At 39.5% G+C, this 137,034-nt stretch overlaps 1 protein-coding gene and 1 long non-coding RNA gene across 3 annotated transcripts; one reads left to right on the plus strand and one right to left on the minus strand.

Moving 5' to 3' along the window:
• The first annotated feature begins 23,952 nt into the window (after positions 1-23,952).
• Positions 23,953-40,199, plus strand: DSEL (dermatan sulfate epimerase like). Of its 2 annotated transcripts, XM_006198048.4 has the most exons (3): positions 23,953-24,328; positions 25,130-29,686; positions 37,298-40,199. In XM_006198048.4, exon 2 carries the CDS (start codon positions 26,039-26,041, stop codon positions 29,675-29,677), a length of 3,639 nt encoding a protein of 1,212 aa, XP_006198110.1. In that variant the 5' UTR covers positions 23,953-24,328; positions 25,130-26,038; the 3' UTR covers positions 29,678-29,686; positions 37,298-40,199. The 2 variants fall into 2 exon arrangements, with proteins under 2 accessions (XP_006198110.1, XP_031530223.1); XM_031674363.2 differs by lacking the exon at positions 37,298-40,199 and having other exon boundaries at positions 25,130-33,499.
• Positions 32,227-121,425, minus strand: LOC116278863 (uncharacterized). Its single transcript, XR_004188204.2, has 5 exons — positions 121,348-121,425; positions 118,822-118,952; positions 78,358-78,406; positions 60,240-60,292; positions 32,227-32,438 (listed from the first exon to the last, which is right to left on the minus strand). It is a non-coding gene; the product is annotated as an uncharacterized lncRNA (long non-coding RNA).
• Between the last annotated feature and the right edge of the window lie 15,609 nt (positions 121,426-137,034).

The following is a 137,034-nucleotide window of genomic DNA, read 5'->3' on the forward strand; positions in this document are numbered from 1 at the left end:
TTAATTCTCTAATTTCCTTTAATAAAAACTTGCATTTCAGTTTTGCTAGAGAAGGTTCTGTAGTTTCTTACTAAGAATATCAAATGGAACGGGCAGAATATTTGTGATTAACTACCAAAAATTCTCCGCGTCTTTGGCTGTAGTTGGCAGATGAGCTTTACAGCTGGCATAGCTGTATTTTTAAGTTCCCGGTGCTTTCTTCCCCCAAAGCACAGTAGTAGTGGGATCCTCACGCTGTCAGCAACTGCTGCCAGTTACTCACGACCAAGGAATCGCTGCTTCGGACTCGTCGTGTGCTTCCAATTTCTGCTCTGCACCCTCCTCAGAAGTCCGTCACGTCCCAGTACCTCCATTTGTACCTGCACATTGTTTATTGTCCTCGCTTCAGTCACCTCAGAATTGTCCTTGAGTGGTACTTTGTTGCTGGGATGATTTTATGGTTCCTGTTTTTTTTTTTTTTCTTTTGTCAGGAACCATTTCCAAAACGGGCCTGACCTTGACTGCTCGGAGCCGAAGTCCATGTACTCCTACATATTCAAATGGCTCATTCCCTCCCCATCCTTGCCTGAAGCTACCGGGAATTTATTATTTAATCATCTTGTATCCATTTGGCGGTAGTGTGCAATTCCAAGACTGCCTCTTCTTCATTGAAAAACTAGAAAGTTATGACGTTTGGTAGGACTCACTGTGAATTAAATTTTAGAAATGTTGCATTTTGTGTTAGAAAATAATTGGTTAGTCTCCTCTTTGGCCCTGATATTGAGAACATAAGGGAGAAAATAAGCCAACATCAAGAAATGAAGCAGAAATAGGAGGGCAGGTAGGACAAGATCAAGAAAAGGGGGCCTCATCTCACCCAAGACAGACAGAAGAGCTTAAATGACTTGATTTACTACAAGAGAGCCATGTCACTAAGACATCAGAAGATAAACTCATATTTCAAAGGCTTAACACATGGGCGGGGGAGAACAGAGGCAGTGAATGTGGGACACTCATCTTAGGAATTTTTTTATGAAGCAATAATTAGAAATAAAATAATGATTCTAATAACACATTTGAATAAAATGTAAGACCTGAAAAACTAACTATACAGCTCACATTGAAGCAGCCATAATGTTATCAAAGATGCGAAGTTTTCTCTTTAAAATAAATAAAAGTTATCCTTTATATCAGAATTGTTAATAGGATTATGGTTTACTAATCTTCCTCTGGTGAAGGCTAGCCACTTTTTTGTCTTCACTGCCATATGTCATGGAGAAGAGTCACAATAGTAAACAAATTCTGTTATCAAGGAAATGGTCTGTTTATTAAATAGCATAACATAAATAAAATAAAATAAATAAATAAAATAAAATGTTGCTAATTCCAAGGGCAGATTGCATTAAAATGTTTGGAAACGAAGTGTCCCTCAGGAAAGGGTATTATCAGACAGTCTATGTTTGCCTTCCGGCTCAATAAAGAATTTGGATGGAATGGTTGTCAGCATTTCATTGAATCTATCATGTTTTTTTCCCCCAAATAACCTAGTAATAGAAGGTCATCAAGCCTGTAATGAATTTAACAAATGGTAACACTGCAGATGCCTATGACCGTATCTTCATTTTCTTAAGACTCTTCATTCTTTCATTAGACTGTATATTTCTTTAGGACAAAACTGCGCTTCTATTTTAAAGTGGGTACAAGGCTCTTGGCTTAGAAGAGGTGAGAGATGACAAAAGCATTCATTAGGGCAGCGACACAGAGAGGAGGGGATCCCTTTCAGAAATAGGGATAAAATCAGTAGGACTTTGTGATCCATTGGGTCAAGTCAGCAATTGTAAACTCTTGATAACCTTAGATGTGAATGAAAGGAGCAACTGAAGGCAGTATCCTGGTTAAAAAAAACAAACAGCAAAAGCCAAGAGATATAATTTATATGGTGGAAGAGGCTCTGTGCTTATATGGTCAGGTGGCATGAGAGGGAGAGGTCAAAGATCATACGATAACCAGTATTTATTGTGCCTCCTTCTAAGTACTCACACGTATCTCATCGAATGCTCGCCAAACATCGTATCAGGAAAGTTATGTTTTTGTCATATTTTACAGCTGAGGAAACAGACGCACAGAATTCTCAGTAGTACGCTCAAGTCCCAACAGCTCATAGCGGTAGAGGCTGACCCTGAATCTGGGTTCTTAACAAACTCACAACTGTGTCCCACTAGAGAGAGAGAGGGGGCAGATAATGCAAAGTCCCAGTGGAGATGTGATTGAGCTGGAGGGCAGATACAGGTTCATCCTGAAAGGAAGACTCTGTGAGACCAGAGGAAAGGACATAAAGGGAGGGGAGAGGCTGATAGCATTTTATAAGAGATCAGATAAGAAGTTAAGGTACTTAACATCTGCTAGCATTTTTTATTTAATGAAGAAGACAGAAAGGTTGTCCCCCAGATTCTAAAGGGTGAATACTGAGGAGTTACTCTTAAAACCCTTGCCAAAGGAATAGTTACTTGAATGTGTGAGGAAAGAACAGTAACTTTGATCATAATTCAAATGATTTCACTGTGCAAGAAACCTGAAAAAAAATCACTACAAAATGACCATATGGTGATATTACTCTACATAAAAAGCAGGAAAAATGAGGAACCTTTTAAAAATTGAGGCCAGCTCAGAATAACACAGCATTGATGGATTACCTATTTCTAAGCTACATTATGTAAATTTGATTTTTAAAATCTCATAAAAACAAAAATCAGGTTTTAAAGCATAGAAAGCAAACAGAAGAATTAAATTATACCCTCCTATTCTAAGAAAGAAATCCAAGTAACTATGGAGAAATTTATCTTTATTATTAATCAATAAAATTTCATAACGCTGAAAGAGACTCGGACATTAGATGACCCAAACGCTTCACTTCTCAGAAGAGGAAATGAAGGGCCTGTGAAATGTACGACTTGCCAAAAATGGTACAGCTCAGTGATAGGGAGACCAGGACTTGACCAGACTGTAGCCTTTTCCCTTTCTCGTGAGGTCAGAAGAAATGGCATGCTCTTTTTCACTCATGTACTTTTCCTGTTGTCCTATCATTTATGTCAATTAATCTTCTGTAACGGATGTATAAACTATTAATTGACCCTAAGGGTGAGATAGAGGAACTAACATTTACAGGATGTGAGCTCTTTGCCAAGATCATTGCTAAGCAGCTCGATCTGGGCTTCACCATACATAATTATTTAAGTATTTATTGATGGTTCCATTTGTCTCCACGGTTGAGAGAACTGCGGGTGAGGGAAGTTAAATAACTCACACGAGGTTATATGTGGTCATTCCCTTCCCCTTGCGCTGTAAAATATCATGACGTTTGCATCTTTTAAGTATCTGAGTTCTCTTTTTACATTTTATTTTTTAACTTTTAAATATGATCAGCACAGTTCTGGGAAGTTTAATCTTTGCTTTGGACAGCAGTGACCACACACAGCAGTTGGAAGGCAACTGTTAAAAAGAAATGCAGCTTAGCTGCTCTCACCCTTGAGGCCTCTGGTCTGGAAGAGACAATGAGAGCAGCATCTGCAGGAAGGAAGCCCGTGATGGAGGTGCCATCACGCTGGGAGCTTGCTGCCCCTGAAACCACCGGTTCCAGTGCAGGCTGTCCCCTCCACCGCTAATGACAGGACGCCGGCTCCCAAGGGCGACCTGGGCCTCCTCAAATCCCCCAGTCAGTACATTCTTTTTCTTTTCAACACTGACCACCCTGAAGCCAGAGAGAAATATCTAAAACATTAATCCACTTAAAGCCATCCAAAGCCCTGCTCCCCGATCTCCTGCAGTAGTTCTCAGGGGCTGTTTCTGAGACCAGCAGTATTAGCATCACCTGAGAACCCGTCAGACATGCCATTTATTGGGCCTCGCCCCAGGGTTCCCGAAGCAGCCCCTGGGGGCCCAGCCATCCGTGTTTTTAAAAGCCCACAGGCCATCCTGAAGCAAGGGAAGTTTGACAACCACTGGTCTATGGGACAAGATCTCTGTCTGTCAGCGGGACACACAGTAGTGTTGTCCGCGGAGAGGGGGCAGGAGTCAACAGGGACATGTCAGAAATGCCAGTTCTTGGTCCATTCTGGGCCAGCTTGTTGACAACTGGCACGCTGTGCTTACATGGAATTACTGAGGCCTCGGGAAGCGGGGCCGGTGTCCTACCAAGCTCTTCGGTGGGGACGATGCACACTGAAGCTTGAGAAGCTGCAGGGCCCTCCGTGGCTTGGTCGATTTCTCCTTTCCAGCCTCCTGAGCTGCTCCTCTTGGCACAGTTGGGAATCCGGCCTCAGCAACCGACCTGTGCCTCCTGAAAACCACAGCTGACTTCTCGGCTCAGGAACACTGCACATACTTGTTCCTCTGTCTGCACAGCCCCCTCCGGTGTTTCCTCTGGCTGGTTCCCATGCACTCCTCCCGGCTCAGGACTATCTCACCTCCTCCAGGAAGCCATCTCTGACTGCCTCACACTACCCTATTTCTCATCTCCGGGGGTTTGACTGCAATTGTTATGTTGAATGTGTGTCTCTTCACCTAAATTTAAGCACGAAGAGCAAATCTGAAAGATTTCTGGAAAGACAGTATGCTTTTTTCAGGTAGTGAGCAAAGATGGCACTCAGGGTTTACAACAGTCTGGCCCCTACGAGAAAGGTAGTGTTAAGCTGCGTAAACCTCGCAGCACTAGTCTCAAGACCCAGGTCCTGTTCTGACGCTGTTGTGCACTACAGATGTGACTTTGGGCAATCGCTCAGGTCCCAGGTCCCAAGCTCTTCACCCATGAAATGGGAAGAAAAAGTCCTGCTCTTTTTACCCATGGTATTGTTATGTGAACCAAAGACATACTTGATGTCAAAATGCTTAATAGAAATTAATTTTACACAGATCTACAGAGGACACTTCTACATAGCTAAGGTTTTGCCTAAACAAAAATAGCCTTTCTATCTTGAAATAGCAAATTTCAGGTGAACCATGTATCAATTGATATTGAATAAAATATCAGAATCTTAGCATTGTTATCTTCAAAAATTAAGATATACTCCATGAGTACACAGCTGTAGCATGCAAACATAGAATGCCTATTGAATACTAAAGCTGCATTTAAGTTACTCCTAAATTGCATGTTTTGTGATCAAGTATTTTTCTATACATCTCCTCTTTATATAAACTGCACGGATAGAATACACCGAATCCTTCTGCTTTGCCTGGACTCCTGATTGTGTACAGAATTACAAACTCTGATCTGGGATCCAAAGACCTTCTCAGTCGTATGTCAAGCTACCTGTGCAGAGCACTTCCCACTCACACCTACCCCAAACCCATGCTTCTAACCATACTTGGGATTTACTCAAGTATCAACCTTTGTTCATCCTATTCTGAGGTTTGGAGAGTGTATTCCACTTCTTTCTCCCTGGGACAGACCACATTATTCTGCTATTAGACATAATCTCACAATACAAACTTTAGATGCAGTTGCTCTGAGATCATGACAAAAATGAGTTGGAAAATGGCCATTCCATCATCTTGTCTAAGCACTCAAAGACAAGATGCTGACACTCGCAAAATACCAAATATCCCCTCTTGGCCAAAATCACTGACTGCTGCTTCTTTAACAAACGAAGCCTTTGCCTCACTTTAGTCTCTCCTCCAGACAGGTCGGATCACTGAGACACCCACGCACAGGACCGCCCCATGTAAATCAGATGACAGTTCGTCTCCTTTCTCATTCCTTCTTTAATCTCCCTCACCAAATGGATTTGCCTTGCCCAGAAATGGATCTGCTATAAAAAAATATTACCAACTTCACAATGATTCTAGAAGCCCATAAATTGTAACAATTAGCATGACCCCTCTTTGTAATTCTATTAGCTCCAAAGGAACAATTTTCTACAGTAGATTCACCTCTATTATCCCTAACAGCATTAGCAGGGCGAGGCTGTAGATGGCATTTTGAGAGAGTCCAGTGCTGTGCCCTGAAGTACACGTGCCCTGAGCTGAATCGCAGGGTACCAGGGGGCTGGGCCCTTCCTCGTGCTGCTCTTCTCACCCCAGTGTCTAACTGCGACGTGCGGTCTGCATCACAGGCACTGATCCTCCTTAATCTCTAACAATTGCTTAGTTAGAAGCCTCCTGCTGCCATCATTCCTGAAGTTCTCCATGCTGTATAATTTCTCTTTCATTCTTTACATTGCAAGGGCAGCCTTTGAAATAGTGATAGTTTAGAACTTTTGAATTCTGCAAAGATGGTAAGATCAGCAAGTGCAACAGTGATCAGGGCCCCTACAGTACAAAATAAGGGGTTAAAATATTATCACCACAGCCTCGTCCTGTTCTAAAATTTGGGGGCTCAACAATCAGCAAAAGTGCTAGGGCTGGTGTATGACACAGCCATGCAGGAAGCTTGCACGTGCAGACCCCTCATCCTCCAAGGGGCCTGCAAACAAGTCATCACGGCTTTGACCACAGAACGCTGTCCACCTCGGCACAGCCCACCGGCCAACGTCGGCAAAATAGGACTTTGATGAGATCCCCAGACAGAATAATTCTTTGAAATCCAGCGACTGGGGAGTTCACTCAGGCGAGCCGTCAAAGAGGTCTAAGTCAGCTGCTGCGTCAAGAGCCACAGACGCAGACACAGAAAAACAACGGCAGAGAATCAGTAAACAGAGATCAGCACTGTCAATGTATCTAAGTTCCAGATCTTCACAGGATCAGGCACAAAATTCTAGTTTCCTAGAAGGCTCACAAAATACTTTCTATACTTCTGTATTTTTATACGTACCCTACAAGTAAGGTCTTAGCACTTGCAGAAACTTGAATAAGCCAACGTTTTTTGTAAAGTAGAAGATTCTCAAGGATAGTGATATAAAACTATTTTTAAAATACCCTTATATTATTTAACAATAGATTGAATGCAAAATATTTATAGAAGTTTAATTTTATTTTTGATGAAGCAAAATATAACATTTGCATGGTGCATTATAAATTTAATTTTAAACTATTTTAATTCTAGACTACTAAGTTCACTATTTGTGTAAAATTTTGAAAGAAACAGTCATATTATGCCAACCAAACAGTGGAACTGTACAGAGGTACTATAGACAAATTAAATCTATTTATACAAAACTCATTCCTTTAGCTTCCAAATAATCTATATGGTTGTTGAATAAGCTCATAGTCTTACAAGCATAGAGTTTTGTTTAATTAAACATGTGAGTGTATGTGCGCATCATTTTCTTCAAGGTCTCTGAAAATTATTTGATTTGTTTCTAATTCACTTGAATTTTTTTCAGTGTATTTAATTCCACTATATCCCAAACTCTTAGATCCTCACAAAGGTATTTAAATCAGCCATATAAAGGTCATGTGATTCAGTTCGATTACAGATTAAGAAGTCTTTTATATAGAAAAAGAAAAACACATGAGTAGAAAATGAGGAAATTATGTTTTTTCTTTTGCTGCAGTCTTTTGATTATCTAAAAGGCTTCAAAATTTTAAACAGCAATTACAAAAAACTGAAATGAAATATCTGAAGCTATTGAACTATACTGGGTTTCATGCTTTAAAAAATAATATGTACGCAAGAAGCAAAAATTAGTCCAAATTAAACGCACATTGAACAATGCTATTCATAGCACAGCGATGAAGTGCAAAGATAACGGCATCTGGAAAGAATAGTGGAAATTAATTAACTAAGTGAATGGGGAAAAAGTCACCATTTAGATCCATCTTTAAATTCCCTAAGATTGTCTTTCTCAATTATGTATATAAGAAGTTTTTAATTTCTGATTTAAATGACTTTATAGCACAGAAGAACCATTCAAAGGTAGCAGGATAAGAATACATCCTCATTCCAAGAAGCGCATTGCTTTCCATGAGCTGCAGGAACACTGCAACTAACAGCAAAGTTCAAAAGAACTAATTCCCTGTTAGGGTCAAGTTCCTTTCAAGAAAACTGTTCTTTACTCTTTCACAAAAAACGAGAGAGGTTTCTAAAGTTGCCAAAAGGAGAATATAAATAAGAGATAGGTGAAAAATAATTTCAAAATTTAGGATTCACACATGACCTTTTGTTCCACCCGGCTGACCTCAGTGTGGAGAGGTCCTCATTAGCACGTGCTCTGAATCGTAACGCAGGCTGCCTCCCGTAACACGGGGCGCTAGGTTCCGGTCACAGCTCTAATGACAATTTACCACAGGGCAAGGGACCTTCCTTGCCACGAGTTAAGAAATTTTGGTGGTAATCATATTTTCTGTCAAATTTGTTATTTCTCTCCCTTTAGACACAGTATTAATTAATGACAGAAGTGTAATATTAAATCTAGTGCAAATAGTAAAAATGCTTACTTGAACGACATTTAGGATAGCATTAAAATTGATTTTAAGGGAAACAATAAGTACTAATCTACATGAGGTTGAATTTCATTTTTCTAAAAGTAGCATTAATTATAGAACAAAAGTAGTCATTAAACCTAGATATTTATCTTTTTTAGAGTAAACAGAGTTGAATTAATTTTTTGATATTCTGAGTCTAATATTTTTCTAGTATTTTGCAAAGTCCTTTGTCAAAGATTTTTTTACATAAAGATTCTTTTTCCCCTTTTAAAGGAAAAGAAAAACCTAAAATATAAACTAACTGTACTATTTGATGTAAAAATTCAGTAAATGTACTTGACAAAATAGTAACATAATTGGAATTATTTTTTACCTGTGGCTCAGCTCTTAGAGTCTAAATAAATGGTCCTAACTTCCTCTCTCTTCCTCCTTCTAGCAGGGACCACTGTCTTCTAAAGAGATGGATCTCGTCACATTTCCACAGTATCTGTCATTGAAATGTCTCCTCTTTTTTGTTTAGTTCCAAAATATCGTACTGAGCACGCACCTGGTCTCCTGGTCCAGCGTCACGTACAAGCTATGACTCTAGGATCGTGTCCCTTGTTCCTGAAAAGCACTATTCCTTTTAAAATCACGCTACTCACCTCCATCACGCTCTGTCCCTCCCTACTGTCACCAAGGCCCTCCATGATTCCTCCTCATCTGTGGAATATTCTAGCCCATTTCCTGCACATATCCAAATGGATGAAACTCCCATGGTCTCTCAGCTCCTTGAGCATCAAGTTCTAATGAACTTATCCTCTCATCTTCACCTATGGTCATGCCTGGGACCTTCTCACCATCCAAAATTACTAATATCTACATCCTTCCTCTGGTTTTCCTGGTGTCATTCTTGTTTCATAAAAGCCTATTCTCCCAACGGTTGTCAGAGACATTCCTTTGAGACATAGTTCCAGTCCTCCCAGTCCCCGCTCAAAATACTCTCACAGGCTCCCACCACACTGAGAACACAATCCGGGGGCCTTCCCGGGGGCCACAGACTCTGTCTGGTGCTCAGTTACGTCTTCAGATCTCCTCGGCCCACATCGTCCCAATGCGCTCCGGCCGCACCGGCTTCCTGGCTGCTCCTCAGTCTCACTGTCACCCCCCCTACGCCCACCCCAGGCCTGGAATTCTCTTTTCTTGTTCTGTCACTTCTGTTGGTCTCTGCTCAAATGTCACTCCTCGGGGGGGAGGGGGTGACAGCTTTGAATTAGCATTCCGATGTTTGTTACTCCTTATAATCTTTTTCCTTCTTAGCATTTATGACTGCATTACATTTTATGTTTATTTGCAAGTACGTTTATTGTCCCACTCGAAGGTACAATAAGCATGGGGGCAGCAGCTTTCTGTATCTGAATCACTGGCCAACCTCCAGCAAGGAACCTAGCTAGAACGAATGAAAAATGTGAATGCAAAACACAAAAACAAAAAACCCCATGACAACCCCTAAGAAACAGAAAGGACAGGAAAGATTCCTCCTTTCTGAAAACCCCTCTTCTTCCAGCTCACCTGTAAGGCTACTTTCCTAAGGCCACTTGTCAGCCACGTCTCAGCTTCAGTATACAAGCTTGCCACATCCGTCCTGGTGCTGCTAGATTTACGATGCGGGCACGATTCCAGCAGCACCGCCGCAAACACCAGTCTCCCTGCACCGTGTTCAAGGCAAAACCTAACCTTGTATTACGGACTCTATAATCTGTTTTATCCATAGGTGTACCCCCACAGCTCACTGCTCCTGCCGAGGATGAGAAAATGGAGCAAGCATCCTTAGTTGAGGTATTCGGCAGATAAAATAGACGGTACTTGGTAAAGAGACATTATGGGAGATGGAGGGGTAAAAGCCGACTGGTGTGCTAACTTACATGACTAGATGTGTGTGACACTCTAAACCACCAGTGATGAAGATGATCAGGTTTGGGGTAGGAGGAAATCACAAATCAGAGCTTGGCTATGTGAATATTTATTTCACTTTTAAGACATTCAGTTGGTACTATTAAGACGACATTTGATTTCCTTGATCTGAATATACAAATGTAGGAAACTGACAATCTATGAATAGCTATTAAATATATGAACATGTATAAGGTCGAGGGATGGAGAGAGAGTGAGAAGATGGTCCTGGAGCCTTGAGGTCCTCCAACACGTGATGACTGCAAAGAGGTAGAGGGACACATTAGGAAAGCTGCCAGCGTGAGGAATGGCTTCAAGAAGAGAGGGAACAACAACATGGGACGCTGCTGAGAGACAAGGGAGAGGAGACCTGGAGAGACCTGCAGACGCCACCGCTGTCCTGAGACGGCGCTCCCCGGGAACGGCCAGGGGAGAAGGCAGAACAGAGAGGGTTAAAAAGTGACTGAGCTGTGCGAAAAGCAAGACATCAGGTGCTGTGCAGCGGACAGAGAATCACTTCCAGGATTTAAACCAGAGGTGGATTTACTGCCTTCCACAGTATAATCCAAGAGTAAAGGGGTTTCTGTGCAGCTGTCAGCAGATTCGCAGAGCTTAGGGAGATTCTGTCTGTTGGTTTCAGTTTTCAAGGAAAAGGGAACAAGTTCTTTAGCCAAAAGGAAGGTGAAAGATGTTTGGAAGTGGGGTGGAGTCCTAGTTTGTAAGAGGATGAAAATGGCGTGTACTTGTCATGGAAAGAGACCAAGTCAGTCGACCAGAGGTGCACAGGAGGACTCTAACGCAGAGTGATAGCCCATTTCTTGAATCAGGACCCTCTGTCCATCTCTGTCGCCACCAATCTGGTCCAAGCTCACGTCTGGCTGGAACTACAGCGAGAGACTGCCTCCCCTCATGCTCCACGGTCCACTGCTAACTCGTCTACAGTCAGACACACGCCAGAAAAACACAGATCCGATATTCGTCTTATTCTATGGTCAAAACCCTTAATGGCTTCCTCTCATTATAAAGATAAAGACCAAAATCTTTAACACAAATAGTGTGACCATAAAATGTATCATCCAAACCAGGAGCCTTTCAAGGTTGATAGGGTGCACTATTTATAACGATGCAAGGGAAGCTCACGTAACATAGGACTGCCCTGGGCAAAGCAGGGTTGAGTGTTACTTCATACATTAGATCGCGCCTGGTTTAGCTACTTCATACATCTCCAGTCTCCTTTCACATCACATTACGCTACGTCTTCTCCTTTCCAGATACACAATTCCTTTTGTTTTTCTTCTACGCCTGCCTTACCCCCGCTACAGGCGTTCCCACTTGCTCCTCCAGGCACAAGAAGTGTGTCCCTCTCCCCACTCACTGCTGTGGGAACACAGTGTACTTTCAGCGTCACTTAAAAACAAAAAGGCGCTATCATGTCCAGCAGCTGTAGTGCAGGGGAGGCACAGGTTAGTGTTCACCAGGCAGGGACCAGACCGCCACACCCAAGTCTACTAACCCAGAGAAATGACAGGTGTTCCTGACTATGAAACTATAACCAAGATCCCCGGCATGTTCCTTGTGGCCATCGCAACAGGATGCGCTCCGTGATGCTCAGGAAGCAAGGTGAGAAATTCTGACAGCATACACTGAAAAAGGCCATGGTGTTTGCTCAGTAAAATCTTTAGATTTATAAACATATTACACATGGTACAGAAGACTAACTACTGAAGATCTTTAGAGGGGTAGTGTCATCTGTCTAAGACAGTAAACCCTCAGGGTCTCTCTGTCAGTTGAGATGATGACACTTTTAGAACATGCAATGCAAAGGTCAGTTGACTTCCTCACCCCTTCACAGCTCGTGGCTCAGACGCCAGCCCAAGGACTAACTACCACTTTCCCCAGGAGGCCTTCCCTAACCGTTGTTCTCCTTTCTCTGTCCACTTTCACAGCATCGTGCGCATTTTTCACTGTTTTTAATGATACACACATTAGTCTGAATAGCCCAAAAGAACTTTTCCTCCTGCAGCAGAACACAACCTCAGTGAGAACTGGAGCCACAAGTGCCTGGTCCTGTCACCTTCCAGTCCTGTCACCGTCCAGCCGATGCTCGCCAGAGATGGCTCAAAACAGGAACTCTGTTAACGCTTGCTGAATAAGTGAGTGAACAAAAATGATTTATTCATGGTTTTCTTGAGCAAATCGTTTTACATTTGGCTTTTTAAAATGGCTGTTTTGATATGACAACCCATACTGTTATCCTAGAGTCTACCTTAGGATCACAAACTAAAATCATGGAAAGAAATGACCTTTGTTTTCTGCAGCCATGACTTTTTACACCAAAAAGAAAAAAAAAGAAAAGGAAAAAACCCCATAACAAAATAAAACAACAACAAAAACTCCCAGAATCATAATACTATCCAAAATACATGAAAAACAAATTGACCATTTTTTCTTCCCCCAAAATGCTAGTTTTTTGTTTTTTGGGGTTTTTTTTTCCCCTAAAGAATTCTGCCAACTGAGCTATGGCGGTTTAAAATGTGTGTGCCAGACTAACTGCCTTGCTCCTAGTTAGTTCCTTTTATGACCTAGTCTCAGAAGTCCCACCCCATCGTGTCCACCTGACGGGGTATCGCCCCTTCCTCCTCGCACCTCTCGCTCGGGGCTGCCCAGCCCTGGGGGACGTCAGCTGCCGTGTTGGGAAGGCGTCCACGGAATGAGGAGCTGAGGCCGCCTGCACCAGCCGCTGAGGCACTGAAACTTCACGTCCACAGCCACGCGGCTGAGCTTTCTTGAAAGCAGACCCTTCAGCCCCATTCAAGCCGCCAGGAGACTGAAGCTCTGGCCAGCTGTAACCGCGTCTTCTAACGTACTGTCCTGACTCATTCTGAGCTCTTGGCCAGAGGCAGTCGGTCTCCATTACGCAGTAGCTCAAGTCCACATTCCAACCACTTGCCTTGTTGGGGTGTCACACTCAGGGCCACTGTACACCTCCCTGAATCCCCCCAGGGCCGGGTACCAGAGACAGCCCCGGTGCCCAGAGCCCACCAAAATTCCTTCAACTAGACAGTCCTAAACGTCCTTATGACCTCTGCCTCACCCGTTCCTTCCCCAAGAAGCTACAAAAGAAAGCTTGTGCCCACAGTCCTTCTCCCGCTGCCCTGGGACGCCCCCCACCCCCCGGGCTCTCCCCACGTGGCCCTGTGTGGCACACTGTGTTCTCCCCAGGGAGACGGGAGGGACAGAAATGTACTCTTCCCAGTTTTTCTCTCTTGATGCGAGTCTGGCCTCACTACACCTCACCCAAGGTAACGTGGTTAAAACAAGACCTGTTGACTCCAGCCCCGCCAGAGACCCTGGGCAGCTACCAGCTGTCAATCCTCAGAAGGAAAAGGCTAAACAAATGTTTATTTTTGGCTGCCAAATTTTGGGATAATTTGTTATGCAGCAATACATAACTAATATTCAAGCTAACATTCCTCAAAATTGGCATGATATTTGAGCTTTTTTCCCCTTTCTATTAAACCAGATTCCATTTTTCTAAAGGCTAATTTTCTCCAATCTCTCTCTGTCCCTCTCCCTCTCTTTCATTATGAAAGAAAGAATATATACATAAACACACACACACACACACACACAGTCTCCAGAAAGACAAATATATCTGGCAAGAGAATTATGCTCCTAATTCAGATCAAATTTTATAAATATCTTTGGAAATGATTCATCCATACACATGCTTCACAGATTTTTATATAATCAAAACATTTTACCATAATTTGATTCTATCACAGTTGAATTCAATAAGAGTTAACCGCGTGCAAAGTGTCTGCCTAAAATTCTGGCTGGAACTGATGGGAATACAAAAGATGGAAAATATGCAATTTCTGGTCTCAAGGATGTAATAGTTTAATTAGCTAGTTCTCAAACTTTAATTAGTAAACTTGATAAAAATGCAAATTCTCATTCCCCATCAAGATTCTGATTCAGAAATGATCTCTGGTGGACACAGAAACCTATGATTTTAATACGTTTCTGAAAGAATTTTGGTACAATGTACATGAGGTAATCTCTTGTAAAACTGCTCTGTTTTAAGATGCAGATAGAACAGTTATTTAGGAGTCAAATTTTTTTAATATTGAAGAAGCCAACCTGAAATACGTACCACTGGATATGCTTAAAGGTAATTCACATCCTCAGGAACGCAATGGCTAGGTTGCAGATGGACATTAAAAAACCCGAGTTCTGCCCTCCTACACTTTGGTGGGGATGTAAATTGGTGCAGCCACTATGGAGAGCAGTATGGAGGTTCCTTAGAAAACTGAAGATAGAGTTGCCGTATGATCCAGCAATCCCACTCTTGTGCATACATCCAGAGAAAACTCTAATTTGTAAACATACGCGCAACCCAGTATTTATAAGCACTATAAGCACTATTCACAATAGCCAAGACATGGAAGCAACCTAAATGTCCATACACAAAGGAATATTCCTCAGTCATAAAAGAGAACAAAATAATGCCATAATGTGGATGGACCTAGGGATTATCATATTAAGTGATGTAAGTCAAACAGAGGAAGACAAATATCATATTATTCACATGTGGAATCTAAAAAAAATGATACAAATGAACTTATTTACAAACCATAAACAGACTCACAGACATAGAAAATAAACTATGGTTACCAAAGGGGAAAGGGGTGGGAGGGGGAGGGATAAATTAGAAGTTTGGGATTTATACATACACACTATTATATATAAAAGAGATAAACATCAAGGACCTACTGCAGAGCACAGGGAACTATATTCAATATCTTGTAATAACCTACAATGGAAAAGAACCTGAAAAATAATATATATGTGTATATGTATAACTGAATCACTTCACTGTGCATGTGAAACTAGCACAACATTGCAAATCGACTATACTCCAATTAAAAAAAGAAAGAAAAAGCCAACCTGAGTTCTGGTCCCTGGTATCCGTCTGTGTCTCTCACATTGTACAAATTAGTTTACTTCACTGTCCTGATTCTTCACCTATAAAGCGAGGCAAAAGAATTAAATGGTTCCTTAAAATATTCTCAGTCTTTAAAATTAGACGAATTCAGAAAGCAAGTTGCTAGACACCAGTGAACTATTTTTGTCACACTATCCCAAGATGTGTTGGGTTTTTATCCTGAATTTCTCTTTCTCAGTTTTTAGTTTACAAAATTGAGTTAATCAGACATCAGTCACGTGATTGTGAAGAGAATTAAATGAGACAAAGTATGTAAAATTGTCATAAAATTGTTTTTTAACTGTAACGGATGCTTGGTGAACAAGCCCCAAAACTCTGTACTCAGGACTTTACCTGCCTCTTCTCATTTGAATTTCCCATGTCTCCATGATGTGGTTAGTGACATGTGACCCCACTTTTGCAGACGAGGTCATCTATACTCAGAAAAGTCATGTAAGTGGCCCAGTGTCTCATGGCAACTTACAGTAAAGCTTCATGGCCTGGATTCAACCTCAGGACCACCTCACCCCAAAGTCTAGGCACGTACCCCTAAGCAGGTGAAAGCTGCACACAATAGCTGACTGGGAATGATACCATTACAACGAGAGACTCCGTCATCCTTCCCCTCCAGTGTCTCCTGAACTTCTCTGTTAATAACCACCACCATAATGTATCTGCTAAGAACGCCAAACTCCTGATTCCATCCCTGCCCCGAATTTGCATTTTGAGCACAGGGAATTATTAAGTGCCTGTGGTGATTCTTATCATCAAGGACTTTTGGAAAACACGGTTCTGTCCATCTCTTTTCTATTTATGGAGATTACCAACAAGAGAGATAATTTTCATCTTGCGTTTTAGGTTTGACTGAATCCTCTGATAAAAAGCTCCAGCCCAGGATGAGGCGTATGCCAACAGTGTGGCCCTGTCCTTTCATACTGAGCCCTCTCGATGGCCTGCTTCGCAGCCAGCTGCAGGGAAAACGGCGCAGTCTCATCCCCCAGCGGTCCCCAGATAAATAGCCGAAGTACCACGTTCATTGTTTTTGAATTCCCTCATTGTCTATAGGAAGTCTCCGGCTAGCTGTGCTGGGAAGTCTGGAAACAGGTCAGCAAGAGAGGTTCCAGGATTCCTTTCTGCAATAGTCAGCCGGCTCGCTCTGTGCCTGGCTGGACTCCAGGCATTATAACAGAAGGGGTGCAGCTCTGAAAAAATGCAAACAGCCCAGAGATGTCTAACAAAATTAAGGTTTTTAACCATTTTCCCAGTTCCTGAGTCATTACTAATCTTCCATCCTTGCCAATTTAAATGTGCTTTTCAAAATAATGGAGAGCGAGCTATAAAGGATCCTTCAAAAGACATTTAAATCTCATGAAGTGTTGATTAAAATACAGAAAATGAAGTAACAATTCATATCTATTATGACTTTTTATTATGTCTTTTCTGTCCATAAGATTAGATAAACTCCACTTGACTAGGATTTTTTTTTTCCCTAGAGGTTGCCCAAACAATGCCTGGTGGAATGCCTTATTGGGCACTTAGTGAATATTTATTGAATAAATGAAAATAATAAAAGTTTAACACATTTCTGCACATATCAATAAGATTATTTGAATACATCATTAGTCTTGGACTCTTCCAGATTGAGAGGGGTTGTAGTAGTAGGTAACTTAAGAGAAAGAATGGTAGTTTTCTCTCCAGAATTCAAATGGAAGTTGAATTCCTGGGGCAGAGTTGGGTTAACATAGGTAAAATCAGGAAATTAATTTTCAGAGCATCCAGCTTCTAAATAGTCAACCCTTGCATTTTAGGAACTGAATTCATCTCACAGACATATTTTATTTGGATTTCATGGCATTAAAAAAAATTAAGCCATTTAAAAAAATCAGTTTCACTTAAAAATCTAGGTTTCTGGTTTTCCTTGCAAAATGAGATTATCTGGCTACGTAGGGTCCTAAATACCACATGACAACAATCAACTATTACCCACATATGTTACCTAGTGAGACAATGTGGTATCATGGACAGTGTTTAGGCTGTTGGGAGGATGGTAACAGAAAGTCCTCTGCGTGGAACACGTGCTCAGTAGGTGTCATTATTATCATCAGCATTAGCACATCAACATTATCATCATCATCAACATTATGACACTTGCCTTGCAGCGCTGCACAGGCCTGTGACTGGGGACCCCCGAAATAAATATTGTTCCATCCTTCTCCGTCCTTGGTGCCTCCTCTGTATCTTTATCCAGTAGAACTTTCTGCAGCAGAGGACGGGTTCTGTATCTGTGCTGTTCAACACTATAGCTACTAACCACAAGTGGCTACTGAACACTGGAAGTGTGGACAGTACAATTAAGGAACTGAATTTTTAATTTTATTTAACTTTAATTCATTTTAATGTAACTAACCACACGTGGCTAGCAGCTACTGTACTGGACAGCACAGTTCTAAGCTTCACTCAAACATATCTTGTTTTTCTTCCCCTCTCTGCCTATCAAACTCTGCTCTCTCAGTCTGAAACTCATTTATGTCCTATTGTAAGTACCTGGCAATATTTGCAAAAGGTCGTCTCTTTAAGGGTAACCTGCCAGTTTTGCATGATCAAAATGGCATTTAAAAATATCAGTTCCTGGGGTCCCCTTCCCCATTCTACCCTCGTGATTCCAGAGAAGGGCTGCAGATCTCATACTGTATATTTTTAGCAAGCACTTTTAGGTGATTATAATAGGCAGGTAAATTTAATAAATTCTATCAAAAGCATCATTTTCAAAGAGGGATAAGGAAAAAGAGTCAGCTTGTATTATGCAATCCGTGGGCATTTTTGAACAACAAATGCCAACCCCCTACCCTCCCGTCCACTATCCCAACCCCACCTCTACCTCCACGAGTTCAACTACCCACATGAAATCCACTCCTTTCTACATGCCCCGAAGCAGGAGCATGGCCCCCGGTAGGTCATTTTCTAGTGGAGACTTTTTAGATATGAGCCAGCTCTGCTCTCTTACGATGATTGATACCCTGAACCCACAAGTGTCAGCCCTGTAGCAATGTTGGAACCACTTGACCCTGAACTGCTTTCCATCAGTGTGGGAGTCGTGATGGGACCCTGATCGTGCTGTGCAATCATCTTTTCTCTCTTGAGACCTTTGAATTTGGAGTTCAAAAAGGAGAAATTATTTCTGCCTGATGGTAGAATCAAGATGATATAAACTTGGGCTGAGGGGTAGCCATGTTTTGCCATATCTCCATAAAGGGTCTAGGAAAGCAGATCCTCAGAAAAAGAGAAAAATGAAGCAAATGCTCAGAAGCGGAGAGATACCTCCCAGCCTTGGATGGATAGAGAGAGGACCCTTACTTCCTCATGGCTTCTGGGTGAGGATGTGTGCAGGCTGGATCTCACTAAGGTGACGGCACTGGGAGGAGGCCACTGGCTGACATCAGACAGGGACAGCTGGTCACACCTGCTCACAGCTAAACTCTCACTGCTCTCTGGGGAATCCACACAGAATTGCAAGTTGGCCACTCAAGGACCCGAGACAAGCTTTTCTGCTACCTTTCACTTAATCAATTTGCCCCCAAAATGTGCAATTCAAGTTCCACTGTTCCCATATTATCTTAATTCTTCCCTCCTCTCTTAGAAATCCTGTTTATCTCACTTTCCCATGTGTAAATAATCAAGTAGCATGTAAAATAATTAAACCAGCTGCAAAATAGTTACCCACGTGCCTCTGCGTTCTAGCCCTAGTCGGCCCCCATGCTCCCGTCAGCCTGGGAATGTTTCAGTTACTTATCCAGATAAACCCCCAGAGACACATCCACAGCTGTGTGGGGAAAAGACTGAGAATCCTAGTCTCAGAACAGTAACTTGAAATTTGGTGCGCAGCCCAGGAGTATTCTAAAGGTGCAGATTACCGAATTATACACTCAAGGATTCTTAACCCATAGGACTGGGATAGACTTGAGAGATTGGCATTTTTAATCACATCTTGGTCTTCCTGACTCTGGGAGTTCAAGAATTTTAATCTGAAAAACACTATCCTAGAGAAAAAAAAAATTCAGATACTTACAAAGATGTTTGGGGTGTGCATGTGTGCACACCATACGTGTGTGAAGGGGTATGAATTTTTAACCTCAAGAGATTTCTGATAACCCTGAAGTCATGTCTTTCCCTCATTATTTTGGAATCATTGATTTACTGCCAGTTGTGCCTGGCAGCCTAGCCTGGGCCTTCATGTGAATTGAAACAGCTGGGTTTGGTGGTGTCTTTGGTCAAGAGAAAACAAATGGGCCTGGTACCTGCTGAAAAGAAAGCCATGTGTGAACAAACTCCATTAACAGCTGGCTCTGGAACGAACAAAAAAAGAGCTGATTGAAACCCAGAGGATAATTCAAAACTTGATTTGATCAACTACCAACAATTTGCACATCATCAATTTTTAGAGTCAGTGGGCTAAGGCAGAGCTTCTCAAACTCAGTAGGATTAACACTCTGGGCGGGATAATTCTTTGTCTGGGGTCAGGGGAAGGGCTGTCCTGTGCACTGTAGGATACTGAACAGCATTCCTAGTCTCTCCTCTCTGGATGCCAGCTGTTCTCATCCCTGGTTGAGATAATCAAAAATTTCTCCAGACACTGCCAAAGGTCCCCTGAGGGGCAAAACTGCCCCCTGTAGAGGACCGCTAGTACAAGACGGTGGGGGGAACCCCATCTTGTGCCCCCCTTGTAAGTTTCACCTTATCTAAAATTTTCTTTCATGGTAAAGGCACAACTATACACAAGCAGTTGTGGCAGCAATAAAGCTTCTCATTTATAAACACAAGGTTTTAGTGGACTTACAGGGAAACCTCTTTCCTCAGAAGCTGGCTTTGGTATTTTTAAATTTTTATAAATCCAGTTACTGTCACACAGACTCTCGTGCAGCTGGATAAACACACTCAAGGAACACTCTCAGTCACATCTTCATTAGCAACTCTGCAGGCAAAATCCCTGTCATTCTGAGATGTTTTGTATTCAAAGCAATTGCACAAAGAGCATTTCCAGATCCTATGGCCTGCTTTAAATCTGTGGTTTTGACTTTATTATTGGTATGGCCTATTACTGCTGGCCAATTGTGCAATAAAATCTGCAGCTTAAGTTTGGTGTCTGTTTCTGTACAATCACAGCTGCCGTCTCCCCAAACTCTGGGGCAAAACTAGTCCTAACAGTGCTCATGGATCAATGTAATACACAGCTGGCCTCGGTAAGCGGCTCTGGAAATCTGCATCCGGGCTCTCACGGACGAAACCCCATCAAGGAAGGACTACACTAAGAGTAACACAGTGTCCCCTAGATGCAGATGCCTGGGCTCCACACAAGTGTACAGGAGCCGAGCCCTGTCAACTGCTGGAGGCACACAATTAGCTCTTAGATTCCTTTGCCCCCATTATTAAGAGTCCATCAGAATAACAGCTTATGGACAAACAGGGCTTCAGTCAAGGGACTTCATGTAGTGTCTTGGCTTGTTTTATTACTTGCACTTTATCCTTCTATAAGGTGATGTAGTATTTACCTTATGATCTAAGGCTCAAAACTTGAATTTATTTATCTTAAGACATAAAACACTTGCAGAAATTCTCCTTAAAATGCTGGCCAACTTCCCAGTCTAAGGTTTCATGTGAATTAAGTCACCCCAAGACATAGCTCCTGCTCCCCCAGATTGTGCAGTAGCAAGTTCCTCGGCACGGCTGGGAGAGTAAAAGCCTCTGATTCTGCTCGGAACTCAGCAATCCACTTCAGAGCTTTATGACTTCTTCCCCTTCAGCCATAAAACAAGGGTGATAATTCACAGTCAACATTCAACACACACTCAACACAAAGTGCAGGGCTCCGAGCTAGGTGTTGAAGAATTTTAAAAAGGAAAAGAAAAAGAGAAAAGTAAAGAGAAAAAAAAGCAAAGAAAGAAAGAGGAAAGGAGGAAGAAAGGAAGCCTCCTGCCTTGGGGAACCTCAACCAGAAAGCATTAGCTCTGTTGTAAGCAGGGTGGCTGGGGGTGGGGTTAAAAGATATTAAAAAAAAAAATCTTTATAAGTGCTTTGAAATCATGAGTAAAATCTTATGTAGATTTAAGATCTTTTTATACAGCAGGAAATCCCCAGAGTGATAGACTGTACCGTTCCTCACTTATATTAAAATAAGATACTGCTCCAGGATTCTGAATTTAGCAGCTGTTGGTATATGTGTCTCTTGCCACACTCATAAAGATTTTTAATGCATAATAACAGAACATACAGCTCATCCTTTCTATGGTTGGATGCATTACTTATAATTAACTAACTTTGTACCATCTTCATGTGTGGAAGGAGCAATAATTGGAGCTATCCATTTTTAGTTCACAGGAAACGAGACGTTTTTCATTTTTCCACTGTGTCATTTACCTAAAACGCTTTCTGCCAATGGTCTGAATTGTTCAGCTGTAGCTCCTGTTTTATTTCAATGCACTCACAACTGGGAGACCACGCCTGTTCAAAGTGAATTAGGCTGAAAGCTCATCTGGAAGTGATGAGAGGTCAGCTGTGCCCACAGCTTCAGTGCAGACACATGGGGCAAAACTGAAAAGCCACACTGTCTCTACCTGAATTCATCCGTCTGCAAAATAAAAATGATCATGTTGATGTTAAAAATGAAAAAAAAAAAGGAAAGGAAAAGACTGGATGGAAGTTAAAATATTCACCCGGCAGACATCAGTGCTCATAATAATTCCCCATGATTCACTTTGCTCTAGCACCATGAGCACTTTGGATCCGCAGAATGAAAGAACCCCATCCACACATTCTGTTCTCAGAAACGGTCTGCCTGTTTACTCTCTGTGCTTACCAGTACGAATCCCTAGGCTGTTTCCAAAGCACCTCTTTGCAGAAAATTCTAAGACCCTCTGCATTTGGGCTCCTCTTTTCCCCAACTCCACTCTCTCCTGTAAGTGAGGCTGGAAGCCAAGGGTCACTTTTCTCCATTGTGCGTAACATAGGGGGCCAATCCAGATGTTGGCAGGAGGTTCAGTCTCTGGAGTTTGGAGGAGGGTCCTTGTTCAGAATGAACCTTGGTGAAGGAGACAATGTTCTGTGGGGGCCCAACAGGTAAAGGTTCAACTCATTTCAAACACAGATACAGCCCTTACGAGAGGAACTGAGTGACTGATCATGACTTGAAGGAGCTTTGAATAGAGCTCAGGAGTCAGCCAAGGAAAATACTAAGCATAAAACAAATGATCTAAGGGCTGAATATAGATACAAATCGTTCAGTGCTGGAGTAATTCATTCTGGTTAGGGAAAATCTAAGGTGTATTTACAGAGGAATGTAAGCGAGCTGAGGCAAGTATGATAAGAGAACTTCAACAGTCAGTAAAAATTCCAACTAATAAATAGGGGCATTGGGCAGAGGACGCTGTGCAGGAAGGAATGGGATGAGCACAGTTAAGGAAGTGCCAAAGCAAAAGCAAGTATGGCTATTTGGACTGGGGTGGGGTTCCCAGGGGGATAAAATAGAAGACTGTAGAGGAAGTAGAGGTCACATTTCACCCCCAAGGTAAATCACTTTGAAATTTATTCTGCTGGCAACGGTCTACTGTTTGATTTTACCAGGAAGTGATCTAAGCAAGATACTCACTTTTTAATAGACATACCTGCCCATTTTACTGAAATGGGATGAAGTAGGAAGAAACTGAAGGCATCATCAGTCTCCAATCCGGGGATGGGCATGTTCATTTGCAACAACTGATATTTCACAATATTCCTGTTATTACTAAGTTATTTGTGATAGTAGAGGTCAGACCTTAGGCTGACTCACACTGAAGTGTGATCTGAGATATCTATGAGAAGTTCCACATGTCACTACCACAGGAATGCTCTAGGATTTCCAAAGTCTGGAACTGCACACACATGTCATAGTAAAGGAGCCAGTCTTTGCTGCCTGTGGGTCTTTACCAAATTCCAGGTTTCATTTCTTTAATAAGAAAGAGGTTCCTTCCACCTGTTTTGTCCCATACCTTCCCATATTCATACTGCTGGAGAAAGTATTTTCATCAATAAAGCCGATTAGTCTTTTTTTGTTTTCTCCTGATCTCTAGCATCTGTGCTCCTGAAGTCAGTCTCATATTCATTTGGCATATTGATTTTGCATTTCTAAATGACAGCAACCTGAGCCAGACTGCCTCACAGTCCTTCCCTTCTCAGCCCTTGCTCTTCCGAAAGGGTGATCCCTGACATCCCACCGCGTCATCCTCCCGCCCCCGCTTCCCCCATCATTTGTAACCATGCCCAGAACCTCCTGTCGTCCTCCCACTCCTAGCCCTGTTAGATTGGTCCTCTCCCCACAAAAAAGGGGAACTATCCGCAGGACTCGGCCGGCCGGGCGAGGTGCTCAGACACGCGCCCCCCCAAATTTCTCCCTCCTTGGGCTCCGCTTGTCGGAGAGCGCGCGGGCGCCACCGCAGCGGGAAGCCGTAGCCCCTTCGGGTTCAGATCCCGGGGGTCCTGGGCCCCGCCCCCGGCCTGCCCCCGCCTCCTTCCAGCCCCGCCCCTCGGCCGCAGCTCGCGTCGCCCACTCTCTCTCCCCGCCAGCCCCGAAGCCCCGCCCCAGCCCTCCGCCCCCGCCTGTTCCCGCCCCGCCCACAGCCCGCTCCAAGGCCCCGCCCCGCCCCCGGCCCGCGTCGCCGTCTCTCGCCCTCCCCGGGCCGCACGGCCGGAGCTGGCACCGAGGAGCCGCGGCCGCAGCGGCTTCGCGGCCTGGGGACGCCCGCGCTCCGCTGGACACGGCGTCCCCGAGAGCGCCCGCCACGCGCGGACCTGCTTCCCGGGGTCCGGGGCTGCCCCGGGGCGGCCGGCGTTCCCCGAGGGCGGGCGTGTCGGCGCGGCGCCCGGCGGGGGACGAGCGCGGGGCCGCAGCCTGTTGGAGCGCGCGGGGGGCCGGGCCGGGGGCTCGGGGTGCCCCGCGGGGGACCGCGCCGCCGGGCTCCCGGTGCGGAGCAGTTTTCGCGAACTCTCCGCCTCCGTCTCCCTGGGGCCCACCGCCGCCGGGAGACCCCGCCCGGACCTGCCAAGGTAAGCGGACTTGGCCACTTCGGGGTCTCTTGTCCCCAGACCACAGCCGGAGGTCGGGGCTGGGGAGCAGAGGATGGACTTGGCATGTTCGTAGGAGGCGAATTAAAAAATGCAACAGGCGGGGCGGATCAGGAAACTCCTAGCGTTAATGTTTCCTACGGAGAGGAGACTTGTCCAACACTGAAACTTGGTTAGGTTCTTCCAAACCCAAGACGGGCAGCGGCGAAGCAGCGCCTTACGTCTGGGTCTGAGCTCCCTCTGCTGGCTTCTTGTAAAGATGGAAAACGAGGCTGCAGGAGAGAGACTGGAGCAGATCTGCTTCCACACATTGTCATGATTTCTCCTTCCAGAAAAGCGGTCTGATAGTTCCCCTTGCAGAGACACCTTCTGATCCCTTAAAAGCTAAATAAACCCTCATCCGGAATCAGCGTGGTCCTTTCAGCTTTTGCTTTTTGTCTCTTGAGTCGTTTGTGATCAAAACAAGAATAAGAGCAGGACTCATCTCTGTTAACTGCATTTGAATAAACACATTTTAAATGACTAAAGCAAGCCGCAGTTGAAATAAATACTCTTGGGAAAGTTTTATCTTGTACCTGCTTGTCTTCTGACACCATTCATTTTTATCCTAATATGTGTTTTGAAAAGTGTAAGAAAAAAGACCCATTTGAGCTCACTTAGTTAACAGATCTTACTGTGATTTTAAAATTTCTGTCGAGAGATGGTAGAACATTTAAAGCTTCTATGTCCTCTCCCAGCATATCTGCAGCCTCAGAGAATTTCTTTGTTTTGTTTTTCCCCCAGAAAGGAGTGTCATGAAAAAGGAACAGAAAAGAGACGTCCCTGTTGCTGAAAGGGGAATTTTCTTTCCCAGTTGGTGGTTACTTCATGATTGGAAGAGAAGTACCTAGGTGGCTGAAGAGATTAGATTCTTGTAGTTGTTACAGATGAAGCTGATAAAAGAAGACGGGAAAATGCTTTCTCTGGGTCGTAATAGGCTGATGAGTAAGTAAGCCTGAAAGGGACAGATCTGAAATGAGGACAGGAGTTTTGAAAGTTTTAAAACCAAGTGGGACTTTGAGCACTTGTTGAGGATGTTTTTCTCCCAAAAATGGAGGACGAAAAAATTCTCAAAGCAAGAAGTGTCAGAAGCTGAGAGGAGGAATACAACCCAGTCCGCTCCAAGAATTTCAGTACTTCCTCAGCTTCCTTTTGCACACAGAGGCAACGCATCAGACCTGTGTGATGACCTTATCACCAGTGATGTTGCTGATGCCAGAAATGACTTCTTAATTTAGATTTTGGATAGTTCTTTCTCTTTCTTTGCTTTTTTTTTTTTTAACCGTGTGTGTTTTTTGACTCTTCATGTTAGGTAGATTTATGTCAACAAAGTGAATCATGAATTCATAGTATGTTTGACTATCTCCCCCCATTTGCTGTATGATACGGGGAAATTAGAGGTTTTAACACTTCTTGAAGTTTTACTGGAAGTAAGATTGTGTCAGGGACACAGACCACAGTGTAAGTTTTCTCTTTTTGGCAACTGGACTTGTTTTGAATGAGACAAATGTCAGCCGGATTTCACAGCATACACGATTCACAGTCTTTGTTTTATCAAGGCCTTAAATGTATGTTTTATTCTCAGCAGATGGGAAACACATTGAACACTGTGTCTGACACGTATGCCTGAGGAAAGGAACTCCCCAATGGATCATGGCGTTAGTGTTTACAGGACATTTCTTACTTTTAGCATTAGTGATGTTTGCTTTCTCTACTTTTGAGGAGTCTGTGAGCAATTACTCCGACTGGGCAGTTTTCACAGATGACATCGATCAGTTTAAGACACAGAAAGTCCAAGATACGAGGCCCAACCAAAAGCTGAAGAAAAGTATGCTTCATCCACGTTTGTATTTCGATGCTGGAGAAATCCAGGCAATGAGACAGAAGTCTCGCACAAGCCATCTGCATCTTTTCAGAGCTATTAGAAGTGCGGTGACAGTTATGCTGTCCAACCCGACATACTACCTACCTCCCCCCAAGCACGCTGACTTTGCTGCCAAGTGGAATGAAATTTACGGTAACAATCTGCCTCCTTTAGCACTGTACTGTTTGTTATGCCCGGAAGACAAAGTTGCCTATGAGTTTGTCTTGCAGTATATGGACAGGATGGTTGGCTACAGAGACTGGCTGGTTGAGAACGCACCAGGCGATGAGGTTCCGGTGGGCCATTCCTTGACAGGTTTTGCCACTGCCTTTGACTTTTTATATAACTTACTAGATGACCACCGGAGACAGAAATACCTAGAAAAAATATGGGTCATTACGGAGGAAATGTATGAGTATTCCAAGGTCCGCGCCTGGGGCAAACAGCTTCTTCATAACCACCAAGCTACTAACATGGTAGCATTACTTACCGGGGCCTTGGTGACTGGGGTAGATAAAGGATCTAAAGTAAATATATGGAAACAGGTTGTAGTAGATGTGATGGAAAAGACGATGTTTCTGTTGAATCATATTGTTGATGGTTCTCTGGATGAAGGTGTGGCCTATGGCAGCTACACAGCTAAATCGGTCACACAGTATGTTTATCTGGCCCAGCGCCATTTTAACATCAATAACTTGGATAACAACTGGTTAAAGATGCACTTTTGGTTCTATTATGCCACCCTTTTACCAGGCTTCCAAAGAACTGTGGGTATAGCAGACTCCAATTATAACTGGTTTTATGGTCCAGAGAGCCAGTTAGTTTTTTTGGATAAATTCATCTTAAAGAATGGGGCTGGAAATTGGTTAGCTCAACAAATCAGAAGGCACCGACCTAAAGATGGACCAATGGTCCCCTCTACTGCCCAGAGGTGGAGTACTCTGCACACTGAATACATCTGGTACGACCCCCAGCTCACCCCACAGCCTCCTGCGGAATACGGCACCGCAAAGATGCACACGTTCCCTAACTGGGGTGTTGTTACTTACGGGGCTGGGCTGCCAAACACACAGACCAATACCTTTGTGTCTTTTAAGTCTGGGAAGCTCGGAGGGCGAGCTGTGTATGACATAGTTCACTTCCAGCCATACTCCTGGATTGACGGGTGGAGAAGCTTTAACCCAGGACATGAACATCCAGATCAGAACTCATTTACCTTTGCCCCCAACGGGCAGGTATTTGTCTCCGAAGCTCTCTACGGACCCAAGCTGAGCCACCTTAACAACGTCCTGGTGTTCGCTCCATCACCCACGAGCCAGTGTAATCAGCCCTGGGAAGGCCAGCTGGGGGAGTGTGCACAGTGGCTCAGGTGGACCGGGGAGGAGGCTGGTGATGCGGCAGGGGAGATCATCACTGCCTCCCAGCATGGGGAGATGGTGTTTGTGAGTGGGGAAGCCGCGTCTGCTTACTCCTCGGCAATGAAGCTGAAGAGCGTATATCGTGCTTTGCTTCTCTTAAATTCTCAAACTCTGCTAGTCGTTGATCACGTCTCGAGGCAAGACGATTCCCCGATAAAATCTGTCAGTGCCTTCTTTCATAATCTGGATATTGACTTTAAGTACATCCCATATAGGTTCATGAACAGGTATAATGGCGCCATGATGGACGTGTGGGACGCACACTACAAGATGTTTTGGTTTGATCACCGTGGCGGCAGCCCCGTTGCTAGTATACAGGAAGCAGAGCAAGCTGCTGAATTTAAGAAACGGTGGACTCAATTTGTTAATGTTACGTTTCAGATGGAATCCACAATCACAAGAATTGCCTATGTCTTTTATGGGCCGTATGTCAATGTTTCCAGTTGCAGATTTATTGATAATTCTAATTCGGGACTTCAGATTTCTCTCAATGTCAATAATACCGAGCATGTTGTTTCCATTGTAACTGACTACCACAACTTGAAGGCCAGGTTCGATTACCTGGGATTTGGCGGCTTTGCCAGTGTGGCAGATCAGATCCAAGTAACCCGATTTGGTTTGGGCACTCAAGCAATAGTAAAGCCCGTAAGACGAGACAGAGTTATTTTCCCCTTTGGATTTAAATTTAATGTAGCAGTTGGGTTGATTCTGTGCATCAGCTTGGTGATCTTAACGTTTCAGTGGCGATTTTACCTTTCTTTTAGAAAGCTAATGCGGTGGATCCTGATACTTGTTGTTGCCTTGTGGTTTGTTGAGCTGCTGGATGTGTGGAGCGCCTGCACACAGCCCATCTGTGCGACATGGGCAAGGACGGGGGCCGAGGCCAGCGCCAAGCCTCCGTCTCCCGAGGGCTACCACGTCCACCTTCCCGACATCGTCATTACCTCACTTCCTGGTTCGGGAGCCGAAATTCTCAAACAACTTTTCTTCAACAGTAGTGATTTCCTCTACATCCGGGTTCCCACGGCCTACATTGACATCCCCGAAACGGAGTTTGAAATCGACTCCTTTGTAGACGCCTGTGAATGGAAGGTGTCAGATGTCCACAGTGTGCATTTCCGTTTACTCCGAGGCTGGTTGCAGTCCTTGGTCCAAGACACAAAACTCCATTTGCAAAACATCCATCTGCATGAACCCAGTAGGGGTAAACTGGCCCAATATTTTGCCACGAATAAGGACAAGAAAAGGAAATTGAAAAGGAGAGAGTCTTTGCCAGAACAAAGAAGTAGAATGAAAGGCGCCTTTGACAGAGACGCTGAATACATCCGGGCCCTGAGGAGACACCTGGTCTCTCACCCCAGCGCACGGCCCGTGCTCAGCTTAAGCAGCGGAAGCTGGACCTTAAAGCTGCATTTCTTTCAAGAGGTTTTAGGAGCTTCGATGAGGGCCTTGTATGTAGTGAGGGACCCACGCGCATGGATTTATTTGATGCTGTACAGCAGTAAACCAAGTCTTTACTCTTTAAAGAATGTACCAGAGCATTTAGCTAAACTGTTTAGAATAGAGGGAGGTAAAGGCCAGTGCAGCTTAAATTCAGGCTATGCTTTCGAGTATGAATCGTTGAGGAAAGAATTATCAAAACCCAAGCCCCACGCAGTGTCCCTGCTGGCTCACCTGTGGCGTGCGAACACTGCGGCGGCCCTGAGGATAAACACAGACCTGCTGCCCACCAGCTACCGGCTGATCAAGTTTGAGGATATTGTGCATTTTCCTCAGAAAACCACGGAAAGGATTTTTGCTTTTCTTGGAATCCCTTTGTCTCCCGCTAGTTTAAACCAAATATTGTTTGCCACCTCCACGAACCTTTTCTATCTTCCCTATGAAGGGGAGATATCACCAACTAATACTAATGTCTGGAGACAGAACTTGCCTCGAGATGAAATTAAACTGATTGAAAACATCTGCTGGACCCTGATGGCTCGTCTAGGATATCCAAAGTTTACGGACTGAATGCTGCAGGTCAGCAGAAGTTTGCACTAATCCTTTCCAACCCACTTTGTGGATATGAATTAGAAGAGTCTGTTTATTCTTGTACTGTGTGCCTGTGCGTGTGCGCGCGCGCGTGTGTGATCAGTTTGTTACTTGCACAGAGAGATTATTTTAAAAATAGGCACCATATTTGGCCTAGCAGGATTTATTTTTATGTCACCACTTCCCTTGCCTTTGTTTCTGAATTTTTTTCTGCTAAAACGTTTCTGCCGCAGAGGGTGTCGGTGAAGTTCTGTTATGGTGGTCAGGGGAGATGGGAAGATTTCAAAGGTTTTTGTCTAACTCCCTCCTTCATCTATAACTGTGCTGTTCTGTCCTGGAACCTCACACACTGCTAAAGGCCTGGCAGCCACTGCTTTACCCAAGCATCTCTTGGACTACAGAAGTTCCTTATCTTTTTTAAAAAATGTCCTAACACATTTATCTTGCACACACACAGACATACACACACACACACACACAAAATCCTTTTCCTGTAGTGTGTTCAGTGATATCACTGGGGAAATGGTGGAAGCTCCTATCAGAATGATAGGATCCCTTCTGGAAAATATAGAGGGAAGTACAGGATGGGTTTTTTTGGTTTTTTTTTTGAGGTCAGAAACAGTGACCTGAAAATCCTCCTTAAAGTTTTTACTTAGAAGTAATAAGGAATCAGTCTCGGAAGACTGGGTGCTGAGTCCTGGTACAGTGTTTCAGACCTGCTGGTCTATTTTGTTTGTCTCCTGAAAGCTGCACTGTGCACCCCCATACTCGCATCATGCTCACACACTCCACCCTGTCCTGTCTGTCGCTGTCATGCACAACAGTCACTAGTTACTAACAGCTAACCCCCCCGATATTCACGGGGATTTTTTTTTTTTTCTGTCCTGATGATTGATTTCGCATGAGAGCCTGACACAGCCTTAGAGTTAGATGTCTTGTGGAATTACGACTGTGTGACTCGAAGAAAGCCGTGCCCCTGCTGCCAGTGTTTTTTTAGCCTGGAAACAGAATTGGAAAACTGCCTGACTTATCTCGCATCCCTCTGAATGAGTCTACAGACTGCCAGTGTCTGCAAAAGTTGAAGGCGGATGGGCGATGATGTCAGAGGCATCTGTTTCCTTTGCCATCTGCATCTTATTATACATGGAGTCGTCATGAAATGTGGTTCATTTTATTTTGGTCGGCTCTGAAATCAAAATGCTGTGCCATTAGATGCTGGAGTAATTACAACGTACTGGATGCAAACCATTAGGCAGTGCGGAGACTTGATGAAAATCTCTGTGCAGATTGCAGTCTTATTCCTGATGTTTTAAACTGTCCCCTGCTCCCCCCGCCTCCCAGGCTCTAACACTTGGGAGTCTGCCATTCTGACCTGGATAGAAGTGGTTCTTTCTCAGTAGTTTGTTATTATGTCAAGATGTGACTCCAGAGCGATAAAGCTGTGGATATGTTACATTCCAGGTAGAGCCAACTGGGCTGTCATGTTTCTTCCATTCCAGCGTGAAAGCAGACCGCCCTCCCCACCCCCAGCCCCCGTATCCGAGTCCTTGCGCGACTCTCCCTGCCTTGTCTCCACAGTGTCAGGACGGATGAAGAGCACACGGCACTAACGCAGGCCGAGAGGGCGAGGGAAGACCTGAACCCACGCTCTCGTTCTCGGGGAAGATTATTCCTCCCACCTCCGGGGGACGAGCACGTGCCATCGCTGCATGGACGAGGGTTAGGGCGCTATTTCCATGACTGGTCGAAGTCTTGGTGTTTGCTTTCAGTTCCCAGGATGTGAGATCATGAACCAGATCAAATCAAATGGCTTCAGGTTGGCAGTAATGTTAGGTCCGGTGAAGGTTAAGAATTGCAAAAGTGTGCAGGTAACAGCAGAGAAAGCAGAAGCGGTACCACTGCCTTCCCTTCAGCTTTGTACAGAAACACACCCCCAGGCAGAGGAGAGCCAGGCTGAGTATGTGGGGGAATCGGGGTGGAGTTGGGGAGATGGGGAAAAGAGAAACGAAAGAGCAGTGCTGGGAGGGAATGTGGGGACGATGTGGGAATATGTTCTTCATAGTGCAAGAAAGGGACAGGCTTAACACGGTGATGGGCTCCATGTCCTGCCCTTCACCACACAGCAATGAACTTCCTTGTCTGCCCACCCACTCCCACCCCACGGGGAAGTGTGCCGGAGGAAGAGACTTCTGTCTCCAGATTCTGTTTCTGAGGGATGCCATGCGTGGGTGAGGGGTGGCCCAGCCACTGGATATGTGTGCACTTGCTCACGCTTGGGAACCCCCGCCTCATAGTCTCAATACCTAAGGTGACAGACCGACTCTCAGAACACCCGGGTCCTACACGCCTAGGCGGTGATCTAGGAAAAATGTGAATAGACTCTACACTTACTTTTATTCTTATCATCTTGAAAGTAAATAAGACAATGATTATCACTATGCAGCACTTTCAATGGAAACACTTATAAAATGTCTTTTCCATAAAAATCAATCCCTTTCTTCATTAATTTCCCCAAACTTAGACCCGACTGCGATAAAAGCTTTAATTAAAATAATACCATTTAAATTTTAAATTTTGAAAGAACGTGTTTGTTTTGCTGACAAAGATAACCAATGTGATGGTCATGTTGATCTGGTTTCAAAAGTTTGAAATAATGCAAATTACTCACTGAGGAAGGAACAGGCCATCTCCAGAGCTGAATTTACTGTAGTGAAAGTTCCAGAAAGGAAGGAAACGGAATCTGTCGAGGAGAAAGAAGATAAATCTATGATGATGCTTCAGTTGAATCTGTAGAAACCGAGAGAGGCACAAGTTTTAGGCAAATGACACAGTATCACACACGTATTAGGCCTAGACCCCAAACACTGAGCATCTGATTGGCTGGCTTTTTAGACAAGCAGAGAAGAATTAGTAAATGCCTGGCAAAGAACAGGATGATTATGTCAAATGCCCAGGACCAGCAGAGGATCTACCACAAAAATGCTCCAAGAAGAACCTCTCTCCTCACACACTAGTATTTAAAACCATTCTTTTCCCTTCTGTGTAAATGCCACCCCTGCTGTCTGCCTCTGACTTTTGATTGGCGTCACTAGTCAGGGTTTTTGGTGCATCTTCGTGGATCCCAGACCTTCTTGAGATAGTGTATCACATTCAATTATGCATAAGTAAACATTAACAATAGTTTTAAAAATTGCTGTTTGGTTGTCTTAACTCTGATCATAATTAGTTTAGGGGAAAATGTGGATGGAAGGCAGGCAGTGTGTTATAACAGCGCTTCCAGGGGTCAGGGAGCCTAATATTCTAAGATTTGTCAATGGGTTTAATATGTGGGCTACTTTACTGCTTATTTAAATGTAGACCAGAGTCTGTCTAACATACCTAAAAATAGCTGCCAAGGCAATTTTTTTTTCCAGTACTTGACTAGTATCATTTCCCTTCAAGTTGGCAAAAAATTCCAAATAATATTTTAAGAACTAGACTGATTTTTTTCCCGTTGCACAAAGGATGACAGGAACTTCAGAGATGCTGACATTCTGAGGTTAACATCTACATGCTTGAGCTGTAATGTTTGTGAGCTTGTGCTGTACTTAGTCCAAGTGACATGTTTAATTGATTCTGTTTCCAAAGATAGGTTCGGCTGAGCCTTCTAAACCATGGGATCTTTTTGTTTTTGTTTTTCATTTTTATTTCACACCTACCCAGTTATGCAGCAAAGAAAACCTACGCTGAAGATCACAGACTAGTTATCAGAACTGTATGTATACCACGACTCCTCTACTAATAAACAAAAAGCTAAAAGCAGATCGGCCACCGTTGGGGTGATTTGTAAGAGCCCTCTTCTTCAGGTCTCGGGGTAACTGTTAGGGTTTTTGTCTGGAGCTGAGGAGGCAGAAGTTGGGAAACGCAGTCTCACAGTTTCAGCCACTAACACCGCACCCTTCAGTGCGGGGCAAGCCTGCCTCTGCTCCCTTAACTTCATTCCAAGTCCTGTCTTGGACTTGCCCTCAATCCATTTCACTCTTCTACATACATCATCCCAACTCACAAAGTGGCAGGAACACCCTGGTGCTGTGCACCTGTCTCCACGTCTGCCCCTCCTGCCCCTGGTAGGGTCTTCATTCAAGCATGAGACCTTCAAAAGCAAGGTCCCTGCGGGTCACTTGAGACATTCTACGTGGGTGGTGCACATGGTGGGCGCAGTGAAGGGTTTTTTTTAATAGAGGTAAGGATCTGCCATGAATTTGGCTCTCTGTGTGCTACGCACTGAACCATACAGTTTTCATGTACCGTTTCAACCCTCCCGGCAACTGCCTGGGACCTACTTTACAGGTAAATCTGAAACCCATGTGATCTCTGAAGGGGATCTGTTTTTGTGAAAGAATTTTGAGCAGATTTACAATTCATTCAGTTCACTTATTCGCTGTACTTTTTGGGTATTTACTGTCAAGTTATTGATCAGCATGAGGGAAGAAGGCAAAAGCTGGCTGGCTGTGACCCTTCCCTATGGAGGTGCCAGCCTGTGGGGACCTGAGAACTGGTAGGAACTTTTCTAGAGGAGAAGGAGGTAGCAATCACCCCCCGGGGAAAAGCACAGAAAAGTTCTCTGTTCTGTAGTAGACATGGTTTACTTCCGAAATGGGGGTTATGAGGAAAGGGAGGAGTTAATCAGGTTATTGGTAAATCTACGCTCTGCCCGATCAGGCGTGAGTCTGCAGCTGGCACAGCACATCCCGTCAGCGCACAGCCTTTCCAGAGCCGAAGTGCAGACAAAACTAAACCACTGCCACTTGCTCTCTCTCCTTCACCTAACTATCCCAACTATCACCAACTATCCCGTTTAACACACAGAAACGCGATCCACAACTGAGTATCAAGAGATGCCCTGAAGAAAAGAGGACATGTGAGTGTGGTCCAACTCGGGTACATGTGGATCACTGCTGGTGGTAGCAGTAGGAAGGATGACTGTGTCTCATCCAGACTCCAGCTGGCAAAAAGCATCTTCTTGTCTGCCCCCCCCAAACCAAGGACCTCCACACACACATTATCAGGCACAGCTATCAATTTCAGGAACATAGTAGTGAACCAGAACTTATGGAACTGACAGTCAATCAAATATATTAAAAAAGAATTCATTTTAGGAAGGAAAAACAGCCCGTTCTTTTCTCTACCATGTAAACAATACCAGGAGGAGGAAAGGAAGGTGGGGAAGGGAGGGGGAAGGAAAGGAGGAATGAAGGAAGGAAGGATAGAAGGAAAGAACTACAGCTGAGCCTAAATCTGAACACAGCAAGTAAGCTGCACAAGGAGTAAGCTGTAACGGCTGTGTTTTGTAATTACTGAATGACCTCTTTCAGAATCTCTCTGAAATCTTACTGTAGTTAAAACTTCAGAAAAAAAGGATAAATTGTAATCTGAGTAGATCATTTCTACAGTACATTGCAATTGCTCGGTTTTATTCCTCTAAACTATTTCTGTATTGCTCTGACTCTCTTGAGATGAAATGAAATTTTCCTTTCAAGTGCATTAACACTGATGTTCAATTTCACCTGTGTCTCGGGTTTTCAGACGTCCTAGGTATGGGGTGTTCTCCCACATCCCGTCTTCCTCTCTGTTTCTGACTGTGGGGTATTACATTGTTCTTGATGATTTAGGGAAGCAAATGTTCAAGCCCGTGTGACATTCCACTTTTTGGAAGTCAGTTCAGCTCCCATCACTGTCACTTTTCTCATTTAGTGGATGAACAATGTAAAATCTCTAATCCCTGCATTAAAACCTGACACCCTTCTACAAACAATGCATAAGGCACTTCTTGCCTCATCCACTGTACAGTGCAAATAATGCTCTCAACCTTGTTACTCTACAAGGAAAAAATTACTGCCCTGTTTTATTTGCATGTATTCATTGTTTTAATTATGTATTCATTTATTCCTTCCAAAAGATTAATTTTGTTGTAGATTTGTTTACAGTTCTTGGACTTCTAAAATAAGGTTTTTAAAAACTATATTGAGCCACTTTAATTTGACGCCTTAATGCAATATTTCACAAAACTTTGAAGGGGGATTTATAAGAACATAGTACAACCGAGAAGTGATGAAACTGTATCCATAAGCTACCCAGGAGGACAAATGTGTATAGAGTGCAGTGAATACATGTCAACCCTGCACGAACAAAAGAGGTGGTTTTACTCTTCATTTTCAGACATCAGCCTGGGTGCTCTGGCTAATCCAGTGCTAACCAGAAGTGCACCACACAGCGGTGGGCTTACGTGCACCAACGGACTTGTGTTATTTCTCTAGATTTACCAAAGCAAAGTGAAAAACACACACATGCAGTTATACTTTATCTTTTACCCAACATTAATTCTAAAACTCTCAGAAAAGCCTGTTACTGAACACATGAGTAGAAAGGTCCTTGCTTGTATACATACATGAAACCTTGGCAGGTTTCCATTACCACAGGAGGTGTGAGGTTTTCTGTATAACCAACAGGTCGCACTGGGGGTTTTCACAAGCCTTGTACCATTCCCCCACTTCCTTGCTTACTTAGAAGGGGGGAATTCCTATTAAAAATGTTATACTCACAACACTTTTATATATTATATGAACTCTGAAATTAGAGAGAACTGAATACAAATCCCTAGGTCAGCAAATAATGACCAGCTGTGAGGTCTTGGGCAACTTTCTTGATTTTAAATCTCCATTTCCCCATCTGTAAAACTCCCCCAGAGTTGATGTTAAGGATTAAATAAAATCACGTGTGAAAATTCATAGAACAATACTTGTTTCTTCTTTGTGATCACCTCCAATTCATTACATATCAAACCCATATATAATGTGATGCACCATTTTTCCAATAAGAACATAACTAAAATGTTTTCAAAGAATTTGAACATACAAAGTTGGTGTATAGACCAGACACCTATTTTAGTATTTCATATATCAACTGAGTTGCACAAACATGTAAAATTACAATTATGCAGTTAATATATTAATTTGTAAATACTGCTTTTCTTCAAATGTCAAGAAAAAAATGTATTCAAATTTTTACTTCAATGTCTTCTTCATCTCTAGAGTCATGTTCTGAGTTCTTCCAGAGAATATCTTTCTTTCTGTGTTTTATTGAAATAGAGATTTTTAAAAACTTGAGTATGATGCTATTACTTGAAATTTTATTTCATGTTATAAATGCCATTTGTGTAACATTAATCATAACTTTATGTTCATACCTTCATTCAGTTGATACATAATTGGGATTGTCTACATTGTAATCACTGCATTTTTCCCATTTTAATTTTTCCACTTATTTATTATGAGATATGCATAAAAGCTGGACTGGGGGTGTCTAGGACTGTGTGTGAACTTGGCATTTACTCCACCATCTACGATGGAGTAAGTGAAACCAATCTGAGGTACCATATCCACCTTACTCACGTAAGGATTATTTACCTTGACACCATACATAACAAATGATTCTAGCTCATCTTTATAGAATAATTGTTTTCTGTTAATTCACGTGTCATACTCTTTGGGTCAGCGTACTTGATCCTCTGTTAATAAGTACTTTGTAAGTTTGGATGCTTTCTCTCCTCCACGGCTGTAGATTACAACCCAGGAGCAAATTCCAGAGCCTCCGGCCAGAAACTCAGCCTTCCGGCGAGGAGTGCAGGAGAGCATGCACCTCTGCGCTGGGACCAAGTGCCACAGACCTGCGACAGTAAGGTTCATGCCGCTGAGGAGAGGAACTCCCTTCCTGTGATGGTTTGCTTTGGACCTTGCTGTCCACACCCTTGCTAAGGTTCGCTGTATGCAGATTAGAAGACGCTATTTTGTGGACCCTTGCACATGCCAGCTCTGCTGCCCTCCCCCCCAGCCCGTATCAAGCCGTAGGTATTACTGATACGCAGGACAGGCTGCACCGACCTGCTGACACTGAAGGGCTGTGCCGACCCTATCAGAGGCCCTCCTCTAGGACAGTGTAAGTTTCTGTGGCCAGAGCTGGGACGTGGGAGCCAGAATTCCTAGACTCACACTCTCCACAACATGGTACAAAACATACACATCTGACTCTCCATTACCACATGCTCCTGTCCCCACCAGTGATCCCAGAGGTAACGTCTGTGCTGGACTTTGTGTTCACCATTCCCTTGCTTTTCGTTATAGCTCCACCACATATGTCTCCATCCTTACCAACATATTGTATAGTTTTGCATGCTTTTTTATACTTTATGTAAACAGTAACATACTGCATATAGTCTTGTGCAGCTTGCTTTTCTTTGAACATTATGTCTAATGCATGTTGATGTCTGGAGCTCGCTTATTTCCAATGTGGCAGTGTTCCATTATAGGAATATGCTAGTATCTGAAATACCATACTTTTATCTTTTATCTTGTTGGATTTTGGGAATGTGTTTAATTTTTGCAAATTCAAACATTATATATTAAACTATTGAAGTATGTTGCATAATGCACACATACAGGAATGCTGCCACTGTGTTTTGATTGTACCCAGGACCTCCCCACCCAACCTCACTTCAGCCCAGTATATATACTAAGGGCTCAAAGCACATCCTCAACTGTTCGTGATACCAAATTATTATTTTTACAGATTGTTTGTACAAACTGACACTCTAGCCATTACAGAAAAGTTTTTGCTGCTCCAGAATTTCCCTGCACTTGACGGTTCCATACTTTGAAGTATTTTCCTGTCTGGTGGGATGAAAGACAGTTAGGTTTTTCCTTCTTTTTTTTTTTTCCCCCGCAGTTGTCTGATTATTAATGACACAGAGGGCACGCACACACACACAGTAGTCCTTATTTTTTCCATTTGTGTTTCTTCTTTTCTGAAATGAAATCCATCTTCATGCCTTTTATCCATTTTTCCATTGCATTCATTTTTTCTCACTGATTCACTAAAGTTTACAATAGATTAATACTACTAATACTTTGATTATATTCACTGTAAATAACTTCTTGGCTTATATTTTCATGATATTTGTACTGTGACTTTTGTGATGTATTTTGATACATAGGTGTTCTTAATTTGAATGTAAACAAGTATGTGTTTGTCTTTATTGTTTATGCTGGTTTTTTTGCATCTTATTAAAGAATTGTTCTTAAGTTCTTGGCACTGAAAATGTTCTCCATTTTCTTCAAAGCATTTAAATTTTCTTATCATTATCTATTGCTGCAAAACAGTTTTACCAGAAACGTAACACTCAGAACAGCACATGTTTATTAGCTCACGATTTCTGAGGGTCAGGAATCCAGGTGTGGCTGAGCTGGGCCTGACCTCTGGTCGGGGTCTTGTATGCGGCTGCAAGGAAGTCCTGGCCAGGACGAGGTCATGAACACCAGGAGATGGATTAACTAGGGGTTATTTTAGAGTCTACCTGCCACAGATCTTTTGTCTTTTACATTTAAATATTTAATCTGCTTACATTAATTGTGTGTATTCTGAGTTTTTTTTTTTTCCTGTATGAATAACCTGTTGTCCTAGATTGAACAGATGCAGTAACCTTTTCTTTTCCACTAACCGTCACTGCCATCTCTACCACGTATCAGGTCCTTACATTTGGTGTGAGTTGATTTCTGAGCTTTCCACTGTATTTCGCTGGCAAATTTCATTACCCAGTGACAATATCCCAGTCTTAATTACTGTAGCTTTTTGTTAGCCTTGAAATCTGGCAAGTCTTTTTACTTTCTTTTTCCTCATTTCTTAAGCCTTTGTTCTTCCTCATGCATCTTAGAATTAGTCTGCATAGCTCCTCAAAACAAACAAAGAACAACACGTGTTAACTGTAAATGCATTACATCAGTTTTGGGAGAATCCACCTCCTTACATTAGTTAATCCCTATTCATAAGCATGGTATGTCTCTCCTTTCATATAACCTTTGTTAATCCTTTGATAGATTTATGTATGAGCACTTTATATATTGTTATTACACAGTGGATATTTATTTTTAATTATATGTTCTGATACTAGTATATAGAAAATATAGTTGATTTTTGTGTATTTATATTGTATCAGGGAACTTATAAAGTCCTCTTACTAGTTTAGTAATTTACCTGTAAATTCTTTCAAAATACTTACACAGATAGTTTTGTAATTTGTAATTAATGAGAATATATTTCCTTCCTTTTAATCTTACAACTTTTTAATGTTCTTACTGGACTTGTTAGGGCACCCTGCAGAATACTGAATGGGTTTGTTAATGTGAATGTTCTCGCACTGTTTCTAATGTGAATGGAGTGCGTCTGCATTTCACCACGGAGCAAATGAATGGATGCTGTGTGTATTTCATAGATTCACTTTATCGGGATGTGGTGTTCCTTTCTACTCCCAGTTGATAAGTGACTTTTTATCATCAATGCATGATGAGATTTATTCAATGCTTTTGCTGCATTTATTGTGATAACCATATGTTTCTTTGCCTTTATCTGTTAACGTAGTGTATTATGTGAAAATATATTTTTTTTCCTTTGAGATTAAACCGAACTTGGCTTGCCATGATAAAACCAGCCTGGGAATGATTCATTATACTTGTATTTATTGCTGGATTGAGTTTGTTAATAATTAAGATATTTATATCAACATTTATGATTGTGATTTTCTCAAAACATACTTGTCTAATTTTGAAGTTAACATACTTGTCGTACAAAATAAGCTGAGGATGTTCTGTTTTTATATTCTCTAGAAGAGGATGCACAGGATCTAAATGATCTAATACTAGAATGTTAGGACTCATTTGTGAAATCTTCTGACTACCCTGTTTCCTTTGTGGGAACATTTTAACTAAATATAAAATTTTATTTGGTGGTTATAGGCTTATTTAATTTAACTTATGTATTTATTTTGAAGCCTATTTTGGCAAGTTATGTTTTTAAAGCATTCGTCCTATTCTTTTAATTTTTAATAAGATTTATTGACCTAAATTTGCTCAAAATACATTTTTGCTGCCTCTCTAATTATCCATCCCCTACATGCATTTTTCCTATCCCTAACTTTGAGTATGTGCACCTGATTTCTTTCTGTTCCTGGTGGTTTTTGGCTGCTGGATATTGACCATAATAGGCCATATAGTTAAATTACCTTTTATACATTATCTAAATAAAGTTGCCTTTTCAAAGACTAATTTATAGGGTTTTTTTGTTGTTGTTCCTACCTCCTATTTTATGTTTATTTGTATTGCATAACTGGCTCCTGATCTCACATATTTCCTTCATTTTATTTTATTTTCTCTAACTTCTGTTGATGTTTTTCTCTTTTATCTTTAGTTATATGGCCCATTATACTTTTTCAACATCCACCAGCCAAAAACCACCAAGAACAAACTGAATTTACTGTTTGTAACAGTACAGCTTTGCTCTGCTTTATATCAAAAAATGAATAACAATAACAGCATTAAAAAGAGCACCAGTTAGAAAATATGATTTTACTATAAACGAGTAAAGATTTAATATCTTTAATGTAGAAAAAATTTTGTACTGTAAGCAAAAAAAGAAATTACAACTTTAAAAGAGAGAGCAGTTGAAAGCAGCAACACAGGCATAATGCAGGTAATCTGCTTCCCCAATTCCAAGTCCAAATACTGTCACTTTCCTTTAATTTTACAATTCATATCTTAGCCTCCAAATTATTTCTACTTAAGGCCTGTCCTCCCACTACTAAATAAAATGGGTGGAAAAAGAAATACAGAGGGGAAAAAAAAGTCTAGAACTCCTTGGGATTTAATCAAAAGGTTTAGGACTACTTCCAAACATAAATGAAGAAACATAATCCCATGTGATCAAAACTTTCACTGCTTCTCACTGGTATAAAGTGTCACTGTGGATGACCCGTGCTGCCCAACTCAACAGTGACATTTCCAACAGGGGCTAGAATCACACGCTTACACTGTTTCTGCGCAGTTCACATCGGTGAACCTGTGCATGAAAGGCCAGTTCATTTTAGTTCACCTCCCCTGCCCCTTAGTTTTTGCTTAATTTTATTCTCAAAAGCACAACCTACTGGACTACTGTTACTGAGTCTAGAAAAGCTGCCTACATTAGGTATATATTATGCAGAACTCACGCCTCCCACCCCCTTCCCCTGCAAAAACCATTAGACACTATCGCTGAGCCTGAATTATCAGCCTAAAATCCTCTCAGGGGAATGCTATTTCAGGAATTTTCTTGTCCTTTCCTGCACACATAATTGTTTTTGGGATCATGTTGAAACAGCTTTCAGCTTCTCTACTTTTAAATTTTGAAAAAGAGGGACTGGTTACAGGTCCCTTCACTTTCACAAATGTCCAGGGCTCCTTCCGTCAGGAAGTAAGCAGTCACCACAGTGACCAGGTGGCGCGGCTTCTTTTTCCAACCCACAAAAGCTTCTTTCTCTCAGTCCAGCAGGCACGATTTGGCTTAACACTAAGGTTATGTCAAAATGGTGTTTCTTTTGTTTATTTCTCAGCTCACACAGGATGGGACGTAGAAAGCAGCACCTGCCTGGATAAAACACAGCTGAGACAGTCAGAGAAGTCCAGCTGACCAAGAAATAGGAACACCACCGATCTTATGACTGGTTATATAAATTCAAATTAAAAACAGATCAGGACTGCATCTTAGTTTATAAACCAACAAAAAGAAAGCCAATTTTGGTGAATATACCAATAAGTAAATTATTGGCTATTGCTTTGGTAATGTAAGTGTCCCTTTTCATTAAAAGCAAGTTGGCTGTTTGCCAGATATTTTAAGGATCCGCTCTGCCCCCAGCAAAGCCTGCCTTTTGGCCCAGCACTTCCATTTTAGGCATCTTAACACACAGGAGAACAAAAGAGAAAAAAAATGTTGGAAAGATGTATATAAAAGGATGTGCATTAAAGCATCATTTATAGTATCAGGACAAGAAAGCTTCCTAAAGGTGCAGGAAAAAAAATCAGTAAAGATGTGTAGTAGTTTATTAGAAAAGTCCTTGTGACAATTTTTAAAAATTAATTGATTACAAAACAATTACAAAATAATCTTATTTTATATGAAATAAAATTTATATCCACCTTTTATGCTGAACTATTGCCAATGGTCTTTTTAATAGGTCAATGGTGATCAACTATCAGTAATTTCAAATTATTCAATCTAATATTTCTATCTAGATATACACTAATATCTACTTGTACAGTAACATTTTATACACATACATATATGCACACTTCTGGATTATTGTGGGTCAAATGTTAATAGTGGTTATCTTGGGGTATCAAAATTTCAGGTGAGTCCTTTTATTCTTCCTTATGCTTATCTGTGTTATGCATTATTTAAAATAATTGTTTAAAAATAATAAAAGGAACAAATTGAAAATGTAAAGAAAAAACATATCAGTAAAGTACTCTAGAGATTAAATACAAAATTTAGAAACAGTTAAAACTGCTCTTAAGCAAATAAGCAACTATTCAATCTCAAAAAGTATAAAAATAACTTGAAATGAGATTTTTTTTTCCCAAAACTAGGAAATTCTCTATTTTAAAAATAGGTGCTTTGAAATACTGCTGCTCTTCACAGAGCTTTCATGAATAACAAATAGCAATAAATATTAAAAGCTTAAAGATGTGAATGCCCTTTTATTCAGCACTTCCAATTCAAACTAAATCCCAAATAAATCTATTTCATAAATATAAAACATATATTTCAGAGGAAGTCATTCAGAGCTTAGATAATTAGACTTATTTTGTAAAGTTTTCCTTTCATAAATTATAGAAAGAGACATTTAATTTCTTCTTTCCCTCCTTTTTTTCCCTTCTTTTTCCTTTTTGCCCTCCCTCAATGACCATTTATGAAACGATAACGATGCCTGCATAAAAGGGAAGACTAATAAGGAAACTGAGCCACAGTATTCCAGGAAATAACTAGAAAAATAAAACGGCCAGAAAACCTAGCCACCTAGCGGTCACACACAAGCAAAGTAAGCCCTCAGCACCAAACTCAGAAAACAGGCTGCGTGTTCATTGTTGTTGCTGTTGTGTTGATATTGTTTTTTTTTTCTTTTTCTGAGGTATTATAAATGAAAAAGGAAGTAGTACCTCCAGAATGCAGTTGACAAACACTGTCAGTCCTGATTCTGTATTTTGTATTCTGCTCTTAGGGCAGGATTCTCCGACTGTCCCAGCTTCCCATTTAGAACGGATGGTGGTGACAATCAATGTGACGGCGGTGAATTCTCTTCAGAAGAGCCTTTTATTCTGGGTGCTCCCTGTGGGCTGCTTCTAAGAGGGGTGCACTGTAGTGGACCAGTACAAGGCTAGGACTCAGCGCCCTTAGGCACTTAGAGTTCTTTTGATTCTTTCCTTATTATTCAGTATTTGGCCATAGGATATTTAGTAGTGTGTTTAGTTTTCAAATTCTTAAGAGTTTTCATTTCTATCCTTCTTTTATTTCATAATTTAATTTCATTGTGATTTGGGAAGATGCTTTGTACGATTCCAGTCATTTTATATTTACTGAGAATTATTTTATGCCTAGAATATGGTCTATCTTGATAAATGCACTCTGTGCCCTTGGAGAAAATGAATACGTTGATACTATCGGGTGAACTAATTTATAGTTGTTTGAGTCAAGTTAGCTCATAGTATGTATATCATAATATGTATATTGTTACTAATTTCCCTTCAGCGTGAGGGACTTCTTTAGAGTTTCTTGCAGTACAGATACACTAACAAAGCATTCTCTCTATCACTTTCTCATTGGGTAATATTTTCATTTTGCTTTGCTTTTTGAAAGTTATTTTCACTGGACATAAAAATCTAGGTTAAAAATATTCTAGACTTTTGAAATGTTATTACACTGTTTTCGATGAAAAGTCTGTTCACATGTACTTTAAAGTGTTCCTTTTTAATCTCAGCTTTGAAGATCTTTCTCCTTATACTTGACTGTCAACAGTTTGCTGATAATGTTCCTACAGGTTCTTTCCTCTGCGTTTGTTCTGCTTCAGATTGACAAAATTCTTAAAACTGTACATTTTTGTCTTTCAGCAAATTGAGGAAAATTTTGTCCTTTATTTCTTCAAATATATTTTCCCTCCTATTTCTTCTAGGATTAAATTTACAGGGAGTACATGACCTTTTCTTAAAAGGTTAACTTGGCTAAACTCAAACCGAAAATTCTGCCTCCCTGCTGTTGACAGAAGCTGAAGCACGTTCTTTCAGCCTTACTTGGAAGGCATGGAATCAGTTATGTGCCATCCTAGTTTCTGGATCTGCCAGAAATTTGGCCAGAGTTTATGTGCAAAATTTGGTCTTGCCCTTTGATGGTTTCCGTTTCTGCGTTCCCCCTGCCTTTTGTTGTCTTCAGTGTACCCATGACATCAGTCTTCTCATTCTCAAGAGAGTAAGGGTGCAGGCTTCTGGCTCAGTTTTAGCCACTGCATATAAGGCTAACTTGCTTAAAGCCACACAAGAGTTTCTAAAGATAAAATAATATTTATTTTCTTAAGCTGGGTGATGACAGCATGTGTTCACTTTTCCACTCATCTTCTTTTGTGATTATGTAATTAATTGGGATATCTTAAGGCTGTTCTATCTGGTGAGGAGTTTTCAATTTACTAGAAAACAGTAAATAGTGGACAGTCTTCAAGTAAAAAGAAAGAATTTTAGAATTGGAAGGAATCTTTACGATCACCTAGTCGGGCTGTGCAGAAAATGATGCCTAGGTAACACGAGGGAGCTTTTTAGCTGGTGCACTGTTAATGACAAGACTCGTAAATGAAAGTGCCCTCAAAGGCACCCAGCACTTACCTATTAAAGAAAATCACATGGATATCCTAAAGGGTCTTGACTGTATTGCATTTTATAGTACTTTATTTTAGATAACAAATCTTTGTCTTAAAGACTAAATATCTGTTCAGCATGAGACCTTATTACTGCAAAATGATAGGTATTCATTGTGAATTGGACGGTGACAAGTCTACACCTTACAGTTAAACTTGGACAAAAGTGTCGGTTGTCTGTCAAAACATATTTTTACTCTCACTAACAACAAACTAGATGTGAAGCGTATCTTTATCATTATTGCTCAAGTGTCCCGAAACTACAGAGTTGCCTTGCTAACAGTGCCCCCTGGATATTATTCAAAAGCTTTTCATTTGACTGCTCTCCTGTGATACTTCAGCAACCATGAAATGAAACTCATATCCCAGGATACACTGCTTCCCAGCCTCTTCCGCGGAAACCTGCAGATAAAAGGGAAAAAAAATCTTCCAAACCCTTTGGGACGCTTCTGACTTGCCAGTGATAACCAGTCACGGCATTTGGGGACCATTCCACGTGGAGACTCATACCTATTCAAACAGACTCCAGTCAAACAAGCAGCCTTGAAGGTCCTCTCTTCCTTTCACTAAAGAACTGGCGCCGTGAATCCCAAGCCTCATCGTTCACGGCCACTGCTGTTTCCTAAGGTTCTTTTTCCATCTTTCATATAAATGAAAAAGTAACTCCCAAACTGAGTAATTTAAAGGCTTCATGATGTGTGCATACCCTCCTGAGAATGGATTGCTATTGACCAAATACTATTTTTTCCATAAAGACGAGCCTAAGTTACTTGCTAGTGGTGGTTAGGATGTCTTCTAGAGTCACTGAAGCGTTACTTTATAAGTCACTTGCAGTAGGTAACTTTTCAGATATTAACATAGGGCTGTTAAAACAAGGTTGAACTTCTGCAACTAGCAGCGAAAGCATTCATGTGTTTTTTTTTCCCCTTAATTGAATGAAATTGGTTTTGTACTAAAAGGTAATAGGAGATTACGGTGGCCTCTGGTGGCAGCTGCCACACCAGAGCCACGCCTTCTGGCCCTGGCTCCAGCTTTGGCTCGGCCAGCGGACCTGCCACCAGCCTCTGCTGCAGGAGTTCAGCCCCTCCTCGTGCTGAGCGTCAGCCCGCCTGGCAGCAGGCCGCGCAGGACGGGAAGACCGTCTCCTCGATGTCTGCCCAGAGACTCAGCCACAGCGCAACACAAGCCAGTCCTCAAAGCAGATGGCGACACAGGTCGTTCCCAACTTCAGTCCCTCTCACAAGATCAACAACTAGCGATGGTTCATAGACAAGATACCATCGTGAAAATCCCAGACCCTCGCGGGTGAGGCTGAAGCATCGCTCTGGACTCCAGGACTGAGAAGGACAGCATCAGAAGGGTAAGCGGAGAGGCTACTCTCCAGCCAGGCTGCCTGTCCCCAAGGCTGGCACAAAGCAGCATTAAGAGAGCCCCCTGGAAACGTGTATATTCAAGAAGGAATGAAAACAAAGCCGATCGCGCGGACATAAAAAGGGCGTGTGATACTGTGATGGCCCTCACTTGTGAGATGTGACGTGGAGGTTTCGGCGAGGGAATTGCCTGGGTTCGCCTCCTGCACACCGTATTTCTTTAAAACCCCATTCAAACAGGAAGGAAAAATGTCATAGGCTGTTACATCTTAATAGTGAAATTACTAAATTATTATTAATATTAATATAATCAAGAGATAATTTCTCTGCAAACATTTTCACTTAAAATTGAGAAGCCAAAAAATAGAGCATCCTTGTTGTGTGGCTTTAAATGCTGCCCCCTCGGCCATTAGGTTTAGGACTTGGACAAACTGAGAGCTGGTAGTGATGGGAAGAAATATCCTTTTCATCTGACAAAGGCAGGAATGAAAATATAGTTTGAAATTGCCCTTTAACCCAGGAGGGCGGCGGAATATAACCTCCGATGTCAACTAGCCTTCAGTTTCGCAAACCAAGCATCTCTCTGTTAGTTTTTAGGAACCCTATCCCGCTAATTAAAATATACATATACATCCAATTCAAATCTCCAGATGTTTTTAAAGGAATTACTGCAAAAGAGGTTTCCTCTTCTCTCAAATTATACCACTGAGTTTTGAAAAGTACCAGACTTCTGCTCAATTTCTACAAAATTTTGTCTGAGTTTCTACACAGCATACCAGATGGTCAAAATCTTTTTTTCTCTCTTGATTTTGTTTCTGTTGCTTTAGTTATCACTTTCAGCTTGCTGCCACCTACACATCTTAGAGCCCTGCCCTTTATCTGTCTTCCTCCTGGTTATTAATTAAAATTTTAACAAGACAGGGCTAAGAGCCAATACATATCGTAGGACTTTGATAAAGACTATTCCACTGTGTAGTTTGATATTTATTAACATTCCTTGGGCATCTAGCTACAATACAACTTGATTTCTTTTTCTCTGAAAAACTGTTAATCTTCTTTTGGCTTCTTTTCCTTATCTTTAGTATGGGGTGGATTTTATACCAGTGTTTCTCAAATTATCTGTGGCAAGGGACAGTTTCGTTTTTTAATTTCCAGTTGTTGGTGATCTGTGCTTTTGTAAAATACAATAAAAAATGAAATATAAAAAATAAAATCACTAGGAAAATGATATATAAAAGGGAAATGGAACCAGGTCCATGACTCAACAGACTTTAAATCACAATTCAATAACCAGATCAAATATATGATAGGAAAAAAGAATTGTTGCAAAAACTATACACATTATTCACTGAAATTGTGCATGCATATAATTAATATAGGAATATTGTACAGTTGTAAATTTTTGTTGTTCCCCAGCTTTAACCACACAAAGGCCATTATTAAAGTAACCATCCCCATACTAAACCCCTGTATGCACTTTTCAAATCAATTCTGTGTTTCCCAATAATGTTTTTAATATGACAGATGAACCCGAATTTTGCTTGTTGATTTACCCCAGTTAGACGGATAAATGACATCACTATTCAGAGATGTTAACACGTATCTTACCCTCAGTGTTTTGATTTCATAGCACAGCGGAGAAGCCAGTCTCAGAGACAGGTATGCTGACTGGACTGGAAGACAAGAATCTGAAGTAAATTCGCTAAGCTTACTGAATCCATTTGTACTTTATATAAAGTAAGGGACTTTGTATTTTTAAAATTTATCTTCAGTCCTTCATCAGTCATGTGTTCCAGCCATTAATCTTTTAAATTTAATTAAAGTTACACTTTGATAAAAGAAACGGAGCCCATCTTTTCTCTGGTGTGGATCTTTGATGGAAAAATAAAATTCAAAATCGTCTGTTAAATTTGGGTTTGGTGGTAATTTTTCACAAATGTGTAAAATCAAGATGCACTCAAGTTAAGTGTGAGTGTATTTGCTTTCAGGCATTGAAGTATTAGGATGATTTGAAAAACTCAAACACTCTGGCACAGGGCAAAACTGAATTTGGTGCCTTCCTCAGTTGGCAATGCTAGATAGGAGACGCAAAAGTAAAATTAGCATTCTTTACCATATTATTATAGCAAATTTGAAAATGTGACTATCTGCTTGGAAATATTATTCCCGTATTTTATATGCAGACTTTTAGGCTGAATCTCAGGCAAACATATCATTAATTTCCTCAGGCTGTCTCTGCGCTTTAAAGAGCTCAACTCCAGGGCGCCAGCTGTCATGGTGCTGAGTCACTAATACACTCGGACGCCACACAAGGTGAACTGCTTCACACCTGATGCTAAAAAGTGTTCATGTTTCCAGCTTCTTTTGACAGTTCTAAGCAGAGTTTGTTAAATCATAATGTTTATTAAAACATTTTTTAAAAAAGTGCCAAATTGCTTTTATTTTCATGTGGTTTATACCTAAAATCATCTCATGTAGGAAACCAGAGGGTACATGAGTTATACAAATTATCCGTCTATAAATTGTTGCCACTTGAATTTAAATCTTCTGATCTATAATGAGCAATGAGGCTTACAATTTTGAATATCTTAATAAAAATCGTATCTAAAATGATAGAAAATTTCTGCTCATGGTTGATTTTGATTATGGCCAGTATTCATTAAGCATCCAAGCAGAACTAGGTACCCCCTTTTCTGTACTTCCACAGAATTTTGACCATATGTGTATGTATAAGGTTATCGTTGCTGCTGTAACAAATTACCATCAATTTGGTGGCTTAAAACAACACAAATTTATTATCTTTCAAATAAAGGCAGAAGTCTGACATGGCTCTCCCTGGGCTAAAATTAAAGGTATTGGTAGATCTGTGTTTTCTCCTCGTGTTTCGAAGGAAGAAATCTGTTTCTGTGCCTTTTCAAGCTCCTAGAGGCCACTCATTTTCTTTGGTTCTTATCCCCATTTCTTCATCTTCAAAGATACCAACATTGGGCCATCATGTCACACTGCAGTCGCTCTAATTCTCCCTCCTCTGTCAGCCTCTTCTTTTGATGATGGCTGGGATTACACTGAGCCCACCCAGATGATGCAGAACAATCCCCTCATCTCAAAATCAGCTGATCAGCAACATTCATCCTACATGAAACCTTAGTTTCCTTTTGCTGTATGCCTGACACATTCACAGGTTACGGAGTTAGTACGTGGACGTTTGGGGTTGACATTACCCTGTCTACTACCATGCATTTTATTTTGTATGTGGTACCATTTCACAAGTACCGTCATTGCTGATGAATGATTAGATTCTTGATGGTCGGGACTCTCCTGCCATTTTGTTCTAATACACAGCACTGTTTGTAGCTTAGCAAATGTTTCCAAAAGTCTGTCGATGTTCCACATCACAGTTTGTGTTTCACACACATGCATATACGTATGTTACATACATACATACATAAATGCGTTTATAAAGTCTTGTAACTGAACAGGGCCCAGTGGGGCCTTCCTGGGACAGATACCCCCTTTCTTCCAACTGTCTCTTTTCTGTAGAAAAACTTTAGCTTCCTAGGCCTTCCTCAAGTTTCAAAGAATTTAAACTTATCAGAGAAGTAAGAAAATGCAGAAGCAGAGGAAGAGTCAAATAAGACAAAATATTCATAGTTTAGCCATTAAACAAAGCCAAGGAACTTTAATCCCTCCGCAAGGGCTGTAGGTAATATCCTGAGCCACGTCTTTGAGCTGTTTTGCAGGTACGGAAACCCTCACCAGGCGGGAGAAGTTCACGGTGCGCTGCCCACAAGCACGGACACCCAGAGCAGGCGGAACCGGCAGGTTGCTGACTCCCAGTTACCTCATCACCAACCAACCAGAAGCATGTCCGGGAGCTGATCGTGCACCCCACAACCCTCTCCCTCACTCTGTTTTTAAACACTTTTCCCTGAAAGCTATGGAGGAATTCGGGTCTTTAAGTACCAGCTGCCCCGGGGTCCTTGCCTGGTGCCCTGCGATAAACGCCTTACTTTCCTTCCCACAACCCGGTGTCAGCGGACTGGCTTTGCTGCGCGCGGGCGAGAGGACCCAAGTGTGGTTTGGTAACAGTCTAGTGAAAACTCAGAGGTTTAGTCTACATGGAGGCAACTTTACTGACAAGACTGGCAAGTTCTGAGGAGGGAAATAGTTTGCATTTCTACTTCCCTGCTGAAGTTCGGATTCTACTGAGAAGAGAGGAAAAGACACAGAGACAGAGAAACAGAGACAGAGAGAGAAAGGGAAAGAAGGAGGCAGTAGAGGAACGGGGGCTAGAGATTGAAATGGAAACTTTATTAGTGAGAATGACTACACTGGATGAGTATGGGGAAAAAAAAAAAAATCAGGCTCCCTAATCCTTATGATCACGTGTAGGCAAAGTTTCCCGTCCAGTCCCAAGAGGTGCTGGAAACCTCTCATGGAAGCACGCCTGGCACAGAGAAACAGATGAGAGCGTTTACTTTGGGGGCAACAGAGTGCGGCCCTGTGTCAGTCCCCATCTCAGATTCACGATCACATGACCTCACCCCCGCGGGGAGAAGGAAGAATAGAGCTAGTGACAGGTGCACAGAGAAACCCCTCGTGGGGGGACCATGCAGGACGTTGGAAGCATCCCCTCTGCTGCCCAAAGACTAGTCATTTCATTAGAAATACTGATCAGTCTGTTCACTCGAAAGGTCAAAACCAGTTGTGGATAAAGACAAACTAGCAGTTATATTTGACTATAAATACAAATTTTTAGAAACCTATTAGTTATAAAAGTTAGTAACATTGTATAATATTTTATCTCTCTTGAAATATGGGAGGAACTAGGCAGGGCATACACCAGTATGAAGTGAACTGTAAGAAGTAATTTTCCAAATAATCTGTTCTATCACTTGTTCAAATAATTTTCAGTTGCAAGCTATTTATTTTGGTAACAGCTTCCTTACTTTTTTTTTTGGAATAAACACAGTGTTGGTCGAAACTACGAATAATGCTGAGAGGAACAATTAAAAATAATTATCTTAGTATTTATAATAGAGATAATTATAAATAATACCTGTTTTCCTTTCCACCAGAATCTACACGTGGCAAAGCATGTTCCCAGTACAAAGAGGCATCTCTGTAGAAGGTATGAGTTAGAAGACCTTTCTCCTCTGGAACAACATGCTCTTTGAGACCAGGGATGGGGCCACACTGATTTTTGTAAAATGTATCACCATGCACATCTCAGGACCTAAGCAAAGGTTTGTGGAGGTTTAACGAATAAATGAATCTTCACACCAAGATAAGTCATTTCCATTTGGTTGGACCAAACTTCCTGAGTTCAAATCCTGCCTCTACAATGCATGATTTCAGGCCAGTTACTTAGTATCTCTGTGCCTCAGTTTCCTCGAGTGGTAAAAGGATTACAACAGTAAAACCTACTGCACAGGTCACTGCACAGGTCAGTTGAGTTGAATATGTAAAGCTCTCAGAACAACAGGCAGGATGTTTTAAGCTATTACACCTTCCTAGGAAAATAAATAAAGGCTCAGAGAGTTTTTTTCATGTCATGTAATTAGAAAACTCCAGGACTGAGCTCAGCATTCTGATTCTTAAACCCCAGTCTATGTCAGAACCATCTTCAAGATAAAATATTCCTGGGATTGAAGCATTTCACGTTTAAAGCTACACGTTTGGGCTTGCATGAGGGTGTTTCTATAATGAAATGAAATGTTCTTATCCAGCGTTCTTGGGTTTGCCAATTTTTGAAGCACAAGTACATTGCTCTCACTTCTGATGCCATACGTTATGATCTCAGTGACCTCCGAAAATGTCTGACAATTTTCTCAGGATTTCACAGGATTCCACTGGGGTTCTTATCTGTTGTTTGGGCTGTGATTTGTCACCTCTCCTGGCTTCCCTTGATGTCAGCTGGTAATCTGACCTGCTTGTCTGCAGCTTGGTATTTTCTCTCTGCTTCATTTGTCCTAAACTTGGACAGAATCTGATCTCAATCCTCTAATGCGCCATTAACAAAAGATCAATATGGGATAGAATCTTTGGAGGGTGTATTTCAGGGGGAAATTTAGCATGGTGCCTGTAAGAAGCTAAAATTGAATATGGGATTCTTTTGCTGGCCCCAGTCTGCTGTCTCCTTACAGAAAATTTCCTATCTCCTCTCTCCCTGGTGTGCTAAAAAGCTCCAAATTCTGTTTTGCATGCCAAACAGAAGGCAGAATCAGCTAACTTCAGGACCGACACTTCACATCATGGGTCAGTAGAGAACACAATTGTTAATGCCATTTTATATTAATTAATTAAACTAGATTTGGGACCATATCATGATAGAGACAGTCTCTCTGCCCCCATGGGAACAAATTTTGAAATTTATATTATTTCTACTGTTCATGGGGTTTTGTAAGATACTGACCATTTATCTATCTAGTTATAGAATAACACGAAATTTTAAAAATATGAAATAGTCAAATTTTGACTGTTTGATAGAAAAGAAATGAAAAGAAACTAATATTTATCAAACGAGTTTGCCAGTAGTGTGATTTTTCTCCATCTGAGAAAAGCTTTTATGCACAGAAAAAGATGATCTGCAATTATCTGAGAGATAAATTACCATTGTTTCATTAAAGTGACACATCATAAAAATACTTCAGCTGAGCTTTAAATTCAACTCAAAATATCATTATTCTATTCATTTCATTTATAACTTAGTAATTATATTCCCTCAGATAACTTAAGTTGAATTTTCAAATATAGTATGTTTAATTTTACTTTTAAACATTTCAAAGACTGACACAAAAGCAAAACTTTTCCTAAATTTAAACAAATCTTATAATCTAATAAACAAAGCAACTTAAGCATAGTGAAGCCACAGTTCTTTTAACCAGGGCAATAGTCTTTGAAACACTGTCAGATGCTGTGACACCGTTCAACTTGCTGCAACAACTCTGGATCAGTTACTTAACTGGACATTTTAACACCGAGGTCTCAAGGCCCATGTTTCAGAATCTCTATGATGATGACTTTTTTAAAACATTATAGACATTTCAATGCCACAGGTATGTATATTGTTCCAATGATTAAAATTGTATTCCTAATCTTACCATTAAAATTTAAATATGAGTTTATTTAATTTTACATTCCTTATATTTAATTATTAATCTTTCTCAGATTGAAAGATACGTCCAGAAGATTGTTTTATCTTCTCTAGCAAATTGAAGACAGTTATCTGCCTGAAACTTGAGGCCAGAATTTTGAACCTGAAAACGACGTATGTCTGTGGTGATTTGATTTACAAACAGACAAACTGAACTATCTAGTAAGTATGTGTGAATAAGTTATAGCTATATATTTTAAAATATATAAAAACATTATATATCTTATATATCTTTTTTTTCTATATGGGTCGGAGAAATTCTACGCCTTCCTGTAAGGACACCACACACACACATGTACACACATGCATGTTAAAGCTAAACTGCTTCCCTAAACTCTTAATTATAATCACATTGAATTGTGTATTAATACTACTTGGGTCTACCCAGACAAAAATTCTCATAGATATTTTCGTGTAACCTAAATGGTTCTGCAGACCTCGGGTCCTTCTCTTTCAGCGCCAAAATCAGGCTTTTTGGCACATTTGCGGGTGTGGTGTTTTACATACGTTAGATGATTTAAGCTTCATAAATTCAGTGAGATAAGTATTGTTAATCTGTTTTCAAAAATTAGGAGAGTGCCTCGGAAAATCTGAACAACTTATGCCATCTCATAAAGCCAGTGAGGGGCTGGCGGGGGCAAAGCCCACGCAGCTCAGGCTCAGAATCAAGATCCCACCCATACAACTGGGGCCTGTGCCTTTTTTTAACAACCATCATGGAAATATTTATTGAGATGCTATACACTAGGCAAAGATCTTCAAGAAGACACAAAGAGCTCATAGTCTGGTGAGAGGCAACGAGGAAAAGAAGCTCTAATACAACAATGGGTCTTGGTGCAGAAAGAAAGGCTGTGACTAACATGGAGGTGCGATGTAGCCCAAGTCGGTGTGGATGACACTTGGGCGTCACTGTGCAGGGGAGGGGGCTGGGTCTCAGGAGTCAGGCATTCCTAAATCTGAACACTTGGCTTATTTGTAGTATGACTTGGGGCAAGTTACTTAACCATTATGAGCCACAGTTCCCTCATCTGTAAAATGGGAATACGAATATCTACTATGAAGTTTTCTTCTAAGGATGACTGATACAAAGGACATGTTAAATTGTGTGTGTGCATGTGGTCCCATGTGTTCGGAAATGTATACTTGCTAACAATTTATTTTAAAGAAGTTCACAAATTATTGATCCTTTCCATACATGAACTTACTTTTTTTTTCCCCACACAGTTCAATGAAGCAATTGTTATTTTATTTATTTTTCAAAACATAATTTTGCCAACTAGTCCACTTAAAAAAAGGACAGGTTCCCTATACACATATTTGGGGCAATTATGAAGCAAGGCCAGTCTAAATCATTTAGAAAGTGAAAGTATAAAGTTTGTTGAAGTAACCTTAGTATTATCAATTCCAAGTGCAGGGTACTTATATCTTTTCAATACTTAGTCTTTGTTCAAAAACCAAGTCACTTTCTCATGTTCAACACACATATTGACCTTCTCTCTTCCATAAACATTTGTCTTATTGAAACACTCCTTTTCTGAACTTCTAAAAATTTAGTGAGGGAGTATTTGAGTTCTCAATCAAATGCAAATTTAAGTTCCATAATATACTTGCATTTTCTTTGTAAATATGTGCTCATTTATTTTTTTCCTTCAAGGCAAGTCTTTAAAAGCATGGTAATTTTCTTCTAGGATAATGATGGTCTTGTAGCAGGATAGTTTTAAATGACATACAGAAAACAGCTTCTTTCATGCCAATTGTATTAATGCAAAAGTGCTTTAGAGGCGCCTACAGTTCACTTTTTCTGCCTTAATTCACTCATTAGTAGTGATTTCCTTTGTTCCTTCAAGTTTCCTTTTATCAACGATGGAACACCATCTGGTACCACGCAACAGTACAATTACACTACACAGAGCACATGCCAGTAAGAGGCCCTCCGACCTCCACCCTCCCATCCCACATCTGCCTCCTGCTGTTTGGGGTGACATTTTGAAGGGAAAAGTGGGAACCATGGTAGTAATTTGAACTAGGTTAAGCAATTTTGATATTCTATGAAGACATCTGTAATGAGAATTTTAAATCACCAGTATAATCAGCGTTTGCTTATGTTAAAATCCTACGTCTTAGGCACTGAATTTATGTAGTTCTAGAGAATCATTTTTTAAAAAATACTTTCCACTAGCTCAGAAAGGGCCTCTTATTTACCAGTGGCTGTAAGTTAAATTTTGGCTTGTTCAGGTTTATATTGTATTACACATTCTGAAGAAGTTAGGTCTGAGCTGATAGGATTTATTTGTTTGTTTATAATTAAGAATACTCTCTGGCAAGTGTAATCCCATACATCATCAAGTACCCAGATGCTATACACTAGGCAAAGATCTTCAAGAAGACACAAAGAGCTCATAGTCTGGTGAGAGGCAACGAGGAAAAGAAGCTGTAATACAACAATGGGTCTTGGTGTAGAAAGAAAGGCTGTGACTAACACGGAGGTGCGATGTAGCCCAAGGGTATAATCACAAATTAATGTGACGTTCTTTGTACAATGAAATAAATATACTGCAATGCTCTTTATTTAACTTATAATAAAGTAACTTCTGAAATAATCTTATTTCTCTTGAAATTTCAACTATTCTTTGTCTAGGTTAATTCTCAATTTTTCTACGTTTGTTGTTAAGCAAATAAATTGTAGTAGCAACAATCTATTAAGGATGAGAGATTAGATTTTCAGTAAAGGTATATTCTTGAGACTCTAAGACAATTAAAGAGTTGAAAGGATGCATATCTGTGCATCTGAATCTAATCTAGAGATTTTGAGTTTATTAGTAACAGTTTGGGGCCAGTTTTACACATATGAAGAGGGAATGAAGGAGAAAAAGAGAAAGAGGTGGAGAGAGGAGACAGAAAAACAGAGAGAAGGACTGGAAAAGAGGAGAGGGAGAGAGACAGGGAGACAGAGAGACAGACAAAGAGTGAGAGAGAAAGAGAAAGAATGTGACTAATGAAGCAGGGATTTGAGGCAGAAAGCCAGGTATGGGGCCTTCTACTCATTTATCATGTCATCTTGATCTAGTCACCCAGCTTTTATGAATTTAAGTTTCATCACCTAAAAACAGAGATAATGAAGCTCGTTTAGCACTTCTGAGATTCTAAAAACCTAAGTAGGAAAGTGGTCCTCCACACTCCATCAGCACTAAGAACTGGATACACCACTAGGCAGAGTTTCGTGACATTCCTCTAATATCCGACCCAAATCCTTCAGCAACGTGGACCTAGGGGAGGTCATGAGAAGTGCATCAATCCCTCTTCAGTTAGGGTAGCTACATGGCCAACATGCCTGAAGGCTTGAGGTGTGGGGTAGGGATGGAGAAATGACAAGGTTGCTGACAGAAGTCATATTCCAGGAAAAGACAACAGGGCCCCACGAGACGAATCAGCGTGGGAGTGGGGAACAGTCATTGTGGGTATAATTTGGCCTGGAATAAAGCTTACTTTTCCTGAGTTATCTGAGGAAAAGAGGGCTCTGAACAACTGTATCCTTAAGGCCCAACATTCCTGGTCTGGGTTTTTCTCCATAGAAGAGCTGGGTATAGGAATGGAAAATGTTTCCCATCAACTTTTGAAGGAAGTAAACACTTGAATTTCAGAGGAAGGTTTGAGAGAAATAATTAATGTCAATTAAAGACAACAATGATGAAACAAGCAAATTCACTAATGGGCAGAAAAATTAAAGGGCCAAGTGACATTGTACGGCTGGCCACAGCGGAGTGGGTTTGGCTCATTGAGGGATTATAAACCACTGGGGAGAAGGGCAGCAGAGCTGCCGAGGGGCACAGGGAGAGCAGCACACAGATGGGAGGAAGGCAGGGCTTAGCTGCAGTACAAAGTGTCTCTGTGCTAATTTCCCTCTTTGAGGGACTCTCAGTGATACCTCAGAGGGGAAGAACAGTTTTGGAGAGTCAGTCAATTAATATAATTTAGAGATAAACATACAATTAGTTACCTAAGATTCAAATTGATGAGCACTTGGAAATGTTTTATATATAAAGCAACACTGGATAGCAGAAATTGCAAAATATTCACTATGTTTCAGAAACGTTTTCACCATAGGTGAGTTAAATTTTAATATATTTATAATTTGTAACAAAATTTTAATACTCCAGAATTTAGACCATTCAAATATCCAAACATCACAATGTTATATGCATGCATTTGTGTAGGAAGAAACAAATAGGAAAACCAAAAGAACGTTTCTATTTTATTTATATTTTTTTCTTTAACCCCATGCCTACTCTTCCATAACTTCCCAAGATCAGGCCTGAAGTCATGCCATCATTTCTTTCCATAACCAATGGAAGCACCAAAGGCGTAGCTCACAGTACTTGAGCTTTGCTTTCTCAGCTAGGAATGAGCTTTCCAGAGCTAGGAATGTTTCTAGATTCAAGGAACAGACATTCCAAGCAATGGGTTTAATAAGTATGGGTTTATTTTTTCAAGGTAATAAAATGTCTTGATGAAGGCAGATGCTAATAGTGATTCAGTGGTTCTGTGATGTCAGGGTGGTAGCTCTGATATACTCACAGTAACAAAATGGCTGCCAGCATCAAGACATTACATCCACTCTCAGGACAGAAGGGACGGGGGAAATGCTGGCAACAGATGCTTCAATCTCTTTACCAGGAAAGCAAAGTCTTCCCAAGAAAATTCTAGCAGAAATTTTATTATGTCTCATTGGACAGAAATATAACATGTGACTATTCATAGTTATGAGAGTCATGAGAATTTATTTTTATCTCCTTAGGGAGGCAGGCAAGGAGCAGAAGGATTAAGAGAGGATGCTAGATTAGCCAGCCAAAAATGTTTACCCTAGCACCCACCCCCTATCCTGAAGACACATCAACAACTTTTTTTAAATTTTGTTAAATAAATAATGTGATCCAAAGCTCTGGATTCTGTTTCCATGCAACGTGCATATTCTAAGCCCTTCTAATATAAACTCTGGAACCACTAATGCCCCTATTTCACTGTCAAAATCACTGTCTCTATGTGTGTGTGTGTGAGAGAGAGAGAGACAGAGAAGCAGAGAGATTATTCCTTTTATCCTTTTGGCAGGTATGGTGGAGACTGGATAGATGTCCACCAAATCTATTTCCTTTATCTGATCAGACCACCTCTCTCCACATCCCCAACTTTTCACAGAATAAGGTGTGAGCAATGTAACTGGGTTTTGGACCATGAAATACAGAGAAAACAAATGTCCTGCCAAATCCTCGTGCTCTCTCTCTCTCTCTCATCCTTGGTGAAGGACTTCAAGATGGCAGGGCTGGAGAATGAAAGGGCACTGGATCCCTGTCACTGGGGGAGAGCCACTGACCAGCATTCGTCTCTGTGCAACGTAGGGGAGGGGTGTTTGCAGCAGCAGCCAGTGCTCCTTATGCCCCTTAATATAAAAGGCGTCTTCTCATGTTTACTTTTCCCTGAATGTCCAGATAACTGGGTGATTGCTTGCTGTTCAGGGGTTGTTATCAGCAAAATGACAGGGGAAGAAATACGTGCTGATGTAATTAAAACTGAATACAGCTCTTTGTGGTATAATTAATGTCTTTATAAGGACCTCTCAGGAGGTAACAACTGAAGTAGATGGGCAAATCTCTTAAATAACTTGGTAACCGTCAAGATTAGACAGTTTTTTTAATTAGAGAAGGAAGGAAAAATCTCTTTTACAATTACTAGACACGATATATCAGACTGTCAGGTAGTTGCAAATAGATTTAACCACACAGTCTTGACATAATCAAGAAATAAATATTATTTAAAGACTGTTCATCAAATAAAGAAAAAAATTAGTCTACCATCAGAGGTAGTCCGACTGGATAGAAGCTGTGTTCTTCCATGGCAACCAGTTCCACTGGGGGTGGAGCAAGCCTGAGAAAAGTGAATTGTTCTGGGGCAACTCACTAAAGCTACTCTCTTTAAGGTGTCACACCTGGGTTTTCCAGGTTTCTTACTTGTTCCCTTTTTATTCTTGAATTTTGTTAAAAGGACAAGTGCTCTTTCTCCTCTTTACCACCTGGAGATTTCTTAATTATCCTTCAAGTCCCAAAGTAACTGCATCTTCTGAATGAAGCATTTCTGATTCCTGATTCTCCTTAAGCAGTGCTGTCTGCTCTCTCCGTTGGGCTATTAAAACAAACTGAACATGCCTTCTTGGCATTTAATACTTACCTCTATGATCTACGCCTGCCTCCCAGCCAGAGACTTCCATTTATCCCTGGAACCTGGAATACAGAAAGAAGTAAATATTTGTTCAGTTTATTTACAGCCCACATGAGAGTTTGGATCTTTCATACTTCCATGATAGAACAGGACCATATTCAAACAAAGTATAGAAAGAAAAAGAAATTAAACATATATATTTAAATGAACAGTCACATTTTCCCATCTAAATTTTAAAATTAAACTTTTTCCTATATCCTTTTCTGATTTTTTTAAGATTTAAAGTGTCAAGAACTAATGTCCTTCCTAAACATGACACCAGCTTCATGCTCCAACTCTCAACCATCTTCCCAGAAGCAATTACCGCTATGAATTACTCATTTTTCCTTCTTTTTTTAGTCAATATTATGTTTTGATACTATTTAGGTTCTGGACCCAATTTCCAACGTGTGTGGGAGGGGTTCCCCACACCACTGAGAAACTCAACTCAATTCTGACACCAGCTACACAGAAGTAACATCAGATTCCACAGGGAAAGGGCTCAGTCCCACCAGACCTCCCCTACCTCCTCGGCTGCCGATCACAAGCTCAAGTTGTTACTTGTGCTTCTGACCAAATGCTACACATTGGAGGCTCAAACACCTCCGTCAAGCTCAGAAGGCCAGTGCAAAGTCCTGGTGCTTACTGCCTGCACTTTTGACCAACCGGCTATAAATCAGAGGCTCCCTTCTTGGGTTTGATTAATTTGCTTAGTGGTTCACAGAAGTCAAGAAACCTGTTTATTCACTAGATTACGGGTTTATTATAAAAGATACTGAAGGATACGAATCAACAGCCAGACGAAGAGAAACACAGGCCGAGGTCCTGAACGATGGCTCTTCCGCCCCCGCGGACTTTGGGCCCAGCGTGGTAGTGTGTGCAAGTGCTCTTGTTCCCCGGCCTGGAAGCTCTCTGAACCCCTTCTTTTTGGATTTTTATGGAGGCTTCATTATATAGACATGACTGATTAACTCTTTGCCTTTGGTGATTGAGTCAAACTCCAGCTCCTTCCCCCTCCCCTGAAATCAGAGGGTGAGACCAAAACTTCTGGAGACAGCACACTGCACACTTAGGAGCGTGTCCTGACCTACATGGCGGGTGACAGGAAAGACTACCAGCTTTCAGTGGAGCAGAGACCCAGACGGCAGGTCTACACAGCTGCCTGGACCACATGGCTGAGTCCATGTGTAATGTTACCAGTGATGAGAAAAGATCCCATAAGCAGTAAGACCTAATGGAATCATCACAGCGTTGACCGTGATGGTTTTCTGATCTAGAACACGCCACCTGCAAGACAGAATTATATGCCCTTTGAAAAAATTAGCTCCTGGCATGCTACTGAACTCTGGAAGAGACAGGGATTTTCGACCATAGACTATGCTCCAAATTTTTAAATATATTTCTGAGTTTCATAAACAACAAAAGAAACTGCAAACCATATTAAAGATTTTTAAGGATAAAGGCATATTCCATAGAAGAAAATGAGGCACAATTTCTTTTGCATCTCTCTAACCTCTATTTCATAGGTAATTGCAATGCTGTTGATAGTTTCAAAGTCCTTGTATCTCAGCTGCTAATACTGCCACGAAGCCCTACCATGAATGTCACAATTCAACTTTTAACGTGCACTGATGGCCGTGCATATGTAATTGATACCACTGAAATGGTAACCATTCTATTCCTCCAAAGCTCTTTCCAGTTATAAAACACGGTCAAAGAATATTATTATAGTTAATTAGCAATCATTTTCTACTTTAAAAGTTTAACACTGTCTAGAGGAAACTTCATGCAAAACTGGTAACAATGAAATCCTTCCACAAGGATAACTAAATTTTCTTCCACTATAATTGCTTTTTTTCCACACATAAAAATAATGATCATCAAACTACACCAGGAGAAAACTTCGGCAAACCTTAAAACAGCATCCGCTATGTAAGTATTTAAATTACCAAATTTGATAGGAAGCAATTAAACAAATTTCTTTTCCCAGTGACATTCTGAATCTTCATAAAAGCAAAACTTGTGGGCTCTTCCTGTGACAATTTCTTTTTTTTTCTTTCCCACAAAAACATATTGTAGAAGTCCAGTGTCAGGCCAGAGGCAAGATTTTCCTTGGTAAGTCAAGAGCCAACATGGATAACCATTGTCAGAAAAAGTAAGAAATTCATGTTAGGGCAAATAGTTGACTTCTTTGCAGAGTTGTGTCAATCAAGCAGGCACCAGAACACAGCCTCCTGCCCTGATGGCTGCTAAGACCGGTAGGTAATTAGAAGCCAAGGGGTCTCCGTTGACTGCAGACACTGTCGCTGACACGTGATGCACAACCTGAGCGTGCGCACGATCAGAGCGGGTCCACCAAGTCTGTCTACGAGTCTTCGTATGCTAACAATTTTTAGAAAAACAAGTTCTCCCCTCTCCGTTCAAATGCCAATGGCCCATGGTCATTACTATGGACGAAACTGATAACCCAAGAGATCTGTTCCATGGGTTATTATTTATGTCACCACAGAAGCAATCTGACGGCTATTCTAACATTTCCAAGTCTCACCCCCATGGATTTTACAACCCAGTATTTTCCAGCGTTCATTTTTCTTTTTTTGAATTGAGGGGCCACATTTCCACATCTATGATGGAATTTTTGATCTTCCTCCTGCATCCGTGTTTAGGTTTTATAAAAGATTCTTACATAAAGGTTTTGCCGGTGCAGCCTATTTAGTGTGATAATCTGCCAACATATTTTCTCTAGACACTATATTATCTTTTTTATTCTTGACTTTCGCATTAATGACAAAAGGCATCACATAATTATTACTCCAAATATGTTTACTTTCAGTGTGTACACTTCTCCTTTTATTTATGGCAAACTGACATCCCCTAGAAAGGGCCAGCTTTTAACCTTTTGAACCGGTCCTAGTTAGGAGTGGGATTCCGCAGGAGCCTGACTGTGCACGGCCAGGCTGGTACCAACTCTTTTGAAAACAACTGCCCCGAAGGAGAATATTAAGACTCGTTTTGGGATGAGAATGAACAAAAATCTTCCCTGAGCTCAGACACTTCTCCGACTACAAAAATCACAATCATGAGAGTGTGTAAGGTTTATGGAGTTGCTTGATTAAGAACATCACAAAAATGAATGGCAATAGGAGAAGAAAAAAGCAAACGTTCTTCAAAAACAATTAACTAGAAAAAAAGGTTGTGTTTTCCATTAGCCACAGGAATTCATTTGGCGTAGTAGCACTGAAGTTACAGATGATCCTCGTACAAGAGGTGAAGATGCTCTGACTAATTTAGTCAGCACTCTGATTGCGCTGAGGCAAGAAGGGTAAGTTCTGGCTACTGGATCAGAGGATCTGTTTTCATGGACAATGGACCCTAGGTTAATGCCCTAAGAGCATAAATCCGAACCTCTTTGTATCTATACAGAAATAAAGATCTACGTTAATCTACGCAGAATCAATCTGGATTCTTATGGGTTTTACTCCAGTTATTCTATCTGTGCCCCATTAGTCTTTTCTCCGTAGGGATTCTGGGACTTTTGGTAAATCTTTGTTCATTTCTTGTCTCATACATAATGTAGTATCTAATTTCTAGATCAGCTATAATCTGATTATGTGCATGTAAGTTAAAGGAAATTTTAATATATTTTATCTAACAGTTCTATTTGCAGAATAAATCCTGCTTATTAAATTTTTACAGGTTATATCAAAAGGAAGAAAGAAATACTCTATGGTAACAGTCTCCAAATTGAAGGTTCTTGTTAGAAATTGAAAAGTATTTAGGATTGTTACAAAGTTCCACTGCTTGAGTGGTTCTAGTAAAGCAGAGAAAATAAAGTTAATTTCCTCTCAAGCTTTCTACAACTGGCTACACACAAAAGTCTGTCCTGTTTTCTTTCATTTTATGGGACAACCAGATGTTTTACTTTAAAACAAAATTACTTTTTTTCTTTTTATTCACATTGCAATTTGTCTTCATTCTTTGTTTTTTTCCAAACAATCTTAACATTTTCTCTAAAGAATACAGTGTACTATGAAGCTCAAATTAATTGTGGGTAGAGTAGCTGTAAATATACAAGGGTGTTATTGTTTACCTACAATTGTAGACAATGCCACTTGGGAGTTAAGCAAAATGACAGTAAGGTTTTGTAATACTATTTTTTTCCTTAAAGGGACATAAGTGAACAGGTTTTCATAGTTGCTCTTGTTTCCTATCAATATGGTAAATGGAATCTTCCAAAAGCCCTTTCACTCACAGTAAGTTTATTTGCATCCTCACCTACTGGCTCTTAATTCTTAGAAAAAAGAGGAAATTTGTTCACATATTTCTTCCATGAGCTAGTTGTTTTTCTCCAGAGTTCAAACTGTTTATTTTTTTACATGGATCTCTAAAATTCTGGTTGTTTTCCAAATTGTAAATTTCTTACTTCAATTTTATATTTTTCTGACTAAATTTTTCATACTTCCATTTGTGAAAAGAGAGTCCATGAATCCTTTTATTTAAACTGTTGAGGCTACTTGAAGCTTGAGTCTACCTGAAGTCTATTTCTTATCTTTATTTAGTTTATATTTTTGAATCATTGGTTGGTCTTTGCGAAAAATAAAAGCTTCATTGTATTTGTGGTGATTGCATTATGTGGTGATTTCTTTTTTCCCTTTAAAGGTCAAAAAATAATTTTACATAATTAGATCATTCAGATCTCATTTCTACTGTGTTACTTTTTAACACCTTTAAGAGTGTCAGAACTATACTCGTTGCTACATATCTGTAATACAAAATAATACATGTCTAATAAAATCCTGAATTCTGCAGCGAAATTCTGTATTTCTTCCTGTGGCTTAGGAAAACGTTAATTTTTTAATTTTTAAAAATTGTTTCCATACACACACTTTTCCAGTCTCCTTAGACATAAACATTTTTGTCAGGGAGTTTCTGTAAGTCCTGACTTTTGAGACCTTAGGAAAGAAGAAAGTAAAAACATGCTTTACAAGTGGCTGATTTCCTCATCAGAGATCTTTTTAATGCCCATCTAAAGCCTACGATCACATTGATTTTTTTGGTAAGTTATAGTTTCATAATTTACTCATCTAGGTTTTAGGCAGTGTTTTTCTCAAAACATAAAGGGTTGTTAGATCACAAACCCGGTAACAGTGAGTCTTCAGTACTAAAGCTCTTCCTAGAAGCTCCCAGTTAGGTTCCTACACAACTTCCTTCCTAACATTGTCTCTTTTTTAAATAATAGACTACTAAATTACTAAAATTTACATCAAAAAAGTGACATTGAAAAAACTTTGAAGCATTCTACATCCATGCTGCTACAACACTTTTTCATTTCACAATTTCTGTCTTAAAGACAGTGATTTCTGAGGGGCAACGATTCAACTTGGGACTGAACCTGTGGTTTTCGGCACTGTTATAAATGCGTGTTCCTGGATGCTCAGGCTTTCCTTGTCTCCAGGAACTCGTGCAATCCGATTGGAATCAATAAGCCGACTGTACCGGGTAACTGCAATTTTCAAGGTTTTTCATTCTAGCCCTTCCGGTTCCAATATGAGCTTTAGAATCAGAGTAGCTACTCCTTACGGCTGCCAGTCTGCTGTTTAATTCCCCTGACCTGGCTATTCTTTGAGTCCACAGATCTGACACACAAAAAATATAAAATATAGTGTCAGATCCCTGCTGGTCATTATGCCTACCAAGACGTTCAGTGCTGAGACGGACCAGAGCTCCACTAATTGAGGAGGAGAATGATTCTTCTTCTGTGTCTCCCTATTGAAAAGGAGCAGGTGCCATTCAGCTCAGAGCCACGGCTCTCTTCCATCTGCTTTCATCCGCCCTTGCCCGGATGCGCACACACTTCTGAGGTGGCGGTGCTGGAAAGGGCTCCAGCGGCAGCAGCCAGGCTGTCAACACATCAGACTGCCCTGCGTTCCACTAGCTTTGCTGCTGAACCTTTCTCCATGGCAGCCAGTTCCTTGTTTTATAATAAAATCTTTTTTGGAATCTGGCTTCTGTCACTTTGCTCCTCCATTTTCACAAGTGTGTCCCAGTCACAACTCTGGCCTTCCATTGCTACTTTTGTTTATGGATCTATTCCTCTGGACAAAAACCACATGATCATCTCAACAGATGCGGAAAAGGCATTTGACAAAATTCAACATCCATTCATGATAAAAAGTCTTACCAAAGTGGGTACAGAGGGAACATATCTCAACATAATAAAAGCTATTTTATGACAAAACCCACAGCCAACGTAATCCTCAACAGTGAAAAGCAGATTGATCTCGAACCAATTATTTAATTGTACTCATTTTACATTGACATTTAAAAAGTGATGATTGTATCCTTATGAGAATGTCGTTACGTTTAAAGGACATAATCCACACGAAACTTCTAGCTCACACTGGGCGTGTTGGAGACACCTAGAAAATGCCTGCGCCTCTCTTCTGTTTTCTGTGAGGATTTGCTGAATGACACAGGGCATGTTCTCTTCTGTGTGGTCCCGTGTTCCTCTCATGATGCACATGACATGGACATAGAAGCTCAATACCATTAATGGCAGTGGCATTCTGATGCACTGAAACTAAGCTACAATCCTTGCAAATTCCTAATCATTTCATAATTTTTATGAGTAAGATGTAAGCTGCTTCTTGACCTGCTGGCTAAGATCCGGTATAAATAACACACCTTGAGTACTTCTTAGGTCACCAGACACAGAGTACATTTCATGGTTTAACTGACTTAATTCATCCAACAACTCTCTGAATCTCACATACCTGATGCTGGGGACGAGGAGGGAAGCCCAGGGAGGGAAGATGACTTGCCGAGCTGCTGACACGTAAGCATGAAGTTTTGATTTCTCCCATTGATTGTAAAAGGCAGCAACAGTTGTAACTGCTGATTGATTTTCTGGTTATTAAAGTAATTTTCCCAGCTGCGTGACACTGCAGTGTATTAGTCTGGAGAAGTCTAGTCGGCCATGGTGTACACTCAGGGTCCTGGGAGAAAGGCAGTGCAGCTCTGTACCTGAACGTACGACTGAGTTCGGTGAGCGCAGTCCCCACGCAAAACTCGCCACTTACACCAAAGTGGTAAATGATATGCTTCTCTCCACTCGGCTAGCCCTGAAGTCAGAGGTGCCTTACAGACATCACCGGGCACAGGCTGGGCGTCAGGTCACATGGAATCTGCTTTCCTGAGAGCCAGTCCCGGCCACTGCAGGCTATGCTATGCTGCTTGCACAGAATGTTTTTTCTTCCACATTTCCCAGTCTCATTGAAGTGCATCTTTTTTTGTGCGTGTTGCTCAGACAAATACTTAGAATCAGTCCTGGTACATAAAATTATAGGAAGTTAAGAGGAGCAAAAAACCTTGGTTATTGGCAACACCATTGACATTTTCCTTCTCATCAAGACCTCAGATTATCTTCTATTAAAAAGTCGCCCACTTTAAGACACCGACTTTTCTAGGTTCTATACTTCTTTATCACCATACTGGTGCTGGGACTCCACGGGGGCCAGCTGGACTCCCTGTTACAATCTGTCAGCGGGGATGCGGCGGGGGACAGGAAGGCAGGAGGGTGGAGGTGGGACTTGGTTCTTGCTGTTGTACTTGCCGTTTCTCTGCGCAGTTCTCCGAGCAGCTCTCCCCCAGCCCCATGTCCAGGAGCGCCGGCTGATGAGCAGCAAGTCATTCCAGTGTCCGGGTTTTTGCTGACACTCCTGGAACTGTCCTCATGCTTCCCTCTCAGAGGCACTAGCGCCAGGCGGGCAGTTCCCCCTCCTGAGAGGTGTAAGTCTCAGCTCTGCCGGGCATCGCCTCTGAGCTTGTGGCCTGTCAGAACCATCTGGGCTGCGTCTCCTCCTCAAAGTCTCAGTTCTAAGACTCTGGGGTCCCTTATCCTCACAACTTGGAGATGGGAACAGTCCTAGCCTCGCCCTTCTGCGTCCCCATTCCCAACGTCATAGTGCCTTCCTATGGCTATTGTCTCTTTTACCTGCAGGATTTCCTTTTTGCCTTTCAAGTTCTCCAATATTGTCCAAACAATTCCATGGATTAAATTCACTCTAATTCAATAACTGATGCAGATTCTGTTTTCCTGACTTGACAGCGACTGCTATGGTACCAAGTGCCAAGATTTGTCCAAGAAACTCAGTCCTAAAGGCTGTGATTCTGGGATGAATTAGGCTGTGCCTTTGGACTTGAACACAGTGATGCTCGCAAACTGGAAATGGGATACTGGTACTTTGTGGAACGGTGTGGAATCATGGTTAACAATCATCAGTCAATTTTGATAAAGTACCTACTGAATCAAATGCCTTGGGGAACCAAGTGGCTAGTGCATGGGACTGTATGACAGTAATGACAGTTATAATGACTCTGGGTGGAACAAAAGCTTCCAACTGTATTGAAGAATTCACAGAAAAAAATTGACGAGGACGAAGCTTTAATTCCCCAACTCAAGTAATGGGAACTATTTTCCATCACCAGTCATCCTCACATGTTTGTATTTTATTCCTTATCTTTAAGCTAATGGTCATATAAATGGACAATTGAATTGTGAAAAATGACATATTTATACCTGAACAAAAAGCAAGCCTCTATTGTACACTTACCGCCAATACTCTGGATTAGATTTTTTCAACCTTGAAAAATCAGCACAAAAGATCTGGCTGACGTTGCTAAGACCCCTTACACCCTAACGCAGAGGGAACACCTGACTACTGGTCCTCTCCGAACACTAGGAGGGAGCAGCCCAGGAGAACAGTGGGGCACATGAGCCGAGCACGCTTGGAGGAACAGCCTGTGGAGAGCAGAGAGGAGAGCGGGAGGAGTTACCAAAACCGAGGATACTAGGTCAGCGGTAAGGACACGTGGGATGGATGCCGAGGACGAGCTGTGGGAGTGTCTGGAGGAGTCATGGCATCAGTCATTGGCTACGTCCAGTCCTGGAGTTCACAGCGTCATCCAAGGATGCTCACGTCTGTGGGGGTAGAGGTTTCTCCTACAGTTACATCCTTCTGATTTCTCAGGAAATTTTATCACAAAGTATGACTTAAATTTGGTTAAGAACCTTCTGGACAATATGATTATTCCTTTAATAGAGCTCAGATCTCCCTCTCCTTAGCTTGTCCTGTGGACTGACCAGACCAGGCGCCAGAATCCACAGTGAACAGTGTGTGTGTGAGGGGGGGGTTTGGGGTTTTTTTTTGGCATGGAGGGTTGCTTTTGAGTTGCCTGTATTTTCTCCTTAAGGGCAAAGTGAAAAGTAAAACCTCTTCTCGAGTTCTCCCCACTCAGAACGTAAGCATCCGCTCAGGGGTCTGTGAAGAGGAAGAGCGTACGGTGAGCAAGCGGGACGTCCTCTCTAAACACTTCTGCACAGTAGCCTGGACGTGTTTAAAAATGAGCTCCCCTTTGTTTTCTGTCCTGTTCCTTAGAGGATGAAGTTTTATGAGTATCATTCTTTAAACTACCATGCTCAGTTTTTATACATTCCAATAGCAACTGACACTGGAACAGAATTCCCCCCACCCAGGTCAAAGCTACTGATCTATCTTTAACCCTAATGGGAGGCATTCTGACAAGTGCCATTGATAAGGAAATAAAGTATGGTAGGTGATGGATATGTCTGACCATTTAAAAGTCAATTAATAAATCTTCAAAACTGGACTAATATACCGATGGCAACTTTTACCTATAAACACGTGGCTCAGCTTGTCTTCTCAAACACAGGGTGTGTGCTGGAAGGCCTGATTTGGCAAATCAGTAGCTACTACTTACAGAGTCTTACAGAAACTGTCTGGTGTCAGTTGCCTTATTATTTCTGCTGGGGTATTTAAAAAAAGACAAAGAAGGAAAAATGATGTTTCTAAACTTCATCAAATTGCTTGAAATTTTTTACTTAAACATTGCAGACATGTCCTATTTTGCACTTTCCTGGCATTGCATTATGACACCCCTGCGTGGCATTTCAATGCACATATTCTTTTCGAAGACTTTGTCTTTTTTTTAATTCACTAACTTTAAAAGACTGATTTTATTTTACAAAATTCATCCAAGACTTGAAAAACTCTTAAAGAAGACATCCTCTATGCATTCATTGGGTGCTTCTTTGAAGTTGGATTTTGCCTTTGAAGACTTTTGCATCTTTGAACTTAGCCCTTGCTAATATATTTGTAATCAAAAGAGAATTGAAAGTGTTGGTTGTTTTTCATCATTGAAAACTTTCTACTGGAAATTCAATTTTATTGAGACTATACACAGCTTACAGTTTAAAATTCTCATTAGTAACCTGGATTTCTTTTTAAAAAATCGGGCTCCCCCTGCCCTGGTGAAGAATGCAGTTTATTCACTGTTTCTTCTTTTTTTTTTTTGCCAAGTATTAATCCATCACTCATCTTTAAATTAAGTTGTTAAACGATATTGACTAGGGCCACTTTGTCAGGGTTTGTGCTGACGATAAGGGGGGCAGAGATGAGTGGTACACGTAGGGAGCAAAGCCAAATACACAGGAAATTGCAACCCAGTGTAGAAGGTCTACCCGACCGGGAAATGGCAGGGCATCAGACTCTGAAGCCCAGGGGAAGTCTCGGGGGAATGTACGTCGGGAACCTGTTCTCTGTGGATTGCAAGGGTCTGTACATCTTGCAAACAGAAGCAATGACTGCCTTGGTTCTGGACTAACTTTTCAGGGATTATTTGTGCAGCAAACAGCCTTGGAAGTGAGAGTCAGCGTCTCCCTCTGGAGTAAAGGGAAGAAGGCTTGTCTGCTGTCCAGTGTCACAAAGACACGGTTTCTCTCTACGGTGACGATCAGGCGGGCTTACTGCTGACTGTAAAAGATCCGGTTCTCTAGGCCCTGTGTTCTTGCCCTGCAACACCGCTCACTGTGTGTGAGAAGCACAATCTGACCACGTTCGTTTCACTTTGTCAGACGTGAAACTCAGGGAAAGAGCGCAAATGCTGGTATCCTGCCTATGCGTACTGCTTGCGAAGCCGACACTGCCCTTCATCTCTGACACCGGGGTTTCGTGACATCTGTCAGCATCCAGGGACCGGTGGCATCTAACTGATCAGCTTGAAACTAGGGAACACTCAGACCCTTCACAATGGGGCACAGACTCTCAAATCCCGACATTCTTCAATCTGGACGTGAAAAATGCCAATTGAACCCTATCTACTACTATTGGTATTGTATTATACACTGAAAAATAGAGTGTCCACTTTAAACCTGGGGCCTGGTTAAACATTAAGGTTTAACCTTTAAGCGTCAGGATACAGCTGCTTTTGCAGCTGCAGCAAGGAGGCAAGGCACCGACACGGCTGAGCAGCCGCCGAACCCCCGGGTTTCTCCTCAGGACTGTTTTCCCACGTTACTTTAAATTTTGGTAGAAATGTTCACTGGATTATCTTTCTGAAATTTATGTTATCAGCTTAATGATTCAAGAACCGAGCTAATTCATCTGGATGGTGCCCTGCTGAGGGAACTGACTACCTATTGCTCCTGAGAAATTGCTCCTTATGCCAAAATATAAATCTAGACTAATCCTTCCATTCCTGGCCCTTCTGGGACCCGCCTGGTCAGCTTTCTCTGTTCAGTAAGAGAATCCTATTATTATTAGTCCAATAAATATGAGCTGTCTCCCTTCCTCATTTCTTTTTTTTTTATTAAGTTGACCACATTGATTTTAAATTGCTTTTAACCAAAAATTCATAAATGACAGATTGAGAATTTCTTAAAGTTCTGTTTGTGTTACTCTACTCTGATAAACAATAAAAGAATAAATTAGAATCTGAACCTGCATTTCAGTTATGATAGAAAAGGAGACGTTACAGTCCAGTACAAATTATTTGGGATCTAATCACAAATTGCTTTGTTCTCAATGTCACGCAACTTCATCTCCCTCGGATAGACAACACTGTTGAGCCTAATTAGTGTCATGTTTCTAAAATGAGGATTTTAGGAGCAAACAAGTCAATGAGAACTTGTACACCTGCTTCTGTTGTAAAACTGCTTGGAGATGTAACAGTGCGTTTTAGCAGGTGCTTCTGAAAACAGGAGACTGCGGTGGGGGGTGGAACTCTGATGACACAGTGACGTTTGCTGCCATGACCACCCTGCTTGTTTGTGTGAGACTGAGAACTAACTAAACTGTTTCTCTTTTCCATTCTGAATAACCATTAAAGCTTTGCTCCTAGAAATATTACACTAACATCTTATCAAGCACTTAGAGCATACACCTGACACTGGAACCGAGGGGAGACAAAAGTCTGGGCAGATGATGTCACTTGTTTGTTCTCTTTTCTTTTTTTTTCTCTCCAACTAGGCTCCTTTTCCTTGCTAAGATGATCTTGGGAATAAAAATGTTCAATTCAATCAGCACATAGATTGGTTAGAGAAAAACACACACACACTTACGCAAGTATGTCATACATACAGTTTCCCCTCCACGATGATGTCCCCAGTGGACTCAGGGACAGACGGCACACCTAGCGCACACACGCCTCCATCCTCAGATGCCCTGAGGGGTCGACAGCTCTTAAACCTAATTTAGCCCCACCCTGATCTCTCCAAGGCCTCAAGGGACTGTGTGGTGGCACAAAAATGCTGGTATTTTAACTCATGTGGGTGCTAATACCACGGAAACATATCTGTACACAGGTGACAAGACAATGAACAAGTGACACAAATCACAGAGTTTTTCTGGTGCTCTATACTCTGTTGACTGCAAAACTTTTATCTCATGGATTAACATAACACTTTTTTCCTTTATTTTTTTCCCTTTAGTTTTATTCCTGATTAAATTTTCTTATTTTGGTACTGCCATCTAGTAGGAGGATAAATAGTGTGTAAATTTTTTTAACCTAAAATGGAGCATTTAGCACTTGCTGCTTTTTAATACTTTAGTGAAAAACACAACAGAGTCCATATTCCAAGCTATCAAGCAATGCCTGAATGCTGCAGCGCAGGGCAAACAGGAGAGTCTGGACACTGAGAGGCCTTAGCACAGTCGTGCAAAAATGCCTTCTCACAGCTGTGAGTGACAGTCAATAAATCCCCAAGTGGGAAAAGGAAACATCTAACGCAGAGAGGAGCCTGCACATGGTGACTGCTACCATTTTCATCTACTGGGTCCAGATGAGCAATAGGGCAGTGGTGACATGACTATCCTAAGTGATGGGGTGGCTCCTCACACTTGATGGGATCCCACAATGACATCCATGGGCTTGGAAACGACAGGGGACAGGACGGCCCCTTGCTAAGGACATGTGTTAGTTATGTACTCCCAAGAGGCCAGGACAACCAGAAACATCACATCCAATACTGAATAAATCATTTTTATACCCTCTGCTATCAATCTGCAAACGACATTTTGTTGCCTTGGTGAAGAAACTGTCTAAAGGCTGAGATAAGTTAGGGGTGGTCTCATAATGGAAAATAATCAGATTCTTGGCAAAGCAGGCAACTCCTTTAATAAATATCAAATTATTTTCTGAGTACAAGGCCCGTTGCTCTTTGTCCATGAAATCTTTTCGGTGAGATGCTCTTTTGTCGCCCTTTTCTGGTTGTCTTTTCCTCTTCTTTTGGGGTCTCAGATTCAACACCGCCCGGGGAGATCCAAGCAGTGGATCGTTCTATGCGCTACCCGAGTACTCTGCTTAGTTCCTATTAACTATTTATGTTAATAACCATAAATGAATGACCCTGCACACTTGAAATGTCAGCCCCAGGAGAACAAGGACCATCTCTGTCTGTCTGTCTTTTGTTCTCCCAGATCCAAGGGAGTTACCTGAAAATCTATCTGAAAAACTAAATGAGTGCAACATCTTCAGAATACTTTTCAATTTTAACACCGATTACCTTGTAAAGCAGTTTGGTAGTTTGGTTCTCAAATTCGTTAATCTAGCTATAACTAACCACCACACTCAATACAAGACTTCGGTTTTTCTAAATGATAATACATTTCTTGTTTGCTTGGCATTTCTGTTGAGGGCTCCCTATCAGGACTCTACTGCTACCTGGTGGTGATACAGTGAATTACAGGCAAACATCCTGGGTAGGGGGGTTTGGGCCATAGTAATCTCTCAAGAGAATTCACCATTTCTGCTTCAGCGAATCAACAAGGCATTACATCACATCTAAATCTACGCATCTGAGTTAATCGGATATAATGTGTGAACATTTATAGAGATTTACTCAGTCACTGTTGATATTCATAATTTAATCCCGCATATGGTTAAGGTAAAGCATGCAAATTAAATGCATGGAAAAAGACACCTGTATTTTGCCTTATGATTTTATAAATAGAAATGTGTTCCCATAGTAAAAATCAATATGTTTTGGGGAAAAAGAATTTTTTTTTCCATAAACAATAAATAATACAATAACTATTTCCCTAAACATGGAGACCATTAAAATCCTTTTGAACCGATATTTGTGACGTTCCTTTCTGTAACCAATCCACAGCTCATATAGTACCTCTCGTAGAAGCAGACACCTAACAAACATTTCTGAATAAATTCTCAAGGCCAGTGGACAGACCTGATTTCCTTCTTAGTTTACATGATTGCATTAGGCAGGCGACTGCTCCATCTGGCCAATTCAATAAGAAGTTTAAAGTTATTATGTTTAAACAGAGGTAAAATAAAACCATCTGTCAAGCAAATCAAGGGTTATTTTTTTCCTTTCTTTTTAATCATCACGTAGGAAGGATTTAGAACCATAAAAGCAGGGTGATTGTTTAACTTTCAATGCACGGCATGTAATTCAGTGAACAAAACTGAAATCTGACATTGTTGCCTTTTAAGATTACTGGTAGTCAGCTAGAGGGGAAAAACAATATGTAACATGTTTCTCTACCTGACTTATGTTTCTAGTTCCTGTAAAATGTCAAATTGAAGGTGACAAGGAGCAAGCTTCCTACTTCAAAATGTAACAAGAAAAGGCTCAGCCATGTGGTCCACAAAGACGTGCAGAACATCATTTTTACTGACAGCAAAACAGATTTTTTTTTTCCACAGAGGCAAATCCAAACAAACCTACTGCATATTTATTACATTTATTTTCAAAAAGTCAAGCTTGCTGTTAATATGCTTTTGGAATATAGCTGTTTTTTGGTATCAGCATATATATGAGATATTTGCCTAGATACAGGAACCCACCTAATATTGATTTAATAGACTGTAAGGGAACAGTAGTGCTACTACTTTGGCAAATGATTTTTTTTTTCAAGGTGGTTTAGAATATGTTCTTCCTAACATATGTGTTTATTTTCGTACTCTCCAGAAAAAAATTAAAGAACGACTTGCCATGTGCTATGCTTTGTCTGAATGTCTGGCAAAACATGAAGTAGTATGATGAAGTTCCTGCCTTTAAGAAGCCAACTGTTTGTTTAAAAAGAAAGGCCATCACCAGACAGAGGAATAAATTCTTAAACAGGAGCAAACGTGAGTACCGAGGAAGGGTACCGACTTCGTGGTGAGGAAAGGAAAGCTTCCCACAGCAAGTGATGTTACATTTAAGGTGATCGTGAGCTTTGCCAGCACAGCAGCTGCCTGAATAAGTTCTCCCCTAGGAATCTGTGTCTCCTCTCCATTATTTTATAATTACTGATTGCTTATTGACTGATCCACTATATTTTATAACCTAATTGGCTATATTATAAACTAGCAGGAAATCTGAAGACCTCTATTGTACAACAGATTTGATGGGTTGGCTTTCATTTTGTTTTGAAAAAGATATATTTAGCTATGGAACAAAAATGGCCAGCCATCTAGTTAACAAGACACTTTAAGTTAATCTGACTTGGATTTGATTCCATAATGAGGCTGATATTTCTTATTTTTTAAAAAAAAGACCCTAACATTGACAGATATCATGGAATTACCTTGCTTTGCCTGACAGTGTAACTGAAATTGTTTTACTAAAGATTTTACTGGGGGCACCGAAGAGGAGTTGGGTGAATCTGTTTATTTACATCACACACTTGATACAGCATACGTGTAAAAAATTCCCAATTAAACATTATTTTTTCCTAAGTGCCTTGTGTTTCCATAGCCATGAAGGTTGTTTTCTTTCTCTTCCTGTTTTCTTTCCAACTTGTAGCCTCACTTGGACATTCTTAGCTCTGCCATAGATTGTCCACTTAAATCTTTCAAGCATTTCTCTTTGACATTTAGGACCATTCAGTTCTTGTTCAATTCCTAATCCCAATATTTATTTAGCAAAATTCTAATCAGCCAGACAACATGTTTCTAGAGTCTTCTCAGAAGATAGCTGAGAGGCCATTAGTATCATATTAGTCTCGTGGCATTACAGACAACCACAGCATTTTGTCACAGTATTTCTTCCAAAACCATAGTTTTCTCTCAAATAGGAATTTTGAAATATAAAGTGTACTCTATTCCGTTATTCATAAATATATATTCCGTTTTGAACTTTTAATGAGAGCATATGATATAGTTTATGTTTTAATGCAAAAACAAAATTGGAACATTTGAAGGGAGTATTTCAAAAGAGGTAAACTCAATGTACTGAGTAGAATGAGAAGAATATCCCCCCCATCTGTTTCACACCTTTTTAACAAGGTGAAAATGAGTAAGAGTGAATAGCAGACCTTGGGAAATATACTGATGCTGAGACTATCTTAGAATGTTATATTTGAACTATGAGAGAAAACTGCAATCTGGTGGCATGTCTCCCCTAGGAGAAATGTTTGCTACCACTATTACAAAATAGTTCATGGGAAAAATTGAATAATAAGAAAATGATTTATTTAAATGTTGCCTAGGCTACTTATGTGTTTCAATTGTCTTAAAAAAACGGAATACCAGACATGAAAAAGGCAGGAAAAATGTCCCTTTGATTTGGGTGTGTGAACAGAAAGGAAAAGAAAGGAATAGCATTACGGTCTTATCTCTCGTCTCCCTCCCTACAATCTACTACAGCAAGTTTACCATCTATGCAGGCATATCCTCTTGGACAGAGCCTGGCTGTTTGGGGGTATAATTTTTTATTACTTGCCTAATTCTATGGAAGAATACAGGTTACATTAAAAAAAAAACTAGCTCTGTAGATTCTTTATCTTGCTTCCATCAAGAACAAAACAATATGAATCTTAGTCCTGAGTCAACTTCCACATCAGCTACAAAAATTACTCACATAAGGCATTTTGGGATTTTATAGACTTTACACAGAGCATTTTTAATGGTCCTGAAGAAAGTTCACTTTTTCATAGCAATGTCTCCAGGACACCCCCTGCCTGCCCTAACTTTCCCCTCCCTCCCAACTTTTAATCACCTCCCTCCAGGTTGGGGTTCTACACTCTCCTACCTCAGTCATGTAGAAAAATGTCTCTTCTCAATGCTACAAACCACACAAGGACTGACAGGTGCTCAAATTCAACCTAAAGCTATTATTAAGTTATGCTCCTCAGCAAACACTTTTTTTCCCCTAAGAGGACCTCTGTCCCGACTGCTAATATAATATGCTATCATTCTCAACCAGAGACTTCTAAGTTGAGAATTTTAATCATACTCATCATTTTCACTCTAAATTTTGTTCAACGGTATGGCTAATTCAAACTCTTATTCAGAGTTGAGACCGTTTCAGCTCTGAGATGCACATAAAAGCAGAGGTAAGAGCACTTTTTATTGTTCGTTTCAACCTTGAAATGATTATCTTACTAATTAAATTTTCATGTCCAATCGTAAGACCTGTTCCTCTATTCCAAATAGCATATATCCTACTCCCCAGTGTGGAATTACTGCTGCTGCTGCTGCTGCCTCAAACGAAAAACACACACAAAATAATAAGAACAAAATTCATCAGTCCTGTCAGTGCGTCCGGGAGGAGAGCAGTGGTCCACTCCGGCAGTTGGAGATTTGTAAAATCTAAGTGTCCTTGATGGTTCTCGGTTGCTTGGCAACCGTCTTGAAACTGACATGGTGCACCTGTAGTGTATTCATGTTTCAGCTGTTCTCTGATACAGAGAATCTCTTTCCTGGATGGAGCCTTAGAAATCCATAGGTTTTTAATCTAAGTAAATTATGATACAAAGTCATGAAAAAAGATAATAAAGCTTCTCACCTTTTCCCGTTGTTCTTCCTGAAAGACTGAGGGCGGTGATGTTCTTCCCCTGGAAAGTCAAAACAAGCAGAGTTAGGTCGAGACTGTGCGGTGAGGGGAAGAGGCGGTCACGTGTTCCTCCCTGCTCACCGCCTCCTAAGCCAAAGATTCTTATTTTTAGGAGGGGAGAGGGGGTGAAGCGCTTGATGGCGGAAGAGACTTCTGCACTCCGGAAGGTAAGAACCCCATAGAAGAGTACCCCCCTGTACTCACTATCTCAAAGATAATAAAATATGGAAGACAGACTACCTCGGAACATTTTCTTTAATAACATACAGATCTTCCTCAACTTACGACGGGGCAATGTCTTGATAAACCCATCGTAAGTTGAAAATATCATTAAGTCAAAACTACATTTAATAAAGCTTACCTCCCAAGCGTCATAGCCTAGCCTCGCCTACCTGACATGTGCTCAGTACAGCTACATAAGCCTAGAGTTGAGGAAAATCATCCAACACAAAACCTGTTTTATAATAAAGTGTTGAACAGCTCATAGTTTACTGAACACTGCACTGAAAGTGAGAAACAGAACGGCTGTCGGCACGGAGTGGTTGTCAGCATCCGGCTGTGGACTCTCGTGATGGCCTGACTGACAGGGGGCTCGGTCACTGCCGCCACCCTGCATCACGAGAGGACCTCAGCCCAGGAAAAGAGCGAAATTCAAAATTCGAATTATTAAATGTGCATCACTTTCCCATCATCTTAAAGACAAAAAAAAAATCGCAAGCCAAACCACTGAAAGTGAAGGACTGCCTATGTTTAAATGATTAAAGGTCACATCTGGGAATGTTCAGACAATCCACAGGACATTCTAAAGTGGTAGCTATCACACAGCTGTCGATTTCTATATTAACGCTGATGACTTATTCACAATTCTTGGTTATTGTGACAGCAGCTTCTCTTCCTTCAGTGTCATTACCAACTCCTTATGTGAGCAAAAGGACCATCTGCTTAAAAGGAAATTTGAAACAACGAACAATTACCTTAAAATTGTGGCTTAAATCAGAAATATGGACTTGCTCCTACAGTTAGTAGACATCAGTGTCCTCATTATTTGCTACTGATTCACCGTTTTAAAATGGGAAATTGTTTTTAAAAACGTACTAAGAATGACTACTACAAGTAAATCTTGGGGCATTCTACTAATTTCTGCTTATGACAATAAAAGATCGGATGCCACCACCGTTAAACGATATTTGGACATTTAGCAGATATTTGAATGTCTTCGTGCTGTTCTGAAGTAATCTTTTTCTAGACATATTTCCCCACTGGTCACGGGGTGAGTGCTAGAAAGGTCGTAGCCTGAAGACTGTTTATCTCCTGGAGACACGGATTTGTTTTCAGGCATCTGACTCAACAGAGGGCAACTTACACATGTCTACTTCACAGACTGTTCTCTAATTTAGCAAATAAAACAGAAAATCTTAGTAAATTATCCACTTACTGCAGTAAAATTTCATATTCTAAATTATGAGCTCTCATCTGCTAAACACATTTTAAGCAGTCCTCAATCAGAGCGGAAATGTCCATTTCAGGCACTGGACAGGGATGAGACAAGCACTCCAGACACGGATGGTGTTTCAGGCAACTAAGGAGCCATGGACTGGTCACAGAAGGGGGAGCTCAGAACTCGATGTGCTATGTCTGGGTGAGAATAAGTATGCCTGGACCACGATTTCAGACAAGAAGCAATCTTAACTGTCACGTGGGTCAATCATCACTACTGAGGTGAGGAAATTGAGAAAGAGTCTGGAATTTAGTGAGGAACCCAAAGTCATTAAAATTACTGTTGACAAAAAAATACAGTCAGACTCCTTGACTCCCACTATAAAACAGAAATCTGCTATCATCAGATTATATAATTGTTTACGGAAAGATCTATGAGCAATAATGTAAAAACTATTAGAACTAGAGAGAGTTTAGTAGTCACTTATTAATAAAAAATAAGTAAATAAATAAGCAAGCATTTTTGTCATATTTTTCAAAAGTCAGTAAAAAAAAAGAACAAAATATTTCATTCATGCTAGAAACATATAAAAATACCTAAAGCAAACTTAACACGAGGCTTGAATAAATGAATTGACGTAATGTAATTATAAACAACTCAAAAATATTTTTAAATTAAAAATGAGACCACTACACACTTACTAGAATGGCCAAAAGCCAAAACTCTGATAACACCAAGTGCTGGAGAGGATGTAAAGCAACTGGAACTGTCATTCATCGTTGGTAGGAATGTAAAATGGTACACTGACTTTGGAAGATGGCTTGTGGGTTATTTTGTAACCAAAACCAAGTGTACTCTTACCATTAGATCAGGCAATCACACTCCTTGGTATTCACACAAAGGAGTTGAAAACTCACGTCCACACAAAAGCTTGTACATGGCTGTTTACAGCAGCTTTATGCACAGTTGCCGAAAACTGGAAGCAACCAAGCTGTCTTCCAGCAGGTGAGCGGGTAAATAAATACTGGTATAATATTCCAGAGGCTAAACTATTATGCAGTGCAAAAAGAAATGAGCTCTCAATCCACGAAAAGACACTGAGGAATCTTCAGTACATATTAGCAGGTGAAGGAAGTCAGTAGCTGTGATACAAGGGTAAGGGGAAGATGATTCACCATGATGTTTATTGTGAAATATATTTACGAGGTGTTAGGAAAAGAAACAGGCTACAAGCAGTATGTAAATTACTCTTTTTTTGTAAGGTCAAGATGTGCTCACATAGAAAACATCATTCTCTTTGGGTACACATTATATGTGCAGGGTTTTCTATCATTTCTGTTTCTTGATCTGCCAATATTTTCCCTTAAAGTAAACATGTATGGCTTTTGTATTATAAATTGTGCTGTTTACGATTAAAAGTAGTTTTATTTGTCTTATATATTGAGGAGCTATGTGAGGTCACATGAAGTGAAGTTTTAGGTACTCATAAAAGAACTGATACTAACTAAAAAGAAGTATCCATGATTCAGAGATGCTGTTTGGTATTTGAGAAAATTTCAGGAAAAAACTGAATTATGGACGTTTGGCAAAGTGTTAATATCAACAGAAAAAATCCACCATCACTTTTACCCTTAATGACCATATTTTGTCAACAGAATTGGAGGTATAGTAGTTACAACAGAATTATAAGTAATATAACATGCAGTGAACATCTTTTCAGATAAACAGGATAAGAGTCGAATATAAACAATAATTTGTATCTAAGCAGTATCATAGATTTGAGTGAATACAATGCTAGAATCGGCTAAAAAAACCAGTAGGTCAATAGAAATTGAATATATCATAAAACTTTTATTCAAGGATACTTGGATTAGAAACAAACAGCACCAGAGTTTTGTACAAATCCAGGGATTTTATGCACTCAAAGTTAGACACGCTACTTCATCTTCTCGCTGATGTTAATTAAGTGCCAATTACGCTGCTTATTCCCATTTAAACTTAGATTCCATCAAATTCTGATTTACGCCACCTGCAGCCTAAATCAAGCACTCTTCTGGCAGCAATCAAGCTTCTTTGAAAATAGAAATCAATTGTTTCCACACTGGAAATGGCTACCAACTGCAGGGCCAGGAAGAGGGTTGAGGGGAGAAGGGTAGTCAGCTTGGTACAAAAATTGAGGGGGCACTAAAAATCTCCGCAGCCATGGTTAATGATATTTAAATGCAACTTTTAAAAACATAAATTAATGCAAATCTTTAGCATGAGAAAAGATCACCTTTTAAAATAAATTATTAGCTGATTATAATTTATTGTAATGCAGAAAATAAAAATCTGCTTTTAAGTTAAAGTTTGATAAATGACTGGTGGGCAAAACAAAAAAATTTTGACTGCAATGCTTCTCATCATTTATCGAAACCCTTCTGTAGTAAAATTTTGAAAGCTTGACTTTATAAGTTTTAGGAATAAAATGCAAATTCTTGGAAGACATGTCCAAATCATTACAGGGTCCACCAAATTAATGATTTAACAAATGAGTCCTTTGACAAGGTGGGCACGTTCCAAAATCCACCACAAACTCTCATACCAATCTGACCATTGCTTTGTCAACAGTTCACCAAGTGGCCAAAGAATCTAGTGAAACTAGCAAGTGACAGGAACACAGAAAGTCTTCAGAGACAGAAGAGGGAAAACACATGGACTGAGAGCTGCACTATTTTGACCATTCTGAGAAAGATGCAATCCACCTATTGCTATCAAACATGTATTCATTACCTCAGACTGAAGGGGGTTACAAGACCTGAGCATCACCCATGGTTTGGAGTCTTAAACTGAGTCAGGTTGGAACACGAACCATGGGTCCTGGATGGGAAGGAAGGATGGTAAGCTTGTCTGAGTTGCTCTGACTTAATTTTGTTACTGAACCAGTGAATCCACAGTAACTCGTGCATGAACCTGAGCTGCAACTGAATGGGTGCATATGGGTCCCTGAGTCTCTCCAGTTCCTTAAGGAAAACTGCTTTAATTTCTGTGGCTAAGAAACATTGCGAAGAGAGGCACCTACTTATTCAGAAGAGTCTGTAGCACAGAATGTGCTGTCTTTAAAGCACTAGGTGAGAGAGGAGACAGGTGTCCCCAGCTACGTGTGGCATCTCAGCCGCATGTATCTGCATTATATTTTCACTGCTCAGTCAGGCCTACAGCGGATTCCCTGAGCCCCCACCCACAGGTACTCCAGCAAATCTATAAGCGTATCAAGGAAGACATGCAAACGTCTACGGACAAATTCTGAATATTCACCTAGTCACGCAGGAACAATGTGTCTAATGAGATTTAGGTTACGATAGTTTAGAAAAAAATGAGCGAAGATCTCACCAAAACTCAGCCTCTCTCACATGATGTAAGAGTATTCATAAGAAGCAAATCAGGAATATAACAAAGGCGAAACACAACCAACCTCACGTAATAAGCAACCTTGCAGAGCAAATCACTGCGAAAGACCAGAAGAAACAAGTGCATCCTTAGCTTTATTATTAAAGCTGACATGAATCTTTAATCTACTTTAACTGATGTCTAATTATTTGAAATTAACCTAATCAAACATGTAGACACGGGTTAAGGGTTTAGTCTACCCATCAGATAGTGATGCCATCACTCCTTAAGACGAGGGGAATTCTGAAACTACTTGGAGGCTGTGTTATTTGAAAGGAGTGATAATGCGCTTTTCATCTTCTCGCCGTGCACAATTTATCTAGGGGAAAGTTAAAATATTTAGCATAACATTTTCCAATTATTGAGTTATTAAAGTTTCAGAAAATAAAGAACAGATGAGATCTCTTTACATGATCTGTACACCAAAAAAGGTTCTCTATTTCCATTATATCAAGAAGTATTTACATATTAAAAAAGCATTTGTCTGATAAAATACATCTCGTTCTTCCTCTCACATTTTTTCAGCAGTCTCCAGAATCTCACTTGACAAGATGTCTCTCACTGATCAGACATAAAACAACACTTCATTCCACCAAAAAGTACTGAGTGAGCACCTGTAGACATGTTAACTGACCCAGCGGGCACAGGAGGGTATCTTTAAATTACCACGTAATACTCAGTGACTTCGCTGCAGTGTCCTGAACTTGTCCCAAGGCTTTTGAGAGCAAAGTCCACCATGAATGAAACGGAATGGCAAATTCAGTAGCTTCACAACTTACGTGAAAACTTGATTTGATCAAAAACAAATGAAAGCTATGACAGATGAGGAACTGCCAGGTACTCCTCTCTTGATATATAGTTTTAAATCATGTTTTTAATCTTGCAAAGGTGATAGAGATGAATCTTGATTATTTATATTTTCTACTTGTTTCTGTTTATTTTTTAAAAATAAATCTCTACCTTGATTCTGTCTCTTGGTTATGATTCTCAATAGATACAATGGAAAATAATCTGAACAAGAATATATATATAAATACATATGTAATCACTTTGCTGTACACCTGGAACTAATACAATGTTGTAAATCAATTATAGTTCAATTAAAAAACTCAATAGATTTGAAAATATTGAATAGTTATATTCATTCAAAAATAATGCATATGGACATGGGGTCATGAGATCTGAAGTAAGCCTTGAATTTAACCTTGGGAAGAAATACTGTGAAGATACAAAGAGCCCCTATTGGGACAGTGTTCAAGCCAGATGTGGAAGATTTCCACTAGGGTTAACCTTTGCGGAAGACTGGGCAGAGTCCTTGCAGACAGCAGTATCAGAGGCAGAGAAACCAGAAGAGAGCAGAAGGAAAAAAAAAAGTGTAGAAGAAAAACTGTAGCACTGTAAGCACTGAAGATTTCAGACGACCGTCTATTACAGTAATGAGCACATTTTTCTATTGTATCTAAAGGTCATTTGTGATCACTTTTATGTGTTCAAAGAATAGATTAAATCAGCTGTACTGAAAAAACATGGCACAACTCCCAACTGTGCTATATATTTAATAACAGCTTCTTTGCAAATACTGCCATTAAGAGTTATATTAAAAATGAATTGCAAAGGTTGAAAAACAAGTGGTTATCATGTTAAGCTAGGAATTAATTTAGTATCACTCTGTAAATCGTAGGCATTTACACTGAAAATAAAACAATTCATTTTAGAAATTACTTTTAAAGCAATTTCATCACTGAGACAAAGTCTTTTGTTTTACTGACATTTAACTTATCCTTTCAAACTGTAGACATATTTACAAATTCAAAATTAAAGACATATTCTTTAGTCAGAATAGTCCTTTTCCAATGTCACGTCAGGTTTTACAATAAGCCATGGAAAAAACAGATCTTTCTGTGTCTCAAAGGGATTTTCCTGACATTAAAAAAAAAAGCTGCCATACTTTTATTAGATTCCATGTCATTTTCCAAAACAGCTGTTTCAAGAAATATCAACTGAGTTCACATGAAATACTTTGCCTTCTAGCTTCAGAAAGCCCCAGGAAGATCTCTGTCAGTGTGCCTGCCTGTGAAAATATGAAATGGTGCCAGTCCTCCAGGGAAAGAAGTGTCGTAAGAGTCAGAGTTGACATTCTCTGCCTCGCTCTGTGATCCAGAGACAAACTACATCCAAGCCAAATGATGACTCGACATTCAGTAGGCCAACAACATTTTGCTAAACACACCCCGTGCATATGTCACTACACAGAGCGGAAGTACCTAGCGCGCTGTTTCTAGATTCTGATGGTGTCTGCCTTTGGGTGTATGTTAGCCCTTCATTAGCTTTGGACTCCTGAGTCCTGATAGTGTTCTACTGCCAGGAAGTTCGCTCTCAAATCCCCAAGCCAACCAAAAGAGTAGGTTTCCAAAGCCCCATAATGTACAAAGGAAGCATGTACTCACATAAAAGAGATTAAAAGGTTCTATTGCAAAAACTAAAGAAAATGGCCTATGTCACTTAAGCACTCTCTGAATACTCAGTTCATTTCAGTCCAACACACCGAATTAGTCCAACTACATTCATACGACCTCAGTGGGGCCTTCACAGATACAAAATATTTTGATCTGGCCAGAAGACAAACTGCAAAACAAGTTGAGAAACTTGGTTCCAAGAATTCCAGGGGAAACATGTTCTCCAATTACTGAAATGTAATTTCTTAAGCTCTTCTTGCTTATTTTAAAAGTGCCAATAAATATAACAGTATGTAAGTCATGTCAGAAAATATATCCACTCTTTTAATATCAGCAACAATGCAAATAAAATATTTCTCCTTTTTACAAAGGAAACAGGGACCCCAAAGTTCCCCTTTTCTGAATTTTTGTTGTCACCTAAATATGTTAAGAAACCAGAGTTAATCATAGTCAGTCTAGTGGTGAGTCAGTTCACTGCAATTTTATTTAGCCTTTATATTTTAAAATCCTTGAATTAGAATGCAAAATACCTATTTTATCTATGTCATTGATAAGGGAAATAAATACAAAATTTACCAACTGACCTCCAATAATTTACCTCTTCTGATCATCTGATACTCAAGATGCTCAGCGTTTGTTCTCTCAGGCTTACATCTTCTGCTGGGACAGTAATTTAACTCATTATGCCCAAATTTATATGAAGTCAAACAGAATCACTGTCACCAAATCTATAATGATAAGTTCAGCAGAGCTGCTGCAGCATTCAGTGAAAATTCTTATTTTGTCAGAACATTTTCTACCAATTTTGACAGGAGAAGGAATTTGACTTCCATGATGTTATTCTTGGTTTTAAGATGAAGATTTGCTTTATCAATAAAGACACAGAAACATATGTCCATGCACACTGACTAAAATCAGATTTTGGAGAATGGTTGCTGTATTAAAAAAAAAAGCCATTAATTTGAGCATGGTGCAATTGCCATTAAAATTTGAGGCAATGTGAGTGAAACACACTTTCAGGCCATGTGACAAGCCCACGTGACAGATACTAGACTCACTTAAAAGGGGGCAGCATCTTAACTGAAGATTTCTACATTGTTAGTATGTGTTCTTTTGAGAAATTTCTATTCAGATCCTTTGCCCACTTTAAAATTGTGTTACTGGATTTTGCTTTAGAGTTGTATGGGTTTCTCATATATTTTGGATATTGACCCCTTATCGGATATATGACTTGTCAGCATTTTCTCATTCCATAGGCAACCGCTCTGTTACTGCCTTTGCTGTGCAGAAACTTCTTAATTTGATGTAATCCCACTTGTCGACTTTTGCTTTGTTGTCTGTGCTTCCAGAGTCATATCCAAAAATTCCTTGCTCAGACCAACATCAAGCAGCTTTTTCCTTATGTTTTCTTCTAGAAGTTATACAGTTTCAATTCTTATATTTAAGTCTTTGGTTTATTTTGAGCTTTTTTTAGTGTGAGATTAAACCCTTACGTGTTTCTCCCATAGTGATAAAATCACCCTTTCTGGGTTTTTTTTCCTCACTTAAAGTCATCCAGATGACAATCAGTCACTTTTACACTTTTAAGTTTTTTTTAAATCTTAATTATCATGGTTTTGACAATTTGGATATTATTTTATCACTCATGCCCGATACTATTCGAGGTCTTACATCTTAGAGAATATGGTGAAGCTTTGATCAAACTTGGGTAATAACCTCAGGTGGTGACTCATTCTCTTTTTTTTTTTTTCCAGGAAGAACTGTCTTGCTAGTGACTGCCGGCAATGTCCAGTTTCCATTCACTCTCTAGTAAACTGTGTAACAATCCAGATTATGATTATGACTAATTGTCTTTTCCTGAGTTTTTAAAGAATGCACTTTAAAAAAAGAAGGCTCTGAGACAGTTTGACCATAAGGATCACATTATACAGGGAATTAAAAACTGTACTGATCCACTGGAAATACTCTGAGTCACTGGATATGAATAGAGCCCAGGGCATATCATCTGTAACTTTCATCTTTCATATTTTCCAATGACACAGGAGCAAGACTTTCTGCTGAAAGTGAGGTGCTGAGAATTAAGATGGGACCTTCAGAAAAATAATGAGGTCTGGAACAGTATTAGTGACATGTAAGTAAGTTGATCATAGACTAGTAAAATTAACAAGGAAGGGGGGATACAAGGAAAAGAAAATATAACACTGTAATGAAAAGAGGAGGGGAAGAAGGGTTCACAGACACTCTCTTTTTATGTTAGTTACAATAATATTTACACAGGGATACATTTATGTAGAACATATGTATCTGTCTAATTTCTTTTTAAATTAGGTAGTTTACAATATTTAACCACATATTAAGAATATTTGGAATATATGTTTTATATATACACACACACACACACGCACACACACACGCACATACATCTACATGCCTATTTTAACTGCCAAGTAAAAGTGAGTATGATAAAGTACAGTAATACTTAAAAAGTACCTTCAAATACTTAAAAATCCTCAACTCTCCCAACTGTTCTTTTATGATACAGATTCAGCTTGATGTAAGGATAATGTTTCTAGCACAAAAAGAAAAATACCCATCAAATGCTAAAATTCAGGATTCTTGAGGTATTGAATGATAGCGAAATCTTCCAAACCTCCAAGAGCTTCAAAAATGAGCTGCACAAAACTAGTAAATGGTGTTCTGGAGACGACTCAAGCATAAAAGAGAGCCTGACCTCATAACTTCCCAATGCCTTGGAACTCTTCATTCTCTAATAATCAGAATAAAACTCTCTCTTCATGGCTCCTTGGCTTTGCATCAATGTAAAGTATTGAAATCACTAATTCCACTGTATGCCAGATGGTACCTGAGGGATCACTTCCTAATTAACCTGGCTCTTACATGGCATCCATTCATTTTGGTTTTACTGACATTTTATCAGCTAAAATACATTTCATATTTAAACAGCTTATCAGCTGCATTTTAGACAAACGGGTACAGAAGGATAATATTCCTCACCTATAATGAGGGACTTAACACATTTTTTGTGCTTCCATTTCAACCCACTCTAATTGCTGCCATGGTAAGATGAACACTCTATATCTTTAAAGCTTTTATGATACCAAATACAGATGACTGAGTTCACTAGTTCTGAGCATTTTATATTTAAAACAAATTAAAATCACTGAATGTTGAAATTACAACTCTTACCATGGAATATATAATTTAATTCAGGTGAATGATAACAGTGAACAAGGCACACAAAATCTCTTGGAAAAAAAGTCAGCTCCCTCCGAGAATGCAGTCTGCTTTCACGGTCACGGCCTTCACGTGTTACATGTCCTAGATCAAGTCCCAAAGCCTCCCTGAACCTTGGGTTTTGCCTCTGCAAATGAGGATATCACAGTACTTTCCTTATGCAATCTTTGAGGATATTAATCAAAATAGTGCAGTTAAAATATTTAGTATCAGATACAAGAGTAAGAACTCCAAAAATGTTATCTGGGAAATGTCCTAGAAAAACAGTATGAAGGATTGTGTCTGATCTAGTTCTAAAGGTAGAATCACCTTCCAGGAGCAGCACACTGCTAGACTAGACCTGAGCCATCTGTATCCTCCAAATACCACACCATACTCTGACCAAGATACACTTGAAAGATCACATTGGGGCAGAAGTCAGTCTGTCTTAAACACCAGGGGAGAGATCTGCCACTCCAGGAACCTATCAGCTTTGATGCTTGCTCCCACCTCCCTGGAGACGTTCTTAGAACCACACAAGGCTTCTCTGAATGGTCACATGAACCACTGGTGTCATGCATTTTAATAACTAGTGTCTAGAAGAGTAGTTCTCCATAATAAACTTTGTAGAGAATAATGCACAGAAATTTCATTTATTTACCAAGTGGAAATACAAGGACTTTTGAAGTCAACATCCCTGAAATTCTCATTAATGACTTTATAGGTACCTATACAGATATTGTGGACCTAAGTACAGAATTTTAAAAATAATTTAACTATAGATTTATATCTAGGCAATCTTTTACAAGCAGTCAGTTATTAAGGGTTACAATTAACAGTCCACAAAGAACTAACTCTCCCTTTCTGCATTGTTGGAACAGGCAGATGATATATTAGAAATTCCCAGTCTAGAGCTAGAAAGTAATTATTCACCTGAACTCATTTATTTCAGAGCGGTGCCATTTCTCTAAATACAGTTCGGTTTCACATCTGTATGCTGACATTGTAATTTAGTAGCCATCAAAGTACTATAAATGGAAGGGTTTTTAATTTGATGAAAAGCTATTTCAGATTATTTTTATGGAAGGCAGACTAAGTATAAGTGAATCATGTATGAATGAGCCATGGAGCATCTGTGGGGATGTTGCAGAAACCCTGGGCTGAGCTTGGGCTAAAACGTTAGCTCAGTCATTCATGCCAAAAACTGATCAATCAACTAAATGAGTCCTTACTCAGTGAGAAATATAAAATAAATATTTTTGTAAAAAAAAATAGAATGTTCTTCATATTCAAGTGGTAGATTGGTTTATAAATTAAATTTAACAGGCTCCAACAAACGTCAGATATAACGAATAGCACTGTCAATATGAACGTGAATAAGACGCAGGCCAGTCACTGTGGTCCAGTGTAAAGGGTACAGACCCCAAACTGAGAACAGTTTTGTTTTAATTTGAGGCTTACTTTGTCCTGTAACACAGTTGTTTATCCTGTCTGATGTTGAATTCCCTAATCTGTAAGAAACAGAAGACAATTAAGATAAAACCGCTGTACAAACGGTCCAGGTGCCCAAGATCTTAGGAGAGACATAGAAGAATTTGAACCTCGGCCACAGGACCAAGTAAACCGGGAGTCCAGTTGGCACAATATATATACGGTCCTGAAAGACGACTCCTCTGCAGTCTAACACCATGCATTTCTCTGATGCCGTTTCTGCAATGCAGTGCGTTCACGCGGCTCCCTCACCCTCCCACCCCGTTTCCCCTCACGTGCACACGGATTTCCGTCATTACGCCAGTCCTTCTGGTGTTTCAGAACAAAGTGTCTCTTAAGCATAACACAGGATGCATTACAAACGTATCTTCTCACTCTCATCACCATAGTTCTGTCTCCTTTTACACAGTGATTTCCACACCATCATAACAAAGCTAGACATTCTGGCAAAGGGTGGGCCCTTGCTAACTTCTTGATCTGAGGTGGAGAGTGTGGAGCTGAAAAGAAGCCCAGGGTGAGTTGTGTTATGTTTTATAGTTGGGATTTCAGGACCTGCTGACAGACCGGCTCTAAGAGGTGAAGGAAAGATTAAGGAAGACTTAAGATCAAGGCTAAGGAGGACCTGTGGATTCTGTGGATGGCGGGGCCATCTACTGAACTGGGAGAGCTAGGCGGTAAACAGGGTGAGAGGGTGGGATTATGGGTTTTAGTTTGCACAGAGTACACCTGACACGCCTGACATAGACCGAACTGAGAAAAGGTATGTGGGGGAAAAAGATTTACAGAATAAGCAAACAAGCTTTAGAATTTAACCTGCAGAAAATTCATTCAAGTGGAGAATTTCAGTATTATTATCAATCAAATCTCCAATCCCAAATCTAGACCTACAGCTATACAGCTTATAAGAATACAGTATAATGCCGCCCTTTCTCATCTGTCATCTGTCAGATTTATTTTACAAAAAATGCTATTTTTCAATTAGTCATCACTGCTTTACACATTCGACTACTACGTACACTTCATCTACCTGGCCAGGAGCTAAGAACTTTGAGCAAGACACACATGGTTCCTGCCTTCACAGCATTTATGTTCTAATAGGAGACTCAGCAAAAAGAGGTAAACACAAATGAATAAAACAATGCGGAGAAAAAAACAAGGGTCTGACAAGTAGTACGGGAGGGGGCATTCTAATTTACTGGGGATTTTAAAGGGGACCTCCTTGTTATTTATTGAGATGGCATTTGGCTGAGAAGTAACTAATGAGAAAAAACTAGCCATGTAAATTGTGAGGATAACAGTATTTTAGGCAGAAGAAACAGTGTGTACAAAACTGAGAATGATCAAGACCTAAAAGAAAACCAGTGTGACTTGTCTGTATTGAACAGGGCACAGGGATGCACAAGAAAGAGGTCAAAGAGACTGACCAGGAGAATAAATATGCAGACTCATGTAGGTACTTCAAGTAGTTTGGATTTAATTCTAAAAGCAATGAATGGGCATTCAATAACTTAAGCAAGGCAGTAGTAACCCCTGATACAGATTTAAGATCTCTTTTGCAGATATATAATGATATATTTGCAGATATATAATGAAGGCATCGGAAGGAGTAGCAAGAGGAAGTTGAAAAGTAGTTACTTTTAAGATATACTTGCCCTGTAACAACGTGTATGTATTTTATAATGCTATAGAGTTAAGAGGTGGCACATACTAATACTAATAAAATGAATCATTTACATAATTTTTGTATTATTACAGTATGCATCATTTTCCTTCAAACATACATAAAATGGTTTTTATATGGAAAAGTTATTATTTTTTCATCAGAAAATTCCCTTTAAATATGCCTCCTCATTAGATAAAATTATGATAAAGTATCTTTTTCTATGCCTTCCTTCACTTTCAGTCTGTCTCTGTTAAAGCTGAAGGGACACATAGCTGGACCTGTTTTTGTTTTTTAATCCACTCAGCCACTCTACATCTTTGACTGGAGAATTTAGTCCATTTATACTTAAAGTAATTATTGATAGTTACAGACATCTTATAGACAGCCTATTGCTACTGTGCTAATTGCTTTCTAGGGAAGGTAAATATGTCAGGTAATAGATGTGTTCACTAAACTGACTGTGGATCACACTGTATACTTTAAACATATTCCAATTTTATTTGTCACTTACACTTCAATAAAGCTTAAGATATAATACAAATAATATGCGAACCTCATGTAATTTTTCCTTGTTTATTTAGGATTTTGCTCATATTATAAAAACAGCCTTAACTTTAGCTATTACATTTAGTTATTATTTAGTTATTGTGATCTTAGGTGAATTATCTTATTTCTTTTCACTGTCTGAAAAATCTCGTGCTCAGCAAAATTGATGGTTGTTGCTTACTTAAAGCAAATTGACATCAAGAAATTCTTAAACACTTTGTACTAAAGATACGATATTTTTTTCTAATTATTTCATTAGCCTGAAAATATTAGAAACCCAGTCCTAAAATTTAATGCCACTGAATTTAACTGTATTGTTATTAGCAATGTTTGTTTTGGACAAGAATATTCCATTTACAGTTAACAATGAAAATTTCCAGTCTGTGTGCACATGAAGGTAATCATTTGCTCCATTAGAAAAGGCATGATATTGAAGGCATTATTCCTAAGTACTAATCTTTCTGATATTAGTTTTAATTTAACAGTGTCATTTATTAACAAAAATAAACAATTATATAAAGAGTAGACAGATGTCCTTGAGTCTGACCATACACTCTAGCTTAATGATGAAAATAAGTCTTATTAAACCAATGGAGGAGGAATTAACTGGAAGAGTTTACAGGAGGAAAGCTGCAAGGACAAGAGTCCTAAAATCTGGGCCTGTAGGGGATTATTTTCCAACATTTTCTTAATTGATTGACCATTAGATTGATACACTTTTAAATATATACACTAATACAGCAAGAGATATTTTGGTAGATTTCTTTCATGCTACATTACATACTCAAAACACTTAGAGTGGTCTAAAAAGTCCAAAGCATGGAAGGATTAAGCAGTAGAAGCAAGAATTGCTCATGATACGGATACATGTTAAGGCAGCTGTGTCAAGCCAGTGAGAAAGCTTAGTGATTAAAACTTACAGGCTTTTAAGCCAGACTGCTTACATTTGGATTTTTGCTACTAAGTCGACCTTGGATAACTTAGTTAGTACCTCCATAGCTCATTTTATTAAATTTATAAAATGAGGATAAGAACTGTACTAATTTCATAAGGTTGTTGAGAGGGTTAAGAAGTATTAAAATATGTTCAAAAAATAAGAATTGTGCCTAGTAAGTGCTACACACTGTTTCAAGCGTTCCTGTTACTCATCAGAAGATCCCTTCATTCCGTCGACTTCAACTCTGCATTTCTTTAATCTGAATGTTCTCCGGGAGTGTCTGTGTGATGAATTCTGCTTATTTCGTTGTCTGCATGAGTTTTGTTGACGAGAGGGGTGATTTATTCCAGTATGCTACCAGTGTGTTGGATAATTATAGAGACAGTGTGTATCATAATTATTCTTGACTTTAATGAAGTTTCTTCTAACATTTCATCATTAAGTATTTTGTTTACAGCAATTTCTGGTAGATAATTTTCAGCAGGTTGAGAGAATATCTTTCCATCTATAGAAAATTAAGAGCTCTTTCTTTGTTTAATCAGAAATGAATACCCAATTTGAACAATATCTTATTAGTAGGTCCATTCTGAGTTCCTTACATGAGAATGGCATTCTATGGCAGATCCACGTATTCTAGATAGTATTTATCTTCAACTAGGTTCACTTAATACTTTCCCCACTTTTGCCTCAGAAATTCAGACCTATTAGGTTATGCTCCTCTGAACCGCAGTCCTTACTTTTCATCTTGCTAGAGTGGGTCTAACATATTGTTTGTTTGTGTAGCACAATCAGTGCTAGCCAGGAAGACAAAGGTGTTCTCTCTGTAAATACACTGATAAAGTTCGCATTTTATAAACATGCATTCGTAATTTTTATCCACTCTTGATTTTGAAAATTATGAATTGGTTAATCCATCTCCTGTCCTACTTGGTGTAGTCCACTCCTTACATCGGAGCCAAAAGCCTCCTTCCAACCTGAGAACAGCTGTCCCATCTCCTCCAACAAAGGACCTTCAGGGGCCATGTGACTCAAAAAAAAAAAAAAGCAGCAGCACAAAGAAATAACAAAAATGCTTCTGAATTTACTTTGCTCATCATCATGTCTTTATCACACCTTTGATCCCTGCAGCATGACCATCCAGTCTGCTTCCTAAATAAGCATGCTGAAAGTCAAAACTGAACTCTGTTCTTCTCTAAATCCTCACGCATTCCAATCGCCACTGCAGAAAATCAGGAAGCTTAGTGATTTAACTCCGAAATTTATCTGAATCTCATCATTTATTTCCTCCTAGACTCCCACTTTCCCAGCCCAATCTAATATCTCACTTCTGATCCCTTGACAGCCCATACCTCCACCTGAACCACACGCATCCCTTCGTCCCTTTTTCAGCCAGTCTACAGAGCAATTCAAATCATCAGTTTGAAATACGAATCAGCTGATGTCTCTACTCTGTCTTAACTCTTCTAAAAGCTTATAAAGCCCTGCTCAACCCGGTCTCTGCATAAATTTTCATCTCTTTCCCTTTCATTTTGATCATCTTCTCATTTATAGCAAATCACAGTCTGCTGTACATATGTCACCATTTAAAATTTGTTTTGTTGTATTTTATTTTCTTTTCCCTGCTTTCGTTACCCTGTTCTAACTCTGTGTGGCTCTCCTTTAACACACCCCTATCCCTTATATATTACACTTTGCATTAATTTTACATTTTTTTACTTGACATTAACTTTTTTGAGATCTGCTTATATTTATATTAAATTATTGAGTTTGTTACTTTTTTAACTATGTAATTTTTTTCTTTTGCATATGGTAAATTTTCTGGTAAAATATGCTTCTAAATCATCTTATTCCTTCCTGAGGCACGTCCCTTATAGCTGCCTTTTTCTCTTTCTGGAATCTGGCCAGTTCAGAGAGACTAGCCTGGTTACGAGAATTACAGTCAAGGCACTGATCTCCATCATTAATTCCAATCAGGTAAGCTGACACAGGATAAGCCTAAAAATGTTAAAAATACAGCCCTAGTGCAAATATTCAGTGAGTCACACACACTAAGACTTCACATTAGATACTAGCTACGGACACTAGGGTTGCATTTTTAATAGTTTCTATCTTGCATAATTATTTGTATATTCCAAGAATAGGAAATAAAAAACAAGAAATTTATCTTTACCAGGTTTTGCCGACAGAAATTTTAAAGCAGGGGAATTATTCTCATTTTGCATTTCCTTAAATTTGCTAAGGTTTCTGTCATGCCAGGAAGGGGCTTCCGCTACTGTGAATGCTTCAAGCCACGGAAGAGACACTATACCAGTTTCTTGGGAAGACACTGGTCCCACAAAGGATTTACAGTAACATTGCATAATAGTTCACTTTTCAAATGATGTTTATTTTCATGTATAATCCTCAAGATACAACGTTTATTGTGTATTTGATTTGTGTAATTACAACTTGGCAAAAAAGAGAACAGATTCTTTCTGAATGCGTGCAAATAACTATATTGCTAAGAAAAACGAAGTTACTTGGTAGAAGTACTTCTGTGGGGTCAGTGAGAACACACACCAATCCAGCAGTGCTTCACTTCTGTTTACATAATCACAGTGCACTAAAATTAGAAATCGGTTAGGAAGAAGGTACGAGATTTCCTCATATGCCTATCAGAATACAGACAGTGGCACAGTAACAGCAAGGTTCCAAAACAGACAACCAAGATTATATGCTCTCACTATTGTTAATATTATTTTAATCCATGTTGTTATCTATTTTTCTGTAATATCTTGGATTCAGCCAGCTCTCATTATGTCTTCTGTTTGGGATGAAAAAAGAATCACAAAAATCCTCACTCTGTCCCCTGAACAATTCTGACCACTATCTACTGCTCAGCTCAGACTGAACAGCCTGCATCACGGGTCTGTTCCCTGCAGCACAGAGCCGCAAGCACTGTGTGTGGTCCTTGACACTCCTCTCTGCGATCATCCTTTCTTTCCCACTTGGGAGAAAATGAATGCCATGTGTTAATGAAAAAATAGATGGTTCTAGTTAACTTATTAGAAAAACTAACAGTATCTGAAAGGAAAACAGCAAAATCATTGTACGGAGAGAAGTGAACAGAAGGTCGGGAAATAAATAAAAGACAGTAGGAAAAAATGTTTGAGAAAGTTTGCTGTGAGGGAAGGTAACAGCAGGGGGATGAGGGGTTAAGAAAAGGATTTAGTTGTCCTGTTGCTTTTCATTCTCCCCTTAGTTGCAGCAAATTTAATAACAAGTGGGAAAGAACTACTGGAAAGGCTTAAACTATATGAGAGATAAGGGATGTACTTTGGGGTAAGGTTTAGGAAAGAGAGAGAGGCACAAGTTCTTGGGCAAAGGGATTAGCGTCTGCTGGGAAGAAAAGCTCCGTCACTGTATCAGGTAGAAAGGAAACAGGTTTCTATATTTGGCATCAGAAAGTGACAGCTCTCCTGTCTGGACCATCTATTTCCTCTATGCAGTGAGACGTGTGGCCGTTTTCTACGAAAAATAGATGAGAAGGTTTAGAAATTTGAGGAGATTAGGGAAGGCTTGAAATGCTCCGTGTAGATGCTTGGTGAGTGAACTGAAAAAACAGTTATTAGAGGATCAGAGGGAAATGTGAGAAGTCAAACGAGTTTTGACATCAGGAACTTTCAAGTGCACGGAGGATAGTCACATACGCCATTCACGAAGAGAACATACGCTATGAGAACAAGTCCCAGAGTACAGAGTACTTAAATAGATTAAAATCACTGACAGTAAGGTCTTTGACCACATGGAATCAAATCAGAAATAAATAATGATATGTGTAAAAACAATCAAATACTTAAAATGTAGTATTATAACTTTAAATAACACATGAACAAAAGAGAAAATCACTCAGTAAATTAGAAATATTTTAATTAAATGAGAATAGAAACACATCAAAATTCATGGAATGCAGCTAAATCAGTGACTGCAGAGAAACAGGTCAAGCCAATACTTACATTTGAAAAGAAGAAACCTCAAAAATTTATTATCTACATTTTTACCTTAGAAGCTAAGCAAATAAGAGAACATTAAACCCAAAGTACAAAGTAGAGTGTAAAAGGAATAGACATTAAAGGAATAGAAATCCTTAAAATAGAGGAGAAAAAACAGAATTAATGTACTCAAAAGCTGTTTCTACAGAAAAATTGATAAATATTTACTGGATGAAGGGTTTTAAAAATAATGTCGATATTAGGAGAGAAAAGAGGACATGACCAAACATCCTATAATCATTAAATCTTAATAAGGGAAATAATGAACAGCTTTATGATAATAATTTCAACAACTTAGAGGAAGTAGAAAAAATTATTTTACATAGCCCAAAATTTTAAACTGACACAAGAAGAAACAAAACTCTGTATGTCTCTGCATCATCAAGAAATTGAATTTCTAACGAAAGCCTTCCCACAGAGAAAATTACAGGCTGCGATGACATCACTAATGAATTATATAAAATACTTAAAGAAGATTTAATACTAAGCTTATATAAATGCATTAAAAATAGACAGGTGCACCTGCAAGAACCCTATTTCCAAATAAGGTCACATTCTGTGTCCTGTGAGTTAGGACAAGAACATATATTTTGGGAAGGGCAGAATTCAGCCCATGACAGGTATCTGCACTGACACCATTCTACAGGAAACAGTTCAAAGACATTTGAAGGATAAAATATTAAAATTCCACCTTTGTAAAAGAATGCAGAGTACTTAGACAAAATCTAAGTGGAGATGTGCAACCACAGATGCAAGCCAGCTGCTCTGGGCAGGCTCATCTGGTCTCTACCAGGCACTCATGCACTTGTGATCAGCTGACACAGGCCGGGCTGCACGGCCCGCGATGGCCTCACTCTCACATGTGACACCTGGTCACTCTCCAGCAGGCTAGGCTGGCTTCTTCCAGCAGTAGGAGGGTTCCAAGAGAAAACAAGTCTTAAAGTGCAAGCACTTTTCAAGTCTCTGCTTGCATGACATTTGCTGTTATTCCATTGGCCAAAGCAAAGTAACAGGATGGAAGCCAGAATCAAGCCAAGGGAGCAGATCAAGAGGTGACAACCCAATGGAACCTGCAGCAGACACACCCTAAATGAAACCCAGTGAATCACACCCAGTGTAATTCATCACCTGATAACAAGTGACTTGCTTCTTACCCAAGAGAATGTGGAAAAGGTTACAGAATGCCACTCCCTTGATTAGTCTGCATGTATGACAAAGGCGATAGGATGTCACTGCCAGGATCATGTCATTATACCTTATCCAACTGAAGAGAAATATTGTCTTGCTGGCCCGGAAGAAGCAAACCCTTACATCCAGGGTCACAGAGCAAGAAACTACAGATGGCCTCTGGAACCTGAGGCTGGATCCAGGAATCTCAGCCATACAACCTCAAGGACATGACTTCTTCCAACAAACTGAACGAGCTTAGAAGGAGACCTTCCCTATAAGCAGACTCCGGAGGAGAACACAGCTGGCTGATACCTGGACTGCAGCCTTGTGATTCTAAGCAAAGGACTTAGACAAGCCGTGCTTGGACTTCCACTTCATGGAAACTGTGACATAATAAAAGTGTGTTGTTGTAAGTCTCTAAGTGCATGGTAAATTACCACATAGCAACTGAAAACTAATGCAGGAACAGAGTTGAAAAAAATCCACCACAGTCACTTATCAGTGAAATCCTCTATAAACTGCACCTCTATTCTGATCTAAATTTTCATCTTCTCTTTTCTCATCTGGCTCTTCATGAAAACCACTGCTTCCCATGCAGCCTACTCCAGTGAGGGCTGTTTTCTCTCCATCACATTAAGTTCCATAGACACAGCCCTGGAAAATCTAAAATTTATTATCCCATTCCTGCACGTGTAGTTGGAGAAAAACAAAAAGCTGTGCTAACTGCGATCGTAATTAATTCACGGGTATCAACATCAAGAGGGCTCGCACAGCAGCACGTCCCGTCGTCCAGCCTGCCCTCAGCTCTTGCAAGCCAGCTGTGTCACTTCTCTTTTTTAAATATCCCACACCTTCTCCCCCATCTTCCCTCTCAGCTGATGACCCACTTCCTGTATCACTGAGAAAATAAAAGCAACTGAAAATCTTTTGTAAGTTTCAGTTTCCAGAAAGCGTGCACATCCGCTCTACAACAGAAATAATTAACCCACATGGTGCCACAGTATATATAATTCCGAATCTCCCTTAAGGAAAGACTCTTTTATATTAGGTGTATTATTCATTTTTAATGATACAATTATAATTACAGTAAACATAAAGTCATTACATTTAAGTTATTTGAATTAAATTATTAAATAAAAAGTAACAGAAATTCAAAATTTTAATCATAATACTTGAAAATTCAAAGTCATTAGGGTATATTAATTTTTACAGCATGCATTTACAAATGTTAATATGTTCTTAGGAAAAAAAAAGTAATAAAAGAGACCATGACTCAGGAATAGCAAACTAAAATGATTTCTCTATTTGCTTTTTTTTTTTTTCAGTATTATGCAATATCAGTAGATGCTTATTATCTGCAGTAACTTTTCCATGCTACAGGAGAGGAACATTTGCAAAAGCATCAAGGGCTGTGTGAGTATTTGGTATCTCAGAGGACTGGTCTGAAACCTTTTTGGTGGAAAATTCATTAGCAGTTGCTTAGCAACTGGGATATTTGGGTGTACTGAGAATCGCTTGACATGTTTTCAGTGAAAAATACTGCCATAGGGAGTAAAAAAACTGAGATTCAGAATTTGTCTCTGAAATTTTAAAAAGCATTCACTGTTCCTTACTAGTAAAATATTATATTTGAAAGACATTTTGGAAGGAAGATTTTTAAGACTGTGTTATTGGGAAAACACACACACACGCACGCACATATTAAAAAAGAAACCAAGAAAAAAAATAATGATCAAATAATATAAAAAATACTTATTTGGTTATTAACTTCTTGAATCTAAATATAATATCAGGTTATTTTTATAGAAAATAATATCTCAAAATCCAAAACAGAATAAGGAGGAGTTACTGGTTTAGATAGGTGATGACAGTTATTTCACATAAAATTAATGGCCGCCAAAGGGGAGAAAATCTCTCAGTACATCTTTACCAGAAAGGACACCTGACAGTCAGGGAATACCAGATCTTGTTTTATGTATGTATCGCTTAGGGACAAATTAGTAGTTAACGTGAAAAATTTGTTTAAGGGGAATAGGAATGGAGAATCAAGGCTCTTAACTTATAAAAAATGTTGAAAAATTGCAGAGGCTTTTAAAAATTCACTGTATGAGTCTTTCATGGAGTTGTGCTAATGAGAAATAGCATTTAAAGTGCACCTCATCACTGACTTGTAACTTCTGTACTTGCCAAAGTATTTGCAGTCAGAAGACAGAGAATACAAACAACTTTAAATTACCTGTTAGTAAAATAAAAAACAAACATCAATTTCCAGCAGAGCTACCACTTGATCCCCTACTGTCAGCTTCTACAGAGGGTGAGGGGAAGTCAAGGTAACCCGAACAAAAGGAGAAAAGAACGGACGTCCTGTGATTTTACTAAAACCATCTCCAGAAAGAGAAAGTTTACTTCAAGTGTGAAAATACCGGAAGAGTCCTGGTGGTCAGAACATTACTTACGGGGAAAGAATTTAACAGCAGACAAGAATCAAAGAGGCAGTCTTACAAAGGCACCAGTTCTTGGAAAGAGAAGCCTAAACAGGAATATGGAAAAGGAGACAAACACTGAAGGTGGCACAGCACCCCTCCCACCTTCCATGAAAAGCCAAAAATTTAAAAAAACTGAATGTTGCCGCACCAAGAGAAGAGAATCTTCTTGAATAAAGAATCTGGTGCAGCCAATTCCTCTCTGCAAAAAGCAGACATAAAAATACAGACACATGAATGGTCTTTATAGAAGACTACAATGAGAAGAAAACAGAAAATGCAATTGAAGCATTTGAGCCAGTAAAACTGCTTTTTCCCCCACAACCAAAAACAAAAAACAAAAAAACCAGCAAACCCCTACAAAGCTCCAAAACAAACAAACAGAAAACAGAGAAGAAAACTGCAACACAAGTTGAAAACTTTCATTAACTATCCTAAACAAGCAGTCCGAGATATGAAAGAAACCTTGGATTAGAACTTTCAAATTGAGAATAGAAGTGTAAGATAAAATAGAAAGATGAAATGAGAATTAAATAAATTGAGGAACTATAAGGGCAGAAAAGACAAAAAATAATTTCAAAAATGAAGACAATTTACTAGGTGCCCAAGGGAAATGAGAATTAACTGCAGATTTAAAATCGGAGCCTGGGAGGAAAACCAGAAAGGAAGGAAGTGAAAACGAGGAAACTAAAGAACTAAAATATTTGAGAAGAAAATAGTTGAAATTGAAGGTAAATAGGAGGATATAATAAATGGAGTACTCAAAGACACTGAAACTATTACATCTTATTAATATTCACAATTATAAACCTGGCCCCTTAGCATCCATCTCCCTGTGGGAACTGTGGCCACAGGAACCAGTGTCAAAATGTTGATATTGTGCCTACTGCTATTCCTGCATATCCTTCATATCCAACCTGGGAATCCTGTGTCTTCTGCAAGTACCTGTGCCTGGCTGATTTAGCTGCATGCAAATGGGTTACTACCTCAGAACATTAAGTGTTCTCAATACAATGACTGTAAAACAATTTAACTTTAAATATGAGGGGAAATTTTTCCATGCCTTCCAAGTAAAAAGATGAAATGACTTCCAGAAATGTAAAACTGATTTAATAATAAGAAATCTACTAATAGAATACACTATACTGAGAAACCTAAGAAAATAAAATATATGATTCGTTTCCACAGATGCTAAAGAATGTCCCAAAGCCAGCATTTTTCTTAACAGAAATACAGTAGATGTCCACCAAGGTCTGGAACAACTAAACTATTTCTACTCTCTACACTACGATTGAACGTTATTTAGAGATGTTAGCAATGGGATTAGACAAGACAAATCAATTAGTGATACGAGGTTTTGAAAAGAAGAAATAAAACTACCTCCTTTTGTGGATATACTTCACTTAGAAAAATACTGAGCTGACAGGATATAAACTAATATACAGAAACCAAGTCTTTATGTATATAAGTGGTAACCAGTTAGAGAAGATCATGATAGAACAACCCCATTTTAAGCAGAAACAAAAACAATTAAATACTTAGGAATAAATTTAAGGAGAAATCTGCGAAACCTATAGGAGGAACATTTTAAAATACTACTGACAGACAAAAGTACTGCTGAACAACTAGAAAGACATGCCTAGGTTTTGAACAGGATGGCTCAACACCACTGATAGGTCAGTCTCCCCAGGTCAGTATACAAACTTAATAGCATCCCAGTAATCTATGCCAACAGGTGGACTCGAGGCAGTGAGGGATGGATGCGGATCCCAGCCAGCCCTTGGGCTCTGCGCCCTTCGCTGTGGGTGCTGGCTTGCCTCTTCCCCACTTCACAGTCCTTCTGCCCTTCCCTGCCTGCAGTCACCAGCACCAGATGCAGAAGCAACAGTCTCACACAGACAGTTTACCCAGTTCCTACAATTGCATAAGCTCTAATCATTTGATCTTTTTATACATCATACTTAGTGTTCTTCTCTGATCAAATTCTGACACAGCCATGGTTACAGAACAGTGAAAGAGTTCATTTTATTGAATGACTTCAGATCAACACTGCTCTCAGTATTTACAAGGTACATGTTTGAAGAGTCATCTTTTTCTTGTGAATTTATAATCTTCAACTACATGTATATTATGGTGATTGAGAATGGTGATTTTTTTCCATCTCAGTTAACATATCATATTTATCTTTTGTCTAAGTCTTAATGGGTTTACACTCTAATTGCACCCAATGTTTTCTGGTCTTTCTCAAATAACGTTTGTGAGTTTATCACTCACTGAAAGCAGGTACTATATATATATATATATATATATATATATATATTTTTTTTTTTTTTAAGCATCTCTTCTTTATGCTTTTCTGCTTGCACAGGAGAGTCTGAGGATTAAGGGCCTGGCTGCCCAGTTATATCCATCCCTGTGAGGAGCAGTGGTCAGATTTTATAACAATGTTCTTTGCCTCTAATTGCTGATTGTTCCACACACTAATCACCCTCTGCCCGGGGACATTTTTCTTGAACTCCCTTGGGGTTGCTGTCTTTTCTTAGCTTTAGCTTCAGTTCACAGCCTCTTGTTTTTCAGTCCATTACCTCCTCAAATAATTTGTGGCTTACCATGTTCTTCATCCTTCAAACTTTTATTCAACTCAAATAAAATATTTTTAAATTTTACATTGGTTTGTCGGAAGGTCATTTTCTCATTTTCTTTGTATAGCTCTTACCTGTAGATAAGGAATTAACTTTTGTGATTTTTCTTTTCACTTTCTCGATTTAGTTTAGTACCCTACACAAAACCATATTTAGGTGCTGGTTCTCTGTCTGATGCATTAAATAGTGATGTGAACAAGAATGAGATATTGCACATGAAATAAGCTAAGCAATTTCCAGTGTAAAAAACGACGCACTTTCTATTATATCTTTGTTTTGTTTCAGGAATTTGGAAACTGGAGTTGCGATAAAGATAGAAAACCTCTAGGAATTCAGCTAGGTGGGGGAAGAACCTGACTAGAACGTTCTGTCATAATTAAAGACTTAGTTTTGTTGATTACATAGTTCAATATTCACTTTGCTCGTATAATCAGACCCGAATATAATTTTTAGAATTTGTTTTCCTATTAGATTTTGGCAAAATGTATTACAAACTCAAAGTCAGACAATTTCAGAAAGTCACAGGATCAAAACTGCTTCAATGAGTGAATCACTAAATGATCCAAATCCTGTCCTAAGATTAAAACAAGAACCTGGTGTTGACATGCAGCTAATACATGCACAAGAGGAATGGCACACAATCGCCACTTAGTTCAAACAATTTTCACTTAATTTCTTCAAAAGAGGAGACAGCAGCAGTGAGCTAGCAAGCTGACAAGGAGCAGGGTGGGTGGGGCGTGGCCAGGCTACCCGCCCAGGGATCAGCCCCCCTCACGCGCGCCCTCAGCCAGCACGGACCCTCCACCAGCCTCCTCCGTGGCCTCCCCTTACAGATGTCTTCACTCCCATACGAACAGGGGGCTGGAATCCCTAAACTGAACCAGTAGAGGCCTGCAAAAATCTCAGGACGTGCCAGAAAAATGCAGCGCCGATGCTTGATGTTTTCTGGCAGGTCAGGCCTTTTTTACTAATTGGAGAAACTGGACATGTCTGGTGTGCCTTGTGTTTTATTGGTTCACAGTTGCACCGAGCATGCTCTGACGGGTCACACATGTACGTTTACATGCATGTGTGCACGTATGCACACTATACCCAGCTATCAAGTCTGACAGGTTTTCTAAGTGGCTTTCAGTTCACTCCCTTCCTTATCAACATATTCTAGAACTTTTCAGTACCGTCCAAACAACTTTACAACTTTAGTTTACAGTGGTATTTAACTAACTCTATTAGGCAATGTAGCCATATGCTTGAAGGAAAAATAAATGTTTATAGCTATACTCAAAGAAAACACGTTTATAGGCAAAGGAACATTTGCAGTGGGAAATCTTGTCTGCTGCTTTCACATATAGTAAACATATTAAGATTCACCCCTATTAAAATGCAGCAAGAGGCATCCTTTACAAATTTTATTACACACATCACACGCAATATATTATATTGCTTATTAGTGTTAATGAAATGTCATAGAGTCAACTGTAAAAGGATAAACTAATCAAGCATTTTAGAACTGCCATTTTGAAACTTGCTTCTGTTGTTATCTGATAAATTAAAAAAAAATCTTCATAAAGAAAATCTCCTTTGAGTATCTAAGGTCTCTTAACTACAGCAAATATCTTAATAGAACACTTAGGAATTATTTTTTTAACCTGGAATTGAAAAAAATTTTAGATTAAAAAGTATTTCTTTAAATGACTGGTATCCAAATAATTTGCATTTGAGGATGTCAAACTCCTGGCGGCTTGAACAGGGGGAAGTAAGAATAAAAGGCCACAGAGCTTTATAAAGGGGCTCTCAGTAAAACTGAATGGGAAGGGACATACCAAATTTCATAAAAAAGCCTTCTGAAATTAGGAAATTTCTCATCTGAATTTCAGCATTCTTCTCAACAGAATACAAAAGTACACTCTGCCTCCCTTCCCTCTTCTTAAAACAATCCTCTAGTGGTTTAGATGCATTTTTCCATGGTGAGTAGGTATCACTGTTCTACTTTTAAGGAAAGAAAGATCAAAAGAAATTGAAATTGCCTCATATCCAAAAATGAAACATAAATAGAGGAAACCTTTTCTGATGTGTAATAAAACATGTTCTTAGTAAGGATCATAAATAGCAGTTTAGTTTCAGCTTCCTAAAACCAGCATATAAAAGAACCAGTATCTAAGTGAGAAGATAATTAGGTAGAGGATAAAAAATGAGCAGGTACACATTTCTGGAGTTCACGTGTATATCCAAAATAACCTAAAATAAAGTTGATCCTTTTGTGAATCGAGAATTATATTTCAAAGGAAACTACTATATAAGACTTTGTAACTTAATTTTCCTTGTGAAGCCGAAGTAAAACAGAAACCCCTGGATGTTAACCCGTAGTTTTAAAGATGACCATGGGGAGGTGCAACAAGGGCTGAGCCAAAATTATATGAAAATCTCCAATCAGCCGAATTCCCTGCTGTATCTTCAGCGCCCTCTAAAAACTCTTTCATTATGGAATTATAAAGTTTAGAAAGTGTTTTGATGTAATAAAAAAGTTTCCAATTATTTTTCTAATAGTGAAAATGGCCAGAGAGTAGAAGTTGCATTTTTTATTCCAAATAAACTTAAGCATTTAATTAAAAGGGGCTTTTCAAAGGTTCCTATGGAAATGACACACATTCCAAGGCTTCTGTCACCAACTCATCATGACTAAAAGCGAACACGACACGGAGTTTTTTGGGGTTTTTTTCATCCCCATCAACTTGAATATTCTCCTGAGGTTCCTCTCTTCCTCCTAAGCACCCTCAAGTCCACACTCTGCCAGCCACCCGCATCACCTCCTGCCTGGGCGCCGTCATCAGCGGCTGTGTTGCTGGCTGTGTCGGCCTCCGCGTTCTCTTACCGCCGAGTGCTCTTTCCCTTTTAATCTAGTCTCTGTTTGCAGCAGGATACTCTCGTGTTACCGTGGTTATCTGCTTCTAACCCGTCAGAGGCTCCTCGGCACGAACAGCAGCCATGTGAAAACACGTTCAGCCCAGGACGCCTCTCCGTGTTCCGAGGTCATCAGTCTGTGACACACCGCACCGGACACAACTTTCCTGATTCACAACATATCTACATAGTGAATCACAGTTTGGGAAATGTTTTCTTAACACACACTGCAAAAACAGGTGAAGTATATTTATAAGAAAAAGAAATAACCAGGAATGCGAAGTTAAACCCAGAAGAAGGAGATACGGATGTGCAGGACAGAGAGCAGAAGAAATGCAAATTTACAGCTCACACTGCTGGGCGAAGACACAGGCAGCCGTCCTGGGGGGGGGGGGGGCTGTTCTTCTCCAGAAACGCGGCTAGGACTGACTCACACCTTGAAAGCAGGCGCTGTACGGGGATGAAAAACCTACTACTAGTCAGTTCCTTGGGCTCTGGCTCAACAATCAGCCATGATTGTAGTGAGCAGAGAACAAAGGCTTCGTACTGCCCTTCAGGAACCGAATCAAGCCACGTGAGGTTGGGCACCTGGATCTGTGACATCCCCAGTATCATTCTGGCGCAGAAAGATGAGATGCTACTCTACAGAGGAAGCTGAGGGTGCTAAATGAGGAAAGCAGTAAATGAGTAGGCAGGAAAGGAGATTTGAAAGTGGACACATAAAGGAAATCAAGATAAAAAAATTTCCAAAGAAAACTGATCCTGCCGGTGGGGAGAGGGGTGAATAGCACGGAGGATTTTTATGGCAGTATCCGTATGAGGCTGGCATGATGGAAATGTCATCATACATCTGTCCATGTTCATAGAGTGAATCACAGCGTAAACTGTGGACTCTGGGTGACAATAATGTATCAGTGTAGGTTCATCAGTTGTAACAAATGTACCACTCTGGTGGGGGAGGCTATTCATGTGTGAAGGCAAAGGCAATAGAGGATATTTTTGTACATTGTTCTCATGTTTGCTATGAATCTAAAACGCTTTAAAAAAAATAAAATCTTGAGGGATGGGCTTTAAGATGGCAGAATAGAAGGACGCGGAGCTTACCCCCTCCGACAAAGACATCAGAACTACATCTACACGAGGAACGGTTCTCACAGGAGACCTACTGAACGCTGCCAGAAGGTCTTGTACGAGTGGAGCTACAGGGAAAATCTTCACAAAACCAGATAAACAAGGTCCCACTGTACAGCACAGGGGGCTATATTCAGTACCTTATAATAGCCTATAATGAAAAAGAAGGAGAAATATAGAGATATATATATACATATATATATAACTGAATTATTATGCTGTACACCAGAAATTAACACAGCATTGTAGTCATCTATACATCAATAAAATAAAATCTTTAAAAAATGGTCTAGCACGCCCAAATTTCAGAACACAAGAAGAGATAGTTTAGTATGGAAGAGGATCAACAAAATCAACAGTCATTAACAATTCTTCATTGTGAATCTAAATGTGCCAGAGATTGTTCCAGAAACTACAGTTAAAACATCACACAAGGAATCAGGCTTTGTGCAAATTTCATTTTAGTGGGACTTGAAGTCAATCCAGAAAAAACAAATTTTATGGGAAAATTTTTAAATAATTTTATTAATAACCATGTGTAAGATGTTCACAGAAATTAATGAAAGAATAGCTTTAATTAAACTAAGGGTAAAGATTGTGTCTATTTTTTCATTTGTTTTTAATTTCAGTGTTCCTGGTAACTAGTGAATAAGCACTCAATGAATACTTTTCGAACAAAAGTGTGAACTTTGGAAGGGTGAGAGATTGGGAAGGAAAAACAAAATACTATCAAAAATGAGGAATGATTTCTGAAATATTCTCCAAAAGATATACAAATATGAGTCTTCCTGAAAGACGATTCCCTAGTAATGAGCAAGATAAGTCAAAAACGAACAATTAAATACACCACAATGAAATTACAGGTCCTTAGGGATAACGGAAATATTTTTTAAATAACCAGAGGAAAGACAAAATATCTGGGGGAAAAAAAGGCTCAGGTAGATTGACATCAGATTCCCATTCCATGACAGTAGATCGAATACTTTCAAGAGATGGTAACTAAATTTAATTAAGCCAAACTATTACCAACAGTAGAGATAAAGGTATTTCCAGACACATAAAGGTACAGTGTTTCACAACTCATAAACTATTTCAGGAGGATATTCAGAAGGTAGCAATGTATACTTAGATAAAACATACAAAATATACAAAAAAGGGATAAAATTGCAAGGCAACTAAGTTAAAATCTGGATGATGTCTAGTTAAAACTATTGAGATAGGCAGCCCCTAACATATCCCCCAAGGGTCTCCTCCTCCCAGTATTTCTGGTTTTTTGTGCTATTCCCTCTTCTTTAATGTGGGCTGGAATTTTTCATTCATATCTAACATGACAGATGGAATGTGACTTCTGAGATTAGGTAACAGAAATGACTGGTTGCTGTCTTCCGCAGCCTCTTTCTCTTGCCCTCGGCTGCATCTCACGCTGGACAAAGCCAGCTGTTGTGCTGTAAGGCTGCCCCACGTATGGATCCAAGTGTCAAGAGAGCTTGGAAGCAGATAAGTCTCAGCCAAGCCTTCAGATGAGGCCACAGCCAAGAATAACAGCCTCAAAGACCTTGGACCAAAGGCATGCACCTAAGCCACCCCCACATTCTTGATCCACAGAAACTCTGAGATAATGTTTTTACTTTAACTTACTAAGTCTGGGGGCATTTTTTAACGCAGCAATGACTAACACAGTAATAACCACAATTGAAAATATAAAGTCAAACTTTGCAATAATAAAAGGGGAGTAGTGCTCAATAGCCAACTGTACGATAAAATTCTTGCTACCATCACGAGGGAGAAGACGACGACTGAATTCGCGAAAACAATCCATAAAGAAGAATCCACATTAAAAAATTGAGGGTGACTTAAAACAAAGGGGCACACTCTAAAGCATACAATACATTTTTACATTTTAAAAAGTAAACTATGAGAATAAAGGTAATACGTATCATATACTTTTTTTCTAGTGAGGAATAATTTTAAAAGCCCATCTTTCCAAGGAAGTACATATAAAAATCTATAATCTATTTTTCTCCTTACTGTCATCTTTTTACTACTTTAACCATGCCCCAAATTCAGCCCAGTAGCCCACCTGTGTGTGCAGCTCTCTACCCCGTGCCCACGCCAGGGCTTCAGCCACAGCGGGGCGGATGTTTCCTGTAAACCCAGACTGCTTCCCACAGTACACACCTGCTGCATCACTCAGCTTTCTGCCACAGAGTTTTCACAAGCTTTTTCAAGTTATGAAGTGCACAGAGCTTAATATTCCTTAGGTCAATTCTCAAACAGTGAGGGGCAGGAGAATGTGAATAAATTTCCAGCCTTCCACTCTTTGGAGAAACAATTCCAAGGTTCATTTGGGGTAAAATTCAGAAGCATTATATTGTGTGTTAGTTGCTCAATGGTAACCAGTTCAATAACCGTTTATTCTGTCCCTCCTTCTCTGTCTCTCTCTCCCAGACACCTGCACTCAGGGATCACCCCTCAAATTTACCACTTGTGCCCATGGCCATGTGTGGAATTTACTTTAGGAAAAATTCTAAATTACCATTAAAGAAGTATCTCAAATTTCCCACGGGAAACATCCATGCTCAGTAGAATCTCCAATTAGTAAAACTACTCTAACTTGATTATACCACCTTTCAGTTAGCAGTCTCAGAGATAAATTAAGAAATAAAATCATTTAAATGTTTTTATTTCTGGGCTGCTTTAAAAGAATACCATAGGGTGGCTTAAAAACAACAGAAATTTATTTCTCACAGTTCTAGATGCTGGGAAGTTCAAAATCAAGGTGCAGGAAGATTCACTGTTTAGTGAGGGTTTGCTTCCTGGTTCACAGACAGCTGTCTTCATGCTGTGTCCTCACGTGGCAGAAGAGGGGCGGGAGCTCCCTGGGGTCTCTTTCATAAGGGAACTAATCCTACTCAGAGGAGCTCCACCCCCATGGCCTAATCTTCTCCCAAAGGCCCCCATCCCAATACCATCACACCGGGGATTTGGTGTCAGCATATGAATTTGGGGGGGACATAAACATTCAGCCTACAGCATTGACTTATTTTCAAAAACATATTTAATAGAAAGGTTAAATAACTGCATTTTGGTCTTTCTCATAATTAATAACCAAAGAATATGCTACTTAATCAAGTTTTGAAAATTAACTTACATAAGTTGATATTTTTATCTTATAGTTCATAGGAAAATATTTCTCAATTTCAGATTAAAGACAGAGGTTGTAATTAAGTATGTTCTCTGTAGAAAATGAGAAAATACTTAATTCTCATATCTGAAAAGCAGACATATCTACATTAGTATATCAAATAGAATACAGCAGATGAATTTAATTATAACGTTTCTTTTCTTTGAGAAACTGTATCAAGTTGAGGGCAGATTTGTCAAAAGGAATTTCATAGCAATGTAGATGATCATGTTTTACAGTTATTTTAAAGTCCTAATCTTCATTAATATTTTATACATAAGGGTTATATAGTGATCATAAAAACCGCCCAGCATTGAATAATACTGTGTTTCACTCCTCTGTTTTTAAGAAACTGGCAAAAGGTTTGTTTTTCCAATATGTACTTTAATCATAGTGATAAAAAGAAAATACTTACTGCTCAAACCAATTACTGAACTATTCTTGACTCTTTATTGCAATAATTAAAAAAGCAGAATTATTTTGTTAATTATCTTCTCACTCCTTCCTGAACAGAATGAGCACTATTAAAAAAAAAAGAAACTCGATCTTGTTGAGTAATTTACATTATGTATATCTGATTCTATAAGAATTACAAATGACAAAATATTTAAAACAATTAGCAAACATAACTTTTGATTCTGTCTTATAAATATGTGACTGGATGTTAAGTGAAGTCCATCATATACATCAAAATTAGTTCTGCAATTTCGAAACAATGGGTATAAATGATTTAGACAGAATTCAGAGAAATTCAAAAGCCATGTCTTTTCTTTAGCAGATAGCAATTAGACAGAGTCAAGTAGAAGAGGTAACACTTAGGCCTTCAATAAACACAAATGGGATAATCTAGGAGAAAAAAGTACTGGTAACATAAACCTTAAATGATAATCACAAGGATTAATCTTCAGGTGACTGAGGAAAGTTGAAACAGCTAAGCTTACAGTCTTGATGAACGCAAAGCGTTCCACTATTAACAGAAAAATCACTGTTCATATTTCAAGAACCAGGTTTTCTCATGGGAAATGACAGTTGCAGAAAAGAAACATTTAAAAAAAAAAACCCTTTATCCAGGATATATCAAAACAGATTTTTTAAGACTTATGAAAAAGTTGTATTGAAGACTCATTCTTGACATCACCCCTTTTCGGACATTTCTGTTCTCAGGTTCCCTCCCCCTCTGCCACATTAACCATAACTTAAACAGAAGGTCCACCATCTCAATCACATTATTCACACTGAACGTTGAAATGTAATGTTCTACTCTTGAATTAGAAAAAAAAAAAAACTTGTGTTCTATTCTATATATTAAGACTTGATTGACACACACACAAAAATAGATTAGATAGCAATCTGAATCTGAAAACAGGACTCCTAACACTACAATGTTTTTGTGTGTCAGTTATCTCAAATGTGGAGGCAAGAAATTGTCCTTTGTCCTGCTTTTCTGATTGGATGATTGGTCCTCGTTCTCGGGTTTATTTCAAGTTCAACAGGCTATTTCACCTTCAGTTCCTGCTAAAACTGTGAGTTTTCAGAAGTACGCTCTCTGTCTTCAATTTCATATACAGGTAGGCTTTTGGTAACAAATTCGTATTTATAAGAGAGAAAAGGAAAGTAAGGTACACTGCAAGCCATCTTCAGAACACTCATCATTTCTCTTCCAATTTTCGTTTTCTGCTCCAGGTACTTCCAAATATTCCCATCTCCTGAATTCCCAGCCTCAGAATTTATTGCCTGCTTCCTCTAAGTGGTGTCATATAAATTACCTGAAATTGCCGGTACTGCAAGATGGAGGAAGATACACATTTCATCCCTCAGGAGAGTAAAACCCTGACCACGTTTTCATAAACATGGAGAAAGGTTTACTCTTTGAACAACTTGTTTCTAGTGATTTCTGTGCCATGGGAATCCCAAACACCACTTCAAATCTCAGGGCAAGGTTTCCCGGGATAAAATATTTTTGCACTCTTCAGATGCTACGCACCATATGACTCACTGGCTGTGTGCTCTCCTTGCAGTTCTAAAGCTCTCCAACTACGTGGAAAAAGAGAACTTTGTTATGGCCTAAATGAGTCAGGGTGGAAGATTTCATCCTTTTCCAAACCAAGCAACCTCTCCAGGTTCCAGACTGTTTCTCTGAGTCATTCTTTGAACAGACACACAGAGGTGCGGCTCCGCATCAGACAGTAATCCCAGAGCCGACTGAAGTCTCACTATCCAGGACTGGCTCCAGGCTTTCTGTTCTCAGATAGTTTGTGGAGTAAAATATGTGATCTTAAGTAAACTGAAGAACAATAACAGCAGAGTAAGTGGAGCATTTACACGTAATCCAAGGGTGACAGTAAATTCCTACAGCAATGACAGAATGATGAATTATCGTGAAACCCACAAAGGGTCCTCTTCAACACATTTTAATGTAACAACATAAGTCATTTTTTCCTAAAGCACCATTCCTGTATTTATTACAGCCAAAAAAAGACTAGATATGTAAGCACAGGCAATTCCCATACGAAATACTGGCTAATATTGGGCATAATGAAGAGGTCTAAAGGGAACGAAACTGTATTCAGAGAAAAAAAGAAAATGTGTTAACAGTGCTAGACTCTTTAGAATGTCTTTCACCACAACTTCACTCTGGAGGAAAAAAAATTATGCAGATTTTCTACTTCTCAAGCCCAGAGTAAGTGGATTCTTATTGACTGTGGTCTGAAAAATAAAACTTCCTGATTAGATCCAATTAGTGTAAGGAAACTAAAATATAGTTGGATCAAACTGATTTTTCTCTGTGACACACAACACAGACTTTATTTCGCTTAAGAAATACACACGTTACAGAGAGTTCACAGAATGTTTAAGCCCCATCTTTACTAATTTAGAAGGCCTGTCTGGTAAATAAGAGGACCATCTGGAAGATCAGGGTAAATCAATAAGGATCGACCTTCCCGCATAAACTCTATTTGAAGTTTAAAGATCCATTTGCAGCTTTTGGAAGGATAGTAAATTGTTGAGAAGGAGAAATGCAGTTTGATCTAAGTGGTTTGTTTAGTTAGGGAAAACACTTGATTAGGTTTCTCCAAATTGTAATTAAAACAGCGATAAATGAGACACGGTGAATAATATCTCACAGGCAGCAGGGTTTTCTGACAGCAGTTATTAAGTATACTCTCAGTAATAAAACAGCTCTCCAGAAACTCAGAGCAGCTTTAGTATTATTAATAGTACATCTAAGTAGATTTTAAATACATGTCATACCACATAAATACTCATTTTAAAAATCTTAATTTTTGTTAGCATTTGCAGTGATCTAATGCATTAGGATTTATTAAAACTTGGTATTTTCCAATTAAAATTACTGTAACTTTTATTAGCTTTTGGTTAAACTATCTCGTTACAATTTATCATGATGGCTTATACCTAAAGCTTTTGAACACTGAATTTTTTTATTAAAATATTGTAATATTCCCCAAATATAGTGACTATGACATTCCCTATGTTTGAACTCAGAAAAATCTCTCAGCTTGTGTTCACATGCATATATATATGTAGGATTTTTTTTAGGGGGATGGTAAGTAGAAAATAATTTGAAATCAAAGAACTTCTAGTAATTTTGAAACTTATTTAGAAATTAGGAAAAACAATAATTGTATAAACAATAATCTTATATCTCAAGATAAAGAGAGCAGCGTGCTTTATACTACTCAATAAATTATAAGAGTGTTCTTTCTAAAAAATATAGACGTATATGTATAATATCCAGCAGGAAATTGATAGCAATTCACAGAATGATAAAAAGTATGGCATAATTCAGTCTGATTCATCAAAGAAAACAATTTCATTATGATCTTTAAACACTGAAATCATTATGTAATTTTTTGGTTAGTCTTATCCAATAGTCATTAGTAATTCTCTTAAACAATTATTTCTACCTCTCTGTAAGTTTGAACATTCCATGTATCCCTTAGTTTGTTAAAGTATATGGTCTCTTTATTTCTGATTTTAGTTTAGGTTCTCATATGACTTTTAAGTCGACTAAAACTAATCAAATACCTATATAAATTGTTGCTTTTTAATAAATGCATTTTAGATTATTGAATTAACTTATGTGCAAAAGACAAAGTGAGCAAGCTGCTACATAATACAAAAGAGCATGTCAACTGCTGTTAAAATATTAAGTATTTTGTTAACTAGGAGTAGCAGCAATTTCTACCTCTGGTCATCACATACCAACATCATTTATCATGTTCAACTCCTCTTTAAAATCTATTTCAAATAGTGCCTGTGCATGTGGCTAAAAGAAAAGCAACACGTAATGAAATCAGATGATTGATGTGGAATTTTCAAAAATACTCAAGATTCTACTTAGAAGAAATTAAGAAAACAGTACCATCTACCATTGCACCAAAAAGAATAAAATATCTAGGAATAAACCTACCCGAGGCGGCAAGGGACCTATACTCCAAAAACTGTATGACATCGATGAAAGAAACTGAAGATGACATAAACAAATGGAAAAATATACTCTGTTCTTGGATTGGAAGAATCAATATTGTTAAAATGGCCATACTACCCAAGGCAATATACAGATTCAATGCAATCCCTATCAAATTACCAATGACATTTTTCCACAGAGCTGCAAAAAATGTTAAAATCTGTATGGAAACACAAAAAAACCCTGAATAGCCGTAACAGTCCTAAAAAAGGAGAACAGAGCTGGAGGAACCACGCACCCTGACTTCAGATTATACTACAAGCTACAGTAATCAAAAAAGTATGGTACTGTCACAAGAACAGACACATAGATCAATGGAGCAGGATAGGAAGTCCAGAAATAAACCCACACACTTATGGTCAATTAATCTACGATAAATGAGGCAAGAACATACAATGGAGAAAAGAGTCTCTTCAAAAGTGGTGCAGGGAAAACTGGACAGGTACCTGTAAAAGAATGAATCTAGAACATTCTCTAACACCATATACAAAAATAAAACCGATTAAAGACTTGAATGTTAAGACCAGATACTATAAAACTCCTACAGGAAAACAGGAAGAACACTCTTGAACATAAATCACAGCAATATATTTTTTGAACCAGCTCCTGAAGTAACAGAAATAAAAGTAAAAATGAACAAATGGGATCTAATAAAACTTAAAAGCTTTTGGACAGCTAAGGATATCATCAACAAAATGAAAGGGCAACCTACAGAATGGAAGAAAGTATTTGCAAATGATGCGACCAACAAAGGACTAATTTCCAAAATAAACAAACAGCTCATACACCTTAATATTAAAAAAAACCAAGCAACCCAATTAAAAAATGGGCAGAAGACCTAAATAGACATCTCTCCAAAGACAGACAGATGGCTAACAAACACATGAAAAGATGCTCAGCATCACTAACTATTAGAGAAATGCAAATCAAAACTACCAAGAGGTATCACCTCACACCCAGCCAGAATGGCCATCATTAAAAAGTCTACAAACGATAAATGCTGGAGAGAGTGTGGAGAAAAAGGAACCTTTCTGCACTGTTGGGGAGAATGTAAATTGGTGCAGCCACTATGGAGGGCAGTATGGGGGTTCCCTAAACAATTAAAAATAGACTTACCATATGATCCAACAATGCCAGTCTTGGGCACACAGCCAGAGAAAAATACAATTCAAAAAGACATATGCACCCCAATATCACAGCAGCACTATTTACAAAACCCAAGACATGGAAACAACCCAAATGTCTATCAACAGATACTGAATAAAGAAGTTGTGGTATATGTACACAATGGAATACCACTCAGCATAAAAAAGAATAAAATAATGCCATTTGCAGCAACATGAATGGGCCTGAAGATCACTATTCTAAGTGAAGTAAGCCAGAAATAGAAAGAAAAATGAAAGTAAAATGTCATATAATATCACTTATATGTGGAATCTAAAAAAAAAAAAGGACACAAACTACTCACTATTTATCATTTAGATGACTGATTTCTTGAACATGTGTAAGCACATTTGACTGTCCCTTATGATGGATTACTGCCTTCTGTTAATTCTTATTTTGTGGTTGGCTTTATTCCTTTGATAACTATGTATGTTTAAAAAGCTAAAGCTCTTTCTCAGCTGTTTTTAACAATGAACAGTACATATATGTAAATTTTAAAGTGGTTTTTCTCTCTCAAAAACATCATTTTGATAAAGTATAAATGGCATATGGTATTTTTTTTATTTGTTAATGGACAGATTATATTATTGCCCTTTATGCTGAAGCTTCCTGTTGATTATCATGAAATTTTCATTATTATTGAAAATTTTGCAAAATAGATTCCTTAAAGCACCAAAAAAAAGAAAAGATTCTGCTCCAGAATATCTATCTATAGTCATCTATTTACAAATTTATCTATTATCATCATCCATCCTTCCAACCATCTAGGCATACACATGTGTGTGTGGTTAGAACATACTCATCATGAAATAGGATAACATGTTTATCAGCATTATGAATTTAGCATATAGAAACAATGCTAAAGGTGTCAATAAACTTACTTTTACCTTCAAGAAGCTGTGTAAATGATGTTTCCTATGGACATAACTAGTCATATTTTGGTGTTTTTAATTAAGAAAAGAATTTATAATAATTGAGATTTTACAAAACTAAGATTTACTGCATAGTAAAATATCAAGGTCATAATGAATTCCCTTAAATAACATCCCCCAAATTATGTGATTATGCCAAAACAGGAGCATTAATAATAAATTTATGGACATGATGTTAAAAAATGTCATGCTTCTGAACTACTATTAATACAGAAAAGTATACTAATAGATACAATTATTACACAAACAGGTCCACTATACAACTAGAGGGAAGTGTGTGTTTCTGTGTGTGTACAAAAACATGGCAGCATGCTTATCAAGAATCATGTTGGAAACATTTACTTCCCTTAGACAACTTTTAAATATTATTACCTCAGTTACAGCCAACTCACTACATTTTCGGACTAGAGTTTTTTGACAAAAAAATTTGTAAGAATAGTAGTTTGGGTTTTGTATCTGTCAAGTAAGTATCTTTCATAAAACACTGATTTATCATTGCAATATTCAAAGGCCATTATTTTAGCAATATCAAGTAAATAGACAATTCTGGAATCATATTATAATTGGTTAATTCGATATAAATTTTTAAAAAATCACAAAGGAGTCATTCAAGTCCTAGTGTGCAAGAACTCTGTGAGTGCTGCTTATCTACACAGACTGGGAAAATACCAGTCTATGCTTTGTTCTGAATCTTTATTGCATTTAATTTTCTTAGTCCCAGTAACTAAATGCCAGGGTGTGGTTTTTGCTTAGGTTTTAGGTGGTTTAGTTAAAATGCAGAATATTTTCAGTACATGAAATATTTTTAACACATGGAATATTAAATTCCACTGACTATATAGATTGTTGAAAAACAGAACCTGTGTCACAATTTTGTATTATTATTTCCTCATGTTGGTTCCTGGGGAATTAACCTCATTTCTCTAATGGCTGTGTCAGTAATTAAATCTCTGTCCTTGAATAATCTTTTAGAACACCAGTATAAATAACATTTAAAAAAAATCTTTTAATAAAAACTATGTTCTAATGGTGAGCTCGCTGGCAATCATGTCAACTCTGAAATGAGGTAGGATTTTAATCACAAAAACTTTTACCTACCTTTCCTGAAAGAGAATGCACTCATTTTGTCAAATGTATTTTCTTTCATCAGAGTGAAGATAAAGCAGTGACTTTCAAACTCTGGTGTCCATCAGAGGTTATCAGGCAGGGGTCTTAGCATCTGCATTTTTCTATCAACAAAAATAAAAGAAAACCCAAAGGAGGTGTTGTTATCACAACTGCAGGGTAAAATGGGGATAAGATAAAATAACAAACATTTATCTAAGAAGTCAGTCACAACAGATATGGCATGTGGTCCAGTAGTAACCACAGCCAGACCACTGGACAAAGACTTGCTGCATGGCTGTACTGGACAGACACCAGCCAGAGCCCATCATGGAGGGACTGGGCAGAGCCTTCAGGGATAATTTAGAATTTCAAACTGTGGGAATCTAGAAGTTACAGGGGCCTGGATGCATTCAGGTTCTTTCAGTCTAGGAACATTTACTAACATGAAAGAAAAGTATTATTGATCAAGATTTAGGATGTGTTATGAAAGGAGTATGATGCCTTATACAGTTTTGATAAATGTTTATAAAAGGAGTAGGGAGCTTTCAGTAAAACATAAAAGTGTAAATATGAAATAGGTAGGAAATTCTAACACACTTCCATTAGTTTTGTATGTTTAAAGATGAAAACATTCTTTCATTGCTTAAGAATAAATTCTGTTATGACCAATAATAAATAAATGGATGGAAAAAAATTAAGAAATATAAAATTACTGTGACTGACATCAAAATTACAGTAATTAGCATACCATTCTTTTTTTTTTATTTCCCAGAAAAGGTTATTCAAGAAAAATCATATTTTATGCTATCCTTGTAAAATTCTTAAATATTCCTTGAAACTAACTTCAGGTACACAATGAGCAAATATACTTAACAATAAAAGCCCATTATGAAGTACCTTACTAAGCCAAAAAATGCTTTGAGAATGGTTGAGGTTTTTGTTTATAAAATTTTTCTTAAAAATAAAAACCGTATCAAAGTATCCCTAATTCTTTAAGTTTTACACTGTGCACTGTATGTGGTGGATATGTAATTGCTACTTTCCAACTGACTTCTTTGTCTTTACCTTGTTACTACTTTATTATCCAAGTAAGATTTTATTAAATGAAAAAAATAGATAAATGTTTAAAACAGAGAAATGTTACATATTCTCATAGCAGAAAATATAAGCAAACTGTTATTTTCATAATTTAGAAATTTTAGAAATACTATCTTATTTTAACACAGAAAATCTAATAAATACATCACTCACTTGTAATATCAGAAGATAGCCTGCTGAGTTGATAGCCCTCCAGCATTTTCCTACAGTTTTTATTTTTTGTGTTAATTCTGGATCAAATATATTTATTTCGTAAGTATTTTCCTGCAACATTAACACTGTCCATAAACATCATGATGTCTACATAACTACCCTCACGGTGTGGATGATCTGACCTGCAGCCCCATTAAATGCTGTGGTTGCTCTGGCAGAGTACTTAATCAAATGTCATTAATCCATCTTCTTATAAACCGTTTTTAAATTTTCTTTTCAAAATTCCTCTCACATAAAGGCATTATCAACATATTTAAATTATTTTCACATCCTTTCACAGAGGACTGTTGCAAATGGAATTATTAGTGACCACTTTTGAAGTTCATTCTACCTATTGCCAAGTTCCTTTCCTAAAGTGGCAATCTGTAATACTTAAGGGCAGGAACACGTCTCAGTGAGCCCATATCTACCAGTACAGGGAAGGAGCTCAATCAATACACAGGGCACCATTTAAGAGAAAAGGGACGGAGCAACAGAATTCGCAAAGCCAATATAACATCTTGTTACCGGCACATATAAAACACATCCTCTGTTATAGTAGATGAAAATATGCTGTCTTTTAATTTTGATTCATTTTACTATTAATTTAGAGACTTAACACTTTAATACATTTTACTATAAATAATTTAAATATATTTTACGTTTATCAGCTAAACAAATTTTTCTATATATATATATATATATATATATGTATATGTCTGATGGTGGGGCAGGGATGTCGACCGGGAATGGGGTCTGCATCATGGGTCCTTGCAGCCAAGTGTGCGGCGAGGGGCACCTGAGGTACCCGCATCTTTTTCACTCCTTTCTCACTCAGAGCTGTCGCTGGCAACAGAGCCTTGCGCCCTTTCAGCGATTCCCTGAGCCGCCCTGACCTGCACCACACCCCAGCCCATCCTCTCCCCGCTCCTCCACCTGGACCCACACTTATCAGCCCCACACACTCAAGCCAGCTGTGGGCCCCAGTTGCACCCCGCTGGCCTTTCTAGAACACCCCACGTTCCACCCACTGGAACAGGTCCCGCCCCAGGGCCTGGGCGTCCCGCGTGGTGTTTGGGACATCTCCCGGTGGAGGGGCCTCGGTGGGGGCACAGCTTCCCCCGACGCAGTGGGGCCGCTGGGCTGGGTCAGAAGGGGAGAGCAGTGTCCTGGGCGGGCTGGTCCCCCAAGGAAGAGCTCACGGGCTCCGGGACGAGTTCTAGATACCTCAAAGCTGCCAGGAGGAACTGGCCCCGGGGATGTGCAATGGAAGGCCGCGAGGGCTGCTGTGGCCTTGGACTTGGCGGAGGTCAGACCGCGTCCCCGGGGCTCTGTACCAAAAGCCCGCGCAGCCACCCTGGAGCTTCCGGACGGGAGCAGATTTGCGCCATGCGCATGCGCAGTTCCCTCCCCGTGCGAGTCTTGGGTGGTTCCGCCCAGCGCAGCCTTCCTGTCAGAGCCCCTCCCCGCACCTGGCTGGCCCCGACGCTACAGCTGTCCCTGTGCGTCCAGGGGGAGCTTAGGGCCAGCTATATGTGTGTGTGTGTATATATATATCCCCCTAAACCATCATTTTTCACAATGTAAATTCTGATACAAAAATTAGGGGGCATAGCTTTTATGTGCATTGAAGGATTATTATTAAATATAGGACTTGAGAATCTGAAAGCAGAAATTCTAATAGGAGAGAAAACTAGTTTTTTTGCCGCCTTCTTGTCTTAAGGGGCTTGATATGGTCTGTGTTCTAACAATAATGATTAAGATTGTGATGAATATTGAAATGTTTTGGTAATTATGTTAGTTTGCAGAAAAGGAAAACTATTAATGTTAAGCATAAACTAAACATATTCTAATGTCGAATTTGTTCTTTGCTGCTTATATCTTACAACAGTACACTTAGAGCTATTTCAGGAAAAATATTGCTGGCATTTACATGGAAAAAAATGCCTTGTGATATTGCATGTCTAAAATGTTCTAGGCTCATCTTTTCCATGGAGAACCATCCCATTTAACTACTTAAGAACCTGTCTTAGCTAACTATTGAGTTATATCAGAATTAACCTCATAAATATATCCATCTGATTATTTACGTATGTATGCATTTTTTTGGAGACTAAGCTCCTTCTATGAATCAAGGTTCTGAATCACTTGCTGAGACTATACCATGGTGAACAACAACAAAAACAACAGCCCCAGATATCTGAAACTGAAAAAATAAGAGAAAGTACAGGGGTTTTTTTTAACATAGCCACAAAATTAGGTAATTAGCAAAAGAAGAAAAAGTGTGAATGATGGACACTGTGAAAGGACATTTTAGGATAGATACTCTCAATAGGAGCACTGTATTTAGGTGAAAACTACTGGAGGTCCCATTGAGTGAAATTTATGAAACACAGAATCAAGTAGAATTGAAACAGCAAATATCTATGAAAATAATTTTCAAGGAGACAAAACAGCATGTTCAAAAACCACGAGGGTGCAAAATTATTTAAGGAAGGGAAGGGATGTCAGCGTGGCTGCTGGGCTTTGGGTGGCACGATAGGATGCTGGAAATGCAAACTGGGCAGGAATGGAGGGTATAGGATCCTGTTGACCATGTTAATAACTTCGCATATTATTCTAAGAAAAAAAAATAAGTGACTAAAGGGTTTCAAGAGAAGAGTTTTATGATTTATTTTTTACACTAAGCACCTTGCTTTAGGTTCTCTGGAAAGATAGTTTAAGACAAAGGAGCAGAGGTGAGGCAATACTGAAGCAGGAAACACCAGTAGAGTTGCCATTATGGAAGTCTAGGTGGATGACATTGGCTTGAATAAGGACAATGCAGTTGATACAGATGAAAATGAAAGATTCATGGTAAATCTTAACTGTATACATTTTCAGACTTGTGTATGGATTAGATATTGAGGGTAGGGAAAGGCAGTGCCAGTAGGTGAGAGTGAGCGCAGGATGAGGAAGATGGCGAGTTCCAGATCACAGACACTTAGGAGGATGAAGTTGAAATGTACTTCACTGGGCAAAACTGAACGAGACTTCAGAAGCAAGAGCAAGAGTTTCATTCTGGCCACGTTAGCTTTGAATACCCTTTGAAATACATAAATAGTGTTGTCAGTTTGGCAGTTACATATGGAAATATCAGTTGGAATACAGGTGGTATTTAAACAAATGAAGAGAACGGTAGGGAGAAGACAGAGACCAAAACCTGGTTTTGAAAACTCCATTATTATCATTAAGTGGAGTAGAAGGAATAAGTAAAAATAAGAAAAGAGTCGAAACAGCCAGAAAGTATTAGTCCGTATTGACATGGAAGCCAAGGACTAGCGTGTTTCAAGTAATCCTTTAGTAATTACATGGTGTGATCCTGAGAATTCAAATAAAAATGAGGCCTAAAACTTGCTTATTGAGTTTGGCACTATGGATGTAATTAGTAGAGAGAGCAAGAAGAGTTTTGGTGGGGCTGTTGGAATAAAAAGTAGAATGGAGCAGACTGAAGAGGAAGGGGAAGTGAGGAAGGAAAGAAAGGAGTTACAAGTGGAAAGAGTTAGAGAGGTAGATGGGCATTTTAGGGGGTATGGAATCAAGGGCTGGACTTAAAAAGATGTTGAGTTATGAAAGCTGCAGTAAATGCTTGTGGGAAAGAGCCAATGGAAAAAGAAAGCTGACAATGAAGGAAAGAATAAGCAATAGAAATAGGCCCCTGAAAAGATGGAACGGGTTGGACCCCGTATAAAAGAAACAGTGAGACACTAATTAGATGTGGGTCACTTTCTATACTGCACAGGAGGAGGATAAAAATAATCCTGCAGATTTGGTGGTGAATGAGACTCTTCTTGTCTTCCGAAATTATTTATAAAACACACACAATAAATATATATAATATGAATATACACAATATAGAAATACTTATGTATAATATATACATGTATAATACAAATAAAATTTGATTATATATATATATATATGTTTCACAGTTGGAACTTTGCCTTCATTTTTCCTTAAATTACTCAATTTGTTTGAATAATATAGAGAGTTCATTTAATCTGTATATATCAGCCAAAATACCACTTTTTCCACATGTTTTAGGAGAATCTGGTGTAGATATCAGGGGAGATTCAGCTTCTTCTTAACAGATCCTACATTAATTATTAGTTTTTAATTATATTCTTAAGAGTATCTAAAGGAAAGGTTCAGAACTCTGAGTTACAGATATCAACCTGAGGGAGTTTTCAATAGAGTCCATGTTTTTCTACCCTTGGTGACATAAGGAACAATCAGATAATACTCAGCACAGAAATAAAGAATCAAGTAGAGATGGTCCTCCTCCACTGAGGAGACATCTCTCTCAGAACTCCTGAAGAACAGGAGCCCCTCCTCCCCCCTCAACCGCATCTCTCCTGCCTGCTGAGACGTAGACGAAGACGATTTGCCAATTATCCAGCCTGCAGAGCCAAGCCGAGCCACTGCTGTTCCTCCCTCCGTTGACCTGCCTCTCTCTTCTATGTCTAAGAAGACTGATATTTTACAACCTTTTCTTTCTTATCTGGGGCACTGAGAGGATGGCTACATTGTTTTCTCAGTTTTGTGTAACAAGACAGTACGCACCCAAAAATTCTCATGATAGAACATGGCGGGTTTTCCTGTCCTCCCCGTATGAAAACAGAAAATTTCTCAAGAATTCAGGGTATCATTGGTCTTGATGCACCATGTTTTCCTCGTGACAATGTACCAACTCCACGTGTTCACAGACGATGGACTTCTTGACATGTGGAAACGGCCGAGGGTAAACAGGACGTTTAATATAGTTTTCTCTCTTGCTATTCTTACTGTTTACAGACACAGACGCCCTGCTCTGATTATAATATCAACTTCACTTTGCCTTGGTCTTCCCAATCGTTGTGGTACTTCATTGATGTTTTTGAAGAATCAGTAATAAAAAGTGAATCGAGGCTTCTGTATTCAGGTTAAAAATGACAGTGATCTCAAATTTGTAGCCCATATATGTGAACAAAAAGATACAAAATATAATAATTATTTAAAAGGTTGGCGACATTTTTACTAGGCAGCTCGCATACTGTCTTTTTTTTTCTTTCCCTACCAGATGGGACTACATTTATATGCAGAAGAAAAGTTTTATTGTAAAGCAAAATATTTTTACTGGAAGTAAGTCCATTCCATAATTAAACTTAACAGAGAGGAACAGTATTAAATAGTACAGTATAGTATCATAGAGTGTAAGTAGATACCCAGAAATTTAGAACAAACAATATGTGCCAATCCTGTTAAAACAACAGAGGGAAATTCATCGAGGCGAATTGCTGGCTAAACGTCTCTTTGATACGTACACTGTCTTTACACCAGAGTGAGAAAGACCTGAGACGCTGGGCACCGTGAGCTGTGAACAGCCCTCAAAGAAGTCAAGACTTGGAAGAAAAGAAGGCTGTTGGAGAAGGTGCAAGAAGAGAGATCAGCCTGACAGTTAAGAAAGTGGCTCGGAGACTGAGATCGTCTTTGCCAGCGTTTCACTGAACACAGGTTCACTGCGGGAATGACAATAATTTCACAAGCCAAGAGTACCCAGGCTAATGCCTCTTCGTAAGCAATACAGACATGGCAGACGACAAACCGACAATAGATTCATTACACTATGGTTCCAGGCCAGGGAGGATGAAAGGAATAAAGTTCAGGTTTTTTTCGAGGTGAATCTTTCCTGGAGCTGGTTCTCCAGAGAGATGGCTCAGCCAACCCAGAGCTGCCAGAGCGAGAGTGAGGGCCCCTCAATGCTGGAGCAGGTTGCTAGGGCAGGAAGGCACTGGCTTGATGAGCAAGAAGAACTCCTTCACGGGGGGCCACTGGATGGTCTTCACCACCACCCGGTACAAAGTCGCCTCGCCTGGGCAGGAGCTAATGCCCCAAGGCCTTCCAACAGCTACTTAGTGCTGCAGAGAGTCACCTTGCCCAGACCGAACCCTCTCTGATCGTCCGCACAAACTGGGTGTTTATAGCTCAAAGGTCCCTTGGTCGTAGCTGCTTCTTCATATGTTTTTATCGCGAAGCCCCCAGAGGTGCCCTCAGCAGCTGAGCTTCTAGTGCTTGTCAGCAACCACAGACATCCAGGACCAGGTCCTGACGACAGTCTGCCTTTTATATCAAAACAACTTTACCTATGAAACGACTTCATTTTGGCCATAAACAAGGGGATTTGAAGTCACATCAAACCACCACACAACAGGAGCCAGATGAGAGCTTTAGGAGGAGAGTGAAAAAAACTCTTTGGTAGCAAATGCCTGAAAAAAAATCATCATGAATACTGAAGTAAATAGAGTCAGCACAGGGTGAAGGATACAAATGTCACCACCTCATGAGTGTAATAGCAAAAAATTTGGTTAAAGAAATGGAAAGTTCTTCTTCATGTAACATATGTGTCACTCAGAGACTTCTGAGCCTCTGGAAGTATGACCAAGATGATAATCTCTTCCTGGAAACTTCAAACCATTATTTCTTTATAAGATCATTGAGAAAATCTAGGTGTTCTGGTTATAAAAACCTAATATAAATACTCATTTATGTAAGGTTAACATATAAATATACAAAGATACTTTATTTTAAAGGAGAAAATATAGTTAAATCAATTTTAAGACGTTTGGCTTCAGACAACTGCTAATTAGTAACAGAAAGTGAATCTCATAGCTCTTGTCTTTGAAATAGAGTCCACTTTTTTTTTTTTAAGAATCTTACGTGGATCTCTCTATTTGGAATTTATGGCCCTTGCAATCTGACAAATAATAAATTAAGTTTGCATATACTTTTTCCCCTAAATAATCTTAATATTTTTACTCTAAAAATGGTTCTCTGAAGAGAGATGTCAGCAGTACTAAATTGAAAGCCATTTCATTTCTTTTAATTTATACAAAACTGAATTATATTTTTGGCTTCTACTTAGCGGAAGGTCATTAGAGTGTAATTGTCCCATTAGCGACAGTCTGAAAAATGTAGGCATGAGGCCATAAACTATAAATTCATTTCACTGATCCTTTGGGGTTTGTTTTAATGCCTTCTTGTCTGTTAGTTTTCCAACAACGTTGGATGTTGCAGATAAGGATGAATCTGTCTGTGTTGTAGGAAAAGCAGTGATGACTGTTCATAGTCACAGTAAATTAATTTTTTTCAGGAGGTTCCCAAGTGAATCATTCATTTAAAAATAGCTAACAGAGTTTCCTGTTTAGCATTATGGAGGTGACATTCTTGTCTTGATTGTGGCTGTTGTTGGCTTTTCCTCTCCCTCCACAGTCATCTCTGCCTAGGCATGCCCGTGGTAGTAATTTAGGGGAAGAAATTCAAGGGCACTTAATAATTTTTTTTTTTTGCTGAAATCCCTGAATATTATTTTCTTTTTCTAGCTGATTTCTCACAAGGAAAATAATAAGTAATATTGCAAGAATGTAAGGTTCTGAGCCCTGCAGAGCGCTGCACCGTTTTTGATCTGGACAAGAAACTGGTACTCGTTGTGCCTGATGTGTTCAGCTCCCCTGCTGAAGAGAGCAGCCACCAAAGATTATTTACACATAGGGTGCATTCCTTTAAATCATGTGACCAGAATACTTGGGTCACGGGGAACCATGATAGGTCTTTAAAGGGCAGTCTTCAGAAGTCGAAATAAGGTGGTGTGACCCTCTGGCCAGAAGATACACCCTATTTTGATTGTGGCTAATTAGAACAACCTGATCTTCAGGGAGCTTGGACACGAAATGTGCAGGAACACATATGAAGGGCGTAAATAAAAACCATAGGAGGCATGAGGTTATAGAAGCTGTGAGCAACAGAATATCCTGAAGTAGGAAAAGCGCAGGAAGGAGGAGCCACTGGAAGTGTTATCAGATGCAGACAGAGAAGAGAAACAGAAAAGCCACATCACGAGAGCAGCCCAGTGAGCGGCGCAGGGCTGCCACCCGGCTGGCACACGCTGGCATGGCCATGTTGTCATTTAAATACTGAAATAAGTTCAAAATGCTTGGTAAATAGCTGTCTCTCTGAGGCTCTTGCTCATCCATCCCTCACCACCAGCTGCCCTGGCTACTCCAATATCCAGGAGCCAAGGTCTTAAAGCCTGGCGCCTTTGTCCTGACCGACTGAGGCTGTGCCTTGCCGGTGGTTAACCATCTCAGTTCCGCCCATGCAGGAGGAGGTGCTGGGGAAGCCGGCCCCCGAGGGAGCAGCAGGCGCCCGCGGTCAGAGTCTAAGACCTCGGAGGTCCTGAGCATTGATTACACGCTGTTTCAAGCTGTGGCTCATTCCTCTGGCGTATTATTGCAAGAAAATCCCACATCTGAGGGAGTTTCTCTTCTTTTCAATCAGCTTAGGTGAGCCTGACCATAATACAGTTCACGTAGAACATAAAGCTGACATCAAAATCAAGGAAAAAACTGTTTAAATATGGAGGCTCAAGGAACAGGGCATTATTACTCTTATGATCTCATCTCCACTCAAAGCAGGTTTAGAAACGGTCAATAAATGTTCCGTAAGTCCTGAGGTCTAGCTTCATTTAGGTTGATTAATAATAACATTGTAGAGGACAATCTTCTTACAGGGATAAATCATAAAAGAAATTAAAATATTTCCATGTTTTTTTCCCTGCAGTCATAGTGCAGGAAATTAAGATATTACAATGAGAATTACTCCATACAGACATAAAAATAAATAAATAAATATAAATACTCCACGTGTGTATGTTTTGACACGCATATGTGAATATACAGCACAAAAGTGTGTGGGTGCGTTTACGCCATATGCAAGACAGCAGAGGTGGCTAGATCTCTGAAATCTAAATTCTCTTCTCTTTCCTGGACACACAGCTAGACCACACTTTCCGGTTTCCCTTGAGGCTGGCAGGGCCCATGGGACTGAGTGCCTGCCTGTCAGTGAAACATGACAAGTGTCATATGCCACATTCACAAACGGCCCGTGGACACCTCCTCGGGGCTCCTTCCCCTTTCTAGCCGGCTCGACTGAACACAACTTCTGGAATAAATCTGAAGCTATAAGTTAAAGATGGATCACACGGCACAGGGCTGCTGTGTGGGCTTGTTTATATCATCAAACTGCTGCGCGAGGACATGCAAACTTCTGCGCTATTTTAGATATCGTGTAGTTTTGGAACGACTTGCTACAGCATTTAGTATATCCTAACTTGTTCATGGTATTAAATAGCAAACCTTAGAAGTTTGTGAATAAAACCAGCTATTAGGAAAAGAAAAACAAACAAAAAATCCAACAAAACAAAACAAAACCAAACCAAAAGCCAATGGTATAGGCTGGTAAAAGATTTAGAACAGAAGTTCCATGAAGGGCAAATATCCCATGACCTTTTGGTTCAGTGATGTGTATCTCGCACTGTGAAGAGTTCTTGACATATAGTAGTTTTTCCATAAATATTTATTAAATGAACAAGAAAGAATCACAATGTGCTCAACTGATCTGCCAATTTCCTGAAATTTTCTTCTTCACGTTGACCCTTAGCTATATCTTCTGAGTTGCCCATATGGCAAAATTGGGTAATTTGAAGGCTTTTTAAAAATAAGATTTTGTGTAAGATGTGAACGAGATGACCAACATGCGAGGAATCCACAATGAATGGTACAGTGCCCTGCGACTAGGAAGGGTAAAAGCTGTAACCAGGTGTGAATCGGTGAGGGAAGGGAGCCATCACTAGAACCAAAGGAGTCTGTTTAGAGGAAGCCGTCTGGCAGGAGCCGGGACCATCAGTCTAGGGATTTCGCCATTCTGGAGCAATCCTACAGAAACGAAACTGGGGAATCAGCACCCCAACCACACTCTCTTTCCTCTTTTCCAGTTCCTGCCAGTGCTGGCCATTGGCTGAACCAAGGAGAAGACATAGGACAAAAGAGCCCACTGACGCTGTCTACATCCACCAGGCCCTGGGACAAAGAGCACACACAGCACAGAAGGCTGGAGATCGAACACAGAGCGGCAAACAGGTAACCTAGCCATCTCTCACTAAGAAATGTCTGCTTACATTTGTGGTCACTACAAAAAAAAAATAGTCAATAATAGCTGATTAGGGTTTAATCTAAACATAAAACACTCCACATTAATTATTAAAAAATTTTGCAATAGTCATATGTATGTGTGTGTGTGTGTGTATATATATATATATATTTATATACCTTGAACAGAGATGAAATTTACAAACATTGTATGAATGGAATTAGTAATCAAGTAATGTTATAGCTAGAAGTATCGCACAGACCAATAACAAATTGAGATGCAAGATGCAGGAATTTACATGACAGAATTCAAAGTATCTTCTAGTAATGATAAAGTGATGCCGAAAAATACAAATTTGAAGTGACCACAATTTGCTTTCCTATTTCCTATCCAAGGAAAACCTGTCCCATAGAGAGAATGGATCTGAAAAATAGACTTCATACTCTGAATCTCTCTCTTAAATGTCCTGAGACTCAAAGGTGTGCATGGGGGAAAGAGCATTTCAAACATTCTCAGGGAAGAAGGATTGAATCTGAACACTGAAAAAGACACACTCCTCATTTGCAAATGCGGACAAGAAAATTTTAAAGCCCTCATGTTCATGCTCGGTACTTTCTCCAAAAATTCCTCCTTTCCCATTTCTAGACCTCCTCCTCTTTGTTAGATCTCTCCAATCAGTGTGGAGAACATACTCTTGTTTCTTCCATTTCAAAAATAAATATATTTCCTTTGGATCTCATTCCTCTCAGCTAAAGTTTTTAGTGGTCAGGTTTTATAAGACAAAACACTCTGGCTCTGCTTTCTTATCACCTTAATCTGTAGGAGTTTAGCCCTCACTATTTCATGCGTTATCAACCTAGTCTTGCTCAAATCACATGACAGTTCCTAACTCCAACGGCACTTTTCAGATCTCTTTTCTTCTTAATTTAACTTCTCTATCAAGAGACTCGACCACACCCTCCTGGAAAAATTCCTTTCATGGGACATTGCACTCACTTCTTTTCCCCTCTGACTTTTCAGCTCCTTCATCTCAGTTATTTTTGGTGTCTCCTTTTCTGCAGGGCCTTGAATCATCTGTGTTACTCAAGTTTGATCCTGGGTCTTCCATTTTTTTTAATCTTAAATGACACTCTAACCACAGACCACTTCATCCCATCACTATGGCTTCAAATATCATCTTTTTATCTCTTTATCTGCATACTCAAATATTTATTTGACATCTCCACTTTCAATATCTAAGTGAATATATTAAAACTGTACTCATGACTTCTCCATAATCTAAACACCATTAATTTCCAGACTTTTCATCTCAGTATTTCATGACTTATTCATTAAGTTAGTTATTCATGTCAGTAATCTGGGGTAGAAGCTGGCGTCTTGTTCTTTCCAACGCTCACAGCTGAGTCAACACTTTACTGGAAATAACTAGATGTGAACTTTAATGAACTTCTAATTTCTGGCTCCACTTATTCAAGGAAAGGAAGAAATAAAGAGATAGATGCAATTTAATTTATTTCAGAGAAGATGGCACCTAAGTGGTGTTCTGAGCAAAGACAGACAAACTCATGAAATTCGATGTGGAAAGTATTTTCCTTAGGCAGAGAGACGAGAAAGAGGCAAAGATCCTGTGAGATACAATGGAGGCCTAAAGATTCAATAGAATGAGGGAGAGCAAAACCATAGGGGGAGAATGGAAAGATATAGAGAAGATAAGTCACATTGCAAAGTTTTCATTGTGGGAGGATCATATACAATTTACATTTTAGATGGTTATCCTTGTTTCCTTTTTAATTTTTTTTTAATTTTAGAACAATTTTAGATTTACAGAAAACTTGTGAGGATAAATATAGAGTTTCTATATATCACACATCCGGTGTCCCCTGTTATTAACATCTTACATTAGTTTGGAACATTTGTTACAATGAATAAACCAACACAAATAAATGCCTGAAGTCCAAACTCACTTAGTTTTTATTTAATGCCCTTTCCTGCTGCAGAAGTGTAGACCCTCCCATGCCTTCTCCCCTGCCCTCAGCATCAGAGTTCTTCCCTGCTCCCTAAGCTTCATCTACACCTGACATTTGCCTCGTCAGGGTAGATCTTTTGTGTTATCTGATTTATCTTCTGCAGCCAAACGCGGATACCATCTCTTTTCCTAGCTCATCTCTCAGGGCTCATATCAAATATCACTCCCCCAAAAAGCCTCCTTCAGGTCTCCCTGCACATGGGTTCATCGCACCTCGTCACTCTCTGTTGTAGCACTTGACCCAGTGCTTGTAAATTCAGCAACCAGATTGTCTTGCTCACTTCTCTTTCCCCACTGCTGTCACAATGCAGCATATTGGTTGAGTAAATAAGTAAAATCAATGGAAAACATAGTAAACTATTCTGGCTTCTCCTGGACTGCTTAAAGCAACCGTAGGCAACCATCTTCCCAACTTGTTCTCATGCTAAATAAAGGTACATCCTTTAAAAGTCTGCAGAGGTTAGGAAAATAATGAAGCTGCTCCATTCAATTAAAAAAGAAAGGTGCGTTTGCTTAAAGGAGTTATTATGCAAATGTGCCACATCAATATGCTAGTAATAGCAAATACCATGTGACAATTAAATTCACTCTTGCATTTCATTGATTTAAGTTAACACTGTCTTCACACATCACTGAGTCCTCATATCATAAGCAGTAATTAAGATATTAATCATAGAGATTCTCAGATGCTGTAAGTTGTTTTAGGGAGAGGCATTCTTTCTTACTTCTTTTTTAGTAATCTCACCTTATTACATCCCGACTAAGAATTATACTCAATATGATCTCGAGATTAAACACACCGTATAAGCCATATACTCACAGTCTGATAACTAGGCATTTTCCCTGTTTATATTTAGGTAATTTACTTGCATAGCACTGACTTGCTGTAGGAGCCATAACAGCTCTTCTGAAACTAAATGAATTTTTTTTAGAGAATATTATTGCACATAGGAATGTGATTGCTTCTTTAATTAAGATGATCTCTTATTTGCCAAGGAAAGACAAACAACAGTAACCAAAAAAAACAGAAGACCAAAGCAAGTCTGGACCTTGACTGCTTTACTTCAGATAATATTGTATTCGAGTGCAAGATGCTTACGAGCATCATCCCATTACTGATCTCAGAGCAGTGGCTAATTCCATTAAACGCTGTGCTGGCAACACCATAAGGTGCAACACACAGAAACACATGTTACTGTTGCAAAGCAAACGGGGTGTCAGTGAATATGAATATGAATTTCACCTGCTAAAATAAAAATTTTCCAGCTGACATGGGTAGCTACTAAGTGTTATAGTTTAAATATAAAAAGTATAATGTAAATAAAAATATTTTTACAAAATCATTTATTAAATGAATAAGGAAAGAAATTCCAATGTGCTATGAGGAGGCTGAAGCAATTTTGTGTGGTTTTTGTTATTGTTCATTCCTTTAGTTTCATTTGTGTCTAAGTAAAGTAATATTTAACTCCTAAGATTGAAAACAGTACTTTTTCTAGACTATGAAAACATTTTGATATAAAAGTGTCTGATTAATCACTTTGAGCTCCATTGACCAATAATCTGCATACTGATTTAAATGATCTCCTGAAATACCTTCTTTGCACATCCTAAGACTTATAAAACTACGGCTTTCTGTGCGAGAAAGAGAGAGAGCTGATATTTTCTCAAACTGAGTGTAGACTCAGTGTGTGTTTGGGGGTGAACCATCTTGTTGTCTACACAGGTAACTCCAAACCTAGAGCACTTCCAGGTTTATTATTCCAAAGGAGGAATATAGGAGCAATAAATTAAAAGTTGGAGAACGAAAGAGGCAAAATAGCAAAATAATTTTCAAAAGACATTCTACCAAATTAAAAGCAGAAAATCTTTCACTAACAGAGTTCTCTATACTTTTCTATTAATTCATGGCCTTTTCATCAAAATATATTTTCCACCTGTGGTTAACATTAGTTCTTTTTCCTACTGTCTGCTTTCTGGGTCGATAGTCTAATATAAGAGTTTGTAATTTAGATGTCAGTGAGACAGCTGTGGGCAAACTTGATTCCCACATAAAGACAAAAATAAAAAAAAATCAAATATCTTTAGCCACACATATTGCTGAGCCCTTTCAGTTTACATTGATTTAAAAACCATGCTATGTCTTTCCCAAGGCAAAAAAAGCAAAAATGTAATTATAGAGCTTTTGGTTTCCTTTGGTTAATGGATGGATAGAATTAATGTGCTCTTACCTATTCATTCTTTTTATTAACTTGGTTTGTGTGTGTGTGTGTGTGTGTGTGTGTGTGAGAGAGAGAGAGAGAGAGAGAGAGAGAGAATAAAATAAAGAAAAATCTATGAAACATAAAGGTATATTTGACCAATAATTATAATGTTAACCTCTTGCAATCATCATTCAGATTGAAAACTGACAGTTGCTAGGTCTCCCGAATTCCTCCTCTAACACCTAACTCTTTGGTGATGACCTCCCCGACCCTGGAGCTAGCTGTTATGTTCTAGGAAACGCACCGTCCAATAGATGCCATGAACCACATAAGTGGACTTAAATTTAAATTACTATGAATTAAAATAAATCCAAAAGTTAGCTTTTCAGTCGCCCCAACCACATTCCAAGTGCTCGTACGTGCCTAGTAGCTGCTGCACTGGGCAAAAAAGAGAGTATTTCCATCACTGGAATCAGTCCTACTGGACAGTGCTGCTCGAAGAATGAAGCACCTCCAGAACACAGGAAACCTAAGAGAGTCAGGTTTCACAGTGAAAACTTGAGGAAAGAAATGAAAGAGAAAAATGACCAGATGTGACTAAAAATTTTAAAAGATTGGATTAGTAATATTAAAAAGATATGTTGTCATATTTGCAGGTCTCTGTGGCTGCCATTAGGCAGGTCCCCAAGAGGCTCTCTAGCGATTAGGGTCTAGCTACCATCTTCCTTCGGTCATTATACTGTTTCTTAGCTGTTCCGCTTGCCCACTTGTCCTGTTACAATATCTGCCACAAAGTGGTAGAGTGACGTTTCTAAAGCATATCCCCCCCTTCTCAGCACCCTCCGACAGCACCCCTTCTCCCTCAGCGTAAAAACCAAAGCCCTCACGGTGGCATGTGATGTGTGTTACCTCCCTCTCCTCTTCGACCACCTCTTCTCCCCTCGCTGACTCTCTGAAGCCACCTCAGTCCCTCTCCTGTGCCTTGGACACACCTCGCCTCTTGCCACCGTAGCCCTCTTCCCCAGAACATCCGGGTTTCTCCGCCCCTTACTCTCTTCAAAGTATTGTCTCACATGTTGTCTTGCATATGGGACTTAGGCAGAAACAAAACTACCGTGTACACTTCCTGGAATGTGTATCTTCACACTCAAAAGTGTAATTTCTATGATGGCATGAATTGTGGTATGTTTTCTTCAATGCTCTTTAGCTCTGTCCCTTGTATAATATTTGGCACAGACAGGGCACACAATAAATGTTTATCAGATGATGTCTCTGAGGATAAAATCATCATGACCCTGAATGAGTCCCTGAATTGTACATGATCAGAAAACAGACTAAGAGAAGAGTCTTGGGTATAAGCTCAAAGCATATAGTCTGACAGGAGAAGGTTGCATAAACTATAATGACCAGATAGCAATGCATGACGACACATCACATTCAGCTGAACCAGATGCTTTTGCTGGTGTGACCAGCACGCTGTCCCCCCTCAGACTGCCAGGGGAAATCAGACAGGAATCAGACAAATCATTTCTGAGACTGGAAATGGAACAAGTGCGCTGCGTGTGTATCACCGACGCTTTTCTATCTGGCTCCTTCTCAGCTTTATGTTGCCATCATTCAGCTAACAGAGGGTCATTTCGCCCGTTCTGAACTCTGTTTTTAGATTGAAGTAAGCTGTTTTCAGGTGGTACCATTTTGCTAGGCTTTCTGAAGTCTAGTAGAAAGATATTTATTTACTTCTACTCAGTTATGACTAAAAATGAACATGACATTTTATGAAAGGGAAATTTCAAAGATGCTAAAGAGCACGCCATCTGATGTAGTGTACAATTTGGAGTTAAACTCAGAGAAGAAAAAAAGAGGTGGCTATCCCATTTACAGCTTTAATTAGTTTGTACTGCTGTTCAATGTGATCTTCCCAGGATTGTGCAGGAGAGACCACAGGGTTTCCTTGCAGACAATCGGTCTACTTTAGCAGAGTGACCCCAGAGGGAAACATTCTCCTTCGACTCTGTCTCCACTTCTGAATCTCTGCTAGAGCTGCAGAGCATACTCAGTCCTGGACAACCACACCCACATTTCCACACTGAGAAATGCATACACCATACCCCATTTACAACATATTCCGTTTGAGAATATACATATATCTTTTCTGAGAAGTAAATATAACCTTTTTTTTGCCTCCAGTGATGAGATATTTTATCACTATAATTCAATGAGAGTGGATATCTTGGCATGTTAGCATTCTTAAACACTAGTGTTCTTTATCAAAGAAAACATTTAATAGTTAAAAAAGAGTGAAGCAAGAATTAGGACAGGTCATTAATAACGTCACATGTTTTTGTTTAATGTTGTTTTTAGAAAAAGAACAGTGTCTTTTTCTTATTAACTCCAAAATTATATTAGGTTGTAAATATTTGTTTAATTTCTTTCCATTGAGCACACTTTAAAGTGTTGAAAAATATAGAATAAAAAATGATTAAAGAGGTAATGACCTCAATATATTTAATTAGAAAAATATGTGCTATATTTTAAGTTAAGCAAATATGAATAATATGTTTGGTTAATAGACATGTGCAAATAAAAATGTTCATCTTTGAATAATGAGAAATTAATGGTGGTACTAAAAAGGGCTGGAGACAATGATTACTTTAATTACTGAAGTCATTATAAGATAGATGAGAT

Source organism: Vicugna pacos, chromosome 30 (genome assembly GCF_048564905.1).
Source record: "Vicugna pacos chromosome 30, VicPac4, whole genome shotgun sequence".
Classification (NCBI taxonomy): Eukaryota; Metazoa; Chordata; class Mammalia; order Artiodactyla; family Camelidae; genus Vicugna; species Vicugna pacos.

Coding starts and splice junctions, on each gene's coding strand:
- DSEL (XM_006198048.4), top strand. CDS start 26,039: ATGGCGTTAGTGTTTACAGGACATTTCTTACTTTTAGCATTAGTGATG.